The sequence below is a fragment of the Saccopteryx leptura genome, chromosome 7 (assembly GCF_036850995.1).
Source record: "Saccopteryx leptura isolate mSacLep1 chromosome 7, mSacLep1_pri_phased_curated, whole genome shotgun sequence".
NCBI classification, from domain to species: Eukaryota; Metazoa; Chordata; class Mammalia; order Chiroptera; family Emballonuridae; genus Saccopteryx; species Saccopteryx leptura.
Window position 1 is genome coordinate 76,772,673 of NC_089509.1, and position 144,179 is coordinate 76,916,851.

The 144,179-nt window shown below is 39.4% G+C and overlaps 1 protein-coding gene across 4 annotated transcripts; it reads left to right on the top strand.

Moving 5' to 3' along the window:
* Positions 1-478: 478 nt before the first annotated feature.
* Positions 479-49,810, top strand: NAB1 (NGFI-A binding protein 1). Of its 4 annotated transcripts, none has more exons than XM_066346232.1 (8): positions 479-773; positions 11,493-12,330; positions 23,452-23,585; positions 26,314-26,365; positions 39,729-39,809; positions 41,813-41,975; positions 44,088-44,204; positions 46,263-49,810. In XM_066346232.1, the coding sequence occupies exons 2-8, from the start codon at positions 11,512-11,514 to the stop codon at positions 46,349-46,351; spliced, it is 1,455 nt and encodes a 484-aa protein (XP_066202329.1). In that variant the 5' UTR covers positions 479-773; positions 11,493-11,511; the 3' UTR covers positions 46,352-49,810. The 4 variants fall into 4 exon arrangements, with proteins under 4 accessions (XP_066202329.1, XP_066202330.1, XP_066202328.1 ...); XM_066346233.1 differs by lacking the exon at positions 479-773 and adding an exon at positions 992-1,114; XM_066346231.1 differs by lacking the exon at positions 479-773 and adding an exon at positions 1,148-1,386 and having other exon boundaries at positions 41,816-41,975.
* Positions 49,811-144,179: the final 94,369 nt, after the last annotated feature.

A 144,179-nucleotide genomic window follows, 5' to 3' on the forward strand; every position in this document is an offset into this window, starting at 1 on the left:
AACCTGCCGGGTTCACTCGGCAGCAGTCAAGCAGGCCCGAGGCGGAGTCCCCTCCCTCCCACCGCTCCCGTTTTCCTCCTTCCCGCCCCCTCCTCTAGCCCGGAGCCCCACTCGCGGGAGCCGCCCCCTCCTGGGCGCCCACATGGTTCCTCCCAGCTGCCGTGTGAATGGGCCGACCTCCGGATTCCGCGGAGGGGGCGGCGGGAAGAGGCCGTGCCCGGCCCCGGCGGCCGCCACCCCCGCTCCGCGGCGGCCCACGCCGGGATCTGCGTCACTCGGCCGCGCGTGGGCGGGAGCCGGAGCGGCGAATGTAGCAAGAGCGGAATCTCCCAATGTGACAGCGCGCCGGGGGTGGAGGTGGCGGAGGCGGGTGGGGGAGGGGGCGGGGAGGGTGCAGCGTGCAGGGGAGGGGAGGGGAGGGGAGGGGAGGGGAGGGAGGAGGAGGAGGGAGGGGGGGGAGGAGGAGGAGGAGGGAGGGCGCGGCGGGGGAGGCGCTCCCGCCGCCGCCGCCGCCTCGCGCCCGAGCCCGGAGGAGCCGCAGCCGCCGCCGCGGCCGAGCGAGCGCCGTCGGGGCAGACGGGCGGAGAGGAGCGGCGGGTCGGAGCTGGGAGGGGGGAGCTGGAGAGCGCGCCCACCACTTTCCCTTTCCCCCTCGATGGGAGCGGGGGCGTCCTGGCCGCCGCAGCAGTCTGTGGAGGGAGAGCCGGGGGCCGCCACTTCGGAATCGGGGCTGAGCAGCCTTCGGGGGAGAGCGCGCCAACACCGCTGGCCGAGTACGTACCAACTCGCCGTCCGCCCACTGCCGGACGCGTTTGCGCTCGTGCAGCCCCGGGCGCACTTGGGGCGGCGGAGGCGCCGCGCGAGCGCTGGGGGGTGGGGAAGGCGAGCGTCCAGGGCAGTGGGCCCCGCGCAGCCGCCGCCAGGAGGAGGGGCGTCGGCGGGCTCTGTGGGCGAATCCCGGAGCAGTTCGGTGCGCAGGGACCGCGGGGAGACGACGAGCGAGGCTGCGGGCCTGACTCGTGAGGCTCCCCTCCGAGAAAGCCGGGGGTGCCGAGTCCCTTCCAGCCCGCCTGGGGTGGTCGCGCCGCGCGCGGAGCAATGGTGGGGTTGCGTGGTAGGTGCGCGCGCGCCTACCTTCCACTAAGGCGGAATCTTTTTGTTTGTTTGTTTACTTTATAAAAGTGGTGTGCTTACAGTCTTAATTTTCGTTCTGGGTATCCTCACCCTCCGAAGGTAGTTTTTAAAAGCGGAAGGAGAGTTTTGCATGGAAGGGGCTTGCAGAAACTCGGCACCGAGGTACAGGGAAGCGAGAGACTCATTGTGCTCGCTAAGGCTGAGTGTGGAATTTGCAAACACACGTGGAACACACAAGCCTTGGATGCAGAGGTGTGTGACCTTATTCATGGAAAACATTGTAGGTGCTATCAAATGTTTATGGTCTGCAACCTCAGGGTTTACAAGGCTTAAGGATATGAAACTACGCTTGCAGTAAGCCTAAATACGATTTTGGGGAAAAGAATAATTGAGTAGGAATAATCATTTGTAGGATCTGCAGCTGGTGATCTGGAGGAATCCTTGACTAGCATATACTTCTCTCTCACTCTGTGAGATCGTGGAAGCATACAAAATTTGGAGGTTGCTGTCAATTTAAATTTTCATCCGAAAGAGTTCACCTGCCACTCACTACCAGTTGGTTTGCCAGTGATGTGTCTGCAAACTTGCAAAACTTAAGGAGTGCAAAGATCAGAAGCTGAAAGGGAAAATTTCTGATCTTGTTTAAAAATATTTTGGCAGTTTTAATAGGTTATGTTAGATTGCATAGGAACAGAGGAATGGAATTTAAAATAGATTAGTCACGTAGGAAATGCTAGGCTGTGTTGTTAGAAAAGTGTGCACGAAGTGATTTACCTTCTTAGAGTTTCACTTTTTTGAAAATTTCTCCCTGTAAAACAGCAAATTATGACATGCCATAATTTGAGTGTGAGTTTTAAGGAGAAATACTGGGAGAAGATGCATAGGATTTACTGTATCTATTTTGGGTGGAGGCTAATGTCTTCCTGAAGACTTAAAAGAGCTGTTTCTAATCTAAGTGCCAGTAAAGTGGCTCTTAGGTCTCCGGTATCCTTTTCCCTCCATTTTTTTGGTATTATTTAAGACATTTAATATTGTCTTTTCATTTTTAAAAATTACGTGTCCTTACAGGTTAACGTGCATGTAAGGGTTCTCATGAGAATTTATAGATTTATCTGGCAAGGTCAGCCTTCCTTATTCCTATTTGGGAATTAGATATTGGAGAATTAGATCTTGAAAGAAAATAATTTCAAGGAACCATCAGAAGGTTTCTTGTTTCCATTTTATTCTAGCACCGTGCACAAAAAGTTAATATGCCATCTTGGTACTAGAAAAAATTTTTCCTTGGCTCTGGTGATTTCCTGTTATATGTGAATATCAGTAATAAAAGAATAAAAACGTTGAGGTACTGTAGATTTTTATTTTATTTCATTCTGTCTTCTGATTAAAATGAAGAAAGCCTTAGGAATACAGTAGCTGATATAAGGAAATGTAATGAGCTTCTATATCTAATAAATAACTTTCTATATTTAATAAATACTTTATATCTTGTCTTATTTCAGAATTGGTAAAATTGAATAATCTCAGCTAAGTTAATTTAAATTTTTTGTGTGTGTGAGTAGTAAATAACTTCTTTTGCTGTATATAGGAAAGTTAATAGATTTTAATTCTTGTTTAGAGAATCAGTTAAAGCATTAGATATTTTCTTTTAATCCTACTTTAAGATATTAGTTTGCTATTAAGGATTTTGGGGGTTTGCACTATGGATTCTTTGAATGAAGAAATTACATATATTACAAAATGGGGGAGACCTTTAAAGAATTTATTGCATGAATTTTAAATATTTAAAGCAAAAGATGGTTGGATGGAAGTAGGTCGGGTTTTTGTGTTTGTTGACCTAGACTCTGCCCTAAGATTAAGGCCATATCTATTCCATTAATAAATCCAGTTGTTTTTGTTTGTGCTATTCATGTGCATTATTGAAAATGAAAGCTCTCTAAAAATTACCTTTAAATGTGAAGCTGTATTCTGGATACCACAGAACTGTAATATATTTTGTTATGTTTCTTGAAAATGATATTAAGGAATAAATAATACCCACTCAAGCATAATATAAGCTTGCTAGCCCCATTGCTTTGGACTTCATTTTACCTGCTTCTTTCATTTCGTTTTAGTAGAGTGAAGAATTACTATATTAAGTGCAAATTTCCTTTCTGATCTGACATGTTCAATAACTAGTACAATAGAATACACTCTTAAACTTAATGATGGAACAAGTGGGAAATTAGAAAAATTATATTGGGGAAGAACTGTAGTAATCCTCATCTTGTCAGATTTCTTACAGCTAAAACATACCATTAAGCTCTCAAATAGTTTGTCATTTCTCAATACATTGTATTTAGGGGCCTTGCATATTAATTTAAACAGTATGTTAATTTTATCATTTTTAAGGAGAAATTTTTGGAAAAGATAAGATATATATTGTATACAGTGTGCTTACTACATGATCAGAGGGCGTTTAATGTTTGATGAATGACTTCTTGGTTGAAGAATTTCCAGCCATATTATTTGTACTGGTATTTACCAATGGTATTGTAGTTAAGTTAATGTAGTTATTAAGTGCAAAATAAATCTAGTTTACTTTTTTCTTATTTTGATAAATTTAAACTTGAACTTTCATTAAAATTTCAAGGAGTCTGTAAGAATTTTTTTCCAGCATCATTCAAAATTCAGATAAGAATCAATAGAGAAAAACATTATGAGTTTTTCAAATTGCCATTAATTCATTAGAAACTAATGTTTAATTCATAGATATGACAGTAATAAGATCCAAAAATATCTTGATTTAAAATATGTCACTGAATACTTACTAACATGCCCCTGGGTAAATTGTTTGGTACTTGAAACATGTACACAGGGGTTGACTACCTAGGTGCCAGGTCGGCAAACTCATTAGTCAGCAGAGCCAAACATCAACAGTACAGTGATTGAAATTTCTTTTGAGAGCCAAATTTTTAAAATTTAAACTATATAGGTAGGTACATTCCTTATCGAACTAGCCCGTGGTATTTTGTGGAAGAGCCACACTCGAGGGTCCAAAGAGCCTCGTGTGGCTTGCGAGCCGCAGTTTACCAGCCAGGAACCTGGGCCAGTGTCGCAATCTTAAATCATCCATAATGTAACTAAACTGCATTTCATTATTTTAGCTTGAGCTCTAGGACTAGGGTAGAAGTGAGAAGAATTCATTTCCTGGGCCTAAGGCTCATCCTTCCTTAAGCCAAATTCTTTTCATAATGAGCCTTTTCAGTTTCAGCCTTTAAGTGTGCCCATTGCTCCCTTCTCCCCAGGCCTTCCGTCCGCCCTCTCCCAGACTTGGTGGTACTTCAGGGGCTTGAAAGGTAGTATCTGCCCTCACTCTCCCGTTCCCTCCTTGCCGTTTCCCGTCCCTGTCTTCCACTCTGTTAGTGTGCACCCGATCTCATCGAGATGTGACGGGGAAAACAGTTTGGTGGAACTAATTCACCTTAATCTGTAAATGACTCATAAGCTAACTCTTCCCAAGATTTTTTTTTTTTTTTACATTTTTTATAAGTCTGTAAGAGGTTGCTGTTAATCTCGATAGTTTTTAAGTAAAATTTTCAGGCTGGGTTGGGAGGAAGGAATTTATAGTTCTCTGCATAAGTAAGCCAGATCTTCCTGGGATTCTGATTTCTCCCTACTCGTGGCAGAGTGTCTCTGGGAAGCGATAGGTTTTATAAAAGTGTGTGTATACACATGTTATTTGTGTATGTATATGTGTGTGTATAGATACAGATATGAAATCTATATAAAATATATATATATATGTATTTCCTCTATCATGAGGATTTAGGAGTAGTGATTATGAATCCACTTGAATATAATGATTTATAAGATTGATATTATTTGGGGATAGCTTATACTGCATTTTAATTTATACGAACACTAAGGAAAAAGACCTAGGATCTTTCATGACTAAAATTGGCTTCTTAAAATACTGGTTGGGGCTGGACTAACACATGATTTATACATAACACTAAGCACGCGTAGTTCCTATGTTTGGGAGAGCATCCTTTGATCTCTTGGGAAAATACCTATGTTCTGGGAACTCACCATATAGCTTTATAAGAAAGAGGACGTATAAAGCAGTGGTCCCCAACCCCTGGGCCGTGGACCGGTACCAGTCCGTGGGCCATTTGGTACCGGTCCGCAGAGAAAGAATAAATAACTTACGTTATTTCCGTTTTATTTCTATTTAAGTCTGAACGATGTTTTGTTTTTAAAAAATGACCAGATTCCCTCTGTTACATCCGTCTTAAGACTCACTCTTGATGCTTGTCTCGGTCACGTGATACATTTATCCGTTCCCACCGTAAAGGCCGGTCCGTGAAAATATAAATATTTTCTGACATTAAACCGGTCCATGGCCCCAAAAAGGTTGGGGACCACTGGTATAAAGAATGAGAGAAGGAAGAGGATTGTAGGTAAAGTTGCAGGGTATGCTGTTATTAGGTTGGTAATTCACTGGGACAGGAAGGCATCCCCTTTGGAATCTGAAAGGAGGTGGCTAATCAGATTCTGACTTGAACGTTGCGTTTAATATGAGAGCAGCCACTATAGAGATGTTGTTGAACACCATGCTAGGAATAAAGGGGGATAAAAGATGAATGAGACCTAGTTCCTACCCTCAGGGAGCTTATAACCTAACAATAACTCCTGCTTAGTTCTTGAACCACAAGGCAGCCCCTAATATGGCTGTGGGAAACAAAACTTGGCTGACATTCTCCAAGCTGGGATGTGGGCATTTAGGGTAGGACAGAGGTCCTTAGTGGTCAATAGTGAAAAGAACTGTTCCTTCAATCCTGCCTCTCTTCCAAGCTTCAGCCTGCAGCGTGGCTCTCAAAACTCTGGAAATAGCTACTGAGTTATCTCTGGCATCTCTTTAACCTCTCTGCAGCTTGACATCAGATATTGAAAGGCTTCTTACCTAAACTTTGTTGTCTTCCTTTGGCAGTTCTTTGCAAAACTTGAGTTCCAAAGCTTTAAATTAGAACTCTTTGTTATTGTTTTTCTATATTCTCCCTTGATGATCACATCCACTCCCAAGTTTCAGTTATCACCTCGAGCAGCAGACTAACCTCCAAATTGCTAAGTGTAGCTTGGATCAGTGGTTCACGGGTCAGGGCCATGAGGTACTGCAAAATATTCTCAAATCCACATACACACCAAGCACTGGTTATGGAAGATGCCTCTCAGACATGTCCATTTTTCAAATGAAAAGTAAATAAATACTTTATGACTTAATAAAATATAAACTAAAAAAAAATCAATAAAAATTAAGCCTTGGCTGGATAGCTTAGTTGGTTGGAGCCTCATCCATGAGCACAAAAGTTGCTGGTTAGATTCCTGGTCAGGGTACAGACAAGAGCAGCTGGATGTTCCTGTCTCTCTGCCTCTAAATAAACAAACAAACAAAAAACAAACAAATTCATTTAAAGTGTAACTGCCCTGGCCAGATAGCTTGGTTGGTTGGAGTATCATCCGGAAGCACAGAGGTTGCCCATTTGATCCCTGGTCAGGCACACACAGGAACAGCTTGATGTTCCTGTCTGTCTGTCTGTCTGTCTGTCTCCCTCCCTCCCTCCCCCCTTCCTCTCTCACTAAAATCAATAAATAAAAAGTTTAAAATAAATACATCCCATATGGCATTGCCAACTTTAATTTCCTAAAGTAGGGGTGCGACTCTTGACTCACCTGTGCAGATTTCCCCTTTGGGTAGAGAAAGAAATTCAAACTGCTCGCATAGGCATCCCAGACACACACCTACCTTCCCAGCTCTCTCTGGTCCCTGCCACGCCCCTCTGCTCCTACTGACCAGATACACTGTGTGGACATTCCTCAGATGTGCCTCCTGCTTCTCTGACCCCATGCCAGACCTCCTCATTCCCTCACATTTCCAGGGCCTTATTCAAAAAGCCTCTCCCACACCCCCAGCTACAGGTGTCCTCTCCCTTCTCCAAACCCCATAGTACATTTTCTTCCTCATTTTTCACTCATTCAACTTTGCCAGTTACTGAGCCAGTCCCGAGGATACAGAGGAAAGATGGTCCTTCGCGGAGAATTACATAAGAGGGAGGAGACAGACAAGGAAACAGACACATAAGCACTGTGATAAATGTATGCTCAGTGATACACATGGAGTCACGGAACAGCTGAGTAGATTTACTGTACTGGCCACCTGTGTATGATGTGTTAGGATTCCTTTATATTTACTTCAGGTTGGAGAGGTGCAGCTGGAAGCTTTCTCTGATTTATTTGACCTTCATGTTGAAGCATGAATAGAGTTTGTAAAAACAGAAAATCTCATCTCATAAAAATTTTATTTTAAATTAAATAAAATTAATGTATGAAGTGGTGTTTAAATGATCACCACGTGCTTTTGTAGGAGACTGAAACATTCTCCTAATGCGGAAGCATAGGGAGAAGGCTCCTTTCCCAGCAGTGAGTGTGGGCCGTCGGAAGGCCCCCTGGGACTCGACAGTTCACTTGGTTATCTTTCGTTTGGTATCTTTGGAAATTACACTTGGTCCTGTCAGTCCTTAGAGAGAGATTATAATCGTGACTACTATGCTCACCTGGACATGAGCATTTTATCTTAGGAACTAGGGAATTTCCTTTATTTATGGTTAAAGACGAGAAAGGGTAAACAGTTGCAGTGTGGTAATTGCCAGTAGGGGGCAGGTATGGGGGTATAAATGGTGATGGATGGAGACTTGTCTTGGGGTGTTGAACACACAATACAATGTACAGATGATGTGTTGTAGAATTGCACTCCTGAAACCTGTGTAATTTTATTAGCCAGTGTTACCCCAATAATTCAATAAAAAAGAAAAATGAAAGGAAAAAATGAAAATCAATTATTTTGTAAAATCATTGTCTTACAATAAAACCTAAGTTTGGATCTTTAGTTTTTTTTTTTGTTTCCTTTTAAAAATTTGTCTAACGTGTATATATATATGGTTTTTTTTTCTTATTGCTCATAAAAAGATTCTAAAACTATTCTAGATTTTCTCAGTTTTCTCTATTTCATAATTTGAGGGAGTACATATGAAGATATAATTGATGATATCATAAACCTTGCCAAGTTATAGCCCTCTTATCCTCTTATAAAAAGATTTTGTGCATGTGTGCATGCACATAGGTGTGTAAATGTATTTTTTTGTATGCTCCTTTTTTTGTGACAGAGACAGAGAGAGACAGACAGATAGGGACAGACAGGAAGGAAGAGAGATGAGAAGCATCAATTTTTCATTGCAACACCTTAGTTGTTCATTGATTGCTTTCTCATATGTGCCTTGCGGGGGGGGGGGGTGGCTACAGCAGACAGAGTGACCCCTTGCTCAAGCCAGTGACCTTGGCTCAAGCTGGTGAGCTTTGCTCAAACCAGATGAGCTCGCACTCAAGCTGGCAACCTCGGGGTTTCGAACCTGGGTCGTCTGTGTCCCAGTCGGTTGTTGTGAGCACTGCACCACTGCCTGGTTAGGCTGTATGCTCTTGAGTTGATAGCCTGTGGAGCTTATTGCAGTACGTGTATGATGAGAAAGGACGTTTCTTTTCTTGTACCTTAGATACTTTCTAATAGCCTTTCTTTTGGGTTTTATGGTAAAAAAAACACCCAATTTAACTTGTGTCTGTAACTCCTGACATTTGTGTTTTTGTGGGTTGGTTTCCAGCTGGGAGAGAGACTCGCTCCCTGGAGAGGCACCCCTGGAGGGGAGGACACGTGGTTCATCCTGTGGGTGATTTAGGAGATGGAAGAATGTTGTCCAGAGGACGGAGGCGGCACGATCATGAAAATGACCTTAACTTAGAGATGATCACAACATACAGGAGTTTGAGGGGCCCAGCGGGTATACTAAATAGAGACCTTCTAGTGTAGTTTGCCAAATTTGTCAAATCCTGGGAGTTTCATGAGAAGACATAACTCAGAAACCTGGAAAATTGTATTTTCAAAAGCACACCAAGTGATTTCCTGGCTGTTCATAGACTCTACTGGACTCCAGTTCAGTGTATTTTATGTCTCCCAGAAAGTCATCAGTTCACCTGGCAATACTCTTATAAAATAAAAAGCCTTAAAGTTTGAGGCGGTCACTAGTTGATCAAAGCAAATCGTGGATGACAACAGAGGTTCCGGGAGATGGGGCTTCCCACAAGTCAGTCCTTAGGGTGGTAGGGAGATGCATTCTCTTTGGATTGGAAGATGAAGACTAGAACTGTATGCAGCATTCTGATTGATGGCATAAAGCTGAGGTCCCAGATTTGGTCTCCTGGCCTTCAGGGATGTTCCTAATATTCTATCCCCCAGTCAATGATTGCCCCATACTATTTTGAATTGAGAGCGGAGCTTCCATTTTCCTCTGATGTGTGTTTTTTTTCTTCGACCTTCTGTAATTTTCTCCATAGAGGGCTACAGGTCCTTTTAATCCTAAGAGGGTGCATTATTACAAGGTTTTTTCTCTTAAATGAAAGTGCCTGGCCAACTCCTTTGTATGTGGGAGGTCTCCAAGCAACTGTGAATAACTTTTAAAGGCTGCCGGGAGGTCAAGAAGTACTTTGCTGGGTCTTGTTCTTTTTCTTTAAAGGTAGGCTTCTGTGTCTGGCTTAGGCTCTAAAATTTGTTTCTTCTGTGGGTCTATCTTAGGCTCTCTGTTGCTTCTTTGGGGGGCTCTCTCATCCTCCCTGGTTTCATCCTCTCTCCCCTTACACTCACTTAGACTCCAGTCCTGTGCCATAAAGTGCAATGTGTTCAAAAGGGAATCTCATCCTGATTTGTCTGTGTCCCCAATGCCTTTAACAGTTCTGGATCTCACATGTGTAATCCCACAGGCATCTGTTACTTTTTCCTTCCTGGAACCATGGAAAGTGTCAAAAATGGGAACCGTTTTTTCTCCTTCATCTTTTATTACCTAAATGATCACCAAGTCTTGTCATTTATTTGTTTGAATTTTTCCTGCCTCTCTTTTTCTCGGTTCCTGATATATTACCTTCTGTCTTCTCACCTTCATACTGAAAGCTATCCTTCTCCACCCGCCAGGCTCATGTTGCTATTTTTTTCTTGACAACATGGGAATAACTGTACCTATCTTGCAGGGCTGTGGTGAGGATGAGACATAATGTAATATCATATTGTCTAGCGCAAAATAAGTATTCAGCAAATGGTAGAATAATATAGTTCTTACCTCCTTCTGTCTTGATTATCTCTTACTTCATGTCCATGAACCACGGAAGCAGCAAATGCAGTTAGAAATATGGGATAGAGAGCCCTGTGAGCCTTGGGTTATGTCCCTGAACTTCTGCTTAACTACTTGTGAGAGAGATCTCACACAAACTACTTTATATATATTTTGTGTGTGTGTGTGTGACAGAGAGAGACAGAGAGAGGAACAGATAGGGATAAACAGACAGGAAGGGAGAGAGATATGAGAAGCATCAATTCTTTGTTGTGGTTCCTTGGACTCCTTAGTTGTTCATTGATTGCTTTCTCATATGTACCTTGACCAGGGAACTATAGCAGAGCGAATGACCCCTTGCTCAAGCCAAGGACCTTGGGCACAAGCCAGTGACCTTGGGCTTCAAGCTAGCGACCTTTGGGCTCAACCCAGTGACCCTGTGCTCAAGGTGGTGAGTCCACTCTCAAGCCAGTGGGCTTGGGGTTTTGAACCTTAGTCCTCTGTGTCCCAGTCTGACGCTCTATCCACTGCGCCACTGACTGGTCAGGCACTTACTATCTTTGAGTCTTTATATTTTTCTCTTTAAAGTAGAAACAGTTCTAGTGATCACTAGGATTGTTAGATGAGTACAATGAGATAACTTACATGCAGAGCATGATTCCTGAACAGTTAGTTGCTATACTAATGTTTCTCATTTTTGTTCTTCTCATGCTGCATTCTTAAATCCTGTAGTGTCTAACAAATACTAGGTTTAAAAAGTTTGGGGCAGGCCCTGGCCGGTTTGCTCAGTGGTAGAGCGTCAGCCTGGCATGCAGGAGTCCCAGGTTCAATTCCTGGCCAGGGCACACAGGATAAGCGCCCATCTGCTTCTCCACCCCTCCTTCCTCTCTGCTCTCTCTTCCCCTCCCACAGCCAAGGCTCCATTGGAGCAAAGTTGGCCCGGGCGCTGAGGATGGCTCTATGGCCTCTGCCTCAGGTGCTAGAGTGGCTCTGATTGCAATAGAGCGATGCCCCAGATGGGCAGAGCATCGCCCCCTAGTAGGCATGCTGGGTGGATCCTGGTCGGGCGCATGCGGGACTCTGTCTGACTGCCTCCCCGTTTCCAACTTCAGAAAAATACAAAAAAAAAGTTTGGGGTACATGTGATGAATATTTCCTCTCTTCTCTTTACAGGTTAAGCACATCTACAGTAATGGCTGCGGCCTTACCCAGGACCCTGGGGGAGTTGCAACTGTACAGAATATTACAAAAAGCCAATCTGCTTTCTTATTTTGATGCCTTTATCCAACAAGGTGGTGATGATGTCCAGCAACTCTGTGAAGCTGGAGAAGAGGAATTCTTGGAAATCATGGCCCTTGTGGGCATGGCTAGCAAGCCCCTCCATGTTAGGAGGCTGCAGAAGGCTTTGAGAGACTGGGTTACAAACCCTGGCCTTTTCAATCAGCCGCTGACTTCCCTGCCTGTTAGTAGCATACCCATCTATAAATTGCCAGAGGGGTCACCAACGTGGCTGGGAATATCCTGTAACAGTTATGAAAGGAATAGCAGTGCCCGGGAACCTCATGTCAAAGTCCCCAAGTGTGCGGCCATCACCTGTGTGCAGAGCTTGGGACAGGGGAAATCCGATGTGGTGGGGAGCCTGGCACTGCAAGGTCTTGGTGAGTCCAGACTCTGGCAAGGCCACCATGCCACCGAGAGCGAGCACAGCCTCTCCCCAGCGGACCTCGGCTCCCCAGCCTCGCCAAAGGAAAGCAGCGAGGCTCTGGATGCTGCCGCTGCGCTCTCGGTAGCCGAGTGTGTGGAGCGAATGGCCTCCACGCTGCCGAAAAGTGACTTGAACGAAGCGAAAGAGCTGCTGAAAACCAACAAGAAGTTGGCCAAAATGATCGGTCACATCTTTGAGATGAGCGATGATGACCCACACAAAGAGGAAGAAATTCGAAAATACAGTGCAATATATGGCAGGTTTGACTCGAAGAGGAAGGATGGGAAGCATCTCACGCTTCATGAGGTAAAAAACCCACTTTTTTCTCTGTCTGGATGGGGCATGTTGTGTTCCTTAGAGTAAAGTTTGGTAATAGTTTGCATCTGAGGAGGTAATTTACCTGAAAGAGAGAGGTATTGAAAACATTTAGGTCTTAGCAAAATAGAAGTCTTTTATGAAAATAGACCATTTTTATTGTTAGGGTAGTTTTATGTTGAACTCAAACACATTATACTTTGAAACTACATTGTAGGATGATTTAAAAAATGTCAGACTTTTAAAACAGTGAAAGTATAAGGTCTTTGCAATTACAGGGCAGTTTGTTTTTTAATTAAGGGATCAAATAGGATTTTAAATATAACCATTTATTTAAAAAACATTTTGTAGACATTATTTTAGAAAAAAATAATTTATAGAAAGAACCAGAACTTAAAAATAATTTTTAGGTAGCAGAGAATGCAAGGTTATATTAGATAAATTTTGGAAGAATTATGATAACTTTGGTTTTATTTATTTGGATTTATGTTGTTTTGGTTTGACGTTTTTGGCATTAAAATTCTTTGTTTTACCTTCATAGCACTCTATCCAGAAATATTCTTCTTAAGTGTAAAAATGCATATATATCTCATTTGCACTTACTCTTTTTTGTCCATGTGGCCAACACATCTTTAAGATTTAGCTCCAGCATAACCTTATCTCTTTTCTGATGTGTTGTCCCTCAATTAGAAGGACTTTTTTATTTCTTTCCATTTCTATCTCTACTTATACAACTTCAATACCTTATTGTACTTATTTGTATACTGGTCGGTCCCCCTCAGTATATTTGGATTTCTTCCAGGCCAAGATAAATGTCTCATTCATTTTTATATCCTCAGAGCCTAACATACCCAACAAATGCTTGGAAAATAAATGCATTTTAAAACTGTAAAAGGATATTTTATAGCTTAATTTCTATTAGCCATATAGCCTTTAGAAAAAATAAATAAGCCCTCTTTGAAAAAATGTTCAGTTGGATGCAAAATTTCATGTTAGAAACATGAGATCTTACCCTCAGACTTGTGCTTTAACACCAAAAAGGAATATACAGTATACTTATTGCAGAAGCATTCAGTTATTGCAGAAGAATATAAAGTGATTGAATCTGTGAATTTTCAGATACTTTTCTTTACATAGACAAACATGGGGGTCATATATATTTTGCTGAGTTCTCCAAATTCCTTTCTTTTGAAAACTTAGTAGTACACTCACAGTACTGTTACATGGTAATATACTATTAGCTATTTTTTAAGTCAGTACACATAGAGCTACCTTATTTATGGTTTACATTTTACTGTAGTCCATTATTTATCTTAACCATTCAATTTTTGATACCATTTAGGTTGTGTCCATTTTTTTTATATTAGCTACGGTGGTTCCGGAACGTTATACACATGCACCTTTACAGATTTTTGCATGTTTTACTATAGAATAGATTCCAACATGTAAAATTATGAGATCAAAGACTATGTAGATTTAAAAGTTTAGTAGATGCTGCTGATTTGCCTTCTAAAAACTGCAGCAGTTTACATTTCCACTGTTCTTATATGAATGCCCATTTCTCCATACTTTTGCAAATAATGTGTTTACCGTTCTTGTTTTAATTTAAAAAAAAATTTAGTTAGAGTTTACATTTGGTATTATTTTGTATTAGTTCCATGTGTAAAGCATAATAGATGATCATATGCTTTACAAAGTGTTCCTCCCAATATTTCCAGTGTCTACCTGATACCATGCATAGTTACTACACTATTATTGACTATTTATTATTCTTTTTCATCTTTGCCAGTTTAGTAGAGGGAAAATTTTTTTTTTTTTTTTCATTTTTCTGAAGCTGGAAACAGGGAGAGACAGTCAGACAGACTCCCGCATGCGCCCGACCGGGATCCACCCGGCACGCCCACCATGGGGCGAAGCTCTGCCCACCAGGGGGCGATGCTCTGCCCATCCTGGGCGTCGCCATGTTGCGACCAGAGCCACTCTAGCGCCTGAGGCAGAGGCCACAGAGCCATCCTCAGCGCCCGGGCCATCTTTGCTCCAATGGAGCCTTGGCTGCAGGAGGGGAAGAGAGAGACAGAGAGGAAAGTGCGGCGGAGGGGTGGAGAAGCAAATGGGCGCTTCTCTTGTGTGCCCTGGCCGGGAATCGAACCCGGGTCCTCCGCACGCTAGGCCGACGCTCTACCGCTGAGCCAACCGGCCAGGGCAAAATTTTTTTTTTTTGAGGGAAAATTTTTCATTGCTCAAATTCACTTTGCTTAGTGGTGATAAATACCTTTTCACATGTTTAACAGATAATCAGTTTTATGTTTATAGTCTTTGTTTTAATGTTCACATTGTCTTACCTTTAAAAAATTGATTGGTAAAAACATTTCATATTTGAAAGCTATTAACCTTTTGTCTTATGTTGTAAACATTTTTCCAGATTCTCATTTGTCCTTTGACCTTCAGATGGTTTGCCATGTGGAAGTTTAATTTTATGTATTGTATGAATCCAGTAGTATGATTCTCTAACCCTTCACCGGTATAGAGTTATTTTAATTTAACTTAGCTAAATAATATAGTTTGATGTCTGTCAAGTCTGGCAGCCCTTCAATAGCCTTGTTTTGCAGCTTCTGTTTTTTAGGTAATCCTATGTATTTCTCCTTCCAAATGAAAATTTTTAATGCATTTATCAGATTTCCCTAAAATTTACGCTCCCATACAGTGTGTGCATTTAGTTATTTAGATATTTTATATTCCTCAGTGATTTTTTAATCATATAGGTTGTGCACATTACTTGTTAGGTCATATGCTTTGTATATATTTATATATGCATACGTTAAATGACATGTTATATTCTATTATATATGTGTTAAATAACATATATGTTAAATGTCTATAATACATGTACATGTAAATGCATGTTGTTTATATTGGATATATAAATATGTAAGATATTAAAGGGATGTAATTATAAATGAATATTTTTTTCACTTTTTAAAATATTGTTCTCACTGGCTATATTTGTATGTTAATCATGTTTCCAGCAATTTTACGATTTGATCTTTTTAAATAAATTATTTTAGATATGAGTGTATACTTGAGCTTAAGATCAGAGAATTGGTTAGCAAAATTACTTACAGTGAATCTGTGATTTGATCTATTTTGGGAATATTCTTTTTTGCAATTGTTATTATGTATTATTGTTACCATACAATAACTGATTCAGGAGAGCTTGTGAGTGGAACTAGAAAATACATTTAATCTTAATGTTATAATTTAGCTACACTTGGACACTTTCACTACCTATGAACCAATAAAAGAATCTACTAAAAGGCTATTATGGTTGTCAGTAATAGAAAACAAAAGGTATAACATGTTGACAATTTTATTACATGCTTTTTATTCAGCTTATAATTTTGAAACATAGCAAATGAAACACATAGTTAAAAGACCTGTATTTTTATCAAAGGAAAAGTATGTTAAAGAGATTACTTTAATAAACCAAATGAACTTCACTTTTTTTTTTTAATTATAACCTACTTTTAAAAAAATCTAAAAAATTATTTTACACTTGCCTTTTGCTAAGGGGCTCTCTGCTTCTTTGGATAAATAGGTACAGATGGTATTTAAGTAACGAAACCATAGTGGTTTTCCCAAAATAAGGAAACACTTAAAATGAATGCTAGTAGGCCCTGGCCGGTTGGCTCAGCGGTAGAGCGTCGGCCTGGCGTGCGGGGGACCTGGGTTCGATTCCCGGCCAGGGCACATAGGAGAAGCGCCCATTTGCTTCTCCACCCCCCCCTTCCTCTCTGTCTCTCTCTTCCCCTCCCGCAGCCAAGGCTCCATTGGAGCAAGGATGGCTCGGGCGCTGGGGATGGCTCCTTGGCCTCTGCCCCAGGCGCTAGAATGGCTCTGCTTGCGGCAGAGCGATGCCCCGGAGGGGCAGAGCATCGCCCCCTGGTGGGCAGAGCGCCACCCCTGGTGGGCGTGCCGGGTGGATCCCGGTCGGGCGCATACGGGAGTCTGTCTCTCCCCGTTTCCAGCTTCAGAAAGAAAAAAGAAAAAAAAAAAAATGAATGCTAGTAGGCTGAGATGTGGGGGTAAGGACTTTGGAAAATGTGGCTTGTGTTTTTGAAACTTAAATTTGTAAATCTGATCCAATAATAGAATTCCAGATAGAAGTTTATAAATCAGGATTTTTTTTTTTTTGAAGTAGTAACCATTCAAAACCTTGGTAGAAGTTACGAAATATTGAGAGAATTAAGAGAAATGAAGTACTAAGTGTACCTTTTAGGTATTATGATAATTCACATTTTTTTCACTTATTTAAAATGAGAGAAAGATTTTTTTTTTAAAGATTTTATTCATTTTAAAGAGGAGAGAGGGAGAGTAGGGAGGAGCAGGAAGCATCAACTCCCATATGTGTCCTGACCAGGCAAGCCCGGGGTTTTGAACAGGTGACCTCAGCGTTCCAGGTCAATACTTTATCCACTGCGCCACCACAGGTCAGGCTAAAAGGAGAGAAAGATTTTTTAGTTTTTCTAAATTCCTCAGATTAACAAATGTCACTAGTTTATTCTCAGTTTCCAAATAAGGAAATTTATGACTTATTATTAATTCACTGTTGGTAGTATTTATGAGAGGTTTTTTGTTTTTTTTTTTCATTTAAAGCCTGTGGACAGTGTTCTTTTCATCTTTCAAGGCAGAGCTGTACATCAGTAACTGGCGGATGAAAATTAGAGATTATCTACATCTGAAAAGATTTCGTTCAACTTGCAATTATGGAATGATTTATTGTTATAAAATACTTTTTTATAAGCTAAAGAATCAGTGCTGGTTTAGGAACTGGCTAGGTTTGGCCTGGTTTTAAGAAAACCATGAAGATAGTGTGAGGAGCTGAGGCTTAGAACCACACTAATTGTTGGTGGAGGGTTGGTGCAAAGGCACAAACCCAGAAGCAAGACTAGAAAGAGGTCCAGGAAGGCAGTGTTCTATCTAAAGATGTGTTAGCAGAGTATGTGGTAAACTAAACAAGCAGTGTGTGTCGGTCTCAAATCAGTGTGGATGGTGAGCGGTAAACTACAAGTTGAAAATAGCAAGATGATAGAGAATGTGGGCCCTTGTAATATTCAGAAATATAAGTAAGTAGACAACTTGGCATTATAGAGTATCTGTCAGGGGTAACAACTTCCAGCCAAAGAGCTCTGGAACTCAAAGATAGGAAGGGGCAGAGGGGCATGTAGACAGAGTCGATGGGTAAGTTGTAGACCGAGTGGAACCTCTACAGGAGTTGGAGTCTAAGGACAGTATCAAGACAAGGATGATGATGCCAAGTTTAAGTCAATTTTCATTGTAATGTTGAGCAATCAAGGCTGAGTGTTGCCAAGTCAACAACTGTGATTTGGAAAGGAATGCTGAATCTGGGAAACCCATAGACCTGAACACATTCATTAGTAAGTAAGTTACGATGCTTTATTCTGAACACTCAGCTGAGAATGGATAGATTTCAGCATCTAATACTTAAAAACAAATGTTGGCCATTTCCTTTAGATCATTTTAAAAAATGAATTATAGGACTTTTAGGATAGTCTCTGTGAGTTACTTTTGGTAAGTTAACATTTTTCTAGGACTGTATTCATTTCATCTAAGTTTTTAAACTCACTGGCATAAAGTTGTTTGTAGTCTTTAAGTCCTAATATTACTGTATTTGTACATTTAAATCTCCCCCCTCCCCAGATCAATCTTGCCAGAGCTTTGTCAGTTTTATTAATCTTTTCAGGGAGCTGCAGACTAGAGCCTGTGACCAAGTAGGGCCCACCTCCTGATTTGGCAGATACGCTTTCATTGGAACACAGCCATACCTATTTGTTTATGTCTGTGACCGCTTTTGAGCTGTGATGTCAGAGTTCAGTAGTTGTAACATATACTATTTGGCCTATATAGAGCCAAAATATTTTCTATCTGACCTTTTACTGAAAAAAAAAGCTTTCCAACTCCTAATCTTTTTGATGGAACAACTTTTGGCTTAGTTTATTTTTTTTCTTTTTAAGATTTTATTTATTCATTTAAGAAAGAGTAGGAAGGGAGAGCGAGAGAAAGGCAACGGGGAACAAACAGGAAGCATCAGTTTGTAGTTGCTTCTTGTATGTGCCTTGACTAGGCTAACCCGAGGTTTTGAACTGGTGACCTCAGCATTCCAGGTCAATGCTTTATCCACTGTGCCACCGCAGGTCAGCCTTAGTTGACATTGTTAGTTGTGCTGTGTGTGTGTATTTGTTCTATTTACTTACAGTTTATTTTATTGTTTATTTTCTAATTTAAGTTGGGTGCTTAATTTATTAATGTCCAGCTCTTCTTTTCTAATTATGCAATTAAGGCTTTAAAGTCCCATTATGTATTGAATTAAAATTATTAAAAGTTTTGATACGAATTTATCTGATTATTTCTCAATTCTGATTATTTCTCTATTTGTAATTTATTTTCTGACCCATGAATTATTTAGAAGTGTTTTCCATTCTTCAAATATGAGGATATTTTTCCTTAATTATTTTTTTCTAATTGATTTCTAACTGAATTGCATTGTAGGTAGAGAACATGGTTTGCATGTTGCCAACCCTTTAAAATTAGTTGAGATTTTAATTATGGTTCAGTATATAATGAGTGTTTTTTATGTGTTTCTGCAGTTGTGGTAGAGTGTTCTGTATGTGTCTATTTTTACAAGCTTATTAACTGTTATTCAAATTTTCTAGTCTTACTTTTTTTTTTTACTTGCTCTATCAGTAACAGTTGTGTGTTAAAATCCCCTGCTGTGATTGTAGAATTGTCTATTTCTCTTTGTATTCTGCAGTAAACCTTATTAATATTTAATAATGCATTTTGTTTTAAAAACCTATTTTTTATATTAATTACATACATATGCTTCCTTTTTGTTTGTAATATATATAGCTTTTTAGATCTTTTTTCTATCCTTTTACTTTTCAGTCTTTCCTAGTCCATGTTTTAGATACATCTCTTATAAATACCAATAGCTGGATTTTTAAAAAATCCAGTCTTACATTCTGTGTCTGTTATCTAGAATATTTGGTTCATTTACATTTATTATATTTACTAATATTTTGAACTTATTTCCGTTAATTTGTATTGTGTTTACAACTCTATATGTCAAAGTGACCATCTGGAATAAGTTTCCTTTAGCCTGAAGTGCATCGTGTAGAATTTTCTTAATGATGGTGTACTGATGGGAAATTCTGTCCTTCCTCACCTCACTAGAAAATATCTTTATTTTGCCCTGATTCTTTTTTTTTTTTTTTTTTTTCTGCCCTGATTCTTAATTGATATTTATTCTGGATATTAAATTCGATATTGTCAGTTATTTTGTCTTAGTAATTGGAGATAACATTTCCTTGGCTTTTGGTTCTTTTTGTTGTGCTTAGATGTCAGTGATTATCTGACTATTGCCTGTTTTTGAAATCTGTTTGCATCTGCCCAGTTTCTTCTCTCCTTTTGCTGGTGTGGTTTTTGGTTTTTTTTACTGTATTACTCTAGTTGTATTTTCTTTTATTTCTTTAAATGAAGTCTTTGATTATTTAATCTGTTTCTGCTGGTTTTTATTTTTGATGCTTTGCTTTATTGGATGTTATGAACTCTCTCTCCTTTTTTGTTTTTGAACTGGGGGAATGTTTTGAGGCCTAGGCAGTGAAATAGATCTCCTAGAGGTTATTTGCTTTTGCTTTTGCTTCTACCAGGCACCTGTCCTCTGCACACTACTACTCTGGGACCCTGTGAAAATAAAATCTCAGCCTACCTAGTGTGAGTTAGGGCTGAAAATATATGAGGGCTGATTTAAGGTTATGAAACCCCAAGAAAATATCTTCTGTTCTCTCTCACAAGACTCAAGACGGGTAATTTCCCTTGCATTGCCCCTGAGGGTACAGGTGTATTTCTAAGTCAGCCTTACATTGTTTGTATAGTGCTTTGGGATTTCAGTTTTGAGGCGAAGAGGTCTTAGACTCCTCACCTTTGGTGGATCCTGGGTGTTTCTTCTCACTACTTTAACCTCCACGCTCACTTTTCCTCTCATCACTCTCCTTCCGTTCTCACCAGCCCCATGAAGTGTGATGGTTGAAGCTCAGATTCATCTGGTTTAGCAATTATCCTTAATGTACTCCTTTGAGTTACTGTCTTCATTCACTTTGACTTAAATAGGTCCTTACTGTTTTGTTGGTTCGTTGATTGTTGATGTATTTAAGATAATGTTTTTCCCCTCTATTTTGCCTAAAAGTTTTCATTGTTATCTTTGAGAAGGGCCAGTCATGATACCTAGCCCTCCCTGTGCTGGGAATGAAAGTCTTGGTGGTTTTTGAGCCTTTCTGTCACATAGAACTCACATAGTATGTATATGCTAACAACACTGAATCTCAAGTCGCAATCATTTGATTGTTAAAGGTTATAATTTTCACTACCAATAAAGAGAGTTTTTAAGTCTAGTTAGGATAGAAAGCTAACTTTGAGAAATTTTTTACATGAAGCTATGAATGGAATTTTGCTATTTTGGGCCCCGAAAAGAGGAAGTGGAGGAGTAAGTAAACCACTTAGGGAGACTATCTTATTTTATACTTTTAACAAAATTAGAAACTTAGAATTTTTTAAAAACTAGCATGGTGGTACAGTGAGCAGCTACTGTTTTGGAGTATTTGTGTCATTTTAAAAATATAATAGTTGGTTTAATTATTAGTGACTGGGAGCATGTAATTTAGAAAACATTAACATAACATGCATTTTTGATGGGGAAGTTTGGTGATTGGCTTCTTCCTACAAGTTAGGGTGAGCTATAGTTATTTCTCCAGCCTTAATTTTTTACCAGAAAGCTCCCTGAGGGTCTGGAGAGTTCAGTCTTCCTTTTTGGTTTAGTGGAGCCTGAATTCAGAAACAAAGAATGTGTTATGTTGGTTTTTCTTGGTTTCTGGTGGGATGATGGAAGGAATTCTAGAACATTGTTTTCAGTTTATGTTGAAAAGTTATTTTCTGTAGTTGTGTATAAGCTGGTACTTCTAAAACGTTATCAGTCAGTATTTAAATCAACTTCACTCTGGACATTAAACTACCCCAAGTTTTTCTCACAGATATTTATTGATCATATAATCCATGCCAAATGCTGATGTAAACAAGCCAAGTCTCTGCTCTAATACATGATAAAAGTATACAGCATACATAAGTGAAAAAAGGAGACTATAAATGTATATGTACATGGAGAAATATTGGACACATAGGCACTGAAATAGTAAGTCAGTTTGGATGGAAGGATTGCATGTTGTATTTGTCTTCTTTTGCCTCTCTGTATTTTTGTGTGTGTGTATTTTTCTGAAGTGAAAAGTGGGGAGACAGAGAGGCTCCTGCATATGTCTGACCGGGATTCACCCAGCATGCCCACCAGGGGGAGATGCTCTGCTCATCTAGGGCATTGCTCCATTGCCACCAGAGTCATTTTGGCGCCTGAGGCAGAGGCCGTAGAACCATTATCAGCACCCCGGCAACTTTGCTCCAATGGAGCCTTGGCTGCAGGAAGGGAAGAGAGATAGAAAAGAGTAGGGGAAGGATGGAGAAGCAGATGGCCACCTCTCCTATGTGCCCTGGCCGGGAATCGAACCCAGGATTTCCACACACCAGGCCTACGCTCTACCACTGAGCTAGCTGGCCAAGGCCTTTTCTGTATTTTTTTAATTTAAGAAAAATTATTGTTAATAAAGTGGGATGCCTGAATAGGGAGAAACAGTAAATGCCTGATTTCTTATAAAAGAAGAACAAGAACACTAACAACAACTTGGTGCTAGGAGTATTTCCTCATTTACTTCTTTTTTTTGTGACAGAGAGAATTAGAGAGAGGGACAGATAGGGACAGAAAGACAGGAAGGGAGAGAGATGAGAAGCATCAATTCTTTGTTGCGGCCCCTTAGTTGTTCATTGATTGCTTTCTCATATGTGCCTTGACAGGGGTAGGGAATGGGGGGGGTCTACAGCTGACTGAGTGACCCCTTGCTCGAGCCAGTGACCTTGGGCCCAAGCTGGTGAGCCTTGCTCAAACCAGATGAGTCCACTGGTGACCTCCGGGTCTTGAACCTGGGTCCTCCACATCCCAGTCCGACGCTCTATCCACTGCACCACCGCCTAGTCAGGCTCTCCTCATTTACTTCTTGTTTGAGTCTTTTGAGGTAGCGATATCCCTGTTGGGCACTGAGAAAATTGAGACTGTGAGTTTTACACCGAAATTGTATAGTTGGTAAATGATGGAGCGAGACTCGTCTCGGTCTGTCTGCCATCAGATCCCATTCTCTTTTTCCATCAATCATGCCTTGAATGAGTATGTTTTGTGCGTCTTTTAAAGGTACGTGATAACTCTTGGCAGTTCCCTACATCTATTTAAATTGACAAAATTATGTGAAAAAAATTCTATTCATTAAACAATTGCAGGTTTTGAATTTTGAATAACATTTGCTATTTTAAACTTCAGTACAGGGTGTTTGATCAGCTAACAACTCTATATTGGCAATATTTAACTCTTAGAGGAAAAAGTAGAATTAGGTGACTTTTAGAGACTCAGTGACTCTCAGACCTTGCTTTTCCATTATAGCACTCTTTTGCAATCTTACTAAGTGAGTTGGTAAATATTTAACTAAAATCATATAATTTTTATTTTTTCAGGTATTCTCATGTCAGTTCACATTGAAAAATAATTTGCCAGGCCATGTATACTCACTTTTCAGTTAGGAAAATATTATCACATAGTCAAATCCCTTGGTTTTTCATAAGAAAAATAAGATGCAGAACATTTTCTACTGTTTATTTTTATTTTGCTTATTTTACATAAACTTTCATAGCTAAACAAAAATAAATAAAGCATATCAATAAATAAAACTAAGATGACTATTTTGATTAGTTTGAGTTCTGAGAGATGGTAGATGACTTGATTTTTGTTTGAAATTTGGCATTAGGAGCAATTAGGACTATCCTGATTTTTATAAATTACGATTCCATTATATAATGATATGACACTTTTATAGTTTAAGGAAAATATTTTATATGTTGATGAAATAAAAATGCTTATAATTTGTAACATTTTATTTTGGTATGCAGCTCACTGTTAATGAAGCAGCTGCTCAGCTCTGTGTGAAGGATAACGCCCTCCTGACAAGAAGAGATGAACTTTTTGCCCTGGCTAGGCAGATTTCTCGAGAAGTCACCTATAAATACACTTACAGAACCACCAAGTAAGTTTAACTAATTGGCAGCACTTTTGCATTGCTTGATAGAAGTAGAGCTTGGCAATAGTATAATAAGCATTTCTGGGAAAAGTGTGATTATAGTTCTATAAAATTAAACTGACTTTTTAAAACATTATCACTAAAATGTTTTTTTGTTGTTGTTGTTTTGTTTAATTCTCTTTTATCTTTCTTTTAAAAAATAGTTCCCTAGCACTGTAGCATTGTTCTGGTAGGGTTTTAGACATTCTTTCATGCAGATGCTTTGGTTTTGAGTATGATGATGGGGTGTAGTCAGGATTTAGACTTATTTGTACATCACTAACTACATGGATTTGAACTTCTGAGGAAGCAAATTAGTTCCTTTTGCAAGGTGTTTGCATTCTAATGAGATGAACTGAATACATAAAAAAAGACTTCATTGACCAGTATTTAAGGGAATATTCGAAGATACTTTAATTAACTAGCAAGTGAGATATAGAACATGTGTTTGAAATTTTAAAAATTTAATTTTAAAAAAAGTGATGGCTTTAAAATTTAATGTAAACAGACCATATTAATCTTCACCTTCTCCTCTCTTGAACCCTAAGCATTGTCTGCAGGTCTAAGATCATTCTGATTTTGTTCTCTTGGCTCCACATGACTCTGATTTCCAGCACATAGTCATTTGTGTGTGTCACTGCTTCTCTGAGTAAATGCAGACGGCCACTTGAATTAGACTAACTGAGCATGTGTTGAAAAGCCACATCCTGAGCACCCTAATATATCACAATCTCTGGTGACTGAGCCTGAAATTCAGACTTTCACAAGCATTCTAGGTGATTCATGTGCTTAATTCAAGTTTGAAAACAACACTTAATAGGCATTTGCTGTCATCGATGTTATTTTTCATAACTCATAGCAACTTCATATTTTACCCTACTCAGGAGCTCACATATTTACAAACTGACAAGTAAAACTGCAGACTAAATGAACAGGGTAAGAATATACAGCAATATTACAGGATTATTTACAAGTTTCTTTGGTGGGGGAGTTGGCTAATCAAAAGCTGATTTAGTGATTTTTCATTTTCTTTACTCATTATATAAATTTTCCTTCTCAGTGCTGTACTTAAATAATCTTCTTGACTCAGAGTAGTACACGTACATGATTTGAGAAGTCATATAGTACACAAGGCTCACAGTGACACTCCGCAGTTCCCTGCTCCACCCTTTACCCCCCCTTCTCAATACGGCACCCGGGGCAACCGCTTATGTAAATTTTAGCTCTTTCTTGTAGTATTTACCTTTTTATTTCCTTTTTAAGTTAAATATATTTTAAAATACATAACACTTTTACATAATTTCTAAGACAAAGCTATGTAAATAGGTAATACAAAAAGTTGCTCTCGTTTCTGTCTCATTTTACCTTGTTTCTCTCCTCGGTGTAGATAGCTTTTAAAGTTTATTAGCCTTGCATTGTTTGTACCCGTGCAAAGAAATATAACTATAGTTTCTCATTTATACCTTTCTTTAAAAAAACAGTAGGTAGCATGTATGTGTCTACATTCTGTATTTTGCCTTTATCTTAACATGTCTTAGAGATCTTGCCATAAATACTACTACATATATATCGTTCTAGTTATTTTATTACAGCTGCATAGTATTACATTGATGTGCCATGATTCATTTAACTACTCCCCTATTGATGGATACTTGAGTTGTTTCTAGTCTTTTTCATTATAAATAATACCACAACAAAAAACATTATATCTTACTTTGTTGGTTCTGAGATATACTTTTTTCACATGTTTTATGTTGGAGTAATTTATAATTAATGGCTCGTCATAGTTTAATTGGCAGTAGTAGTTCATGTGTGGGTTGGCACCTCTGTGGGCTAGATTCCCAGCAAAGGGATCTCTAGTCAAGGGGAAATGCATCTCTAATATCTGTAGGTAGCAAAAATGCATTTTAATCTTTTTTTTTTTTTTTTGTATTTTTCTGAAGTTGGAAACGGGGAGGCAGTCAGACAGACTCCCGCATGCGCCTGACCGGGATCCACCTGGCATGCCCACCAGGGGGCGATGCTCTGCCCATCTGGGGCGTCGCTCTGTTGCAACCAGAGCCATTCTAGCATCTGAGGCAGAGGCCACAGAGCCATCCTCAGTGCCCGGGCCAACTTTGCTCCAATGGAGCCTTGGCTGCAGGAGGGGAAGAGAGAGACAGAGAGGAAGGAGAGGGGTAGGGGTGGAGAAGCAGATGGGCGCTTCTCCTGTATGCCCTGGCCGGGAATTGAACCCAGGACTCCTGCACGCCAGGCCGATGCTCTACCACTGAGCCAACCAGCCAGGGCCACATTTTAATCTTATGTAACTTCAAGTATTCATCTTAAATGGCCATTGTCATTTTGTCCTAAATTGTTTTTACTGATCCATAAAGGGATATTATGGAATACAATCCTCCTTGATTTATTTTTTCATTATGTGATAATAATTACATACTTAATGAGTACTTTCTGTGTGGGGAGTTCTAGGTAGTGGTCTTTTAAAATGTGTAATATAATTGTGTCTGCATATTTTTAGTGTAATTTAGAAATGATGAAAAGTCTAGTTTGCATTATTTTAGTATTCATTTGTCTTATTTCTGTTGTCAGGGTTTCAGGGATATATGATATGTTTCGGTGGAAGTTTATAGATAGAGATGCCTTTAGACTAAAACTTCTTTCCTCAAGTTTTTCTCTCTCTCCCAATTCCCCTTAGGTCAAAATGTGGAGAAAGAGATGAATTATCCCCGAAGAGAATTAAAGTGGAGGTATGATTATGTATTATATTTTTCTTATGCCAGTAATGTTTGCTTTAGTACTACAAACTAAAAAAAAAGGATGGTCCCATAAACTAATGAAAAATATGAACTGTAGAATCTTAAAAAAAATAGTGAATTTTTTTGCTTGAAGTATTTATAGTAATTTGAACTAGAATACTAAGTACTAAGGAAGTTCTTAGAAACAACAACAATATGATTGATGTCTAATCAGTTTATCAAAGTTGATTTGTGAACAGTTTTTTTACAAATATGAAACTATTGCTTAAACTATTTTATAATCTTATTTACATCATTAATCATCAAATTTTTTAGAGGAGCTAAAATTTAATTTATGTTAACTATCTGAGGGAAATTACGATTTAGTAGGTGCAAAGTATGGAGACCCTAATTAAAGCCTCTCTTAGAGGGTCATGGTTGAGGCTGTTCTGATGGGAGACCTGCCCGAGGAAAGTGGGGGCTGAGCCAGAGAAGTGTGCTCTCCTGGGGCTGTCAGAACTATAGGATAGTTTCAGAACTGCTGTTCCTTAATTTGGATTGAATGCAGTAGTCTCCTCTCCCCCAGCCATGGTTTCGCTTTCCATGGTTTCAGTTACCCACAGTCAACTGTAGTCTGAAATATTAAATGGAAAGTTCCAAAAATAAACATAAGTTTTAAATTCTTCACCATTCTGAGCAGCATGATGAAATCTCGCTCTTGTCTCGCCTGGGACGTATAACATCCCGTTACCCAGTGTGTCCATGCTGTGTGTGCTGTCTGCCTGTTAGTCACTCAGTAGCCAGCTAGGTTACCAGCTTGACTGTGACAGTATTGCAGTGATTTTGTTCAAGTAACCCTTATTTTACTTAATAATGGCTCAAAGTGCTAGAGGAGTGATGGCTGGCATTTTGAATATGCCAAAGAGAAGCTGGGAAGTGCTTCCTGCAGGGAAAAGGTTAAAGTTCTTGACATAATGAGGAAAGAAAGAAAATCATATGCTGATGTTACTAAGATATACAGTCAGAACATTTTCAATCCGTGAAACTGGGGGTGGGGGGGAGGAAAAAGAAATTTGTGTTAATTTTGCTGTTGTACCTTAAGCTGTAAAAGTTATGGCCACGGTGTGTGATAAGTGCTGAGATAAGATGGAAAAGGCATTCAGTTTGTGGGGGGAAGACACGAGTAGAAAATGTTTCCACTGATGGCAGAGCGTTGTGCCAGAAACCATGGAGCCGGTATGTAAGACACCAAGCCATTTACTGCAAGTAAGGGATGTTTACACAGATGTAGGAGTAGGTTTAGGCTGAAAGGTACAAAAATTACTATAGAGAGAAAGACCACATTTACACAACTTTTGTTACAGTATATTATAATTGTTCTTTTCGATTGTTATTGAGAATCTCTTACAGTGCCTAATTTATAAGTTAAACTTGTTTACAGCTGTGTATCTTTAGGAAAAAATATTGTACACACACGGTTCAGTACTATCGGTGGTCTCAGGCATCCACTGGGCGTCTGGGAGTGTATTCCCGGTGAATACGGTGAGGCTGCTGTACTTTTTTAGAGGCCAGTTGGTAGCAGAATAGAGATTTTGAAGTCAGTTGGCACCTTCCTTTTTATCTTGGGTAGGAGATAGGGATTAGTACTTTTAGCCATCTGGTATTTAATTTCAAGTTAAAGCAAGTAAGCTATGTTTGACTACCCTAAATATCCATCAAATTATTCTTACTAAGCATCCATTTGTATGGAACAGTCTTTCATTTATACCAATGCCACAGTTATCTTTTAAAAACATGAATCCCTTTCTTGCTTAAATCTTTCCAATGGCTTTCTACTATACATGGAATAAAGTCTACATTTTCCTGAGGCATCTAAAACCCCACATAATCTGGCTCTGGCTCGCATCTCTATCCTCATCTGCTACCACATCGCCCCATTCTTACTGCGTCCCAGCTACATGGACCGGTTTTCTGTTCCTGGAACAGGCCAAACTCTTTGAGCCTCAGCACTCACTGTTCTCTCTACTACATCTTGAGATTTTCCGATGGTTTCAGCTCGTGGCTATAAGTTGCCTTGACTTCGCTGCCTGCCTTTCTAAAAGGAACACCCGTACCCTAAAATCACATTTAGACTCATTCTCAGGGTTTGTTTAGTTTGTTTTCCTAGTACTTACTAGTATCTGGTACTATTATATATATATTTTTAATTTATTATCATTCTGCCTCACTAAATGTGAATATAGCTTTTATCTGTGTATCTACTATGTTATACTGAATTTAGTGGTGACTTACACTTAATAGGCTCTTAATGAAATCTGTTAGATGAAATAACAACTGTCTCTGAATAAGCATCTTTGACTTCTAAAATCTTTAGCCGAAACCAATGGTCCTCAAAGAAAAGAAGAATTTTGTCTAAAAAGGGGCCATGTTTTTAAAAATTGTGCTTTTGTTTATAAGCTAACTCACTGTTAACTCTGGAGTAATGTGTAAGATGAGTTCGCCTCAGGTACGACTCAAAATGTTTTGGAAGTTATCTAAAAGGCCTTTGAAAGATGATCTTAACTAGTGAAATAGTTTTGTCCTATTGCACTGCAAGATAACAAGCAAGAGGTTGCCTGCGGATTTAGCTGTTAGTGCCTCTGCCACTGAAAGGGAAATCAGGTTAACACAGACACTGCCGAGGAAGCTTGTGCCGTTAGGGGGTGGAGAGGAAGAGGTACAGAACCTCCCCAGTGGCCTGGAAGGGTAGTCAGCTGCTGGGCTGGAAACGACGCCCACCTCTCCTTCTCCCCATTGGCCCTTAATGTGGTCATGATTCAGGCTGTTTCACATTTAAACCCCACTTTCCTTTTTATCGGGCTTCAGGGACCACTGTTGAGCATTGAGGTTTGAGATCATGAATCTCATGGACTGTTTGAGCTCCAGTTTTTCTTGTTAGGTTTTTTTTTTTTTAATTTATTAATTTTTATGTGGTGACATTGATAAATCAGGGTACATATATTCAGAGAAAACATCTCCAGATTATTTTGACATTTGATTATGTTGCATACCCCTCACCCAAAGTCAAATTGTCTTCCGTCACCTTCCATCTGGTTTTCTTTGTGCCCCTCCCCTCCCCCCACTCCCTCTCTCTCCTTCCTCGCTCCCTCCCCACCCCCCATCCCACCCCCCATTACCATCACGTTGTTGTCCATGTCTCTGAGTCTCATTTTTATGTCCCATCTATGTATGAGTTCATATAGTTCTTAGTTTTTTTCTGATTTGCTTATTTCACTCAGTATAATGTTATCCAGGTCCATCCATGTTATTGAGAAGGATCTTGTTAGGTTTTATTGATAAGTCTTTCTGGCTCTGTTAATGGCCCTGATGTGAAATTTTTTTTTTCTGAAGCTGGAAACAGGGAGAGACAGTCAGACAGACTCCCGCATGCGCCCGACCGGGATCCACCCGGCACGCCCACCAGGGGCGAAGCTCTGCCCACCAGGGGGCGATGCTCTGCCCATCCTGGGCGTCGCCATGTTGCGACCAGAGCCACTCCAGCGCCTGAGGCAGAGGCCACAGAGCCATCCCCAGCGCCCGGGCCATCTTTGCTCCAATGGAGCCTTGGCTGCGGGAGGGGAAGAGAGAGACAGAGAGGAAAGTGCGGCGGAGGGGTGGAGAAGCAAATGGGCGCTTCTCCTGTGTGCCCTGGCCGGGAATCGAACCCGGGTCCTCCGCACGCTAGGCCGACGCTCTACCGCTGAGCCAACCGGCCGGCCCTGATGTGAAATTTAAGCAAAATGTTTTTTGTACACATTTACAGTGTTCTGAGTTTTTTTTTAGTAGCTTGGAATACTGGATTTTTTTTTTTTTTTTTAATAAATTTTTATTAATGGTAATGGGATGACATTAATAAATCAGGGTACATATATTCAAAGAAAACATGTCTAGGTTATTTTGTCATTAAATTATGTTGCATACCCCTCGCCCAAAGTCAGATTGTCCTTCGCCACCCTCTATCTAGTTCTCTGTGTCCCTCCCCCTCCCCCTAACTCTCCCCCTGTCCTCCCTCCCCCCACCCCTGGTAACCACCACACTCTTGTCCATGTCTCTTAGTCTCATTTTTATGTTCCACCAATGGAATACTGGATTTTAACATTAGATGTGGCCCTTCTATTCCTCTCAATATATATGTTCCACTAGCGATAATGGAGTTAGAGTTCTATATGGTTAGTTTACTGTTTTAGTGGTCTTTAGCCATTTGAACAGTTCTGAATTTAGAATTAAGATAATGAGTGTTTCCTGATCTGTGAATAGCAATTCTAACCTTTTCTAAATAAAACAATGAGTAATCAATCCCAAGCTTCTATAAACACTCTTATAGACACTAAACTTGATTCTGTTCCCCAGAAATAGGTATTATAGCTTTGAATTTAGGACATTAGTTTACTTTTTTTGTTGGTTTTTGGTTTGCTTTTTAAGAACACTCACATATTACAGTGCATCGATATCTTTATTGTGTATGTGTCTGTGTGCAGTATGTGTTTATAGCTACACATATATATATAGTGTAATTCTTTGCAAAATATACAATATTGGCATAAATCATTGTCTAAATTTTCTTGTGTGCTCTAAGTTAAATTTGAGATACAAGAGCTATTCGTTTGGTTTTGGAAGCTGATACTAAGGTAGTTAGCATTGGCTGTTTACATTACTATTAACCTTCTTAAGACTTTTTACCACATCTTAGTGCTTTGTTTATGTCTACTTTTTGTGGCTACTGAGGAGCGGGAGAATTTCTGGCATGAGAAGAGATTGGGAGAGGTTCTATTGGGCAGTTATCATTTGAACTGGGTTTCAAAAGAACAGTAGGATTTCAGAGGGTAGGAATGTGGGTTGGAGGGTGGAGGGGCATCACAGAGATAGACTAGCATGGGCAGAGACAGGAAGGTAAGGAAATACTATGTGTATTTAGAGAGCATTGAGACAAGTTTGTCCAGAATAGGTGACACAGCCCTGGCCGGTTGGCTCAGTGGTAGAGCGTCAGCCTGGTGTGCAGAAGTCCCGGGTTTGATTCCCGGCCAGGGCACACAGGAGAAGCGCCCATCTGCTTCTCCACCCCTCCCCCTCTCCTTCCTCTCTGTCTCTCTTCCCCTCCCGCAGCCGAGGCTCCACTGGAGCAAAGATGGCCCGGGCGCTGGGGATGGCCCCTTGGCCTCTGCCCCAGGTGCTAGAGTGGCTCTGGTCGCGGCAGAGCGACGCCCCGGAGGGACAGAGCATCACCCCCTGGTGGGTAGAGCGTTGACCCTGGTGGGCGTGCCGGGTGGATCCCGGTCGGGCGCATGCGGGAGTCTGTCTGACTGTCTCTCCCCGTTTCCAGATTCAGAAAAATACAAAAAAACCCCAAAAAAACAGAATAGGTGACACAGAGGACTTCATAAGTAAAACTAGAAAGGTTGTAGAAATTCTTTGAACATACTTGTTTCTTTTATTTTATTTGAATATTTCTTTTGTGATTCTTAGCTTAGTAATAAAAAGGTAAACTTAGCTCATTGTAAAGTATAAGAGTCCTAATTACAAGGCCCAAATTAATGAGACAATTTTTTTCTTTTTATCTATTTTTCCAAAATCCTTGATAGTGACGAATGAGCATACATGTCAAGTTGCTGACATTTTTTTCATTTTAAAAAGACAATTTTTATAGTAATCAGAAAAAAATGTAATGTCCAGTAGATAAAATAGAAATGACATCCTAATAAACAGGTAAGGGAAAGAAAAATATTTTCTTCCACGCCATTATCTATACATTACTATACACTAATAAAACTAGTGCTTTGTTTAAGCTCAGTAAGATGATTTCTTGTTGCTAAATGTTTTATTTTCCTGATCTCTTTGTGAAATATTAGGTGAAATGAAGTTTTAAAATCTTTGACTTTCATTATTATTATGTAGTAGGTTGTCCCCTTAAGGATAGCTAGCTATTTATTTGGTTATTTTTGCTGGTGGTGTTTAATATTGGTGTACATGCTGTGTTAAAGTACTCAGGATAATCTGTTGTCCTGAAATCCTGCTTCCTACAGGGCATGTTAGATTAAAAAGCGTAGAGATTTTGAACTTGATTTCTCCGTTTCTTAGAATGTATGAGATAGACACAAGGGAAAGCCTGCTTGCTTGGGGCGCCTCGGGGGAACCCGTCACTTGGAACGAGGCCTCTGAGGAAAGCTCGTCAGCCCTTCCACGTCAGTAAGTGAGGTTCAGGAGTATTTCTCCTGCCCAGGCTAGATGAAAAACTTGTCCATCTGGGATGACGACCTTGTATGTGAGTCCAATTTTAGCTAAACCGAAACCGAACATGATTATAGTTATTCTTTTCTTTTTTGTCAGAGACCCCAAATCTAGCTCTTGGGGCCATTGCAAATATAACTACTTTTTATTGACTGTTACATGCCTGCTCTTCTAGGCACTTGAAATTCATTCTCACAAACCTTCTTGTCTTCTCTATGTGAAAGCTTTATGATTTCCTTTGTATAGAGCCGTGGAAAGGCTCGGGAAGTTGCCCAAGCTGCCACACTGCTACCTAGTGGCAGGGCCGGGGCTTCCAATCCAGGTCTGACCCCTGAACTGCAGAGCATCCCGCCTTCCTGGCTGCCCGGGGGCGTCTCACAAAGCACCTTAGGTGTGCAAAACACTATTGAGGTTATACTTTTCTTCCTTCTGGTATGCGATGAGGGCAAAGTGTGCAGAGGACTGGTAACCTTTGAAGAAGGGGGAAAGAGTGGCAGTTATCATTTTCCTATCCAAGGACGTTTATCCAATAAACAATTATAAAGTTTGAGTAGAAAACTTAACAGTATAAATTACAATGTAAATAAAATACACTTAACAGTATAAATTATAAAAACTTAACAATAGAAATATGATATTACCATTTGACTGACTAATTGTTTTGAATGAAAAAATTCTGTTGGAAAGATGAACAGTAAATAAAAAAGTAGTTGGGTTTATTTATATTGTCCCTATGGCAGCCAGTATTGAAGACGGCCTGACCAGTAGTTAAAGGAGATGAAAAATCAAGAGCTGAAGGCTCTGGCACTCTTGTCTTCTCGTTTTTTTTGAAACATCAGTTAGAAGTGGATTCAGTTGATAACCTTTTTCATTAGGAACAGGTTGTGTGCCATGAACAGACCCTGTCATCCTCTCCAGCGTTACGAGCAGTGTCTCAGGAGGAGAGGGAGCACGTGTGTGAAAAACAGCCAGTCCCAGGACTGGCTGCGGCAGCTAAGCAGAGGGCTGCTCCGGTTCAGGTCCCAGCTGTCACTTTTCTCCCTTCGCTGCAGTTGCGGGGGACTAGGCAGAGGGCTGGGAGATGACAGCATTCTTGACCCTGTGTGGGCTGGGAGTGCAAAGCAATCAGAGATAAGTGGATGAAAGAAATGAAGTTTGTTAATAGAGACCAGAAAGTCCGAGAATTGGGCCTTGAAGAGGAAAGACTCAGGAAACATCTGCTAGCAGTTCCAGTGGGGCGGGGCGGGGCGGGGCTGGGAGCGTGAGGAGGGGTAGAGGGTCAGAATACCCACCTACGCTGTTACTGAGCTTGTTGAAAAGAAAGCTGGTCTAATTTGATGTGGATTCTTCCCCTCTGGATCAGAAAAACAGAAGCATTATAATCTGCTATTCATATAGAAAGTGTGAGAAGAAAAAAGGAAAACGCATGTGTGAGGCTGAGAACATCTGCTGAAACAAGTCGTTTTTCAAGACAGCTAAGCAGTAACTTTAAAGCAACTTGCTAGTGTTTGGTGGGAAGGTTGAGGAGGCGTAGAGGTGGAGACCAATGGGATGAGAGTAATTAGGTCACAAGCAGCATCCCACCCTGTATCTTATTTTCTCAGTGCTAACACTCAGAGTCTCGCCAGTAAAGGAACATTGTGATTAATGGCAGCAGCCAAGAATATGACATGAAGATAAATTGCTCATAGCCTGGTACAGCTGGTTTCTTGGGAAAAAAGCTTGAGAGACATAACAAAAGTCTTCTACCAAACATAATGTGAAAGAGACCAGTTTCTTGGGAATGTTCTCACTTTTATTTCTAAGTCAGATATTTTGGGTTCCTCAAACCTACTTTGTATGTCATGAAGTGATAGCTACTCAATCCTGTCGTTTTTCCATCCACATTGAACTGTCAGAGACTGTAGAAGAAAATGGGAATGACAAATGTGCTCAGTGGCAGGGACCACTGATTATTGGATACTGTTATTTATTGTCTTTATTTCTCTTTATTAATGAGGAAATAGTGTCTGTTTTCCAAAATTTTCACATGTACCGTTTGAACTTCCCCTCCCAGCTTTTCCATGTTCTCTGGACTGAATAATGCCGACACTGGTGCCGCCATATGTTTGTGTAGCAGTGTGTACTTTTCAAAGACCTACTGTTTGCATTTCTTTCTTTAATCCCCACAAATCTCCACTGGGCAGATAAAGCAGATGGCATAGTCGCCATTTAAAAATTGGAAACACTGGAAAGAATGAGGTTAACTTTCTTGCCTGAACTCACACATCTAGTTCCTAACATAAGAAGACTAGATCACTCCTTTCTCATCTGTAAGCTCCTTTAAAAACAGTACCGAGATATCAGAGGTTCTGGCCTGAGTGCCCTCTACTCAGGGCCTGTTGATGAACTGGTCCTTTAAACACAGTACCGAGATATCAGAGGTTCTGGCCTGGGTGCCCTCCACTCAGGGCCTGTTGATGAACTGGAGGAACTCTCTAGTGTGGTTCTCTAGCCCTAATGTTGCCGCAGCCTTACATCTCAGTGCTCCTGCCTGATAAAGAGTATCTACTTCACATCTCAGTGCTCCTGCTAACAAGGGTATCTGCCTCACATCTCAGTGCTCCTGCCTGACAAGGGTATGTACCTCACATCTCAGTGCTCCTGCCTGACAAGGGTATCTGCCTCACATCTCAGTGCTCCTGCCTGACAAGGTCATCTGCCTCACATCTCAGTGCTCCTGCCTGACAAGGTCATCTGCCAGGAGGTCTCACCAGCAGCTCAGTCTGACCCCAGTCCCCAGCTCAATTCATCAGCGTTGTGCTCCCTCCCAAGCCGCTTTCCCGGTCCTGAGTCCCCTATTTTAGTGCCTGTTATCACCAAACTCCCAGCCGCCAGAGCCCTCGCCCAGTAATTCGGGTTTCTCCTGGGTTTCTCCGTTGGGTCCGTTACTGTCCGGGGCGAGGCCACTCCTCTGTCTCCAGCTGCAGCCCTCGCCCGGTGCCCTGCCACCGTCCTAGAACCACCCCGGTCCACTGTCCCCAGTGTTTCCAGATTGGGTCGGGCTTTGTACAATGCAGAGCTAATTAATCTCTTGAGACCTCCCATGTCTTCCTTCACTTTACATTTAAGATAAACTCTAAAATTCTTCACAGGGCTTAGCAGGCCTGGCAGACCTGGGCACTGTGTATCCAGCTTCTCTCCCCACTCCCTCTTTCTCAGGGTGTTCCCTGTGTTACCTGTATTATTTATTTCTTCTAGCTTCTCTAGTGTATCCTGTTCCTTTGCCTGCAGGCCTGTATATAAGCTGCTCTCTTATATACACCACCATAGAGCAGTGGTCCCCAACCCCTGGGCCGCGGACCGGTAGCGGTCCGTGGGCCATTTGGTACCGGTCCGCAGAGAAAGAATAAATAACTTACAATATTTCCGTTTTATTTATATTTAAGTCTGAACCATGTTTTATTTTTTAAAAATGACCAGATTCCCTCTGTTACATCCATCTAAGACTCACTCTTGACACTTGTCTCCTAAGTTCAACAATTATATTTAAAAATACCACAGTTTTTACGCTGGTCACATAATTTTATTTTGTGCATTTATCCATCCCACCCTAAAGGCCAGTCCGTGAAAATATTTTCTGACATTAAACCGGTCCGTGGCCCAAAAAAGGTTGGGGACCACTGCCCTAGAGAACTCTCTTTCAAATCTCACTAGGTGTGACACCCTCTGGCTCTCCTGAGACAGGGCCCTCTGCTCTGCTCTGGATCTCTGTCTGCCTCTCGAGACTTATTTGTCAACAAGGCAGGAGTCATTGTATCCTCAACCTTGAGCACAGAATGTAGAATCTGGTGGGCAAAACAGGATATTTTTGTTGAATGAATAAACAGGTGTTTCCAGTTTTCCATTGTTTTTTTTTTTTCCACTAAAACAGTTCCTCACCAGTATAGTCAGTTTTAGTGTTGAATGCCTAGTTCCTACTCATTCTCTCAGATATCTATGTATTGTAAATATCCCTAAAATTTCTGTTTCCGCAGTACCATTGAGGTATAGTAAATAACTTATAGCAAGATATCTAATTTACTCTGATTAAATATTTGGTTTGGAGGTGGGGGCACTTAATAAATATCAGTAGCAAAAATTTATTGGGTAATTTCTATGTGCCAAAGCATTGTGTTGTTTTTCATGAGTTTTTTGTTTCCTTAAAATGGTTCTAAAGTTAGCTGAGTACTGCTGTCACCCCATTTTATAGATGGTGAGACAGATACAAAGATTAAATGGTCTGTCTAGCATAAATAAGTAGTAGAATTGGATTTTAAACTCTGCAAATCATAGTTAAACCAGTTGAGCTTTTGAAAAACAGCTGTGCCCTGGCCAGATGGCTCAGTGGATAGAGTGTCTCGGCACGCCGAGGTCACGGTTCCATCCTGGTCGAGGCATGTAGGAGAAATAACGAGCGAGTGCACAGCTAAATAGAAAACTAAGTGGAATGGCAAGTTGATGCTTCTCTCTCTTCCTCTTCCCCTCTCCTCTTTTCCTCCCCTGCTCCCTTCCTCCCTCCTCAAATAAATGAAAAAATTAAAGAATATATTTTAAAAAGAAAAACAGAGTTGTATGAGAAATGCATATATTTACTGTTGTGAGTTTCATAAAGGGTTGTAACTCTAGGAATTTATGGTTTGAGCATAGGCTTGGAAGCCTGTATCTGTAGCTGTAAAATGGGGGAAACTCAGTTTGGGGAGGGGGCAATTAAATGAGATAATGTATGTAAGGTAAAGAACATATTCAGGAACTGATACATTGTAGGTACTCAAAAAAATGATAGCTGCTTTTATTGTTACTAAGTCTTCTACCAGCTTCCTTCATTGAACTTGAGAACCCAAAGGAGAGATTGCTAAAGAGAAAGTTGGATTTTTAGGTCTAAATAAGTTCTTAGGAGAAAAATTGAATGAGGGAGAAAAATTGAATGACTTAAATTTAGACCGTATACTTGTGTAATAATTCTAGCTCACTTAATGATTATTTTCTATACATTCCTAAGCCAAGTGTCCTTGATGACATGTAATAGCCTAGAAAAGTAGCTATTTTCAATAGTTTAAAAATGCTGATTATAACCTGCTATAAAGCTACATATGACTATCTCAAGATGTTAAATTTATTTGCTTTTTCTTTATTTCATTTCATGGCATTGAATTTTTTAAATAGCCAATTAATTATTACTTAGGAAGTAAATTTTGGTAGATGAAATATTTGAAATCATGAGGTCTATAGTGGGGAAATACTTTTTTGAAAAAACCCTGATGGGGGAAAATATTTGAACAAATATCTTGTATTTCAAAGAAGATAAAATATTTTGTTGTTACATCTTTTTCTGTTGTTATTGTTAGAACTTTGATTTTTAATGCTTCACCCTTTGGGATAAATATGTAGCTTATTAAAAAAGAGGAGAGCCTGACCACTGGTGGAACCGTGGATAAGGCATCAACCTGGGATGCTGAAGATCCAGGTTCCACACCCCAACATTGCCAGCTTGAGCGTGGGATCATCAACATGACCCCATGGTGGCTGGCTTCAGCAAGGGGTCAACGACTCGGCTTGAGTCCCCTGGTCAAGGCACGTATGAGAAACAATCAGTGAACAACTAAAGTGACGCAACTATAAGTTGATGCTTCTCATCTCCCACTTGCCCCCCCTCCTGCAAAAAAAAAATGTTTTAGAAGTTAATGACAATTTCTGTCAGGAATCCTTTAGTAGTTTTAAGTAAAGTTACTAAAACCATGTTACCATGATATTTTGTAGTTACAAATTTCATGTGGAACAACAAGAAACGGATAAAAAGAAGCCACTTCAAAAAGTAGTAGATGGATTGGCATTAATATGTATATATAAAGCATAAAACAAACAATTACATTGAAGTGATGTCCAAGAGTAGAGTGCCCCCAATAAGCTTTGTTTGAGAATTTCGTAGGTAAGATATACTTAGTCAGCAGTTATTACATGCTAAAGGCAGTATCTCATTTACTCTCTCTCTTTTGGTCTTCACAATAGCCCTAAAAGATAGGTTTTCTTATCCTTATTTTTCATGAGGAAACCAAAGTTTAGAAAGGTCACGTTGTACTCGTTCTGTGTCACATAGCTAGCAAGTGGTAGAGCTGGACCACAGATGCAGGTCTTTTCCAATTCCACAGCTCTGCTGCGTGTCGGGTGTAATTGTAAAGGAGAAATCACAGGCCAGCGTGGAAGAATTCTTTAGAAATTCCGGTTCAGATTATTGGGTGGTGCCTTAACAAAAATTTACTTTGGATAGTTACCACATTACATATAACAAAATAAATTCCAGTTGGGTTAAGAGTTAAATTTAAAAACTAAACAACAAAATAAAGGCTTAGAAAAACTAGAGGGTAGAGTTGAATACTTTCAAATCTCTAAAGCAGAATGCTTTTCTAAACATTATACCAATAGAAGAAACTACAAAATAAAATACAAGTTATGCAGCTACAGCATATACAATTTTTGAATGTTTTGACTATTAAAACAAAAATAAATTGGCAAAAATTAAATCAACAACACCCAGTGCTGGCCTGGAGAACTGTCAAATATGGCCTATTCTGTATCAAACCAGTTAAAGGCCCTCGTAGAAAATATGTGAAAGAAAAAATTTTGTGATCATCTCTGTGCGATAATTCTGCTCCTGAGAATCTCTTATATTGGATAATCTAAACTATGTGAAATGCTATTTCTGTGGAAATATTTGAAATGTTTTTCAAACCAAAAAGAAGGGAATCTAACTGTCCAATCTGAGGGTAATGGTTAGATAGTCAAATCACTAGATGAAATGTTATATATAACCATTATTATCAATGATCATGAATTCTGCCTTCCAATGTAAAATAATGTGGATGTATGAATCTTTTTATCTTTTCCATTTATGTTTTTACTGAGGATACCACTGTAGAATAAGGTAGTTGTACCATAAAGGACTGAAATGAAATATTGCACAGTAAAATCTTAATCATGATTAGTGTGGTAGTACAGTTAACGTGGTTTGCTTTTGCTTTTATCTTCTGAGGTCTTGATAATTTATTTTATTTACAAACTCTTAAGTAAAAAGAACTTATTCTTTGATCTACAGGATGGGTTTCCAGATTTTCAGGACTCTGTGCAAACCCTCTTCCAGCAGGCTAAAGCTAAGAGTGAAGAACTTAGTTCACAGGTAATGTAAACCACCAGTTAATATTTTATAATAATATATGTGGGTTGAAAACTAACGGCTACTTCAGGTAGCTTCAGTGTTAAGCATTTAAGGACTGAATTTATTTCTGCTTGTTCTTAAACAGCTGTATCAACAAGAAGATAGGAATAACAACAGTGATACTTATTCTTTGTAGTTTTGTAGGAAGTAAGATAGAGTCTCTACCAAGGAAAACTCAGAAGTAATTTGATACTGGGAAGCAGCCATGTTGACTATGTCTGTGTGAAATACAACTCTGAGATAAAGCAGTACTAGTTTTCAATAAAATATTAATTTAACTTAGTAGCTTTTTTTTTATTTTTTGTATTTTTCTGAAGCTGGAAACGGGGAGAGACAGTCAGACAGACTTCCGCATGCGCCCGACCGGGATCCACCCGGCACGCCCACCAGGGGCGACGCTCTGCCCACCAGGGGGCGATGCTCTGCCCCTCCGGGGTGTCGCTCTGCCGCTACCAGAGCCACTCTAGCGCCTGGGGCAGAGGCCAAGGAGCCATCCCCAGCGCCCGGGCCATCTTTGCTCCGATGGAGCCTTGGCTGCGGGAGGGGAAGAGAGAGACAGAGAGGAAGGAGGGGGTGGGGTGGAGAAGTAAATGGGCGCTTCTCCTATGTGCCCTGCCCGGGAATCGAACCCGGGTCCCCCGCACGCCAGGCCGACGCTCTACTGCTGAGCCAACCTGCCAGGGCCAAACTTAGTAGCTTTTGTTAAATCATTTCAATTAAAGTATAATAAAAATTGTTCAATTAATATGTAGCTTCAGGTACTTTAGCTATGAAGTTATTTCATTGTGTATACTGACATTAACGTTTAAAAAAGCCATTTCTGCAAACATCATCTTTTAGGAAACACTGCGTTATTGCTGTTGATCTTCTCTTTGGTGACTGCTTTTGGTCAGATTTAATAGTGCCAAGTTTTGTTTTTTCATGTTAAGAGGATGAAAAATACATTTCCCATTCAGAAGTCTTACTGAAATTTTATCAGTTAATTAGTAACAAGTTCAAATGAATTGAAGTTCAGTTTCATTTGATCTGGTTTATGAGCATTCAGAGAAAATAGTGTAAGTTTAAGCTTTTATCCTATTCTATGAATTAATATTATATATTTTCACCTATTGATTTTTACTATTTTGAATTAGGATTGTAAATGATTTTATATAGCAGCTTCTTTTATTACTTTTTTATATAGCATGGTAATGATTCATGTCTGCATTTTGATTATTACTCTGTGGCAAAGTATCACCAATACACTGCTTTGAATAGCACATATAAGTAATTTAGAGTACATAGAGACAGAACTTATAAAACACATGCAGAGATAAATTTATGTTTTAGCCTACTAGTTGTATATTTTAAAATATGTCTTTTTATGATTGGTTGGAAAATATATACCATTTTATTCCATGATGAAGATGAAGATCCTAGTTGGCACTGATATTTTTCTGCATAATTTGCATTGCTTAATTTTAGTGGGAGGAGTGTTTGTCTTCTTCTAGACAGCCATTTTATACCCTTTCTCCCCCAAAATACTGTTACCATATCAGAATCTGTGTAGTGCCAAATCCTAAAATAAAAATGCCAAGATTTCACCCTCTGTGTTAGAAGTAGTTCATAGCAGTGTTGCTGTTGCGCTGAGGTCCCTTTTTAAAAAAAAAAAAAATAGATCTTTCACAGGACTGAGTACTTTGGAAAACAAAGCTAAGGTCACTTTGCTTTTTGAGCTAAAGCGGAATTCTTTGGGATTGAGGAAAAAAGATTTTTTTTCTTTTGCACAAAATCCAACATTTAATGTTTTAACATAATGATATAGACATCTATGCATATTTATGGAGCATGTATATCACATGAAGTGTGAACTAATTTTAATGAATCCTAAATATATTTTCTGGAGTCTGAAATTGGCATCTTTAAACCATTAAAAAATCTAGAATGTTTTAGTTAACTGATTTTATTTTTGCTTTACTTACTAGCAGCCTGACAAGGTGACGGCAAAGCAGATGGAGTTCCTGTGCACGCAAGCCGGCTACGAGAGACTGCAGCTCGGGGAGAGAAGGCTGTCGACCGGGCTCTACAGGCAGAGCTCGGAAGAGCACAGCCCGAACGGCTTGCCCTCTGACAGCTCCGAGGGGCAAGGTGCGTCTCTCAGGGAAGCCCTGCACCTGCAGAGCCGACTGTGTGTGCCCTTCAGAGAAAAACAAAAATATGCTTACTTTTAAATCTCGATATTTTTAAGAGCTTACTTACAGGTTCTCTATCAAAATTAATTTTCAATTTGTCCCTTTCTCCAAAAAGGAAGGAATTCACCCTTCAAATTTAATTTTTAAACATTTTTGTTGTTTTTTTTATTTTATCATCCGTAACAACTGGCACACACAGTTGATAACGTATTTTGTGAAGAGTGGGTAGAAATGGGAGATGGAAATAGTGCCATTGGTCCTGGGCACTGGCGGGGGTGGAGGGGTGTTTCAGGACCCCTGTGGATACCAAAAGCTGGGTGCTCAAGTCCCTTATATAAAACAGTGCAGTATTTGCATTTGTCTATGCGTGTCCTCCTGTATACGTTAAATCATCCCTAGATTATACTACTTAATATACTGTTAATGCTATATAAATATTTGGAACACTATATTGTTTAGGGAATAATGACTAGATAAAAAGGGTTGTATGTGTTCAGTACAGATGCATCCACATCCATTGTAGGCCTAAGTACATGATACACCTCAGCAATAATGTAACACTTTTTCCAAATATTTTTTATTTTGCAGTTGGTCTGTGGATGGAGAATCTGTGAATATATAGGTTGATTGTACAGATCATTTTTCTCAAAGACATGGTTTCCATGTGAGATCTTTATCATTTGAAAGATCAAAACTTCCTATTTTTTTAGACTTCAAAAACAGATTTGTCTGAAATTTCTAACACTTGGCTCCTCAGAGACTGTGGAGACTGCTTCCTGAAGTATATATTATGACAGAGCACAGAGGTTTGAAGAGACAGAATGAGAATGGAGAGGCTTGAAGAAATTTTGCCTCCTTTCTGGCTTCACAGTGTCCTACAATCCCTATGAAAATATTTTGTGTAGTGTGACCTTTGGAAATTATTCTCTTAAACTCTTAGGTTTAGAAAGCAATGATTTTTTTATTTATATCGTTTAAAAAAATTTTTTTTTCTTATTCACACACGAATAAATTCTCAAGCCATTGTCATTTACTCTTTCAACACATTTATTTTTAGTATCTCCTGTGTGCCAGGCATGCTTCTAGGCACTGACGCTACAGCATTGAGCAAGATGAAGTCCATGTCTGCTGGCGCTTACATTCTAGTGGAGGGAGGTATACGGTTAATAAGTATAGAAATACATCCTCTAGTTTCAAATAGCAGTAAGTGTTTGAAGAAAAACAGTAATTTCGTAGGACCTTCTTTTTAAATATATTATTGTCATTCTTTTCTAGAGGGTGGTTACTACGTCAAAAAAAATATTTCTAAGTAAGAATACCACGTTACACATTCTCAGGCTATAGAGCAAAAAATAGACATATCAGGGTAGGGGAGGAGAATCTTCTTCCTTTTTTAAAATGTTATAGAAACTTTTTATTGAGGTCTTGTTTAACTTCCTCAGTCATCCGGGACAGTTAAGACTTCAGAGTTAAAAAGTAAAGCATTAATGAAAGATTTTGATGACCAATTTGTGACATTAGGATAATTCAGTGTGGGGTGACAATTGGCTAAGTGGGGTAGATTTAGGTTTGTGACAGAATATGCTTTGTTGTATAAAGCATTTTTGTGAAATCTGTGATAATTCTTTTTTTTTTCATGGATTTGCAATAGGTTTTGTTATTGTTTTTAATAATAGGCAGTTGGCTTGAAGCTATCTCTGTCTCTCTTAATATTTGTTATGCGGTTATGACGTGCCTTGGCAAAAGTTGCACTAGTTAAGAAAATGCTTTACACAGGGGATGTATTTATATTATATGCCAAAGTTGGAGTGCTTACTTAAAATCTCAGTCTTTTGTTTAGTTCATAAAAATGCCCTGGCATACTTATAAACTTTGAGACTAGCAGGAATTGCCATTTTCATCCTATATTATTTCATAAAATATGTCTCCAACTATTATTTAAATTCCTCAGCACCTGTTGACTTTTTTCCTTTTCTAAGGAGTGTTGAGGCAGTCTGTGGAAATTATTTTTAAGAAAAACCATGTTGTGTTTTTAATAATTATATGGCTTTCTTTTCCTTTTCATTAGGGGAAAGACCTTTGAATCTCCGAATGCCTAATTTACAAAGCAGACAACCCCATCATTTTCTGGTGGATGGGGAGCTGAATAGACTTTACTCCAGTGAGACAAAGTCCCACTCATCAGGTGAGAATGTGGGATATGATCAGGGAGAGAAAAATTTGAATAAAGCATCTTTTAATTCTATTCCCCCTACCTTTCTAAATTCAAAAAATGTATTACTAACAATACTACTAGTCAGTTTTTTTCCCCTTGGAAATAATAGATTGCCATAATAATGGCCAGTCTTTTTGAGAACATGGTATTCCAAAGAGTTGGCGGGGAAAAATCTCAGGAAGGTTGAGATTATCTTGATTAGCTATCGGTGAATGGTGACTTCATACAAAACTTTAAACCAAATAATAAAAAGCTGGTTTGAGTTATATAACTTTGTCTTTTTTTTTTTTTTCTGGCCTTTCATAGTATGAAATTGATGGATGACGTTTGCTCTCATGATGAGAAACCATGTGTATCAGAATCTAAACTTTCTATGCAGAAACATTTTGGAGATGATAATCATAGTTCAAAAGTAAACTGAACCCCATAAAGGGATAAGCTTTTCCTTACTATAGTTAGATGTTTACATACTTTTCAACCAAGTAAAGTGAGTTAGAGAAAGGTAAATTGTTAGAGAACAATGCCATTTGAAAGAATCTGTTATCATTCAGTCTTTGAGTTAAACTAACATTAGGAGTCACTTGAAGTCAGTTGCTTTATCTGTAAAATAGAAATAATTTAATAGAGTAGTTGTAAGGATTAGCCAAGGTAGTGTATTTGAATTGCCTGGCTGATAGGAATTTAATAAATGGTAGCCACTATTTTTATTACTCTTTACTGAATTTAAAATCCACTTCTGTATGGGGGGGTAAAAAATTGAACTGCCTAATTTCAGATAAGCTGTTGTATTGGTTACCTTTCGAGAAGCCTTTTCTAAGTGTGTGTGTGCACGCATGCATGTATATTATTATCCCCCAGTATTAGTACGTCACATAAATATGACAGTTTTTGTCATCCTGTAATATTTGTGTGACATTGAAATAACTTTAAGAGATAAAATAAAAAAATTACTACACACGTAACTCTGAGGAATGATTCCTTATGAAAGTAAAGTTTTCATTCTTTTAGTCCTGTTTCTCCCACTTTCATGTTTCGTGGCTAAAGAAACTTATAAAAATAGTTCCATATCTAAACATGGAAGGTGTTTTTCTGTCTCATTTTCTTCATTGATAGTAAGAATTTTGCTAGAAACTTAGTTGTATCTGAGTGACTAGTTTTACTTTATATACACTGCTCACAAAACTTAGAGGTTATTTCAAAATGAATATGAAGCTATAAAATATCCCCTAATTTTTGTGAGCAGTATACTTTATTTATCATGTTGGACCAGTCATTAAATAAAAATCAAGATGTTCTATATGCTAAGTGCATTTCATGTTTTAACTCTCACACCACCCTACAGAGATACTGTTGCCAATTTATAGATGAAGACACTGAGGCTTAGAGAGGCGTGTAAATTCTCAGGGATGGCTACAGCTAATGATTGGCAAAGATGGGATTTAAACACAGAATTCAAACTTTTAACCACACCTCTGTAAACAAAGTTTTTTTTGGGTTTTTTTGTATTTTTTTTTCTGAAGCTAGAAACCGGGAGAGACAGTCAGACAGACTCCCGCATGCGCCCGACCGGGATCCACCCAGCACGCCCACCAGGGGGCAACGCTCTGCCCACCAGGGGGCGATGCTCTGGCCCTCCAGGGTGACGCTCTGCCAGGACCAGAGCCACTCTAGCGCCTGGGGCAGAGGCCAAGGAGCCATCCCCAGCGCCCGGGCCATCTTTGCTCCAATGGAGCCTCGGCTGCGGGAGGGGAAGAGAGAGACAGAGAGGAAGGAGAGGGGGGGGTGGAGAAGCAAATGGGCGCTTCTCCTGTGTGCCCTGGCCGGGAATCAAACCCGGGACTTCTACACACCAGGCCGACGCTCTACCACTGAGCCAACCAGCCAGGGCAGTAAACAAAGTTTTTATATGGAATTGCAGAATTAGTAATAATTGGTACAATGCTGTGGAGTTTGGGGGGCTTGTTTTTGTTTATTTTGTAACCTGCTGATTTAAAGTATTAATATACTTTGTTTCTATTTTTTTTGCAGAGAGCCTTGGGATTTTAAAAGACTACCCTCACTCAGCTTTTACTTTAGAAAAGAAAGTCATCAAAACAGAGCCTGAAGATTCAAGATAGCTGTGATTTTCCCACTGTTCTTTGGAAATGGCATCAGTTTTAAGGATAATGCTCCATCATAGAAATAAGCCTTAATAACCAGTGTTGCCTCATTCAGCTCAAACAGATTTCATAGCCAAAGCATAAGGACTAATAAGTAGTCTATAGAAACCAGGAAGACAGAACAACAGCCACAAAAGAAAAAAATTGAATGTTGTAACAGAAATATTGATTCATTCACATTCCTATGTAAGTTGTTTTATGTGGAAAGGCTTACAAATTAATATTGTAAGCATTTATTATTTAAGATTGTATGATGTATTTGTGTAATTTATGGAAATAAAATCTAGATGTTGAGACCTGTTCAGTCCAGTAGGGGTGGATACAGTTTATTTTACTTGAAATTTCATTGTCTACTTTAATTGTATTTAGCATAAATATTATATGTGAGAGTTTAGTATCTTTGCAGTCATAAAAAAGAAAGTTTAAGTAATGTAGTTATTGGCAAGGTTGTAATGGCTTTGGAAAAATAAAATTTAGCAAACAGTTTAAACCAAGGAAAATATTTTGAATTTAGTGATGAAATTGATTTTGTTTAATAGGAAATGTCACTTAAAGTAGTAAAAGGTCATTTTTACTGGCTTAATCAGACATAGATATACAACTAATAAATACCGAAGTAAACTTAAAAAGATGAGAAATACAGTAGGAAGTCTTTCTTACCTATTTGACCCAGATTGCATTGTAAGATAGCTGGTTAAAATATAACAAAAATAGAAAGCTATTACTTGGACAGAGAATTTGAAACAAGAGGACTGATGTGTAAAAGCCTTGACTTAAACATTGCTATTTTAGAATGTGTTCAAGAGATTAAGACATAGTAAGTTAACCCTAAATGTGATAAGGATGGTGACTGTTAACAAAGGCTGTAATATATAACAAATGCCGTTTTATATTCAGAAATCCTTCTCTGGGTACTGGAGTCAGAGAACCTAGCTGGCCTCCTTAGGGAAAGTCTTCTCACCCAGACCTTCGTAAGTGTGGACAATCACTACCTCCACATTTGCAGGCATATTTCTGTGGCGGTTTAGTGGATGCATATTCATTATTTATTTTATAATTTCATTTTTGTACACCTTCAGATTTGTGAATGCAGTTTTTTTCTTAAAATTTATTTTCATTTGAAAGTATATTTTAATTCCCCCTAGTTAATTAATGGGCTGTGTGCATATATGTGGGGGTGCTTTTGAATATTAATGTACTTGCATACTTCTGAGAATTTCACATTGGAATCCATAGTAAAAAAAACAAATACTACTATTACCAATTTATGTTTTTTCTGTTGGCATAAGAGATGATGTTTGACAGCTTTACCTACTTCCTCCAGACTCATCTAAACCTAGATATTGCCGAGAAGATTATATTGACTTGGAATTACGTGTTTTTTGGTTTTCAGTTCTGCTCTTGTGCCATAACTGTGTAAAAAAGATTAAGTCATAATCTGTTATACTAAAATTCATCAGCCAAATGTTAGATGAAATATCTGTACTGTAGTCTCTGGTCACTGTTACATATATAATTGCTTTTTCATTTTGATTTGTATAATAGTTTTATAGTAGAAACACCAGTAAACAACTTCTATACTATTAAAAGGCTTTTTTCCCTTCCTAAATGTTTTAATTGTACCACTGTATTTGCCCACTGAGGAAGCTTTCTATGGACCTTGCAACTTTGTTGCTAGCTTGAGGTTAATTATTGTGGTTGTGTTGTTCACTGTGTTTAGAAATAGTATGAGTATGATTTAAATAGATCGTTCAGTTTTTAATATTAGCCATAGAACTGGTTAGTATCTCAGTAGTTTCATGAAACGTTTCCTGTATTGTAATCTATTTGGAGAAATTTTGTGAGTTTTTTTAAATTGTGTCTTACAGTTCAAGTTTGTAGATTTTAATAAGCAACAATTTTTAAAGATGCTGTAATCTTCCAATTAATATTATCCGTCTTTCCTGACCCGACGAACCGCATCTTTAAACCCATAAATAAGTTTCCTTCAGAATCATCCTTTTCTGGTCTTTCAAGCTTAGTGATAAGAGGGAAGCACAAGAAAAATTTCAGTAGAATACGGTTTTTATTTTGTAAACACTAATGTATTAAACTTGCTATACATTGAAGCAAATAATATATATTTTTATTTGAATTGTATATATAAATTGGATGTTATAACAGGTTGATTTTTTTCATTGTGGTTAGAGGTATTTTCACTGAACAAGGTCAATTGGTTACCTCATTATTATAGCCAATATACTCCAAGGGACTATTTCTCCCTCAGTCTGTGTTGTATTTTATTTATGTGAAGTCTGCATTTATGTGACTCTTAAAGCTGTTGGTGAGGTGGGATGAGTGCACTTGCTTCCTGTGGCAATAAAGATTTCCTGTGCCTCACACATTTATGTTTATAGAACTCTCTGCATAGCACTTTCCATAGTAGGTGATATTAGCTACTCTGCCTCTCTCTCCCGAGTACTTGGTCTGGGCTTGGGAATTAGGGCCAGTGGCTTATGTCTTAAATCAAGACTAAATATTGTCACCTACTTTCTAGAACGTTATTCAGCAAACAAGTACTCAGCTGACTCTGGTCCAACAGTTTGGTGTGTTCTCACAAGATGTTTACAAAGACATTTTAAAAATTATATCTAACCAACTAAGTAGTAAGTAAAAACATTAGAATTTAACATTTATAATATATTAATTTGTTAATGTGATTTGCCTTCAGTATTTAACGGAAATTATATGAAATTGAGCTAAACTGTGATAGGAAATAAGCAGAAGTTTTGCAATACTTTAATTGATGAGCTTTAGCAGGTTAATGAAGATATTCAATGTGTCAGTCGTGCCAGGTGCTGCAGTGAGGTGGAGGCCACAGAAGAAATAGAAGACATGCTCTTTGCCTTTTGGGAGCCCAATACCTAGTTGAATCGAAACTAATGCCACTCAGATAAAAACACAGATTTTTGTGTTATAAACTTGGGATGAATAGGAGCTGACGTTTAAGTGCATCCGATGTTTCTAGGCACTTTACAGGCGAAAGGAAGCACATTCAGTGAGTGAGACTCAGAGGAGAACGGCCAGGACTGAAACAGTTGTCAGAAAGTGGTGGGATGATCCAGAGCCGCAGTGGTAGTTCATTTCACTCTGAGGTATCTTTTAAAAATTACCATTTTATTCTGAAGCTGAATGCCCATTAGATCTTATGGGGTAATTCTTTTGACTGTCCCACTGAACATGTCAAAAGACAGGATAAAAGAAATGGGCTTTTTCCTGTTCTTAATTAGTAAAACAACTTGGGTAAAAGCTTTAGAATTTGGCTATGATGAGGCTACTAGCCCCTAGTGTAGCTTTAGAATTGTAGTTGATAGTGTTGAAGACTTAAACCTAAGTAAACATGCATGGATTTTCCTAACATGGTTTGCTAGTTGTCTACTCAAATGTTTATTAATGACACGATACCCCATTTTGCTTACGACTAATACACAGAGTCTTCAAAAGAAAATGGACCAAGGTATTAACCTGATGAAACTGGGAGATCTGTCTCTAATAAATGAATTCAAGTAGTAAATAGGCAAAGTTAGAACTGAGCAAATGTGCTGTTTGTAACAGTTTGAAGCATATGACCAAATGTGGTAGCTACTATTTAAAAATGACCTTATGGTCCAGCTGTGTGCATGGGTGGTATTCATTATTATCTGTTTGTGTTCTCAATGAAATTCTTAAGTGGGCCTCCGAAGTTAATAAAAGAATGATCCAGTGTCGTGATCCATTTTTATTGTAAATATGTTTAATCTCTAAAATCTTACTGTTAACTATAGGACCCTGTAGGATGATTCTTATTTTACATAGAAGTGATCAAAAGCTAAGTGACAGGAAAAGGAGTTTTTTAATTCATCTTTTGAGTATGCAACAGTTACAGCTTTTAAACCTTTTCTGGCTTCTGTTTCTACTCACCTATGAAAATGAAAAAGAAAAATCTCAAAGGTGTTTTTATTTTTTTGTTCAGAAAAAGCTAGTCAGAAATTTATTTTTAAGTTCATGTTACAAATTTTATAATTTTAGCAAATTTTAACCATTTTTATGGGAACTGAAAAATGATTGGTTCCATTTATAAAATCAGTTAAGCTATTTCTTTATTCTTTCATATTTTTGTTCATGTTACAAATCTTTATAAGTTTAGCAAATTTTATCAACCATTTTTATGGGAACTGAAAAATGATTGGTTCCATTTATAAAATCAGTTAATTAAGCTTCTTTATTTCTTTATTTCATATTCTTCCTGTGTTTTAAGAGTTACAAAATCTTTATTAAAGCAACATCCTGTTAAATTCTCTGTCTCCTGCTTGTATCTATTTGGTCACAATTTCCAAGGTTATTCTGACAGCTAAATACAGTAATAGTAAAGGTCTAGTCTTAAACAGTTCATCTTTAATTACAGGAAGTTTTATGATATTTTTGTAGCAATTGGATACAACTCTCGAACAGGGAACATGGGAAATGAATCACACAAAGTACTAATCTTAGTTTTATTTCAACACCTATATGAAATGTTTAGTTATGATCCTTTTTTTTGTTTTATTGCCTGATTCAAGACACTTCAATGAGAAAGTTTTGTTTAACTTGATTATATAATTGCTGTCTAAGTTTTTCAGTGTTATGTCTCAAAACAATTGACAGTCTTGGAGAAATACAGTTAATTGAATGCTCCCATCAAACAATGTCACAAAGTGCAGCTTAGATACAAATAGCACTGTTTCAAAATGGTAGTAGAATTTTTCTTATTGACAAACTTTGTGAATTTCCTGGTAGTCCAATTTGGTAATCAACACAGGCTAGTTTTGCTCTGGGTGAGCACCAGTGACAGTCTAAGTTAGATTGTGCTTCATATTTACACATTCTGAAACCTTATGAGTCATCTTTGCTTTAAAAGTTTGCACTTCATAAATTTATGTTGAAGTACCATGTTCAACACCCACACACAATCCTAATCAAGTAAGGCCATTCTCTTCTAACTGCCACAGACACCCTCTGCTGACAGGTCACTTAGGCTCAAGTGTGTAGGAAGATACTGAAGTAGTGCATACGTAGGTGGAATCTTAACCATTTACTGGCTCAGCAGAGGCATCTTACAGTTTTCCGAGACTACCTACCATCCCCAACTGTGAACTGTTAAACCAAATGTCTGTGGTCGAGCCCCACGCCCTATTTATTATCCTTCCCAGAAGACAAAAGTGATTTGTTTGGTACCATGTCCTCGTACTGTAGGCCTCCCAGATCTCATTATTTTAGTTAACGTTTTTTTAAAAAGTACAGTTGACCCTTGAACAATGTGGGTTTGAGTTATGTGGGCCACTTATATTACACAACGATTTTTTTTTTTAGTAAACATTGTAAATATTTTCTCATGATTTCCTTAACCTTTTCTCTCTAGCTTACTTTATGACAAGAATTCAGAATATAACACATGTTAACAAAAAATACGTGTTTATCAACTGTTAACAATCAGTAGGACTTCCTGTAGTAGTTAACTCTGAGGAATCAAACGTTGTGTGTGGACTTTTGACGATGGGGGTCAGCACCCCTAACCTTCAGGTTGTTCAAGGGCCAACTCTACATACTTGCCACCCTCAGGTCCCTGGCAACATAATGTAGGGATGTTTTCAATCAACAGTTAAAATGGACTAGATCATCATTTTCCTTTTTGAATTCAGCCAGTCAATCTATCGTCACATAGCCATATATAGATTGAATTTCTTTTGCATGCATTGGCTAACTCTTAAATTAGATCACATCTTCTGTTTTTTAAAGATGAGAAGACAACAAGACAGCTCACATAATGGATAGATACCACAGATATCCAGGTACTTAACTCTGGATATTTAAAAGGCAATTGATACTTTTTATAAAAATTAGCATTTCAAAGAAATAATTTTGAGGTTACCTAATTCAAAGAGAAAAAAATAAAAGTGAAGAGAGAAGGATCTCATTTCTCAAGACTTTAAGCATGATAGTTTGTGATAGTTTTCCAGGAGAAAGAAGTCACTGTTCTATGCTCCCTTATTAAAAAGCCAAGCACTAGGTACTTGTAAAGCAAATGATCTCAAACTCAGGCTTATATGGCGACCTTGGGCTCAAGCCAGTAACCTTGGACTTCAAGCAAGTCCTCAGGTTTTGAACTGGTGACCTAAGTGTTCTGGGTTGACTATCTGTCTACTGTGCCAGCACGGTCAGGCAAGGCTTATACTCAATCTAGTAATTGTAATAGTGCTATATAGCAAATTTACCTTTTTTTTTTTTAGAAAGAATAACAAACATTTCCTATGGTACATTGCTCACAGGTTTGTTCTTTATAATTTTTTTAATTAATTTTATTTTATTAACATGGATTCAAGTGTCCCACTGAATATAACACCCTCACCCCCCAACCCCCGTGTCCCTGTTTACACCCCTTTTGCTCCCCCTCCTCCTAACTCCCCCCTTCCCTCTGGGATTTGCTGTCCTGTTATCTGTATCTCTGTGTTATGTATATATATAATTTCACTAATCCCTTCACCTTCTCTGATCCCATCCCCTTATCCTCCTTTCCTCTGATAGCTGTCCCTCTGCTCCCTGTGACCCCACCTCTGCCTCTATTTTGTTCCTCAGTTCACTTTGTTTCTTAGATTCCACATATAAGTGAGATCATACGATATTTGTCTTTCTCTGCCTGGATTATTTCACTTAGCATAATAGTCTCCACTCCATCCATGATGTCGCAAAAGATAAGATTTTCGTTTTCACAGCCACTTAGTATTCCATTGTGTATATGTACCACAGCATTTTAATCCACTTGTCCACTGATGGACACTTGGGCTGCTTCCAGATCTTGGCTATTGTAAACAATGATGCAATAAACATGGGGGTGCATATCTTCTTTTGAATCAGTAATTTGGTATTCTTAGGATATATTCCTAAAAGTGGGGTAGCTGAGTCAAAAGGCAGTTTGATTTTTAATTTTTTGAGAAATCTATACTGTTTTCTGCAGTGGCTGCACCAGTCTGCATTCCCACCAGCAGTGCAGGAGGGTTCCCTTTTCTCCACATCCTTGCCAGCACTTATGTGTTGATTTGTTGATGAGCGCCATTCTGACTGGTGTGAGGTGATATCTCATTGTGGTTTTAATTTGCATTTCTCTGATGATTAGTGACGTTGAACATTTTTTTCATATGCCTATTGGCCATCTGTCAAATTTATCATTTCTTAGCACTGACCAACTGCTATACATTTAATTCTCTCTGCAACTCCAGAAAGTGATTATCACCCCCATTTTGCAGGTGAGGAAACAGAGGTCTTGAGTTCAGTAATTAGTTATCATGCTGCTAGTAAGTACAGTATTACTGGGCTGGTCCACTTGTTTGATGCCAAAGTCCAGCACCCTGTTCTGTTAAATCTCCTTTGAACCGAGTGGCCTGCACTACATATACATTTTACACTCTAACCCAGTAATCACTTTACAATGCAGATAAAGCTTAACTACACTTACATATGGAAACAAGTAGGCTGAGTATTGATCAGCTGGTTAGTTGTTACTAGTGTCTAGATTCCAGCAGAAGCTTCCAAGGGAAGTAAATATCAAGCCATTCCAAAGTCAGGGATTTAAGCAGAGAAGTGAAAGGGTGTTGCACTGCTTTGGGACTAGCACATCTGAAAGGCCCAGATTAGAAAACAGAAAAGTCGCATTTAGGTGCCACTGGGAAATTTAATGGACTAGAGCAGAAAATTCAAATAAAAATGTAATTAAAGATGAAACATCCAGAAAGGAGAATGCCACTAAATAAAATCTTTTGAGACTCACACAAAGTTCTTATTTAATTTGAAAAGCTATTAGAAGCTTTTGAGGAGGGAAGTGAAACAGTCCTAAAATAATTGGAACAAAAGGAGAAATTGGATCCTTAATAATTAAGGTGTTCCAAGGAGCTCTCAGCCTGATCCTGGCTGTGACATGTGGAAGAAGTGATTGGGGTGCTGTTGCAGTGTCCAGCAAAACTTCAGGTGGTCAAGCTGAACTTGAACCGTGAGAATAGAGGCCAAGGGGAACAAAAATGAAGACTATCCAATCACTCAATAATTCATTCATTAAACATTTGTTAAAACACCTGCTTAAAAGTATCCAGGCACAATGTTTGGAACTGGACGTATAAAGATATCATCTCTGTCCTTGAGGGACACTCACTGTGGAACAGAGGAAAACGGCAATTGTTGATGATGAAGAAGCAGAATTTGATGATAGACTAAAATGAATGTCTGGCTCATGATAAAGGAACATATGGACCAATTAAATAAAAATTATCCATGTTGTGACACCAGAGAAAAGGAAGGACTACTAGAACCACTTCTAAAAGAGACTTTAGGGCCCTGGCCGGTTGGCTCAGTGGTAGAGTGTCGGCCCGGCGTGCAGGAGTCCTGGGTTCGATTCCCGGCCAGGGCACATAGGAGAGGCGCCCATCTGCTTCTCCACCCCTCCCCCTCTCCTTCCTCTCTGTCTCTCTCTTCCCCTCCTGCAGCCGAGGCTCCATTGGAGCAAAGATGGCCTGGGCGCTGGGGATGGCTCCTTGGCCTCTGCCCCAGGCGCTAGAGTGGCTCTGGTCACAACAGAGCGACGCCCCGGAGGGGCAGAGCATTGCCCCCTGGTGGGCATGCCAGGTGGATCCCAGTCGGGCGCATGTGGGAGTCTGTCTGACTGCCTCCCTGTTTCCAACTTCAGAAAAATACAAAAAAATAATAATAATAAATAAATAAATAAAAATAAAATTTGAAGTAATTTTCCTAGAGAGTCCAACAGCAAAGTTAGTTACAGATAAACTGATAATCCATGACTAAACCTGAAAGAATTTCTCGATTAAAGGTTGAGGTGTGTTTTGTGTGTTGTTCAGAGGGCGGAGAAGATGGAGGGATTCGGTAAAGGAAATTAGCTATATTTCAAACCATGGTTCACTTAGCTTCATTTGCATCTTCAAATTTTACCCACAAATTATTTATTAATTACAAAGGGAAGAGGCTAATTTTACAATCCAGTTTATTCCCCTTTCGTGAACTGAGTGGAAAAATTCTAGAAATAGCACCTGTATTTAAAATTTGCAAGGTTATCTTCATTGTCACAGTTGTGACCTAATTAATCCTTTTCACAAACCAGCAAATTTGGCATTATGTTTCTCATTTTATGAAAGAGAAAAACTGCACCTATTTAAGGGACTCATTGATAACTAGGGAAGGAATTAGTTTACAGGTGATAATAGTTTCTACTTTGGTTTTTGTCCTTAATAAAGAAGGGGGGGGGAAATCAGATATTTAAAAGATATTGGCTGCCTCCAGCTCCTTAAGGTGGGCCAATGTGAAGGCTCCAATGAGACCATTATGAAAGGGTTAAGGAAAAAGCAGTATAAGCACTGATAGCTTCAGATAAATTTAAAATCAAATGTAATTATTGTACTTTATCTGTTTCTTAAGTTGGGGGTCTTTTTAAACAAAACGTTTTGTTAAAACTTTAATAAGAACTCAAGAATTTTCTAATTCAACAAAAATTATCATCATTAACATTTTTAGGGTCACCTATGAAAAAGATGACCATGAGAACAAATTAAAGTATGATTCCTGAACTTGAAGCATTTATCAATATAATTCAAAACAGACAGCATTATCTCGAACAAATATACAAAATCAGAGAAAGAGTTACCAGCGATGCTCACCACCCAGATCTGTTCTTTGCCTTTACTCGAGGGTGTGAATAACAGAAAATGGGTATTTTTGCAGGCCATCTCGGAGGAGGCCTTTAACTGTGAGTAGAGACAACGAGCTCTGCTTGACGTGTTGAGTTTGAGAGGCCTTCTCTTTGTCTTAGTGGAGCTATTTAGGATTTACTTGAAAACAAAAGTCTGGAGATCAGGAAAGCCTGGAGCTCAGGTCAAGGCTGGGGTCATAGATTTGGAAGTTATTGGTATCTCATAAATAGTAGTTGAAGCCATGGGAATGAATGAGACTGGTTAAAAGTAGAAGATAGTTAAAGATAGTCTCCAGGGAAATATTAACTCCTATAGAGCAGGTGAAATGACAAAAGCCACCAAAGATCCTAAGAAAGGGCAGTTAGATCAGAGAAAGAGAGAGAGAGAGAGATATTCTGGAAGCCACTGAATAGAGGTTGTCAGTAATGTCACACTAGATAAGAGTTCAGTAGGATGGGAACAGGCTGTTAGATTATGATTATTATGGAGGCCATTGTTAACCTATAAGAGAGTGCTGCCAAACATACTACAGGTAATTGGGAAGAATAGTCAATGTACTTTTTAAATGCAATTTGCCAAAGTAAAATACTGCATACTGATAAAAGTAAACGGAAAGAAGATGAAAATTAGTAATGGATCTGATATAAGGCATCTTATTCAAATAACAGGGTTGCCTATTCCTTGATAAATACCACATCCCTTGTTCACCATAGAAGTTTAGACAGATTTATTTACAGTTGTTTGACACATCCAACCTCACTATGGAATCCAGAATCAGTGCATCTAGAACCCTTAAGTTTCTCATCCCAGTCCCTGTTACAGTCTGCATCTCAAAAGGCTGAAGTAGAATCCCATGACAGCTGATTGAGAACACCCAAACTTTACAGCAGAACAGATCGTCTAAAAGAAAACATTTGTGGGCTTTTTCCCTCTTTTTTTTTAGTGCGTGCAAGAGAGAAAGAGAATGACAGGGACATACAGACAGGAAAAAAGAGAGATGAGAAGCATCAACTTCGTTGTTGCAGCACTTTAGTTGTTCATTGATTGCTTTCTCATATGTGCCTTGACCAGGGGGCTCCAGCTGAGCCAGTTACTCCTTGCTCAAGCCAGCAACCTTGGGCTCAAGCCAGCAGCCTTAGGCTTCAAGCCAGCAACCTTTGGGGTCATGTCTATGATCCCATGCTCAAGCCAGCAACCCTGCACTCAGGCTGGTGAGCCCACACTCAAGCTGGATGAGCCTGCACTCAAACCTGCAACCTTGGCATTTCGAACCTGGGTCCTCAGCATTCCAGGTCGACACGCTATCCACTGTGCCACTGCCTGGTTGAGGCTTGTTTATTTTCTTTGTTTTTCTATACATTTCAGTAAAATGCATAGAAACTATAGTAAAATACTAATTCTTGACCTATGGTCCCAGGTCACCATCCTAAACAATTGGCCATTTATAATAACCTTGTTTTCTTTGTTTTAAAGCATTATATTTATTTGATTACTGCTGATTTGCAGTTTTTATGGCTTCAAAAATAGGTAGCAAAAATCAAGAATGAAGAGAATGTTTTGAAGAAAATAATAACAATTCACCAATAAATATATATTTTAAAAGATTTGAAATGTTTTAGCCTCTAAAATGTACTTGTTTTCTTAGGCTATGTTAAGGGCAGCTTTAAGGTATGATTAGAATACTCCAGCAGCAGTGGTTCAGCCTAAACATATTCTCCCTAAGCTCACAGAAATGATGAATTTTGATGACTTTAATTCCATGACAGTAAATTTTTATTTATTTATTCACTTTAGAGAGGAGAGAGAGAGAGAAAGGGGAGAGGAGCAGGAAGCTTCAACTCCCATACATGCCTTAGACAAGACAAGTGCAGGGTTTTGAACTGGCGACTTCAGCATTTCCAGGTCGATGCTTTATCCACTGCACCACCACAGGTCAGGCTCATGACAGTAAATTTGATATATATGTTCTTTGCTTCTGCTACCAAAGTGAATGAATAACTTAAAAGAAATATGTACCCTGGCAGTTTGGGAAGATGTAACCTGTCCAAGCTCAAAGAAGATAGAAATTGGTAGTAAAGAGCTACAAAAATTAAAATTTTAGTAGCCTACATTTCTTGAGCTAACATACATGGTAATTAACTTTTATTTTTTAAAAAAAACCTCTAAGTTAAGGAAATAAGGCTAATTAACCTCATTCGTTGTAATTTGCTGTTTTAAAATTAATAAAAGTAGCTTTTAAAATTTACTTCATTCTCTCAAAATCTCTCGCAAGATGTGCATTTTATGTTTGCTTGTCTGCAGAAAGGGGTACCAAACTTCCAATGAGGTCAATGTCACCACACGGGCTGTGATACACACATACAGACGGAAGAAGCTAAGGAACCTTTTCTACCAGAAGTGTGTAGAATGTTGAGCACAGCTGCTCCAGGTCCAGAGTGAACCCAGCCCCAACTGTTAAGTGACTTGTTCATGGTCTCACAGCCAACAGAGCCAGGGCAAGACCCCAGGTCCCTTTCTCCCTAGTCCAGAGCTCCTTCCCCCACCCCACCCCACCTCACCACTAGGTGAGATTTTATTACTTCTCTGAACAGACAATCAGTAGTTAGAGAAAATTCAGGAAACATGAATTTGAGTCCTGGCTCATCTACCATTTATTTGACTGCCATTGACAAGTCACTTGGTACCTCCATATCTATAGCTGTATGTACCTTACCCAGATAGTAAACTTTGGTAGTTCAAAGCTATGTGCTATAGATCAAAGGCCTAGGGATAAAAAAAAACACACACACAAACAACATTTTATAGCTGGATTTGTCTTCAAGTGATGTGCCTTTTCAAGCAAGGCATTAAAACTTTTTACCTTCAGTTTTCTCATTTGCTGAGATGTGAATCATGACCTTCGAATCCCAGGTTTATGGTGGAAATATGGCATATAAAGGACATAAACTTGCTCTAAAATTGTCACAGCCTTTTGTGAGGTACACATACTGCCTTACCAAATTCCATGGGCATCCTAAGAATCATTAGGCTATTCTTATATTGTTTTAAGTTATGGTTAATAGTTGCTGAGAAATAAACTCTTGGAGTCTGCAATCGTTTTATTAAAGAACATGTTTTACTTATTTGTTCAAATCCTACTGAAAAAATAAAGGGGCTTTTACTAAAGCACTCAGGAGGTGTGTCGTGCAGCAAAAGAACATCGGATCAAGTTCAGGACACCTGGAGGCCGGTCCTGGGCTCTGCCATCGTCAGGTCACACCTTCGCTGTGCCTAATTCCCTCATATGTACTAAGAGATGGGGCTTTCACTGTCTGTTAACTTTTTGTGTCATGGACCCTTTTGAAAATTCCTGATGAAATGTATTGATCCTCTCATAATACACACAGGCCTCAACTTCTGCATAAGCTTCAGTGGACTCACAGCCTCACCCAACATACAGTGGACTGCAAGTTAAGAAGCCCTAACCTCGTTGACCTCTTCTAGCTTTAATAATCAAGGGAAATTACCACCAAGCTGTCTGTATCTATTCTGGACACAGAAGGCACTCCATTTTCAGTTGGCTTTTCATCCTTAGCATTCAACATGAACCCTACAGATGGCAGGAACTTTCAGGCACAGTGTCACCCCACAAATAGTTGAAATTTGTGAGGAAAAGGATCTGATGACCTTAATATTATTTACAATGAGAACTCCTGAATCTGTCGTCTACCGCTTAAGTATAGATAATCTTTAGCTCTCACATCAAGGCCTACAACTGAGATATAGTGGCATTTTGTAAAACAAGTTCTTAAGTCTCTGTTCATATTAAAATGCAAATTGAGCCTGACCTGTGGTGGCGCAGTGGATAAAGCGTCGACCTGGAATGCTGAGGTCACCGGTTCAAAACCCTGAGCTTGCCTGGTCAAGGCACATATGGGAGTTGACGCTTCCTGCTCCTCCCCTGTTCTCTCTCTATCTCTCCTGCTCTCTCTCTCTCTCTCTAATAAAAATGAACAAATAAAATCTAAAAAAGAAAATAAATAAAAAAAATTTAAAACGCAAATTGAAACACCTTTCTCTGTTTGAAAAGATACATGGAAAGGAAAGAAATAAACCTGGATTATGTTCTTTTTCTTTGATATTACTAGTTTTGAGAATCAGGTGCACAAGTGACAAGCTACATCCTCTGTCAATTGTATAACGACTGACCCCTACAACGAGTTCTTGGTTAACTGGAATAGACCCCATTCAAATGAGTTTACGCACACAGGGAAGTTTTTTGGAAGAATAGGAGAATATCTCTAGGAACCCAAGGTGGGAATGAGTGTGTCCTCAGGAAGAACTGAAGCCCAAGAAGCTGGGACTTCAGAAGCAAAGGCTCTTCTCTCCAGCAATCTGAGAGGCCGAATGCTTCCTCCTCTCCCCTTCCCTGTGCATGCCTGCTCTACCCTTAGACTGGTGGGTCTGCTTCAGGGTGCTCATGGCTGCCTGGTTCGGCCTGTCAAAGACTTCTTGCCCACATCCAACCAAAACCAATGAGCATATCTGAAAGCCCAATTTGATTGCTCCAGCCTAAGGCAGGAATTTGTTCTGATGAACTGTGCAAAGTTGGGTCATATTACTACCTACTTAGTAGGAGCCATGGGAGCAAAATTGCCAAGAAGGGCACTTGCAGGGGTTCCTTAAAAAGAGAGTGTTGGGGTAGAGTTGTAAATAATAGAGGTAAAAAAAAAAAATGACTTTCAACATCCTTGGTGGTAGACCTCAGATCAAATTCAGAGAATCAACATCAAGGAAATCTGTTGACCAACTGAGGATAGAGTACCCATTGATACCTGCTCTCAAGATGCCATTCCTCTGTGCTTTCAGAAAGACTTTTTTCTGGGTATGTTCATAGCCCAGCACCTACCAGTTAGCATGGAGAACTAGTCCATTATCTCTTTCATGTCTCTTTCCAGATGGACACCAACACTTAAGATTTTATGTTGCAACCACTTCCTGAAATCTTCATCAGGAAAATGTTAACTCCAGAGTTGCAATAAATAGCACAGACTTTCATAACACATATTATAGGACCATTTAATCACCTACTAATGTTCATCTCTAAAGTGTTTTTTTAAGACAGTTGGGAAAATATAGATTAGCTTTAAAACTATAAAACTGCATTAATTACCACAGTTTTAGTTGCTAAATATATACGCTCAATTGAGCTGGCTCAAGAAAAATTAATCTTCTTATTTAAAAAATACAGTGATATATGAAGCTATGAGAATAAAGGGGCAGCTCTAATTTGGCAGAACTTGGGGCATCTAAAAAGCAGCAGTAGCACAGATAGTCCTCTCTCCATTGTCTTGTCTGCTTCTCTTTGTGAGTCCACTTCGTTATTATCCCTGCCACCTGGCTTTTACCTGTTCGCCCGCTCACAGGTGGAGCGTGACTGCCTACAACAGTGAGTTTACCCACTTAGTGAAGTGTTTTCTTGACATATGAATGTGTGTACATTTCTGTTTTGTGCTTCCTTCTGCTTCCCCAGAGCCATCCACATCGACTAAACAAGAATTGGGAAGATTGCAGTTGGTATGCAACGATAAAGAATCAGTCAATGCCTTTTTTTTTTTAATTTACAAAATGGTTTTCTAAGACCCTATTAGAAACTATAGTTCGGGGAGCCACAGCTTTTGTTGTTCTTCTCTCAGTAGGACTTTACTTTCTTTTAGAGATGTTTAAGGTTCAGAGCACAATTGAGGGGAAAGTACAGAGATTCTCTATGTGTCCACTGCCTGCACAAATGCGCAGAAGCCAAAGCTTTTCTCATTTGAGTGAGGTAGGTTTTGTTGAGAGAAAGACAGCATTGTGAAAATTGAAGAGTAGACCTTGAAGGAAAGTGGGACATAGAATTTATGTCTTAAGAATCATACATTGAAAAGAGGCTGGAATAAAACACTGGCTGTAACTACCCTCTCCATACAGAGCCTGGGATAAGGGACCAGGACTTTGAAAAGCCACGTGGATGGAGGCAGAGTTGGCCTAGAGAGCTTATGAGTACCTAGATCAGCAAGGCTGGGAGCCACATGGGGGAGCCCAGCCAAGCCCATAGACTGTGAGTAACCACTGGAGTGAGCCCACTCTTGCCTTGTCTTTATTTTGTTTGTTTGTTTCTTTATTTATGCCAAGGAAGCATAGTTAGCTGGACTTTGTTACTTGGCTACCTGGTGATAGATGCCCTTCCACCGATAACAGCTAGCGTATCTTATCACCTTGTCCCATCCAACAAAAAAGGGCCTCCTGGACTTGGGAATTTAAGGGTTGCTATCTGACCTGCACCATGTGGATAATGGACTTTTTCAACAAAGCAGGACATTCCTAAGCCATCCACTCCAGAGGATGGGCCCTGACCCCAGAGCCAGGTAATGGTGGTAGAGAAAGGATGCTACTGGCCCTTTACTTGGATCCGACTGGACAATGGGAAACCTGACCTTGTCACAGGTCTAGCTACATAGATGCTTCTCTCTGTCTACAATTCCAGTTACAAATTCCCAGGGAGGGGAGTCTGATTGGCTTAGCCTGGATCAGATGTCCATTCCAGCTCAACCAACAGTAGAAAGAGGGATGTAATTTATCCACTCTCAAAGGGGACATGTTGTGAACTGGGCAGACACTTCAAAGTGCTTTCAAATGAAACTCTTTACACAGTTATAATTCATAGTTTCAGATCATGACACATCTTAGCTTTCAGTTTCATATATTTAATCTATTATGAACTATTATATAACCTTGGACACGATATTTCTGTGTCCCAGTTTTTTTTATTTACACTATAAAGATAATGGTAAAAGTATCTCTAAGTTTTCTTATAACTCTTTAAGATTCTATAATTATTATCCTCTCACCATATCTATAGATGGCTATAGACTGATCATTCATACAGCTGGTATTGAAAACTCAAATTCTGTACTAAAATAACCAATACTTTCTATACATACAAACACACATCACACACCTCCTCACTTCCTGCACAGCACATTACCACACACGCTGCCCACCCCCACCAACCCACATGTGTTTCTATGCCAGAGGTTGCTTGTTTCCATTCTTCAGGATTATCATTCATGTCTTGAAACTATGAGGACATTCTGTAAAATGGACTGGCTAAGGTGGAGGGAAGAGAAGACTGGACTGGGCAGAATGCAGTCTCTCCTCCAAATCCCTTGGTCTGGTTTGGGATCCCCTGTATGGTGAGCGGTGGGAGGCTGGAGCTGAGTATGTTGGTCACAGAAACTTTGTGAGACTTTGAGAACAAGCACAGAGCTTTTGGAGCCTAGATGTGGTGGGGAGCATGGCTGTGACACCCCAAAGACTGCCAGTTATGAGAGCAGACCCTTAATCTTGGACAAGGACTCTGAGGATCTCATAGGCTGGGGGCCACCATGAGCCTTTTCCCAGCAGCCTCTGAAGAGTAGATGTGACACAGCTGGAAGCAGAAGAAAGAAATCCCAGGGGGTGAGCCAGACAGCACCAGTACTGTTTGGGGACACATATCAGAGTCACTTTGCCTGAGAGCCAATGTCCTATACTGACTTAAATAGAAACTAAGGACCTTTAGCTTGGTTTTCAGATGTTATAGGGTGAATTTCAACCTCCTAAAAATTCATATGTTGAAGTTATAACCTCCCAGTACTTCAGAATGTAACAGTATTTGAAGGTAGGGTCTTTAAAGAGGTAACTGAACTAAAATGAGGTCTTATGGGTAGGCCTTAATTCACTATGACTGTTGTCCTTATATGAAGAGGAAATTTAGACACAGACATGTACAGAAGGAGACCATGTGAAGAAGAAGGGAGAAGAGGCCCATCTATTAGCCAGGGAGAAGGACCTGGGAGAGATATCTTTCCTCAGAGTCCTCAGAAGGAACCAACCCTACTGACCCTTAAATCTTGGACTTCTAGCCTCTAGAATTGTGAGAAAATAAGTGTGTAGTTTGAGTCACTGAGTCTGTGGTACTTCATTACACCAGCCCTGGAAAATTATTAAACTAGAATATTGTTTTCCAAAGGAAACTTCTTGATCTCTGCATTTTATGTATTTCCTAATATCACAGACTAAAATACTCATGGAATTATGACTGTGGCTTCTTAATAACAGAGAGAAGGCATTGGTATTACCCATGTAAACTTAAGCACATAGCTATAGAACAGGAAAGAAAACTATACCTTCTGCCCAGCTAGTGACTGATGGCCTCACAATAGTGAAACGGCCACATTTCCAAATGATTTCAGAACAATGTTCTCTGAAACAAACCAACTCACTGTTTAATCATTGAATCCTACCGGATTTTCCACAAAAGGAATTATTTTAAACTCAGAGCTGGTTTAAAAGGTAACTAGTTTGTTAACCATCTGAAGACACCAATCTGTAGGAATTCATGCGGTCATACCGGAACAAACTGGGAATATTGTGCTAGTTAATTAACTCCTTGTATAACAGGCTAAATGTAGGTAGGTTGTCTTGTTCCTTTGGTGTTCTTGAGAAGAAATACCGAATAGCAATCTCTGGTGAATATCTTACAACATACAAATGCATGTTGCACATTACAGTTCTAAATTGTATACCACCCATGAGATCAGCTAATAGTCCCCTGAAGTCTCAACCAGCTAAAATTATGACACCAAATATGGCAAGTTATGGTGCTGTTTACTGAGAACAAAAGACTTGTTTTGTTGTCTAACTTTTGAGCCATTAATATAACTCCCCAAAAGTTTCCTACTTCAAAAAAAATAATCCTGCAATAGAAAACAAAATGGGAGAGGAGCAAAAAGTACTGTAGAAAAGTAGGATCTTTTGGCCAATTTTTTAGTTTTGACTTTGGGTTACAGAAGTAAACCTCTAAATGAATATATATTCCTCTTGTTTCTGTAAATGTTTCTTGTACAGAATACATTTCATTTTCTGATTGTGATGTGGAAAAATAAAAAAAGAATGGTGTTGGATATCTACTAGGTCATATAATTACTTTTAAGATTCTAAAACTGAAAGCCAATTGAAATTGGAATAGTGTGGTTTTCCAAACAAAGCCAATTCCAATAAGTTCAGCAAAATAAAATTTGACTGACACTATTTACAGAAATGATACTCAAACTATGAAATGTGAAAATGTTATGCTATATAACATATAACAATAAATCAATTCTTTTAAACATAAAAGCGATATATAACTTTTGTCAATATAAAATTAATTTATCCCCAGTCCTACTAAATACATGTGGAACAATATTTTAAAAATATTAGCTTGGGCCCTGGCCGGTTGGCTCAGTGGTAGAGCGTCGGCCTGGCGTGCGGGGGACCCGGGTTCGATTCCCGGCCAGGGCACATAGGAGAAGCGCCCATTTGCTTTTCCACCCCCGACCCCCTCCTTCCTCTCTGTCTCTCTCTTCCCCTCCCGCAGCCAAGGCTCCATTGGAGCAAAGATGGCCCGGGCGCTGGGGATGGCTCCTTGGCCTCTGCCCCAGGCGCTAGAGTGGCTCTGGTCGTGGCAAAGCAACACCCCGGAGGGGCAGAGCATCGCCCCCTGGTGGGCAGAGCATCGCCCCTGGTGGGCGTGCCGGGTGGATCCCGGTCGGGCGCATGCGGGAGTCTGTCTGACTGTCTCTCCCCGTTTCCAGCTTCAGAATAAAGAAGAATAAAAAAAAAAAAAAAAAAAAAAAAAAAAATATTAGCTTGAATATTTTTTCTTTTATTTTTTTAGTGAAAGAAGGGGAGAGAATGAGACAGAGTCCCTCATGCGCTCCAACTGGAATCCACCATCTAGGGCTGATGATTGAATCAACTGAGCTATTTTTAGTGTCTGAAGGTGATACACTCCCATCAAGCTATCCTCAGTGCCCAGGACCGACACTTGAACCAGAGCACTGGCTAGGAAGGGGAAGAGGTAGAGAAGGGGAATAGGGAGAGGGAGAGAAGTAGATGGTCACTTCTCTTATGTGTCCTGACCAGGAATTGAACCCAGCTTGTCCATAGCCGGGCCAACGGATCCACTGAACCAACCTTCCAGGACTTGAATTTAAGATTATCTTTGTTGAACTCTCCTTATATTATCTTCCTATGTAGTTGGAAGAATTTTGTAATTAGGAAAAAGATTTATTCTTTCTCTTTCTCTGTTTAAATTACCTGATGCAAATATTTTTTTAACTCATCAGCTTCCATAAAATGTGCTGTTTCCATCAATATATGCTCAGGGAAAATTTGAAAAAGAGATAACTGAAAGGCCAATTACTCTTGCTCCTGATTGGTGCCAACATTTCTTTCTTCATTTAGATTTGAAACTTGAGTCATCTTTGAAAATTATTGTTCTCTATTTTTCATATACAATGAGATACCAGGTCCTATTGATTCTTCATTTGTATCTACTCACACATACATCCATTTCTTTCTAGTGTCACTGTCATCCCTTAGTTCAGTCCCTTATCTCATGGAATTTCAACCTTTATTTTTTTCTATCCTCCAATTCATTCTGTATATTATTTCCAGAGTAATTACACTCAACAGTACTTTTTGCGTTCATTGCCCTGCTAGAGAAAAGCAAAACAACAAACTCCATGACTTTATATTGCTAATAAAACAAAATCCATATTCCATAGGCAAACACTTTCTTTTAGACCAAGTCTGCCTCAAACCAGTGCAGCTAGTAATTCCAGGTCCTGAGTGGGAATGGCACAGAATTAAGAAAATAGGTTTAAAGAGAAAAACGGATAGGCTCTGGAGGATTCTGCAACACAGAAGATAGCTTGCAAAAAGCGAGTCTCCACTCCCCTACCTGCTTTATTTATAGGGTAAAGTGAGGTCATTAGCAAATCAAAGAGATCATTAAAACAAAATCACATTTCCAAGGCAACCCAAGAATTCTCCCAAGTGCAGAAAACTCTCTACCCTGCATAACGTCTTAACCTCACAAAACAGATAATAAAAGAAAACTGCCTCCAGTCTTTCCTAGGGACATGGAGATAGGACCAGTATCACAGCTAACATGGAGGTGTGGACAAAAACTTAGCCTTTAGCAACTTCACTAAGCAAGTGAGGTGGGGGGTTGGTTGAGTGCAAATACTCATCTTCATTGCCAATGTGGAGGAGTGAGGGGGAGAACTTAGCTTTTTGCTAAGCCTCAAATTTACAAAGGCTTTGCCACTTGCAGTCTCCCACACAAGTCAGTACCATTAAGAGTTTTCTCTCTATCCAGATACCAGCATCCCTAGCTCAATGGGAAAAGCAAAGCATATACTTTGGTATAGAGGACCCTCTTACTCAAACCTTCTGTCTTATGCCCCATCACCAAATTTCTTGTTGCTTCTTCACATTGATAGTGAGTTTGGATACCTGTATGGCTTTGGATTGAGCGTCTCCCTAAAAGGTGTGTGTGGGATGCAGCTGTTCACAGTACAGCCATTGATGTCCTCTGACAAATCTGACTCAGCTAGGGAGCAACGTCCTAGAATTCACCAACTGGGAAAGAGAGATCAGAGAGCCTTTAAATGCTCTCTTCAGTGTGGCCTCCACATATATATTTTGCCTTCTCTTCCTATGCAAATGATTTATTTCAGCAAAGAGTTCACCTATGTTACCCTCTCTACTCACCCACCCTAAGCCCCCGACTATGAGAGTTCAAAGGAAAATTTTTATTAGAATCCCTATTACTCATAACTAGAGAATGACGAGGTTACTACAGTTTGGTTTTAAGGTGTTCTTTGCTAACATTATGGATCCAATCAGGCGGGAATCAGTGTGACCATCTCTGTGTCACATGATGTTCTCGGTTTTGGTAGACATTGTATCACCTCGTCACTCTTAATAATCCATTTGGGGGCAAAGTCCCCTCCAGCTCTATCTCTGCCTAACCCCTGGGGCTTCCAGTCTCCACGTGACTAAACAAATAAATGCTCAGTGGAAGTGAAGTGTGTTGGTTTTTTTCTCTTAGGAATATCAGATCTCAGGATTAGCAGGGCAGTAGGACAGAAACACTGGTTGTGGCTCTATCCAAGGCATTCTCTTGTTCTATTCAAGGAAAGACTATTCCCAGCATAGGCTTTGAAGGGGAGATGTCTTCAGTAGATCCTCTTTCAGTCCTTCTTCCCCTACCCACCTTTAATGGGTCCACCTTCTGTCTGGGGAAATTCCTTCCACAGGAGAAAGAGGAAGAAGCTCAGTGTAGAGAAACTTTTCTGGATCTTAAAAACGTGAGGCCCTCCGGCTTTGGCAAGGTGTTCTTTGGGGTACCAATGCTGATTTAGTCAGCTCTTGAGGGGAGGGACAGGCTCCAGACCCCCTCTTGAGGGTAGAAGTGACTGTTCTAATTCCAGTTCAGTCTCCCAACCAGGAGAACTGCAATGGTAACCCTCTTGGTTACCTAACAAATAATCACATCTCACCAATGCAAGCATAATTTTTGGTCCAAGGCAAAATAGTCTAAATTCAGGTCAAAGAAAGGCTATTTTTCTGGTTAGCATATTTTTTTTTCTTTACCCTTAAATAATAAAGCCTGCTATATTTTATTTTATTTTTTTTCATTTCATTTTATTTTTATGCTAAGAAACACTTGTTTCTTTTCTTTTTTCTTTTCTTTTTTTTACAGAGACAGAGGGATAGATAGGGACAGACAGACAGGAATGGAGAGATGAGAAGCATTAATCATCAGTTTTTTGTTGCGACACCTTAGTTGTTCATTGATTGCTTTCTCATATGTGCCTTGATGGGGGGGGGGGGCTACAGCAGACCAAGTAACCCTTTGCTCAAGCCAGCAACCTTGGGTCCAAGCTGGTGAGCTTTTTGCTCAAAGCAGATGAACCCACGCTCAAGCTGGCAACCTCGGGTTCTCGAACCTGGGTCCTCCTCATCCCAGTCCAACGCTCTATCCACTGCACCACCGCCTGGTCAGGCAAAACACTTGTTTCTTGATTGGAACAGTTGAAGACTTGAGCTACCATACCACTGTCCAAGAGGGTGGCTCAGGCTTCAGTCAGATTCTTAGATTTCAAGGTTCCCCGTGACAGAATTAGGACAATGAGGGAGATAGCCTAGTTTATTCCAGCTCTCAATATTGTGCTTATATAGCAATTATATAACTTCACAAACCATGTGTAGGAGATACATGTGGACTTTGTTGGATATACACAGATAAATGAGACCATTTGAATTCCAGAATTGCAGAAGCTAATGGTTGATATAAGCATGTCAGCAATTATTCATGATATACGAAATGAAATAACTACATTAATAAGTTGCAAATAAGGATGGAGAGGTGCTGATTTTAATGGGGGGTTGATTTGATCAGAAAAATTTTCTTAGGAGTTTTGTTATTTAATATCTTTTAATGTGTGTTGTGCTTTGATACTTGAACAGTGGCATTAGGGTCAGATGAAATTACATGTAAAGGTCTACAGTGTTAGAGAATATGATATTGCTGGGGGGAGTATCATGGGTAAAGAATCTGGCTAGTAAGTTCTATCCTTATTCTGCAAGCAACAAAAATCATTTCTAGTTTTTGAGATGAAGAATATTCTCATCTAATTCTTGGTTAAGAAATATAACTATGTCAAATGAGAAGGCTGGATTAGAAAGATACATATCGGGTGACGTCACGGAAATGGCGCCGTGAGCAGCGCGTCCGACAGATCTCCCCAAAATCTCAACAAATTTATCAACTAGAAACAGAAAAATTTATCCTCGGAGCATCCCGGAGTTCCACACACACACTGAAAGCGAAAGGACTGTTGCCGAGGAGGGAATATGCCTGTGGTGAGTCAACCCACACGTGCAGCTGCCCGCGCCATGGTCCGGAGAGTCCTGGCCACCGGAGTGCACTAAGAGGCCGTGCGCGCCCCCGTGCCACGGTCCGGGGAGCCCCGGCCACCACCGGCGTGCACTGAGAAGCCGCGCGCGCGCCCTGAGCCGCGGTCCGGGGAGTCCTGGCCACCACCGGCGTGCACTGAGAAGCCGCGTGCGCGCCCCGTGCCGCAGTCCGGGAGGGGCGCCAAACCTGTCTTTCCTAGTCAGGAGATTCTCTCCGTGGGCGGGGCACCTCACCCAGCCATTCGAGCTAACAATCAAGCGTTGGGGGAGGGGCGCGCAGGCAGCCTGAAATACTCTCTGGAGCACAGCTGCGGATCCAATCACTAAAATTAGCTTAACCCACGAAATCTGCGCACCCACGGGGCTCTAATTGATAAGATCTCTCCCAGTTCAGCGATCCAAGACAAGAGGCATAATATTTTTCAGTGCCTTTCGCTAAAGGGGCGGGGGCAACTTCTGATTGACAGAGCCTCCATATTCAGGGATATACCTCACAAGAGGGACTTGGCAGATATTAAGATCTATACAGCAAGCAGTGAATAGTGCATCTTCTTTCCAGCCAAAACAGGCTACAAAGTGTGGAAAGCCTGGGTTGAGTGGTCCAACTGAATGGTAGCCGCTGAACAGTCACCTTGACAACAATTGACTCCCAGCCCCACCCGATTACGCTGGAGGCTCTGACTGCCAGAGCCTTACCCAGAGCCTTGCGCTGAGTGAGGATAGAGTGGGGATTTCCCAGCTCTTTGAGCCTCTTACTCCCCAGACAGAAGCAGTGGCAGCCTCATAGCTGGATCACCAGGCTGCTAATTCAGGAAGGGGAGACTAGGGGAGAGACTCCAGGAAAGCAAACTCTCTCATTGTTGGACTCTGCAAACGCCAACAAGCCTTGACTACCAGCGAGACTAAAGCCAATTATATGACATTGCCATAGAATCCCATCAACTGCAAATCCCTACCTAAGCGTGACACAGGGGCAGAATCTGGGGTACAGAGTCACCGACCAGGAAGAGGGAGAGAAAAGAAAAGGAAGAAGTTAACCTCTCAAAATCAAGAAAAATCCACAGACTTTATAACTTGTTCCACTAATTCTTTGTTGTTGTTGTTTCTTTCTTCTTTCTTATTGCCTTTATTATTATTTGTATTTCCTCCACCTCGGTCCTTTTATTCTCTGCCCATTTTATGCTACCCTTTTCTTGAACTACACTACCCATGAGTGTTACATTTTATTTCTTTTCTTCATCCTTACTCTCCCTTAGGGTTACACTCCAAAACCCTGAACTCTCACTCTCTCCCCTTTTGTTTTCTTTTTTGTTTTTTTTGTTTTTTTTCCCCCTTTCCTTTTTTTCTTCCTTCGTTTCTTTCTTTTTCTTATTTTGTCCTTTCTATTCGTTTCTTCTTTTCTCCTTTTACTTTTCCTCCCATTTAATCCTCAATCACGAACAAATTATTTAATTTGGGACTCAAGTTTTTTTGTGTTTATTTTTTGTTGTTTGTTCTTTTTTTTTTTTTTTTCTTTTCTGCTTTTGTTCTTGGTTTTCCTTTATTTGTTTGTTTTTGTGGCATTTTTGGGTACTTTTTACATTGCTTTTTAACTCACTAGCATTCCTCCCAACCCAAAGTCTCCATTGTATTTAGTCTTCGCTCCACTTAATACAACAGATTTTTACTTATTATTTTTATTTTTTTCTTCTTTAAATATTATTATTTTTTCTCTCCTTTTTTCAGTTTCCCTCTTATCCCTCTCATTATATCTCTTAGTCGACCATCACTTACAAGCAAATCATTTTATCCTTGTCTAAGATATCCTCCTTTTTTTTCTTTTTTTTTTGCATTTAGTAGGTCCCTACTCCCTTTTTTGCCCCTTGAACTCTTCACCCCAAATCAGGACCTCCGTTATAGGCAGTTTTTGTTCCATTTAGCATAATATAATTCACAGGTCATCACGATATTTACCTAAAGAGGTGAGAGGAAGGGAGGAGAAGAAAGAAAAAAGGGGGAAATAATAAATTATTACTTTTTTGTGTGTGGAGTGTTTTCCTTTTTTTTTTCTTTTTTTTCCCCCTTTTTATTCTTTATTAATTCTAATTAACACTATCAACAAGACCACCTTCAGATGCCAATAAGAAAAAGGAAATTGAATATTATGGATACAAAAGATAGAGAGGTAACACAAATAGATGTGGAAAAATCTATGGAGAAAAGATTTAACATATTGGAAGCCTTGTAGCCAAATGACAGAGAATTTAAAATAGAAATCTTAAAAATACTCAGAGATATACAAGAAAACACAGAAAGGCAATTTAGGGAAATCAGAAAACAACTCAACGATCACAAAGAATATATTACCAAGAAAATTGAAACTATAAAAACAAATCAAACAGAAATGAAAAACTCAATTCACGAATTGAAAAATGAGATAACAAGCTTAGCTAATAGAACAGCCCAGATAGAAGATAGGATTAGTGAAATAGAAGACAAGCAACTTGAGGCACAACAGAGAGAAGAAAAAAGAGACTCAAAAATAATAAAAAACGAGAAAGCCCTACAGGAATTGTCTGACTCCATCAGAAAGAATAACATAAGAATAATAGGTATATCAGAGGGAGAAGAGAAAGAAAATGGAATGGAGAATATACTCAAACAAATAATAGATGAGAACTTCCCAAGCCTGTGGAAAGAACTAAAGCCTCAAATTCAAGAAGCAAACAGAACACCGAGTTTTCTTAACCCCAACAAACCCACTCCAAGGCATATCATAATAAAGATGACACAAACCAATGACAAAGAAAAAATTCTCAAGGCAGCCAGGGAAAAGAAGAATACAACATATAAAGGAAGACCTATTAGATTATCATCAGATTTCTCAGCAGAAACTCTACAAGCTAGAAGAGAGTGGATCCCAATATTCAAAGCCCTGAAAGAGAGAAACTTTCAGCCAAGAATACTATACCCATCAAAGCTATCCTTCAAGTACGAAGGAGATATAAAAACATTCACAAATACAGAAAAGATGAGAGAATTTATCATCAGAAAGCCCCCACTCCAGGAAATACTAAAGGGGGTTTTCCAATCAAATTCAAAGAACAAAAGAAAACAAAACCACAAGTAACAGCTCCACCAAGAAAACAATAAAACCAAACTTAAACTGTGACAACAAAGGAAAAAAAAAAGGGGAGAAAAGATGAAGATTAACAGTAGCAAAGGATGATGAAGCGCAGAAATACTCATAAGAAAGGGTACTACAATGAATATGGTAGGTACCCTTTTCATTACTTAATGGTAACCACCCTTGAAAAAACCACCACAAAAACACTTGACTTAAAAAAGGTAGCAACAGAAGAAAGAAGTATGGAATACAAACAAACAAAAACAAACCATAGAAAAACAAAAGAGAAGACTCAAACAAGATACAAAACTAACAGAAAGCAATTTATAAAATGGCAATAGGGAACCCACAAGTGTCAATAATTACACTAAATGTAAATGGATTAAACTTACCAATAAAAAGACACAGAGTAGCAGAATGGATTAAAAAAGAAAATCCAACTGTATGCTGCCTACAAGAAACTCATCTAAGCAACAAGGATAAAAACAAATTCAAAGTGAAAGGCTGGAAAACAATACTCCAAGCAAACAACACCCAAAAAAAAGCAGGTGTAGCAATGCTCATATCTGATAATGCTGACTACAAGACAGAAAAAGTACTCAGAGACAAAAATGGTCATTTCATAATTATTAAGGGGACACTGAATCAAGAAGACGTAACAATCCTTAATATATATGCACCAAACCAAGGAGCACCAAAATATATAAGACAGCTACTTATTGAAATACTAAAACACCTGGATATGATAGACATCTATAGGACACTTCATCCCAAAGCGACAGAGTATACATTTTTCTCTAGTGTACATGGAACATTCTCAAGAATTGACTATATGTTGGGCCACAAAGACAATATCAGCAAATTTAGAAAAATTGAAATTGTACCAAGCATATTCTCTGATCATAAAGCCTTGAAACTAGAATTCAACTGTAAAAAAGAGGGGGAAAAACTCACAAAATTATGGAAACTAAATAACATACTTCTAAAAAATGAATGGGTCAAAGAAGAAATAAGCGCAGAGATCAAAAGATATATACAGACAAATGAAAATGAAAATACGACATATCAGAATCTCTGGGATGCAGCAAAAGCCGTAATAAGAGGAAAGTTCATATCACTTCAGGCCTATATGAACAAACAAGAGAGAGCTGAAGTAAACCACTTAACTTCACACCTTAAGGAGCTAGGAAAGAAGAGCAAAGACTAGCGTGCGGAGGACCCGGGTTCGATTCCCGGCCAGGGCACACAGGAGAAGCACCCATTTGCTTCTCCACCCCTCCGCCGCACTTTCCTCTCTGTCTCTCTCTTCCCCTCCCATAGCCAAGGCTCCATTGGAGCAAAGATGGCCCGGGCGCTGGGGATGGCTCTGTGGCCTCTGCCTCAGGCGCTAGAGTGGCTCTGGTTGCAACATGGCGATGCCCAGGATGGGCAGAGCATCGCCCCCTGGTGTGCAGAGCGTCGCCCCTGGTGGGCGTGCCGGGTGGATCCTGGTCGGGCGCATGTGGGAGTCTGTCTGACTGTCTCTCCCTGTTTCCAGCTTCAGAAAAATGAAAAAAAAAAAAAAAAGAAGAACAAAGACAACCCAAAACCAGCTGAAGAAAGGAGATAATAAAAATCAGAGCAGAAATAAACGAAATAGAGAACAGAAAAACTATAGAAAAAATCAATAAAACAAAGAGCTGGTTCTTTGAAAAGATCAACAAAATCGACAAACCCTTGGCAAGACTCACCAAGGAAAAAAGACACAGGACTCAAATAAATAAAATCCAAAATGAAAGAGGAGAAATCACCACAGACATCATAGATATACAAAGAATTATTGTAGAATACTTTGAAAAACTATATGCCACCAAATACAACAATCTAGAAGAAATGGATAAATTCCTAGAACAATACAACCTTCCTAAACTGAGGCATGAAGAAGCAGAAAGCCTAAACAGACCAATCAGCAGGGAGGAAATAGAAAAAACTATTAAAAACCTCCCCCAAAATAAAAGTCAAGGCCCAGACGGTTATACTAGTGAATTCTATCAAACATTCAAAGAAGACTTGGTTCCTATTCTACTCAAAGTCTTCAAAAAAATTGAAGAAGAAGCAATACTTCCAAATACATTTTATGAGGCCAACATAACCCTCATACCAAAACCAGGCAAGGATGGCACAAAGAAAGAAAACTACAGACCAATATCTCTAATGAATACAGATGCTAAAATACTAAACAAAATACTGGCAAATCGAATACAACAACATATTAAAAAAATAATACATCATGATCAAGTGGGATTCATCCCAGAATCTTAAGGATGGTTCAACATACGTAAAACGGTTAACATAATACACCATATCAACAAAACAAAGAACAAAAACCACATGATCTTATCAATAGACGCAGAAAAGGTTTTTGATAAAATACAACACAATTTTATGTTTAAGACTCTCAACAAAATGGGTATAGAAGGAAAATATCTCAACATGATAAAGGCCATATATGATAAACCGTCAGCCAACATCATATTAAATGGCGTAAAACTGAGGACTTTCCACCTTAAATCAGGAACACGACAGGGTTGTCCACTCTCTCCACTCTTATTTAACGTGGTGCTAGAAGTTCTGGCCAGAGCAATCAGACAAGACAAAGAAATAAAAGGCATCCATATCGGAAAAGAAGAAGTAAAGGTATCACTTTTTGCTGATGATATGATCCTATACATCGAAAACCCAAAGGACTCCACAAAAAGATTACTAGAAACAATAAACCAATACAGTAAGGTCGCAGGATACAAAATTAACATACAAAAGTCCATAGCCTTTCTTTTTTTTTTTTTTTTTTTTTTTAAATAAATTTTTATTAATGGTAATGGGATGACATTAATAAATCAGGGTACATATATTCAAAGAAAACATGTCTAGGTTATTTTGTCATTAAATTATGTTGCATACCCCTCGCCCAAAGTCAGATTGTCCTTCGCCACCCTCTATCTAGTTCTCTGTGCCCCTCCCCCTCCCCCTAACTCTCCCCCTGTCCTCCCTCCCCCCACCCCTGGTAACCACCACACTCTTGTCCATGTCTCTTAGTCTCATTTTTATGTTCCACCAATGTATGGAATCATGTAGTTCTTGTTTTTTTCTGATTTACTTATTTCACTCCTTATAATGTTATCAAGATCCCACCATTTTGCTGTAAATGATCTGATGTCATCATTTCTTATGGCTGAGTAGTATTCCATAGTGTATATGTGCCACATCTTCTTTATCCAGTCTTCTATTGAAGGGCTTTTTGGTTGTTTCCATGTCTTGGCCACTGTGAACAGTGCTGCAATGAACATGGGGCTACATGTGTCTTCACGTATCAATGTTTCTGAGGTTTTGGGGTATATACCCAGTAGAGGGATTGCTGGGTCATAAGGTAGTTCTATTTGCAGTTTTTTGAGGAACCACCATACTTTCCTCCATAATGGTTGTACTACTTTACAGTCCCACCAACAGTGAATGAGGGTTCCTTTTTCTCCACAGCCTCTCCAACATTTGCTATTACCCGTCTTGTTGATCATAGCTAATCTAACAGGGGTGAGGTGGTATCTCATTGTAGTTTTGATTTGCATTTCCCTAATAACTAATGAAGCTGAGCATTTTTTCATATATCTGTTGGCCATTTTTATCTCTTCCTGGGAGAAGTGTCTATTCATGTCTTCTTCCCATTTTTTTATTGGATTGTTTGTTTGTTTGTTGTTGAGTTTTATGAGTTCTTTGTAACCATAGCCTTTCTATATGCCAACAATGAAATATTAGAAAACGAACTCAAAAAAAATAATCCCCTTCATGATTGCAACAAAAAAAATGAAATACCTAGGAATAAACATAACAAAGAATGTAAAGGACCTATATAACAAAAACTACAAGGCATTGCTAAGAGAAATAGAAAAAGACACATTGAGATGGAAAAATATTCCTTGTTCTTGGATAGGAAGAATAAATATAATTAAAATGGCCATATTACCCAAAGTAATATATAAATTTAATGCAATTCCCATCAAAATTACTATGACATTTTTTAAAGAAATGGAACAAAAAATCATAAGATTTATATGGAACTATAAAAAACCCCGAATAGCCAAAGCAATCCTAAGGAAAAAGAATGAAGCTGGGGGCATTACAATACCTGACTTTAAACTATATTATAGGGCCACAATAATCAAAACTGTATGGTATTGGCAGAAAAATAGACACTCAGACCAATGGAACAGAATAGAAAGCCCAGAAATAAAACCACATATATATGGTCAAATAATCTTTGATAAGGGGGCCAACAACACAAAATGGAGAAAAGAAAGCCTCTTCAACAAATGGTGTTGGGAAAACTGGAAAGCCACATGCAAAAGAATGAAACTCGACTACAGCCTGTCCCCGTGTACTAAAATTAACTCAAAATGGATCAAAGATCTAAACATAAGACCTGAAACAATAAAGTACATAGAAGAAGACATAGGTACTAAACTCATGGACCTGGGTTTTAAAGAACATTTTATGAACTTCACTCCAATGGCAAGAGAAGTGAAGGCAAAGATAAATGAATGGGACTACATCAGAATAAAAAGTTTTTGCTCAGCAAGAGAAACTGATATCAAAATAAACAGACAACCAACTAAATGGGAACTGATATTTTCAAACAATAGCTCAGATAAGGGCCTAATATCCAAAATTTACGAAGAACTCATAAAACTCAACAACAAACAAACAAACAATCCAATAAAAAAATGGGAAGAGGACATGAACAGACACTTCTCCCAGGAAGAAATACAAATGGCCAACAGATATATGAAAAATGCTCAGCTTCATTAGTTATTAGAGAAATGCAAATCAAGACTACAATGAGATACCACCTCACCCCTGTTAGATTAGCTATTATCAACAAGACGGGTAATAGCAAATGTTGGAGAGGATGTGGAGAAAAAGGAACCCTCATACACTGTTGGTGGAAATGTATAGTAGTACAACCATTATGGAGGAAAGTATGGTGGTTCCTCAAAAAACTGCAAATAGAACTACCTTTTGACCCAGCAATCCCTCTACTGGGTATATACCCCAAAACCTCAGAATCATTGATACGTAAAGACACATGTAGCCCCATGTTCATTGCAGCACTGTTCACAGTGGCCAAGACATGGAAACAACCAAAAAACCCTTCAACAGAAGACTGGATAAAGAAGATGTGGCACATATACACTATGGAATACTACTCAGCCATAAGAAATGATGACATCAGATCATTTACAGCAAAATGGTGGGATCTTGATAACATTATACGGAGTGAAATAAGTAAATCAGAAAAAAAAAACAAGAACTACATGATTCCATACATTGGTGGAACATAAAAACGAGACTAAGAGACATGGACAAGAGAGTGGTGGTTACCAGGGGTGGGGTGAGGGAGGACGCAGTAGGGAGGGAGGGAGAGAGTTAGGGGGAGGGGGAGGGGCACAGAGAAAACTAGACAGAGGGTGACGGAGGACAATCTGACTCTGGGTGAGGGGTATGCAACATAATTTAATGACAAGATAACCTAGACATGTTTTCTTTGAATATATGTACCCTGAATTATTAATGTCATCCCATTAACATTAATAAAAATTTATTAAAAAAAAAAAGAAAGATACATATCAAATACTTCAGAGACTTGTGAGCTTTGCTTGGACATGTTAGGCTTTTCTCAATCCATCTAACACAAATCCAGTCCTTCCTACCATTATATAAGGTCTTCTCTGTTGCTTAAGGCCTATGTCTACCCACCTGTGCCATTAACCACTCTTTTTTTTTTTTTTTTGTACTTTTCTGGAGTGAGAAATGGGGAAGCAGAGAGACAGACTCCTGGATGTGCCTGACCAGGATTCACTCGACAAGCCCACTAGGGGGTGATGCTCTGCCCATCTGAGGTGTTGCTCTGTTGCAACCAGAGCCATTCTAGCACCTGAGGTGGAGGCCATGGAGCCATCTTCAGCACCTGGGGCCAACTTTGCTCCAATGGAGCTTTGGCTGTGGGAGGGGAAGAGAGAGATAGAGAGGAAGGAGAGGCAGAAGGATGGAAAAGCAGATGGGCGCCTCTCCTGTGTACCCTGACCAGGAATCGAACCCAAGAATTCCACACTCTGGGCTGATTCTCTACCACTGAGCCAGCCGGCAAGGACCACCATTAACCACTCTTGATTACTCCTAGTATCCATAGAGACAATCAAAGACCCTCTTTGTATAGTGTTACATTAGCAATACCCTTGGAAATATTTAGTAGAAATATAAGTAACTGTTTATAAATAGAAAGGAAAAACCATTAAAGCAAATGTAAAATGTGCTACTAGCACTTTAATATTTAACATTATCATTCATGATGATCATTAGGCATGTTTGAAGATCCATAAAATTGATTTTCTACCCACTGGGTAATACATGAGCTATTTAAAACCATAGCCCCAGCCTGACCTGTGGTGGCGCGGTGGATAAAGCATTGACCTGGAATGCTGAGGTTGCCGGTTCAAAACCCTGGGCTTGCCCGGTCAAGGCATATATGGGAGTTGAAGCTTCCTGCTCCTCCCCCCTTCTCTCTCTCAATCTCTCTCTCTCTCTCCTCTAAAATGAATAAATAAATAAAAATTAAAAAAAAAAAAAAAAAGAATGCTCCTCTCAGGACCTTCTCAAAATTAAAAAACAAAAACAAAAAAAAACACAGCCCCACAAACAAATCCCCTGATGTGCATGAAAGCACATTTTCCTTCTGATAATCGCCTACCATTAGAGCAGATTCTTTCAGATACATAAATTAAAGCAATAAAATTAGATAACTATAAATAGTAGTGCTTGTTCAAACTGAAGGAATTGAGCTGTAAACTACAAACCCTTGCCCAAAATAACTTTGTTCTGCAGTTGGAAGAACTGATAAGAATAGGTTATGGAATCACCAGATGGGAAGAAATCAGTATAGTGCAAAAAAAAAATGTTTTTCGAAACTAGATTGGATCAAGCCTTCCAGAGGAATAAGAATCTGTCTAGCTTTGATCATCCATATCAAGGAATATCCAGGAATTAGACTGAAAAAGAATTGAGAGTGCTTGTGAGTGTCCCTTACTTACTAGTCATACCTATACAGTATCCCTTCCCTAGGATGTGAGAAGTTGGCAAAGGCTGGCAGATCTCACATGCTGTGGCCAGTGCTCAGAGACAGAGCGTATCTTTTTATCTGTGTTTGGGATGGATGAGGCCAGGTGATAGTACCAGAGACCTCTGTTCTGAAGAGACTTCTGAGATGCTAAATCTGAAATCAGGATGCCAATCTGGGGGAGACCAAGGGTAGAAGGTATAAATATCAAAATAGAGCGAAGAGTCAAAAGTCAAGGATCCACAAAGGTTTGGGTGGATGGGTTGGGTCCCTTTTAAAGATTACGTGTGTGTGTGTGTGTGTGTGTGTGTGTGTGTGTGTGTGTGTGTGTGTGTGTGTGTGATGAGATTGTTTTAAAAATTATTAATCCCTTCACCTTATTCACCCAGCCCCCCAACTCCCCTCCTCTCTAACGGCTGCCAGGCTGCTCTCTGTATCCATTTATTTTGTTTGTTAGTTTACTTTGTTCATTAGATTCCACAAATAAGTGATTGGCTCATTTCACTTAGCATAATGTTCTCCAGGTCCTTCCATGCTGTTGCACAATGTAAAATTTCCTTTTATTTCTTGTGGACAAGTAGTATTCCATTATGTAAATGTGTCATGGCTTTTTTATCCACTCAACTACTGATGGGCACTTGAACTGTTTCCAAATATTAGGTGTTGTAGATAATGCTGCAATGAACATAGGAGTACACAGTCTTTCAAATTAGTGTTTCAGGTTTCTTTGGATTTTCCCACATGTGGAATCACTGGGTCATTCCATTTTTAAGTTTTTGAAGAAACTCCATATTGTTTTTCACAGTGGCTGCACCAATCTAAATTCCCAATAGAGCATGAGGATTCCTTTTTCTCCATATCCTCACCAATACTAGTCGTTTGTTGATTTATCGATGATAGCCAGTCTTATAGGTGTGAGGTGATATCTCACTGTAGTTTCAATTTGCATTTCTCTGATGATTAGAGACATTTTTTTTCATGTCTATTGGCCACTTGTATGTCTGCTTTAGAGAAATGTTTGTTTACATCTTTTGCTCATTTTATAGTGGATTGTTTTTTGTTGAATTGTGTAAGTTCTTAATAAACTTTGGATATTAACCCTTATCAGATGCATCATTGGTGAGTATGTTCTCTTATTCAGTGGGTTGTCTTTTCATTTTGTTGATGATTTTTTTACTATGCATAAACTTTTTAGTTTGATGTAGTCTCATTTCTTTTTTTAAGTGAAAGGAGGGGAGATAGACAAACTCCTGCATGCACTGCAACCGGGATCCACCTGGCAACCCCTGTCTGGAGCCGATGCTTGAAATTAACTGAGCTATACTAGCACCTGAAGCTGATGTGCTTGGACCAACTGAGCCATCCTCAGTGCTCCAGGCCTACGCTCAAACCAATCAAGCTACTGGTTGCAAGGAGTAAAGAGGGAGAGAAGGGGGAGAGGGAAGAAGAGAGAAGCAGATGGGCTTCTCTTATATTCCCTGGCCAGAACTCAAACCCAAGACATCCATATGCCAGGCCAATGCTCTATCCACTAAGCCAACCAGCCAGGGCCTATTTTTCTTTAGTGTCCTTTGCCTGAGGAGATATATCAGAAAAAATTTTGCTACAAGAAATGTCCAAGATTTTACTGCCTATGTTTCTTCTAGGATTTTTATGGTTTCAAGTCTTACATTTAAGCCTTTAATCCACTTAAAATTTATTCTTGTTTCTGGGATAAGAGGGTGATCTAGTTTCATCTTTTGGCACATACCTGATTAATTTTCCCAACACCATTTATTGAATACACTATCTTTACCCCATTGTATGTTCTTGTCTCCTTTGTCAAATATTAATTGATGATAAAGGTAGAATTTAGTTCTGGCTCTCTAGTTTGTTCCATTGATGTATATATCTGTATTTATGCCAGTATTGTGCTGTTTTGATTACTATGGCTTTGTAGTTTAGTTTGATATCAGGCATTGTGATTCTTTCAACTTTGTTCTTCTTTCTTAAGATTGCTGTGGCTATTTGAGGTCTGTTATGGTTTCATATAAATTTTTGGAATATTTGTTTTAGTTCTGTGAAATACACCATTGGTATCTAGATAGGAGTTACATGGAATCTATAGATTGCTTTGGGTAGTATGGACATTTTAATGATGTTGATTTTTCCTATCATGAACATGGTATATACTTCGACTTATTTCTATCTTCTTCAATTTCTTTTTTCTTCAGTGTCTTATAATTTTCCAAGTACAGGTCTTTTAGATTCTTGGTTAAATTTATGTCTAGGTATTTTTATTTATAAAATCATAAATGAGATTGTTTTCTTAGCTCTCCTTTCTGATAGTTTATAATTGGTATATAAAAATGCAACTGATTTCTGGGTATTTATTTTGTATCCTGCTGCTTTATTGAATTTATTTATCAGTTCTAGCAATTTTTTGGTGGAATCTTTAGGGTTCTCTCTACACATTATCATGTCATCTGTAAATAATGACACTTTCACTTCTTCCTTTCCAATTTGGATGCCTTTTATTTCCTTTTCTTGTCTGATTGCTGTAGCTAGGACTCCCAGTTCTATGTTGTATAAGAATGGTGAAAGCTGATATTCTTGTATTTTCCTGATCTTAGGGGAAATGCTTTTAGTTTTTGCCCTTTGAGTATGATTTTTGGCTATGGATTTGTTATATATTGCTTTTATTATGTTGCAGTATGTTCCTTCTGCTCTTACCTTGCTGAGAGTTTTTATCATAAATGGGCATTGGATTTTATCAAATTTTTTTTCTTCATCTATTGATCATGTAGTGTTTATCCTTCATATTGTTTATGTGGTGTATGACATTTATTGATTTGCCAATATTGTACCAACCTTGCCCTTGGAATAAATCTCACTTGATCATGGTGTATGATCTATTTAATGTATTGCTGAATCTGGTTTACTAAAATTTTGTTGAAAAATTTAGCATCTATGTTCATTAAGAATATTGGGGTATAATTTTCTTTCTTTGTAGTGTCTTTATCTGGTTTTGAAATTAAGATAACGCTGGCCTTGTAAAACGAGCTTGGGAGTCTTCTCTTGAATTTTTTAAAAATAGTTTGAGAAGGCTAGGTGTTAGTTCTTCTTTGAATGTTTGGTAAAATTCACCTGTGAAGCCATCCAGTACAGAACTTTTGTTTTTTGGGAGTTATTTTTTTAATAATTTCTTTAATATCACTAGTTGTCATCTATCTGTTTAGATTTTCTGGTTCTTCCTGATTCAGTTTTGGAAGATTGTATGTTTCCAGGAATTTATCCATGTCATCCAGATTGTCCAATTTGTTGGCATATTCATATTTTCTCACAATTTTTGTATTTCTCTGATGTTAGTTGTTACTTCTCATCTTTTATTTCTGATTTTATTTGTTTGGGTCATTTTTTTATAAGTCTGGTTAAGTTTCATCAATTTTGTTTATCTTTTCAAAGAATCAGCTCTTGGTTTTATTGATCTTTTGTATTTTTTTACTCTATTCTGTTCTGCTCTTTATCATTTCTTTCATTCTACTAACTTTTGGGCTTTGTTGCCCTTATCAAGTTTCTTTTTGTTTATTTGATATTTTTCTTGTTTCTTGAGGTAGGTCTGTAATGTTATGAATTTTCCTTAGGACTGCCTTCTCTGTGTCTCATAGATTTTGGATTATTGTGTTCTCATTTTCATTTGTTTCAAGGTATCTTTTGATTTCTTCCTTGATCTCATTGTTAATCCATTGTTTAATAACATATCATTTACCCTCTAAGTCTTCATGTGCTTGGGTGGACCTCACCTTCATTCATGAGTATTAAGTAGATACCTTTTCTTTATTTTTTGTATTTTTTTTTTTAAGTTGGAAACCGGAAGGCAGTCAGACAGACTCCCGCATGTGCCCAACCGGGATCCACCCAGCATGCCCACCAGGGGGCGATGCTCTGCCCATCTGGGGCATCGCTCTGTTGCAACCAGAGCCATTCTAGCGCCTGAGGCAGAGGCCACAGAGCCATCCTCAGCGCCGGGGCCACTTTGCTCCAATGGAACCTCGGCTGCGGGAGGGGAAGAGAGAGACAGAGAAGAAGGAGAGGGGGAGGGGTGGAGAAGCCGATGGGCGCTTCTCCTGTGTGCCCTGGCCAGGAATCGAACCTGGGACTCCTGCACGCCAGGCCGATGCTCTACCATTGAGCCAACCGGCCAGGGCTGATACCTTTTCCTCAGAACTAATGTTGTTTTTTTTAACAGGAATTGCTTGAAAGAAAATTGACTATTTAGGGAACATGATTTGCATAACACAGATTTCTCTTGATTATAACAATTACAATCAAGAACTAACATCAAAACAACAACAAAATAATAAATGAAAATGTTATGCTCACACAAGCTAAGAATACATTACTACTCTGTGTGGCTGGCTGTTTATTTAACTCTGCTTTCTTTTATTTATCTCATATCAATTTTGTGTTTGTAATAACAATGAAGGGGATAAGAATTGTGTATAAGATACTATCTAGATCAGGGGTCCCCAAACTTTTTACACAGGGGGCCAGTTCACTGTCCCTCAGACCATTGGAGGGCCGGACTATAAAAAAAACAACTATGAACAAATCCCTATGCACACTGCACATATATTATTTTAAAGTAAAAAAACAAAACAGGAACAAATACAATATTTAAAATAAAGAACAAGTAAATTTAAATCAACAAACTGACCAGTATTTCAATGGGAACTATGCTCCTCTCACTGACCACCAATGAAAGAGGTGCCCCTTCCGGAAGTGCAGCGGGGGCCGGATAAATGGCCTCAGGGGGCCGCATGTGGCCCGTGGGCCGTAGTTTGGGGACCCCTGATCTAGATCCTAACCTCATTTCTCATAGCAATAATTATGTTTATAACAATTTTCTTTGATACTGTGAGCTTTTCATACATGAATAATTTTTGCACTATGGTGAAATAGATATTTTCATTTAAGTTGATTTATATTTATTACTACTCATTTCAAAAACACAGAAAATGAGAAGAAATGCATCCAAAAGACACACTTTTCTGGGCTTGCCTGGTCAAGGCACATATGGGAGTTGATGCTTCCTGCTCCTCCCCCTTCTCTCTCTCTGTTTCTCTCTCTCTCCCTCTTTCTCTCCTTTCTAAAATGAATAAATAAAATTAAAAAAAAATAACTAAAAGACACACTTTTTTTATTTGTTTTTTTGTTTGTTTTTACAGAGAGAGAGAGTCAGAGAGAGAGACAGATGGGAACAGACAGACAGGAACGGAGAAAGACGAGAAGCTTCAATCATCAGTTTTTTGCCGCGACACCTCAGTTGTTCATTGATTGCCCTGTCATATGTGCCTTGACCATGGGCCTTCAGCAGACCGAGTAACCCCCTGCTCAAGCCAGCGACCTTGGGTCCAAGCTGGTGAGCTCTGCCCAAGCCAGATGAGCCTGCGCTCAAGCCGGCAACCTTGGGGTCTCGAACCTGGGTCCTCCTTATCCCAGTCCGACGCTCTATCCACTGTGCCACCGCCTGGTCAGGCCAAAAGACACACTTTTAAAAGACTTTATAATCCGGTTGATAAGACCTGCCCATTTCTCCAGCTATTCAATCAAGCACACTTTTCTCAAGAAGTTAACTTTTCAAAAGAATCATGTTTTAGAATGATCAATTCTTAGAGATGGAAACAAATTCAGAAGTTATTTGATTTCAGCTATTCTCTAATGTACTTTTGGAATCATAGTAATAACCAGAGAGAAATTCTGGACCAAAGAGAATGCTGAGGCCGCTGAGAGCGTGAGCAGAAATTGCTAATATTGAACAAGACTTAGGCAAGGAGACCCTCCAAGGCATTTCAGAAGTGAAGTCAGAATGGGAAGACTCCTTACTTATTTCATCTGGTGCTAGACAGAAGCCAATGTTTCCTATATTGAAGATTTAATTATACTGAAGTTAGGATTCTCAGAAGAAATGTTTTCACCAACTTCATGCTGTAAATGCCATTTTCTTCAATGATGTCCTTTGCAATCTAAATTACTATATATTTCTTTGAGGAATGCATTCTGATGGCTTAAACATTTGATGAGGAAGTACAGCATACAAGTCTGCATGGTACCTAGTAAAAGGGTTTTATATCAGTGAACTATGCTAGAAAATGAGAAGAATATTAGATTTTGATCTCAGAATCTTAGCTGTAATGAACTATATTAGGCATTATATTTTAAATGAAACAGTTGGTACTTTTCTACATATTTGTTTCCAATTGCAACAGGCTTGCAAGACAGAGATTATTTTATTATTTATTTATTTTAGGATAGACATTATTTTAGAGATGAAGACATGGAGGTCCAGAGTGGGTGTAACCTGCCTGTAGTTAAATACAGCAGATAGAGGCTAGCAAGGTTTTAAACTGGATCTGACCTACTGCAAAGTCAAGAAAAAATTGTGAGGGAAATTGTTGTTTCTTCAACTTTTTATACCATCTTATTTAAAAAGAAAATGTTTTTATTTACTTATTTTTAAAGCTCTTCAAAGGAATCTTTAGGATACTCAAAATGAAACCCTGGTAAACTAATTTCATATAAATTGAAATTCAATATTCCCGTTGTCTCACTATCACTCCGGAGTGTTTTATATAAAGCTCTACAGATAGAACAGCTATGACAAAAGTAATTTAATCTGTCTTCTTTTAATAGAGAGTACTACTTTTAGTAATTTAATCTCCTGACATTTTAAAACATGACACATGAAATTTTTCATTTTAAAATGATATACCAACATGATATATATATATATACATATATATATATATATTTATTTTTTGCCTGACCAGGTGGTGGTGCAGTGGATAGAGCGTTGGACTGGGATGCCGAGGACCCTGGTTCGAGACCCCAATGTTGCCAGCTTGAGCGCGGGCTCATCTGGCTTGAGCAAAATAAAAAATGCTCACCAGCTTAGACCCAAGGTCGCTGGCTCAAGCAAGGGTTTACTCGGTCTGCTGAAGGCCTGCAGTCAAGGCACATATGAGAAAGCAATCAATGAACAACTAAGGTGCTGCAACAAAGAATTGATGCTTCTCATCTCTCTCCGTTCCTGTCTATCTGTCCCTGTCTATCCCCCCCCTCTGTCCCTGTAAAGAAAAAACAACAACTTAAATAAAAACCCAAAAATCATTATATTTTTAAAATATAGAAGCTAGAGATGAAGAGAATCAATTCTAATCCCTCTTTGCTCCTCATTCACTAATTGAGTGTTTTCTTATATCATTGATGGGCTGGTCTACCTCTGTCCAATTTGATAAGTGGAGGACAATTAGAAGAAGAAGGCAGAGCAAAGAGAGAAAGTAGAGGGCAACAGCTTCCATGCCCAACATTTAGCTTTTGGCAATGGATATGTGGTTTTACTTCTTTTCTTTTTTTTATTTTAATTAAGTGAGAGGTGAGGAGGCAGAGGGACAGACTCCTGCATGTACCCCAACCAGGATCCACCCAGCAAGCCTTCTATGGGATGATGTTCTGCCCATCTGGGTTCATTGCTTCATTGCTCGGCAACTGAGCTATATTGTAGTGTCTAAAGCGAGGCCATGGTGCCATCCTCAGTGCCTGGGGCCAACTTGCTCAAATGAGCCAAGGCTGTGGGAGGGGGAGAGAGAGAAATGGAATGGGTGGAGAAGCAGGTGGTTGCTTCTCCAGTGTGCCCTGACCAGGAATCAAACTCAGGACTTCCACACACCAGGCTGATGCTCTACTGCTGAGCCAACTGGCCAGGGCCACTTATTTTCGACCAAAGGGACACTGTGGCAGCCAAGCTTAAGGCTGTCTCACCATATCCCACCCAAGAGAATTTGCTGCCAGGAAAGTAAATTCTGATAACCAGAAACATTGGAGTGAATCACCAAGATTGGGGCAGATGGTAGAAATAGTGATGTGGGAGGCTTCCCTTGGGGCTTTGGGAAATTCATATAAGCAACAATGAGGGAGCCAGAATTGTTTGTCTGCCATAGAGAAGAAGCCAACAGCCTACCATCACTGGCCAGAGGAGCTTTAACAGCCCAGGTATGTTAGAAACACTAGTCTATCTCTCCTGTCTGTCTTCCCTGTTTCCACACAGAGAAGAAGATGCAGACAGTAGGAAGGTGCTCTAGGAACAAGTAAGTCTCTATGCATTCTAAGTCCCTCCAGTAGGGGGACCGACCAGGGCTGAGAGAACGGACATGGCCATTGTATTGAAGCGAGATTGAAGTGTTAAATTAGACTAGATTGGATTAAGCTTTTTTGACCCCCAAAGTGAAGGAAACTTTAGAAATCTGCCAAGATGTTGTCAGGAGACACATAGAGAGATTGTGAACATTGCAGAGATGTAGGCAGTGATTGTTGAAAAATGAAATCATCTCATATTTGACCCTTCTGTGAACTAGAATTCTTTGAAAAACCAGAAGCAGGAGTTACTATTTTCATTAACAACAAAGTGACAACAAGGAGGACTGAATGATACGGCTTTGGGGAAATGCTCTGGTCATGAATCACTGTGTGATTATGCGGGTGGGGTTTCCCCTGAAAGAACTGGAACCACTCACTGCCATCTGTCCTCAGGAGAGGTCAGTGGTAGGGCAGGAAATCAGAATTCCGGGCCCTGGAGTGAGACTGACTAGATCTCCCAGGAAGGGTGCTTCCTGAAGCCCTGAGGTACTCCCAGGGACACAAGAGCTGCCAGAAATAGCAGGCTTCCTCCTGGAGGGGAGGGAGCCTGTGCTTAGGCATAGACTCATTCTGTGTTCTTTCCCATTCATTGCCCCTACACCTTCATGAAGATTTGATCAACATCTTACATATTTTTTACTTCTGATGTCCTGAGGGATTATGGGGAATGGTCCTCAACCACACTTGGGGCAAAGCAGAACAGAGGAGGGCTGTGATTCTTGTTCTAAAGCCACAGTCATGGTGGCAGCAGCTGGCCTTGGGCGCTAGTGAAAAGAGCTTTTCCCAGGAGTCACCATCTCACAACAGCCAATTATATAAGAGGTAGTAAACAAAATAGGGTTATTTGAGAGACTGGTTGCTGATACACATGACAGGGGACTCTGAAAGATTATCAAGATTCTTATGCATAGCAGGGGACACTGTGGGTGGTAGAGCTAATTTATGAATATAAAACTAGTGTGAGTTAAGCCAATAGTTGGAGTTAAACTATAATTAGAGTTATCCAACTATGGAACAAGCTCCTTGCCACTATAAGTGTTTAAAGGATAAATATTTTCCATTTAAGGAGTTTTATAAGGGTGTTTCTGTGATACTTATTTATTCAATGTGTATTTATTTTGCATTTACTGTATTTAAAAATTGTGCTAAGTGCTTTAATGCAATCCATATTAATAACTAGTTTTATAGATGAGGAATTAGGCTTAGAAGTTAAATGAGTTGCTTAAGGTCTTAAGAGCTAAACAGTAGAGATAGGTTGTCTAACTCTAAACACTACCTGTATTCATTGTAAAGGTGAGTACACTAGGTAGAGTACAGTAGTCTAGTGGGGGAGGTTGACACAATTATAGAATGATTCACTGATGCAGATATGCACAAACTGTTGTGGGCACATGACTTAGCATAATGGAAGGAGAAGAATGGAATGGAGGGGATGATCAGGAGCTATTTCGTAGAGGATGTGTCTCCAAGACTGTCTTGAATGATGTGTAGGAGTTGCATAATGGAAGGAACATCATGGAGGTGGCTGAGAGGAGGCTGACATTCCAGACAGAGGAGCCAGCAAAGTGATTCTCACAGGGAGGTATTTCAATAAATATTTGCTTAGTAGTTGAATGAAGCATGAGCACAGACACCTAGACAAGACACTAATAGCTTTGAGAGACAGGAGTGGGGAGATTGCAAGCATGTCGGCATGGGATGCAAAAGGAAAGGTAAAGAGTACCATGAACCCAATAGTAAAAAAAAAAAAAAAAGCAGCTGTGGACAGTGGAAATGTTGGAAACTGTTTTCCAAGAGTAGATTTTGCAATCTAAGATTTCTGATGTGGAGCACTTCCAGATGATGAGAAGATGCACGGGGTCACCCAAGGACTGTTGGCTGAAATGAGCAGGTGGTGAGTCACTGGAGTTCAAAAAACATCCTAACATTTGAGGCTAAGTAGATTTCTTACAACTCTAACCATCTATAATTCTATTAATTACCTGGCTTTTCTTGAAATGAGTGAGTCTGTAAAATGCTTTAGTATTATTATACTGAAGCTGGTTGCCTAATTAAAAGTTGCCATTTCACTCAGCTTTCCCAAATACACTGCCAGGGTGTTATGATCAAAGCCTGTGATTTTTTTGTAATAGTACCCAATTAAGCATTTCGGTTTTGTTATGTGTGGACAGAGTGTTTATTTGTGACTCTTCCACCCCATAACCCGGGGCAATGAAAACATACAGATCTATTTCATTGGTCTGCATGCAACTGATAAAGCTCATATATGTGTTACCATAGGAAACTGATGGTTTACCTAGCTGTAAGGATATAAGCAAACACTTTAGCTAGAAGACTCTGAAAGCCCTATCAGCCACTAGAGGCATCTTTGATGCTTACAGAAATCTTGAGAGGCTCCTAGCAATTCTATACAGCCTCTCCTTAGACATCTTCCTGGTGTATGAGGCATAGGTAACAACTACCATTGTAAAAAGACACATCAGAACAAGATTATGAAAACAGAGTACACCTGTGCACTTCAGTACATTTTTACCTTTGAACAACTGGCCTTGTGGAGGTCATGACTTCTTGCCACATTAATCCTTATTACACCCTGTTATTCTTTTGTTCCTAAAAGCAAAGATCCCAACAATGTTTAAGAAACTGTTTATAAGGATTCACTGTCAAATGTAATCATTACAGCTTGAACTTTTGCCTTCCCTGCCAAAAGGAGGTAACATATAAATACAAATAGATAATCTGAGTCAAACTGAGAAAGCAATTCTTATCATCAGCATAGGCAATGTGACAGAAAGTGGAGATTCTTTGACAACTCAATTCAGGACTGTTGTCAACTGCTACCTGCTTCTACACAGATCCAGGGCCTTTGGGGAAAGCATTGTTCTGGACTTTACAGAATATCCATTGTTTTTTATATCTTCTGGGTGAAACTTAAAAAGATGGTTCCTTACGGATTTCCCTACCCAGTTTTAGTCTTAGAGACGGAATCCTTAATTGTGTTGTATGTCTCAAAGCCTCACTCCTCTGCTGCTCACTGGGACAGGTCACATTGATTTTAACTCTATCATTTGAGAAAAACATTCTCAGCCTTAAAAAGAATAATGGCCTCAAGTTTTCACTTGCGGTAAGTTCTTATGGTTGGCTTACAAAGGGTCAAAGGCTGAGGGGGAACTTGAGAGGTTTAGAGTGGAAATGCTGACTGCTTTCTGACTTCAGTGGTGCGACAAGCATCTACTTCACTTAGATTGCACCTATGCAAACACACATCTTGCACTTCTGAGTTTCTGGTGGGGTTATTGATGAGGGAGACAACAGATATGCTGACTTCACTGGAAATTCCCTCGTAAAAGACCCTTACTAACATTTTGAAAATTGGGACTCTGGGCTCTGGTAACTCTCACTGAGCATCAAAGTGATGCATTCCTGACCAATGTAGCCTGTGAAAACAAAGAGAAACAAATCTTCTCCCTTAACCACATGATCATGTAAGAGGAAGAAGCCCCTACAAGCGAGTAGGTGCTTTTCCTATGGTTGCCTAGCATTTAAGAGGAAGGGTCCAGTTCCGACCAGGGCATGGCAAAGTCCTCCACCTGTGGGCTGGTGTTCCCAAGTGTCTTCTGCCTTTAGACAACATTTCTTAGAAATTTGGGATGAAAAGCTTTCATTATTTTGCTTTCTCAGGAAATGATTCATGGTATTTCCAAAACCAAGAGAATCTCTTTTATACAGCAGAATATTTGAAGTCCCAAAGGAGGAATTGATTTTTGCAGACCTCCACAATCTCCTTGTTCATTAAATATGTGTCTCTTAGTCTCTAACTTGCTAGTAATACTGGCACGTTGGCCCCAAATAAAAGAAAAGAGAAATTTTTTTAATACTTTATTTATTGGTTTTACAGAGACAGGAGAGAAAGGGGAGCATGGAATGGGAAGTATCAACTCATAGTTGCTTCATGTTAGTTGTTCATTGCTTGCTTGTTGTATGTGCCTTAACCAGGGAAGCCCAGGGTTTCGAACCAGCAACCTTGGCATTCCAGGCCGAAGGTTTATCCCCTGTGCCATCACAGGCCAGGCGAAAAGAGAAGTTTTTAATGTCAATCCTTTTAACATTAAAATTTTTCCAGTCTCCCTGAAGCACATTCAAGGTGTTGGTTCTGTCTTCTAAGAGAGGGCTTTGACGAAGATGCAGAGGCGGCGTGTGGGGTAGCGGGAAGAATGCCAGAGTTCAGACTCATCAGATCTCAGGCCTCCATCTATTACTGGCAGTAGAACTCTGGGCTCATCCCGTAACCCTGAAACCTCAATTTCCTCAATTATAAGAACTGTATCTTGGCCTGCTGAAGTTTACATGAGAGCTGAGGACCGAGTATTTGTAAAGAGATCTGAAAGATGTCAAGCAAACTAATATCTGAAAATCATTGAGTGTAATTGTTTGGAGTCAGTACACTTTTGTATTTAATGGCTAGGATGCTTCTGTCTGCTATTGGGGCAGATTCCTTGCTCCTGGGTTAAATATTTCAATGCAGAATTTCTCTAAGTGGCTGGTGGGGTTAGTAATAAGATTTAGTCAGTGGCTGATCAGTATATTTCCCTATATGGTCTTCTGGAGAAAAGTCAGGGCTGTTCTGAAGGCCTTTAGGTTCAAAGGTGCTTTAGATATGCTCTGTCCTATATATTCTATCTACCCTCATTGTTGTTTTATATTTAGACTCTCCTGGACCTCAAATTTCTGCTATTATAATTCCAACATCTTCAAAGTGGTAGGATCCCATTAGCAAAGAAGCAATGATGTCATTTATACAACCAACAGCACTCAATTAATTCATCGTGCCCTCTGAGGTGGATTCTGGAGTGTGCTAATCACAAGACTGAAGCACTAATTGACCAGCTTTCTGGGAGGTTGGGTGCCTATGGAGGGTTCAATTCCTTCCTTCTTCCCTAGGAATTGCTCTCAGCTGAAGGGAGCTCACAGTGCCTGGTTAATGTGGGGGTAAGAAGGTTGGCCCCCCTGGGTTTGGTTTAGGACATCTTTGAAGACCACCCATTTCCAGAGCTCTCTGTGATATTGGCTGAGCCCCTTGTTGCAACTGCTTCATGGTTCTACTTTTCCCTCTGCACAGTCCTGCTTCCCTTCCTTCAACATAGATGGTGTTTCACTTATGCAGAAAAGAGCCTGGCAGCCTGAGACTGCTGTCCTGTAAAATACCTGCTTACAAGTTTGGTCTTTGGCTGGTGTCTGGGAACTTGGGTTTCGGTAGGCTTTATACTATTACCCAAACAGATAAGAGCAACTCATAATAACTAAACTGTTTGTAAAAAGCAACATGGTTTATGCTAAACACCTGCTTTCCTTCTGGAAGTCTGGAATTTGGTATGTGGTAGGCCAAGGATACCTGTACGGCCAGCCTCCAATAAAAACCCTGGGCATTGCCCTGGCCGGTTGGCTCAGTGGTAGAGCGTCAGCCTGGCATGCAGGAGTCCTGGGTTCGATTCCTGGTCAGGGCACACAGGAGAAGCGCCCATCTGCTTCTCCACACCTCCCCCTCTCCTTCCTCTCTGTCTCTCTCTTCCCCTCCCACAGCCAAGGCTCCATTGGAGCAAAGTTGGCCCGGGCACTGAGGATGGCTCTGTGGCCTCTGCCTCAGGCACTGGAGTGGCTCTGGTTGCAACAGAGCAATGCCCCAGATGGGCAGAGCATCGCCCCCTGGTGGGCATGCTGGGTGGATCCCGGTCGGGCGCATGCGGGAGTCTGTCTGACTGCCTCCCCATTTCCAACTTCAGAAAAAATACAAAAAAAAACCCAAAACAAACAAACAAAAACAATCCTGGGCACTGAGTCTCTAATAAACTTTCCTGGTTGACAACATTTTACACGGGTCACCACACAAGTCCTGTGTGATTCCATTAGGAGAGGACTCTTGGAAGCTTACACCTGATTTTCTCTGGACTTCGTCCCTTGCACTTTTTTCTTTTGTTGATTTTTAAAATATTCTTTTGCTATAATAAATGATGTCTGTGAGTATAAACTATATGCTGAGTCCTGTTATTCCTTCTAATGAGCCATTGAACTTTGCAACGAACTTCCTGCATGCAAATCTCCATCATCTCAGCAAACCTGATCTAAGTAACCCCCTCCTCGGTGCTGATCCAAGCACTACCCTTCCCTACAGCTCTACTTTCAGTTAACTGTAACATCATTCTTCAAGTCCCTTATTTTATAATCTCAGAATCAAAACTCTCCCATCCAACTGGGTGATTATCCTTCCAAATATATCTCTATAATGTCTCCTACTGTATTGCCTACATTCTCACCATCATCATTGCTGTAACTTAGGCCATCATACTTTTCATCTGGACAATCACTTCAGTTCCCTAATTGTTTTCTTCCCAGTCACACTCATACATAGTTCTGCCATGTTAATCTTCTTAACATGAAACTTGGAATAAGTGAATTTCTAGCTTTAAAACCAAACCAAATCAAAACAACTTCCATTTTTTTCTCACTGATTTCAGAATAATGTTAAACTTCTTAACAAGCCATTCAAGACATCCATGAACAGGCCTCAACCATGATGCTGGTCTTATTCTCTCTTGCTCATTGTACTATACCTTTTAGCCATATGGATACTCACACTGCTCCCTGAACAAGACTTATATTTTTGTCCCCCTTTGCTTTGTTTATGTTATTCATTCCCTCTCAAATGGTCTTTAACCCATCTTCTCTTACCAAAATTCGATCACTATTTTCAATGCCAATCTTCTTTTGAGAAGCTTCTTCCATAAAATCTTCCTAGTCTGCCTTATAAAGGTAAAATTAGTGTCGCCTTTGCTCTTTAACAGCAAAAATAGATGACTGTGTCTCCTATCCTCCCTTTGATGTGTGTCTCTGAAAGTAACAAAGCTTCCCCTCCTTTTTCTTTTGAGTTGGATCAATATATTTTGCTAAACAAGAGCAAGAGGTAATTCTTGAGCAACAGTTTTTACTTCTTATGAAATAGAAAACCATCCACAGTTTATAAACTGTGTGCTATGAAGCAGTGGTCGCCAAATGTTCTGGATTATGTACTCCAGGACAAATTTGAACATAAATCTTCAACTTTAATATGTTTACCTATACATTATATACATATACATAATACAGACATATTCTATACATCATAGAACACACACAAAAATAGTAATGTTCAAAAGAGGAGATTAAAAAATAGATTGAGGAAACTCTGATATCTTTGTGCCATGCCCCAGGGAATCCCTGTACACTGAGGTGTGTACAGTCCTGTCTAGAGAACCCTGATTCCCACCCCCGAGGACCACATGCTTATCAGTTTTACCTCTGTGACCATCCTTCCTTGAGTCAAAGTTGTGCTATCAGTAAAGCTGGGGAATACTAACTTCTTTGTGTGTAGCCAGTGAGCAAGAAGGTCATTTCTTCTCAAGGGATAGGTGAATTTCATAAACAGTGCAAGGTCCTGGTGATTTACCTGTTCCTCTGTAGCCAGAGATTGTCCAAAGGGAATCAGTCATATTTATACTAAAGAAGGCAGCATATTCAGATATGCCCTGAAAATTTCTGTTGTTGTTGTTGGATTTGCTCAAACCACACCTTCTGATGGACTCTATGATTAGGATGACTTTTCAGAGCTTGTGTTGGGCTGAAAGCAGGTTGAGGCAAAATATTTTTTTCTGTAGTAATGACAAATCCAACCTGATAATGCAGAAGTTAAGCGGCAGTGACCTGAAATATGTGAAGTTCTAAACTCGTGTCTCCTGTCACAACAGATTCTTGAACAATCCAAGCAGAAAAAACAGGAGCACAGGAAATACATGCAAAGAGAGGAGAGGTGGCATAAAAATAACTATAGAAAGGTTTTTGGCAATTATAGTCAGATGTATATTAGCATCAAGCATGAACTTGAGAATATAACACAGTGAGGCTCAGAAAGCAAGCATATTTCAAAAGAACATTTACAAAACCTTGGGTTAAATAAGATCTTTGAATGTGAATTATCAAGAAAAGATAGCCCAGCCTGACCAGGCAGTGGCGCAGTGGATAGAGCGTCAGACTGGGATGTGGAGGACCCAGGTTCGAGACCCCGAGGCTGCCAGCTTTAGAGCGGGTTCATCTGGTTTGAGCAAAGCTCACCAGCTTGAACCCAAGGTCACTGGTTTGAGCAAGGGGTTACTTGGTCTGCTGGAGCCCCACGGTCAAGGTACATATGAGAAAGCAGTCAATGAACAACTAAAGTGCCACAATGAAAAATTGATGATTCTCATCTCTCTCCCTTCCTGTCTGTCTGTCCCTATCTTCCTTTCTCTCTGACACTCTCTCTGTCTCTGTCAAAAAAAAAAAAAAAAAAAAAGAGAAAAGATAGCCCAGAAAGATAGAAAATTGCAATTGTACAATAAATTTTCTAGAACACTTTTCCCATTTAACTTTAATGTGATTGCACTAAGATTAACATTATTTGAGACCTTTGTGTTTACTTACGAACTCTCAACTTCTGCAAACAAGGCTTACTGGAAATCACTATATTGAAAATCATTAAAACACAGAGATACCACAACAACTCCAAAAGGCAAGCTGAGTATTATTAATTGCCATTTCCCACACATCCCACACACCCCACACAACAGAGGTAAAGATGGGCTGCAGCTCACACTCTGGTTGTGAGTATAATGGGATTTAAAGCAAAATGCCCCTTTCTCTGGGGAAATTTTATTTCAGTGAAGGTCAAAATAAATGGGACAGCAAGGGTATATAATGAATTGCTTTCTTCTCCTCAGCTGTCCTGGTATATTCTATGTCTATCTGGGCTCTCAAGGCATAAGTCTTTGCTTTGTACACTACTCCATTCTCACCTGGCTTCAGGGGAGGCAAGGCAAAAAAGAAGGAGGGAAAATCCTGTCATACTCTTTAACAATCGCTCCAGTGCATTATGAAGCAGATGTAAATCATAAGGGTGCAGTTTGAGGGCACTGGGTTCTTACACAATAAAGCTTAGGTACTCATAAGCAAACATACATCAAGTTATACAAGCAATTAATATAGGGGGTATTTGCCTTTTCTGAAAATATTTAAGGAATTTAGAAGTGAAATATAGCTTAACCAGGTGATGGTGCAGTGGATGAAGCATTGGCCTGGGATGCTGAGGACCCAGGTTCAAAACCTCAAGGTCACCAGCTTGAGTGCGGGGTTGCTTGCTTGAGCGTGGGATCATAGACATGATCTCAAGGTCACCAGTTTGAGTGCGGGGTTGCTTGCTTGAGCATGGGATTATAGACATGATCTCATGGTCACTAGCTTGAGCCCAAAGGTTGCTGGCTTGAAGCCCAAGGTTGCTGGCTGGAGTAAGGGGTCACTGGCTTAGCTGGAGCCCTCCTGTCCCCCTGTTAAGACACATATGAGTAAGCAATCAGTGAACAACTAAAGTGCTGCAACCATGAGTTGATTCTTCTTATCTCTCTCCCTTCTTGTCTGTCCCTGTCAGTATGTCTGTCTATCTCTCTCTCTTTCCTACTTAAAAAAAAAAAAAAAAAGAGTGAAATATAATTCACGTGGTATTTTATCCAATATATGTCTGGAAATGCTACAGATATCTTGGAATGTAACTAGTCAGTTAATACAGAAGGAGTCTAAAAGAGAAAGATTTTTATGTCAGTCTAGACTACAGTTACAGTGTATATTTTAAGATCTTTTGTCCCATTGATATTAATTCAAATAAAAATAAACACCTCAGTATTCAATAGCTGGTGAGTAAAGAGAAGGGATATACCAAGATTTAGAAGTTTTTCTCTAATTCTAGGGAAATAGTAATATTTGATTTGTAATTCATGCTGTCAGGATAAACAGATCCAACATGCTGCTGGATGCATGTGTAGTAATTTTCTAGTGAGATGCAAAGCTGCTAATAATACCAAATAAGAAAACAACAAAGAGAAGGATAGATTGTAACTAAGATGTTGAGATTGCCACTGAGAGAGAGCAGCAAAGTGGGAACACTAGGAAAAATGTGAAGCAGTCCTCACCTAGCTAATCAGGACTTGCTAGTGGCTTTTAAGACCCACTCAGTAGATCTGTAAGCCATTTGTGGCTACTGTGCTTTTTTCTTCATCCACTGTCCATCTTCAGTGCTCTCTCCATACTTGGGGAATGAGAAACCACCTGGAGTGACACCTCTTCAGACACTTCCCTTGACCTAGACTCACTGAACCCAATTTTCACGTCTCCTTTCCCAGAGGCTGTCAGAGCCTTTGAGAAAAGTAATTTCTTCTCACATAAAACTGAATATATGATACTATTCTGTATTCAGTCAAGAAAGCAGAAACCACGGTCGGTATTTCAAGCACAAGGGATTTAATACAGGAAACTGTTTGCAAATGTTGGAAGGGCTGAAGGAACAAAAGGGAAGGAAGGGATGATAAACAGAGATCTGAAAGCTCCTGATGCTTCTAAGCTGGAACCCATGAACCTGTTCTTGCTACTGGGCAACTACGGATGCTGCCTCTTCAAGGCCTGAAATTGTCAAAATTGTCCCCCAATAGCTAGGGCTTTAATCAACAAAGAAATTGTGCTGCAGCCTGGGCTACTGATGGCTGCAGCTACACCGCCCCCTCTGCTGCTGCAGTAGGTCCTATTGAATTTAAAAGTAGGATATTTATCCCTTTCTCCAACTTCTTGATCTTTTCCAAAGTCTGCATTGGCAGATACTAATAGGAAGCCACTGGCAAGGAGTCTGAGAAGTGTGATTTGCATACTTCCAGCCTTAAGGAAGATAGAGCAGATTATAAAAGGTTAAGTAAAAAACTAAGAAACAACAGATAAATAATCAAAACAGTTAAGCTACTTGATTTAAAGCAATTAACTATCAAGATTATGGTGTAACCTGACCAGGCGGTGGCGCAGTGGATAGAGCGTTGGACTGGGATGTGGAGGACCCAGGTTCAAGACCCCGAGGTCACCAGCTTGAGCGCAGGCTCATCTGGGTTGAGCAAAGCTCACCAGCTTGGACTCAAGGTCGCTGGCTTAAGCAAGGGGTTACTTGGTCTGCTGTAGCCTCACAGTCAAGGCACATATGAGAAAGCAATCAATAAACAACTAAGGTGTCGCAACGAAAAATTAATGATTGATGCTTCTCATCTCTCCGTTCCTGTCTGTTTATCCCTCTCTCTGACTCTCTCTCTCTCTCTCTCTCTCTCTCTGTAAAAAAAAAAAAGAAAAAAAAAAGATTATGGTGTACATTCCAGTCATTTTTTTCCTATGTGTATGTGTGTGTAAGTAAAACACCTTTGCAACTCACATAATATACATTTGTAACTTTTTTGAAAATAAAATTATATTTGAAAGCTGATTTTTAACTTAATATAATTATTTTATATGTCATTAAATGTATTTTTCCAAATTTCTATGGCTACATAATATTCCATTCTATAGATGACTATAATTTACTTAGTTGCTTCTACTGTTTATTATGTTCTGTTAATTTTTATATATTATGAAAGTGAGAGAGAAAATGCCTAGTTCTTTTTCTTATTATTACTCATGGGTCAAAAGCAAATATAAGTATGACTAAGTTGTAACTAGCTGTGAGAATCAACAAAAGTGGTCCATGATTGAGACTGCTTTTTACTCACTATCACTCCCAGAACCTAGATTTTATGGGGGTGGCAAGGTGTTCAGCTTTAGAAAAAACAACAAAACCCCCTTGATTTCCCACATAAGTAGGGTGACGTGACCCAGTTCTAAGCAATGAGAGGTCATCAGGGTGGTTGGGAGAGACATATAGAGTGGCACCTTTGTTGGGAAATGGACAAAATCACTTTGGAGGTAGTTTTTCTTTTCTCTTTTTTTCTCCCTTGTTTCTAGCTGAAAAGTATGCAGCCCTGATTGTTAGAGATCTGGCAACCATCTCAAGAGTATGAGGATGAGGAAGGATGGCATGAAAGCCATTGCTTATTTCATGATCACTTCAGTGCTTAAGCACATGGAACAGAACAGAGAGCAGAATCATTCTCTGTGCTGACTGTTCTTTCTCTCTTTTACTCGCTCATGTACAGCTATTGAATAAATTTGCTTAAATTGAATGTGAGTGTTATGTATGTTTTTGTATTTATATTGCTCTTAATCTATCCAACACCACTTCAGAAAGCCAGCAGTTAATATTGGCTACTTACTTACATGACTAAAGATGTCTTTATAAGGGTTAAAAATTCCCAAAGGCCAATAGTGAATCTATGAGTTAAGGGTATTTTTGCATTTTATGTAGAATGTGTGCTTATGTGGGTTGGATGGTGAAAGAAACAGAGGAAGAGGGGTTGCCTCACTACCTGTGGCCCTATCCATCTTTGAACTCCTTAGCTATGAGCTTAGACCCATGAATTTTCAGATTAGTTCAACTGTAATAACCTGATCCAGCCACTAGGTAAGCCAGATTGTCCAGCTACATTTTGACTCCAAGTGTAATTTTAGAAGACGCAGAAAGTTATTCAAGCACAAAATAACTGTTTAGATGGGGCGAGAATAGTTCTTTTTTTTTTTTTTTAGACAGAGACAGAGAGAGAGTCAGAGAGAGGGATAGACAGGGACAGACAGACAGGAATGGAGAGATGAGAAGCATCAATCGTTAGTTTTTCGTTGCACATTGCGACACATAGTTGTTCATTGATTGCTTTCTCATATGTGCCTTGACCGTGAGCCTTCAGCAGACCGAGTAACCCCTTGCTTGAGCCAGCGACCTTGGGTCCAAGTTGGTGAGCTTTTGCTCAAACCAGATGAGCCCATGTTTAAGCTGGCACCTCGGGGTCTCGAACCTGGGTCCTCAGCATCCCAGTTCGATGCTCTATCCACTGCACCACCTCCTGGTCAGGCGAGAGAATAGTTCTTGAAGCACAGGTTTATAAAAAAAAACTAGACTTAGCCAAAGTTGCCACACAATGTTACAACTCAAAGGCATCATTGAGATGGAGCACCCGTCCAAAGGTAAGCAATCTTTACTTGCCAATTCAAGAATTATAAGAGTGTTTATAGGTTTCAGTTTCCTCCTTACAAATTGAAAGTAGTTTTTTAAAGTCTTGTGGAGAAATGCAACATCTTACAATTTACATTACCCAATTTATTAAATTTAAAAAAATCAATGAGTGACACTGCTTTTAGCTACTAAAATATTACTATATAGGCATATTTATGAAGTAACTCAAAAGACAGCTTTATAATCTTTTATCTTGACATCATATTAAAGCAAAGGTAGATAGTGGTTCCTGGATTGGGACTGATATCATTGATGGTTTTACAAGTGGGAAAACAGAATAAGAAAGGTACTGAGATTTGCCAAAGTCACAGTGCTGATGGCATCTCTAGATCTAAACCCCAAGTCTCTTGACTTCTAACTCAAGGCTACCCTGAACCATATTAAGAGATTCGGGGGGGGGGGGGCAGCAAGATGGTGATGGAGTAGGCAGACATACCAACTTCCACCTCCCAGAACCAAAGTGGATTAAACCTAATTTTTAAAACAATCATCTGGAAAAACCAACTTTGGGCTAAACTAAGAGGACTCTTTAACCAAGGATCACTGAAAAAGCCACACTGAGACTGGTAGGAAAAGTAGAGAGGGCTGCCCAGCTCTGGGGAGTGAGTAGCAGCCCAGAGGGACTCGTGTGGCTGGAGGGGCGTTTAACAGAGAGGGGAGGGTCCTGGGCTTCAGGAACAAAACCCCAGCCTGAAGTCCCAGAGCCTAGAAGAGGCATACAGACAGTATTTAGCTGCATAAAAAGCCAGGATACTATTTGCAAGAAAGAGACAGATTTCTCAGACTCAGGATTCATCTTAAAGGGCCCATGCAGAAAACCTCTTTCACAACCACTCACCCAGGGCTTTGGGGGATGGGGAGAGAGGAGAGGACCAGAGCAGTGGGAAGAGAGTATAATCTAGGAGGCACAGGAAGAAACACTTTGAGGGACAGCCAACCTAACCCCTAGGCTGAGTCATGCCCCAAATCTAAAGTGAATATTTTTCCTGGAACCAGCAATACCAGCAAAGGGAAGCAGGTCACCAGCCAAACAGAAGCTCTCCTGCTGCAGTCAGAGCAAAGAATTGCTTAGATGCAGGGAGCCATCAGGGATACAGTATTGAGTGCTAAGGTCTGAGCTGCATCACCATCTCAACACGACTGAGTGCTTGCTGGAGGGTGGGCCGTGGCAGAATGCGGGAGCCAAGGGCTAGTTGTGGCTACGGAAGAGGTGCACAAAAGTGGTCCAACCCGCAGCTGTGGGCCAAGCTTGCAAGAGTGGTCCCGCCTGCAGAACTGCCCACAGGGGCAAAGCGAAAACTAGGGAACTGGTTGAGACTTGGGGCTAGACACAGGAAGGCAGCCCCACTAGTGGAGCTGAGGCTTGTGGCCCTCGGTGTGTGAGCATAGTCCCGCCTACAGGGGCAGGACAAAAGATGGGGGCAGCCAAGGCTTGCATCCTGGATGCAGGAACATTCCACCTGCAGGAATGGGGCGGAGGCAGGGGACCGGCCAGAGCTTGCAGCCCAAATTCGTAAATGCAGTCCCATCCAAGGAGGCAAGGTGGAAGCCACAGTGACTGCCGCAGCAGGCTGGCACTGGCAACACCCGTGCACAAACGCCTGAAGCGGTGGCAGAGGGGGTGGTGTGCCTGCAGACAAACCCCACATCTAGGGAACACAGAAGCCACACCACTGGACTCTTGTGGCCACAACCTTCTTATACACACACAAAATAGGAAGGCAGAGAAATGCAACCCAAATGAATCAACATGAGAAGTCCCCAGAAAAAGATCTGAATGAGATGGAAATAACCAAATTACTTAATACAGAGTTTAAAATAATGATTGTTAGGATGCTCAAAGATCTTAGAGCAACAATGGATGGACATAACAAGCACATAAATAAAGAGATAGCAAGTATACAAAAGACATTGAAATAATAATAATCAGTCAGAAATGAAAAATACAATATCAGAAATGAAGAACATACTAGAAGAAATGAAAAGCAGGATGGATGAAGCTGAGGATCAAATCAGTGAGTTAGAGCAGTGGTCCCCAACCCCCGGGCCATGGACTGGTACCAGTCCATGGACCATTTGGTATCAGTCCACAGAGAAAGAATAAATAATTTACATTATTTCTGTTTTATTTATATTTAAGTCTGAACGATGTTTTATTTTTTAAAAATGACCAGATTCCCTCTGTTACATCCGTCTAAGACTCATTCTTGATACTTGTCTCTGTCATGTGATACATTTATCCGTCCTACCTTAAAGGCCGGTCCGTGAAAATATTTTCTGACATTAAACCGGTCCGTGGCCCAAAAAAGGTTGGGGACCACTGAGTTAGAAGACAAGATAAATGAAAAAATAGAAGCAGAGCAGCAAAAAGAAAAGATGATCAAAAAATCTTAGGAAACTCTAAGAGAGCTCTGTGACAACATGAAGAGAAATAACCTCCGCATCATAGGGGTTTCTGAAGTAGAAGAGAAAGAACAAGGGATAGAGAATCTGACTGAACAAATCATAGCTGAAAACTGCCTTAAATTGATGAAGGAAAAAGTCACACAAGTTCAAGAAGCACAGAGAGTTCCATTAAGGATAAATCCAAGAGGCCAAAACCAAAACATATAATAATTAAAATACAAAAATTAGGAGATAAAGAAAGAATACTAAAAGGTGTAAGAAAAAAAGCATTTTATTACCTACAGAGGAGCTCCCATAAGGATGACATCTGACTTCTCAACAGAAACATTAGAGGCCAGCAGGGAATGGCAAGAAATATTCTAAATAATGCAGAACAAGAGCCTACAACCAAGACTTCACTCTCCAGCAAGGCTATCATTTAAAATGGAAGGAGAAATGAAAAGTTTCCCAGATTAAAAAAAACACCTCAAGGAATTAATTACAACCAAACCAATTCTACAAGAAATGTTAAGGGCCTGCTGTAAACAGAACAAAGAAGGGGGGGGAAATCTAGTAAAAGAGAAATGTAGATTTAAAGAATAAAATGGCAATAAACAACTACATATCAATAATAACCTTAAATGTAAATGGATTAGATGTTCCAATCAAAAGACATAGGGTAACTGCATGGATAAGAAAATAGGACCTATACATATGCTGTCTTCAACAGACACACCTCAAAACAAAAGATACACATAAACTGAAAGTAAAGGGATGGAAAAAAATATTTCATGCAAATGGAAATGAAAGAAAAAGCTGGGGTAGCAATACTTATATCAGACAAAATAAACTTGAAAACAAAGGCTATAGTAAGGGATAAAGAAGGTCACTAATAATGATAATGGGAGCAATTCAATAGGAAAATATAACCATTATAAATATCTAATCACCTAATATAGGAGCACCTAAATATATAAAGCAGATTTTGATGAGCATAAGGGTGAGATTAACAGCAATACTATAACAGTAGGAGATTTTAATACTCCACTAACATCACTAAATAGATCGTCAAGAAAGAAAATTAACAAAGAAATAGCAGACTTAAAGGACACACTAGATCAACTGGATTTAATACATATCTTCAGAACCTTTCACCCTAAAGCAGCAGAATATACATTTTTTTTTCAAGTGCTAATGGTACATTCTCTAGGATAGAACACATGATAGGACACAAAACAAGTCTCAACAAATTCAAGAAGATTGATATCATATTAGGTATCTTCTCGGATCACAATGGCATGAAACTAGAAATCAACTACAATAGAAAAACTGAAAAACACCAAAACACTTGGAAACTAAATAGCATGTTATTAAATAACAAATGGGTTAACAATGAGATAAAAAAAGAAATAAAAAATTTTCTTGAAACAAATGAAAACAAACATACAACAACTCAAAATTTATGGGACAGAGCAAAAGCAGTCCTGCGAGGGAGGTTCAGAGCACTAGAAGTATATTTTAAGAAGCTAGAAAAAGCTCAAATAAACAATTTAACCCTGCATCTAAAAAACCTGAAAAAGAACAGCAAGTAAAACACAGAGGAAGTAAAAGGAAGGAAATAAAAAAGATCAGAGTGGAAATAAATGACATAGAGGCTAAAAAAAAAATACAGAGGATCAAGGAAACCAGGAGCTCGTTCTTTGAAAAGGTAAACAAGATAGATGAACCTTTAACTAGACTCACCAAAAAAAAAAAAAAAAAAAAAGAGAGAGAGAGAGACAGAGAGGACTCAAATAAATAAAATTTAAAAATGAGAGAGAAGTAACAACTGACATAGCAGAAGTACAATGGATTGTAAGATATACTATGAAGAACTGTATGCCAAAAAATTAGACAACCTAGGTGAAATGGACAAATTCCTCAAAACATATAATCTTTCAAAAATCAATATAGAAGAATTAGAAAACCTAAACAGACTGATTTCATCAAATGAGATAGAAACAGTTATCAAAATACTCCCCAAAAACAAAAGCCCTGGGCCAGATGGCTTCACAGGTGAATTTAAACAAATATTCAAAGAACAACTAACTCCTATCTTTCTCAAGCTATTTCAAAAAATTCAAGAGAAGGGAAGACTTTCAATCTCCTTTTATGAGGCAAGCATAATACTGATTCCAAAACCAGGCAAAGACACTACAAAGAAAGAAAACTATATCCCTGATGAACTTAGATTCTAAAATTCTCAACAAAATATTAGCAAACCGGATCCAGCAGTACATGAAAAAAAAACATCATGATCAGGTGGGATTTATTTTAAGGAGACAAGGCTGGTACAATATCTGCAAATCAATCAATGTGATTCAACACATAACAAAAGAAAGGATAAAAATCATTTGATAATATCAATAGATTCAGAAAAAGCATTTGATAAAATCCAGCACCCATTTATGATAAAAACTCTCAGCAAAGTGGGGATACAGGGATCATACCTCAACATGATAAAGGCCATCAATGACATTTACCCAAAGCCAACATCATACTAAATGGACAAAAATTAAAAGAAATCCCCTTAATTAAAAAAAAAAGAAAGAAATCCCCTTAAGATCAGGAACAAGGCAAGTTGCCCCTTTCACCACTCTTATTCAACATAGTTCTGGAAGTCCTAGCCACAGCAATCAGAGAAGAAGAAGAGATAAAAGGCATCCAAATTGGAAAAGAAGAAGTAAAACTATCATTATTTGCTGATGATATGATACTCTACATCTAAAACCATAAAATCTCAGTAAAAAAACTAATGGACCTGATAAATTAATTCAGCAAGGTGGCAGGATATAAATTAAATATTCAGAAATCAATGGCATTTTTATTCACCAGCAATGATTTGTCTGAAAGAGAAATTAAGGAAACAATCCCCTTCACTATTACAACAACAAAAAAATAAAGTACCTAGGAGTAAATTTAACCAAGGAGGTTAAAGACTTGTACTTGGAAAATTATAAAACATTGATAAAAGAAATCAAGGAAGATACAAACAAGCGGAACCATATACCATGTTCATGGATAGAAAGAATAAACATCATTGAAATGTCTGTATTATCCAAAGCAATATATAAATTCAATGCAGTTTCTATTTAAATACCAATAACATACTTCAAAGATATAGAACAAATATTCCAAAAATTTATATGGAACCAAAAAAGAACATGAATAGCCTCAGCACTCCTGAAAAAGAACAATAAAGTGGGGGAATATCACACTTTCTAGTATCAATTTATAGTACAAGGCCATCATATTCAGAATTTGAGGAATCCAAGAAACAATGTGAACTGAGGAACAGAATTGAGACAGAGGAGGGATTGAAGGGACCAGAGGAAAAGAAGACAGAGGAAAAGGGGATGATAGGATGGGATAAACCTGAAGGGAAACAGGGAGGGTGATATTGGGAAGGGGACAAGAGAGATGTTGAGGGAAATACGGGGAAGGGGAGATGCATTTGGGATGACACTAGAATCTATGTAAACACAATAAATTAAATAAAATTAAATTAAAAAAAGAAAAAACAGGAGAAGATGAAGTATATAGTTGCTGCCTCACATCAATGAGGTGAATCCTCCTACCAGCGACAAGATGTAAGAGCTATAAAATGGCTGAAGCTCTCTAGTCTGTCTCAAGAATCTATTGTGGCTTTCCCTAAATGGAAACATACAGGGGCCCTGGACGGTTGGCTCAGCGGTAGAGCGTCGGCCTGGCGTGCGGGAGACCCGGGTTCGATTCCCGGCCAGGGCACATAGGAGAAGCGCCCATTTGCTTCTCCACCCCCCCTCCTTCCTCTCTGTCTCTCTCTTCCCCTCCCGCAGCCAAGGCTCCATTGGAGCAAAGATGGCCCGGGCGCTGGGGATGGCTCCTTGGCCTCTGCCCCAGGCGCTAGAGTGGCTCTGGTCGCAGCAGAGCAACGCCCCGGAGGGGCAGAGCATCGCCCCTGGTGGGCGTGCCAGGTGGATCCTGGTGGGGCGCATGCGGGAGTCTGCCTGACTGTCTCTCCCCATTTCCAGCTTCAGAAAAATACAAAAAAAAAGAAACATACAGGAAAGGGAATTCTGGGGAAAATGGTTCACACTGGCTAAACTGACACATTCTAAGTCACCATAATCCATCATATCTGTTATCCAGCCAGTCAGAAGCAGGGAGGAATTGAAGTACTCACCCTTTTCCATTTAAGGACATTGTCTAAAAGAAATACCTAACCCCATGAGCTTTCAAACTAGTCAGTCGACTAAACCACAAGGGAGGTGGATATTGTAATCGTCATTCCAATGGTCATAGGCCCAGGAATTCTGTTCCTGGGGAAGGAAGAAGGGTGGCTATTGAAAACAACTCAGTTTCTGCCACAACACACTAGCCCTGCCTAGAATGTTTCTTCCTCCTTCTCTGCTTGGCAAACACAAATCCATTCCTAGACTCAGTTATTATTCTTTACTCTGTTTTCCCATTGGGTTTTATAAATCCTTCCATCTTGGCTCATTCTTGTTTACTCATTTAGAAATTTTTAAGTCTAATTTTTTGAGAACTGGAGATTTAGCAATGAAAAAGAAGTCCTTTTATTTGCAAAATTTATTGCATCATAATTATTTAGTATCTTTTGTGCTCTAAGGTTGTCACCAATTGAGACAAGAAGGTTAAGATTCATGGACAAACAACTACAAACATTTTTATTCCTAACTAAATGCATAAATCTGTTATCCTGGATTAAGACTAAATAATTAGGTAATGCTTCAAATGTAAATAACATTTTTTTCCAATTAATCACAAATGTTAAAATTTGTGATTTATAAATCATGTCTCTTTTAAGGATTCATGGACCTTGAAAGGACTTTGGAGATTTTCTAAGTTAGAAAAAAAGTCTGAGTCTTAATCACAAGGCTATTTGTTCAAGATTACATGCCAAATTAGTGTCAGGGCTAAAATTAGAACACAACAATATTGACTTTTAGAAAGGTGTCCTTGATGCATTGCATTTTTCTCATGGTAAAAGTATACTTTAGTAATGTTTATAAAATCAGTCTTTCCAAAAATATAGCATCAAAAGTCAGGTTTAAAAAAAAAAACCATTAATGATTTCATTTCTTTTTTTAAATTTTCATATTATTGTTTATTTTTGTATTATATATTTTTTCTTTTTTTTCTTAATTTTAACGAGGTGACATTGATAAATCAGGGTACATATGTTCAGAGAAAACATCTCCAGGTTATTTTGACATTCGGTTATGTTGCATACTCATCACCCAAAGTCAAATTGTCCTCCGTCACCTTCTAACTGATTTTCTTTGTGCTCCTCCCCTCCCCCCTCCCTATTCTCTCTCCCCTCCCCCGCCCTGAAACCACCACACTCTTGTCCATGTCTCTGAGTCTCATTTTTTTTTTTTTTCATTTTTCTGAAGCTGGAAACAGGGAGAGACAGTCAGACAGACTCCCGCATGCGCCCGACCGGGATCCACCCGGCACGCCCACCATGGGGCGACGCTCTGCCCACCAGGGGGCGATGCTCTGCCCATCCTGGGCGTCGCCATGTTGCAACCAGAGCCACTCTAGCGCCTGAGCCAGAGGCCACAGAGCCATCCCCAGCGCCCGGGCCATCTTTGCTCCAATGGAGCCTTGGCTGCGGGAGGGGAAGAGAGAGACAGAGAGGAAAGTGCGGCGGAGGGGTGGAGAAGCAAATGGGCGGAGAAGCAAATGGGCGCTTCTCCTATGTGCCCTGGCCGGGAATCGAACCTGGGTCCTCTGCACGCTAGGCCGACGCTCTACCGCTGAGCCAACCGGCCAGGGCCTGAGTCTCATTTTTATGTCCCACCTATGTATGGAATCATATAGTTCTTAGTTTTTTCTGATTTACTTATTTCACTCAGTATAATGTTATCAAGGTCCATCCATGTTGTTGTAAATGATCCGATGTTATCATTTCTTGTGGCTGAGTAGTATTCCATAGTATATATGTACCACATCTTCTTTATCCAGTCATCTACTGAAGGGCTTTTTGGTTGTTTCCAAGTCTTGGCCACTGTGAACAATGCTACAGTGAACATGGGGCTGCATGTGTCTTTACGTACCAATGTTTTTGAGTTTGGGGATATGTACCCAGTAGAGGGATTGCTGGGTCATATGGTAGCTCTATTTTTAATTTTTTGAGGAACCACCATACTTTCTTCCATAATGGTTGTACTACTTTACTTTCTCACCAACAACGGATAAGGGTTCCTTTTTCTCCACAGCCTCTTCAACATTTGTTATTACCTATCTTGTTGATAATAGCTAATCTAACAGGTGTGAGGTGGTATCTCATAGTTTTGATTTGCATTGCTCTAATAGCTAATGAAGATGAGCATCTTTCAATATATCTGTTGGCCATTTCTATTTCTTCCTGGGAGAAGTTTCTGTTCATGTCCTCTTCCCATTTTTTTATTGGATTGTTTGTTTGTTGTTGAGTTTTATGAGTTCTTTGTAATATTTTGGATATTAGGCCCTTATCTGAGCTGTTGTTTGACAATATCATCTCCCATTTAGTTGGCTGTCTGTTTGTTTCGTTGTCAGTTTCTCTTGCTGTGCAAAAGCTTCTAAGTCTGATGTGGTCTCATTCATTTATCTTTGCCTTCACTTCCGTTATCTTTGGAGTCAAATTCATAAAGTGCTGTTTATAACCAAGGTCCATGATTTTAGTTCCTATGTTTTCTTCTATGTAATTTATTGTTTCAGGTCTTATATTTAGGTCTTTGATCCATTTTGAATTAATTTTAGTACAAGGGGACAAACTGTAGTTGAGTTTCATTCCTTTGCATGTGGTTTTCCAGTTTTCTCACCACCATTTGTTGAAGAGGCTTTCTTTTCTCCATTGTGTGCTGTTGGCCCCTTTATCAAAAATTATTTGACCATATATATGTAGTTTTATTTCTGGGCTTTCTATTCTGTTCCATTGGTCTGAGTGTCTATTTTTCTGCCAATACCATGCTGTTTTGATTGTCGTGGCTTTATAGTATAATTTGAAGTCAGGTGTTGTAATGCCCCCAGCTTCGTTCTTTTTCCTTAGGATTGCTTGACTATTTGGGGGTTTTTATAGTTCCATATAAATCTGATGATTTTTTTGTTCCATTTTTAAAAAAATGACATTGAAATTTTGATATGAATTGCATTAAATTTGTTAATCACTTTGGTTAATATAGTCATTTTTACTATATTTATTCTTCCAATCCAGGAACAAGGAATATTTTTTCATTTCATTGTATCTTTTTTGATCTCCTTTGTAGTTTTCATTATATAGGTCCTTTACATTCTTGGTTATGTTTATTCCTAGGTATTTTATTTTTTTGTTGTTGCAACCATGAAGCATTATTTTTTTAGTTTGTTTTCTGAGTTTCATTGTAGGCATATAGGAAGGCCATGGACTTTTATATATTAATTTTGTATCCTGTGACCTTACTGTATTGGTTTATTGTTTCTAGTAGTCTTTTCGTGGAGTCTTTGGGCTTTTTGATGTATAGGATTATATCATCTGCAAAAAGTGAAACCTTTACTTCTTCTTTTCCAATATGAGTGCCTTTTATTTCTTTTTCTTGTCTGATTGCTCTGGCTAAAACTTTCAGCACTACGTTAAATAAGAGTGGAGATAGTGGACAACCTTGTCTTCTTACTGATTTTAGGGGAAAAGTCCTTAGTTTTATGCCATTTAATATGATGTTAGCTGATGGTTTATCATAAATGGCCTTTATTATGTTGTGATATTTTTTTTCTATACCCATTTTGTTGAGTGTTTTAAACATAAAATTGTGTTGTATTTTATCGAATGCCTTTTTTGCATCTATTGATAGAATCATAAGGTTTTTGTCCTTTGTTTTGTTGATATGGTGTATTTTGTTAACTGTTTTATGTATGTTTAACTATCCTTATGATTCTGGGATGAGTTCCACTTGATCATGATGTATTATTTTTTTAATGTGTTGTTGTATTCAATTTGCTAGTATTTTATTTAGTATTTTAGCATCTGTATTCATTAGAAATATTGATCTATAGTTTTCTTTTTTTGTGCTGTCCTTTCCAGATTTCGGTATGAGGGTTATGTTGACCTCATAAAATGTGTTTGGAAGTATTGCTTCTTTAATTTTTTGGAAGACTTTGAGTAGAATAGGAACCAAGTCTTCTTTGAATGTTTGCTAGAATTCACTAGTGTAGCCCTCTGGTCTTGGACTTTTATTTGGGGGAAGGTTTTTGATAGTTGTTTCTATTTCCTCCCTGCTTATTGGTCTGTTTAGGCTTTCTGCTTCATCATGATGCAGTCTAGTAAGATTGTATTGTTCTAGGTATTTATCCATTTCTTCTAGATTGTTAAATTTGGTGGCATATAGTTTTTCATTGTATTCTACAGTAATTCTTTGTATATCTATGATATCTGTGATGATTTCTCTTCTTTCATTTTGGATTTTGTTTATTTGAGTCCTTTCTCTTTTTTCCTTAGTGAGTCTTGCCAAGGGTTTGTCAATTTTGTTAATCTTTTCAAAGAACCAGCTCTTTGTTCTTTTAATTTTTCTATAGTTTTTCTGTTCTCTATTTTGTTTATTTCTGCTCTAATTTTTATTATTTCCTTTCTTCTGCTGGTTTTGGGTTGCCTTTGCTCTTCTCTTTTTAGTTCCTTAAGATGTGAAGTAAAGTGGTTTACTTGGGCTTTCTCTTGTTTGTTCATATAGGCTGTAGTGATATGAACTTCCCTCTTATTACTGCTTTTGTTGCATCTCAGAGATTCTGATATATTCTATTGTTATTTTTGTTTGTCTGTATGTAATTTTTGATCTCTGCTTTTATTTCTTCTTTGACCCACTTATTTTTTAAAAGTATGTTGTTTAGTTTCCACATTTTTGTGGGTTCGTTTACATCTTTTTTGCATTTGAATTCTAGTTTAAAGGCTTTATGATCAGAGAATATGCTTGGTATAATATCAATCTTTCTGAATTTGTTGATGTTATTTGTGTGGCCCAACGTATGGTCAATTCTTGAGAACGTTCCATGTACACTAGAGAAAAATGTATACTCTGGCACTTTGGGATGAAATGCCCTGTAGAGGTCTATCATATCTAATTGTTCTAGTGTTTCATTTAAGGCCAATATTTCTTTATTGATTTTCTGTTTGGATGAACAATCTAGAGCCATCAGCGGTATATTGAGGTCTCAAAGTATGATTGTATTTTTGTCAGTTTTTGTTTTTAGGTCAGTCAGTAGCTGTCTTATATATTTTGGTGCTCCTTGGTTTGGTGCATATATATTAAGAAGTGTTATGTCTTCTTGATTTAATGTTCCCTTTATCATTATGAAGTGACCATTTTTGTCTCTGATTACCTTTGCTGTCTTGTAGTCAGCATTGTTAGATATGAGTATTGCTACACCTGCTTTTTTTTTTAGATGTTATTTCCTTGGAGTATTGTTTTCCAGACTTTCACTTTGAATTTTTTTATCCTTGTAGCTTAGATGTGTTTCTTGTAGGCAGCATACAGTTGGATTTTTTAAAATCCATTCTTCTACTCTGTGTCTTTTTATTGGTGAGTTCAATCCATTTACCTTTAGTGTAATAATTGACACTTGAAGCTTTCCTATTGCCATTTTATATATTGCTTTCTGATAGTTTTGTATCTTGTTTGATTCTTCTCTTTTGTATTTCTATCATTTGTTTTTGTTCAGTTGTAATCTGTACTTCTTTCCTCTGTTACTTCTTTTTTCAAGCTATGTGCTTCTGTGGTGGTTTTTTCAGGGGTGGTTACCATTAAGTAATGGAAAGGGTACCTACCATGTTCATTGTAGTACATTATTTCATGAGTGCTTCTGCACTCCATATTCTTTTGCTACTATTGATCTTTGTCTTCTCCCCTTTTTTGTTTTTGTTGTCACAGATTAAATTTGATTTTATTGTGCTCTTGATGGAGTTTTTACTTGTGGTTTTGTTTTGTTTTGTTCTTTGCATCTGGTCAGAAAACCCCCTTTAGTATTTCCTGAAGTGGGGGTTTTCTGGTGATAAACTCCCTCATCTTTTCTGTATCTGTGAATGTTTTTATTTATCCTTCATATTTGAAGGATAGCTCTGATGGGTATAGTATTCTTGGCTGGAAGTTCCTCTTTCAGAACTTTAAATATTGGGGTCCACTCTCTTCTAGCTTGTAGAATTTCTGTTGAGAAATCTGATGATAATCTAATGGGCTTTCCTTTATATGTTGTATTCTTCTTTTCTCTGGCTGTGTTGAGAATTTTTTTTCTTTGTCATTGGTTTGTGCCAATTTCATTATGTGCCTTGGAGTAGGTTTGTTAGGGTTAAGATAACTCGGTGTTCTGTTTGCTTCTTGAATTTGAGGTTTCAGTTCTTTCCACAGGCTTGGGAAATTCTCATCTATTATTTGTTTGAATATGTTCTCAATTTCATTTTCTCTCTCTCCTTCTTCTGCTATACTCATTATTCTTATGTTGCTCTTTTTGATGGAGTCAGACAATTCCTGTAGGGCTTTCTCAGTTTTTTTTAAATTTATGAGTCTCTCTCCTCTTCTTTCTGTAGTGCCTCTAGTTGCCTGTCTTCTATGTCACTAAGTCTCTCCTCTATCTGGCCTGTTCTATTAGCTAAGCTTGTTACCTCGTTTTTTTAAGTTCATGAATTGAGTTTTTCATCTCTGTTTGATTAATTTTCACAGTTTCAATTTCCTTGGTGATATATTCTTTCTGTTTTTTGAATTGTTTTTTGAGCTTACTAAATTGCCTTTCTGTGCTTTGTTGTATATCCCTGAGTATTTTTAGGATTTCAATTTTAAATTCTCTGTCATTTAACTCCAAGGTTTCCAAGCTATTGAAATTTTTTTCTATATATTTCTCCTCATCTTTTTGAGCTATATCTCTATCTTTTATATCCATGATATTCTATTTCTTTTTCCTTAATAGCATTTGAGAATGGTATTGTTAATAACACTAATAGGAGTTGATTAAAAAATTTAAATATATATATATAAATTAAGAAGTAAAAAAATTAAAAAAAATTTTTGAGAAAATACAGTGAAAAACCGAAAATTATATTGTACTAAATGTAACAAATACTACATAGAATGGAAGGCCTGAGTTGGGGAGAAGTGACAAAGAACCCAAAAAATGCTACAAGGAAAAAATTTAGATCAAGAATAAAATAATTTGTTTGTAAATGATGGTCAAATTAGAGCTATAGTGAAAGAGAAAAGAAGAAAAAAAAGGAAGAAAAAAAATGTAGTGAAAAATGCAAATTCTATTGTATTATGTGGAACAAAAACTACATAGAATGGAGAGCCAGAGTTGGGGGGGAATACTAATGAGGTAAAAAGCAAAGTTAAAAGCACACAAAATGCCACAAAGAAAAAATTTGAATCCAAAATAAAATAATTTGTTTGTGAGTGAGGATCGAATGAGAGGAAAAGTGAAAGAGAAAAGAAGAAACCAAAAGAGAGGGAGAAAAAAAGACAAAAAGAAAAAAAAAAGAGAGAGTTAACCCTCAGAGAGAAGAAAAGAAAAGAATGGGAAATGTAATACCTATGGGTAATGAAGTTCAAAATAAAAAGAAAAGAATAAAACAAAAAGAGGATAAAAGGACCAAGGTAGAAGAAACAAAGATACAAAAATGAAAGTAAAAAAAAGAAAAATATTATAATAAAGACTGGATTTTTCATGGTTTTGAGAGGTTATCTTCTTCCTTTTTCTTCTCTCTCTTTTTGCCAGTGGCACTGTACCCCAGATTCTGCCCCTGTGGCACTCTTAGGTAGAGATTTGCAGTTGATGTGTCGCTATGGCGATGACATAAACTGGGCCTCAGTCCTGTTGGTAGGTAGGGCTTGTTAGAGTTTGCAGGCTTCGACAATGGGAGAGTTCATTTTCCTGGAGCCTTTCCCCAGGTCTCTTCTTCTTGAACCAGCAGTCTGGGTACCCAGCTGTGAAGTTGCCACTGCCACTGCCTGGAGAGCAAGAGGGTCTAAGAGCTGCCAAATCCCCCCTCTATTGCCACCTGAGCAACCAGTGTAATCAGGCAGGGCTGGGAGCTGATTGCTTCTCAGGTATCTTTCTATGAGCCTCCAGGTATGTCTAGTATGCCTCAGCACTTCGTGGGACTACTTTCCCCAGGCTTTTTGCACTTTGTATTCTGTATTGCCTGACAGGAAGATGCCCCAGTTACTACCTGCAGAACAAGAGGTCTTAAATGATGCCAAGTCCCTCTTCCAGGTCCTTTTAAAGCACAGCCCTGGGTACGAAAGCTCTGCTGACCAGAGCCACCAGCTTAAGCAGGCAGGGGGGTGAGCTGACTTCTGGTCAGGCTCCTTTTTAAGTTTCCCTGGGTAAGTCTAGCTAAATTTGTCTTAGCACTCCATGGGTCTGCTCTTCATAGGCTTTTCCCTTATTGGGAAGCCTACTGCCCAGCCTGCCCAACTTCCACAGTGTTCTCTGAGGTCTGCTCCATAGGAATGTGCTTTTTAACCTGCATCAGCTGGCAGGAAGTTGCCCCAGCCACTACCTGCAGAGTGAGAGGCCCTAAGAACTTTCAAGTCCCTCCTCCAGGCTGTCTTAAATTATAGATCTGGGAAAGAAGATCCTATCAACCAGAGCCACTGCCAGCGTAAGCCAGCCAGGCAGTGAGCAGACTGTGGGTTATGCTCCTTTCAGCGATCCAAGGGTCTGCTCTCCAGAGGCTGTCTGCAAGCTGCCTGCATGCCCTTCCCCCCAGCACTTCCCTAGGAATGTGCATTGTTAACCTGTATGGTTGGCAGAGGTGCCCCTACCAGAGAGTTCTGGGTGTAGGGAAGCCAGCTTTTGTGCACTACAAGGCGCTGTTGCTCGGGGAGCAGGGATTATACAGAGACTCTGGCTACAGCCCATGCAGAAGGCCACTGCTGACCAACCCAGCCCCTCCATCCAGGAATGCGGGCACCCATGCCCAAGGTGTTAAGAGGAACCACTTGTACACTGCCCATGCTCACTGCTCACATATCAGGAGATTGGGAGTAAACAAAGCCCACTCCACAGGCAAGCCACTCGCCCACCTCTGCTGAGGTTTGCCATTGGTGTTAGCTCCGAGTTGGCTGAGCAGCAGGCACACTCTCTCCTCAGCTTGAATCTCTCTGCCCTAGCCCTCCCTTCCTCTCAGTTTCAAGTGAAAAATTTTTCCTCGGGTCAATGAAGGAAGTGGAATACTCCATTCTCCATTCTATTTCCTTCAGAGTGGTTTATATATTCAGTCACCTTTTCACCCAATAATACCTTTGTTTGATGTATGTGTATCTCAGATGCTCCTGGGTTGTTTTTCTGTCTCTTGTTGAATTTGTTGAAATTTCAGGGAGAAGTATCAGGAGACCCCCTCATGGCGCCATTTCTCTGATGTTACTCTGATATCATTTCTTAGTTTTCATGTTTTTTTGGTGGAATATTTAGGGTTTTCTATAGATACAGTGTGTCCGTAAAGACATGGTGCACTTTTGACCGGTCACAGGAAAGCAACAAAAGACGATAGAAATGTGAAATTCTGCACCAAATAAAAGGAAAACTCCCAGTTTCATACCTATTCAGTGCAGTTCGATGTGGGCTCACACACAGATTTTTTAGGGCTCCTTAGGTAGCTATCCCGTATAGCCTCTACAGACTCGTCACTGACTGATGGCCTACCAGAACAGGGTTTCTCCACCAAACTGCCGGTTTCTTTCAACTGCTTATCCCACCAAGTAATGTTATTCCTATGTGGTGGCACTTTGTTATAAACGCGCCGATATTCACGTTGCATTTTGGTCATGGATTCGAATTTAGCGAGCCACAGAACACACTGAAATTTCCTCTGTACCGTCCACATCTCTATTGGCATGGCTGTGGGCTGCTCCGCTGTATACACGGTGTTACGTCATCATCTGCACATGTGCACATGCTGCCACATCATCCTACAGAAACTGGGAGGGTTTTTCTTTTATTTGGTGCAGATTTCACATTTCTATCACCTTTTGTTGCTTTCCTGTGTCCAGTCAAAAGTGCACCATGACTTTACAGACACACTATAGTATCATGTCACTTGCAAATGGTGACAATTTTGCTTCTTTTTTTTCCAGTTTGGATACTTTTTATTTCTTTTCTTGTCTGATTGCTGTGTCTGGGACTTCCAATACTATGCTGAATAAGAGCAGTAAGAGTGGGCATCCTTGTCTTTTTTTTTTTTTTTTAACAGAGGCAGAGATAGACAGGGACAGACAGACAGGAATGGAGAGAGATGAGAAGCATCAATCATCAGTTTCTCGTTGCGCGTTGTGACTTCTTAGTTGTTCATTGATTGCTTTCTCACATGTGTTTTGACCGCGGGCCTTCAGCAGACTGAGTAACCCCCTGCTGGAGCCAGCGACCTTGGGTCCAAGCTGGTGAGCTCTTTGCTCAAGCCAGATGAGCCCGCGCTCAAGCTGGCGACCTCGGGGTCTCGAACCTGGGTCCTTATGCATCCCAGTTCGACGCTCTATCCACTGCGCCACCACCTGGTCAGGTGGCATCCTTGTCTTGTTCCTCAAGGGGATGATAGGATGGGATAAAGCTGAAGTAAAGGGGGGAGGGTGCTATGGAGAGGGGGACAAGGGAGACGTTGAGGGGAATACGGGGGAGGGGGATGCATTCGGGGCAACATTAGAATCTATGTAAACAATAAATTAAAATAAATGAAAAAAGTTTAAAAAAATAATTAATTAATTTAAAAAAGAGTGGGCATCCTTGTCTTGTTTCTGTTCTTAGAGGAAAAACTTCCAGCTTTTTACCATTGAGTATGAGGTTAGCTGTGGGTTTGTCATAATGGCCTTTATTGTGCTAAGGTATGTTCCTTCTAGACACACTTTGCTAAGAGTTTATTTCATAAATGTATGTTGGGTTTTGTCACATGCTTTTTTTCTGCATCTATTGAGATCATATGATTTTTATCTTTCATTTTGTTTACATGGTATATTATGTTGATTGACTTGCAGATATTAAACCATCCTTGGATTCCTGGAATAAGTCCTATTTGATCATGGTGTATGATCATTCTACTGTATTGATGAATTTGGTTCGCTAATATTTTTATGAGAATTTTTACATCTATGTTTATCAGGGATATTGGCTTATAATTTTTTTAGTAGTCTCTGGTTTTTGTATCAGGGTGATGCTAGACTCAGAATGAGTTTGAAAACTTTCTTTTCTCTTCAAGTTTTTGGAATAGATGGGAAGGATAGTTATTAATTATTCTGTGAATGTTTGATATTCCATGACTATCTGGTCCTGGAATTTTGTTTGTTGAAAGTTTTTTGATTACTGACTCAATTTTATTTCTAGTAATCAGTCTGTTCAAACTTCCTGTTTCTTCATGATTGTCTTGGAAGATTATATGTTCCTAGGAATTTATTTATTTCTTCTAGGTTGTCCAGTTTATTGCCATATATTATCCACATTTTTGTGATAGCAGTTGTCATTTCTCCTCTTTTAATTTCTGATTTTATTTATTTGGTCCTCTATTACTTTATCTATCATCTATTTATCTATCAATCATCTATCTATCTATCTATCTATCTATCTATCTATCTATCATCATCATCATCATCTATCTTTGATAAGCCTAGCTGAAGGTTTAACTATTTTGTTTATTTTTTTCATATAGCCAGCTTTTAGTTTCATTAATCTTTTCATTTCTTTTCTATTGTTTTTGAGTCTCTAATTTATTTATTTATGCTTTTTTTTTTAAAATAAATTTTTATTAATGGTAATGGGATGACATTAATAAATCAGGGTACATATATTCAAAGAAAACATGTCTAGGTTATTTTGTCATTAAATTATGTTGCATACCCCTCGCCCAAAGTCAGATTGTCCTTCGCCACCCTCTATCTAGTTCTCTGTGCCCCTCCCCCTCCCCCAACTCTCCCCCTGTCCTCTCTCCCCCCACCCCTGGTAACCACCACACTCTTGTCCATGTCTCTTAGTCTCGTTTTTATGTTCCACCAATGTATGGAATCATGTAGTTCTTGTTTTTTTCTGATTTACTTATTTCACTCCTTATAATGTTATCAAGATCCCACCATTTTGCTGTAAATGATCTGATGTCATCATTTCTTATGGCTGAGTAGTATTCCATAGTGTATATGTGCCACATCTTCTTTATCCAGTCTTCTATTGAAGGGCTTTTTGGTTGTTTCCATGTCTTGGCCACTGTGAACAGTGCTGCAATGAACATGGGGCTACATGTGTCTTCACGTATCAATGTTTCTGAGGTTTTGGGGTATATACCCAGTAGAGGGATTGCTGGGTCATAAGGTAGTTCTATTTGCAGTTTTTTGAGGAACCACCATACTTTCCTCCATAATGGTTGTACTACTTTACAGTCCCACCAACAGTGAATGAGGGTTCCTTTTTCTCCACAGCCTCTCCAACATTTGCTATTACCCGTCTTGTTGATAATAGCTAATCTAACAGGGGTGAGGTGGTATCTCATTGTAGTTTTGATTTGCATTTCAATAACAACTAATGAAGCTGAGCATCTTTTCATATATCTGTTGGCCATTTGTATCTCTTCCTGGGAGAAGTGTCTGTTCATGTCCTCTTCCCATTTTTTTATTGGATTGTTTGTTTGTTTGTTGTTGAGTTTTATGAGTTCTTTGTAAATTTTGGATATTAGGCCCTTATCTGAGCTGTTGTTTGAAAATATCATTTCCCATTTAGTTGGCTGTCTGTTTATTTTGATATCAGTTTCTCTTGCTGAGCAAAAACTTTTTATTCTGATGTAGTCCCATTCATTTATCTTTGCCTTCACTTCTCTTGCCATTGGAGTCAAGTTCATAAAATGTTCTTTAAAACCCAGGTCCATGAGTTTAGTACCTATGTCTTCTTCTATGTACTTTATTGTTTCAGGTCTTATATTTAGGTCTTTGATCCATTTTGAATTAATTTTAGTACACGGGGACAGGCTGTAGTCGAGTTTCATTCTTTTGCATGTGGCTTTCCAGTTTTCCCAACACCATTTGTTGAAGAGGCTTTCTTTTCTCCATTGTGTGTTGTTGGCCCCTTTATCAAAGATTATTTGACCATATATATGTGGTTTTATTTCTGGGCTTTCTATTCTGTTCCATTGGTCTGAGTGTCTATTTTTCTGCCAATACCATGCTGTTTTGATTATCGTGGCCCTATAATATAGTTTAAAGTCAGGTATTGTAATGCCCCCAGCTTCATTCTTTTTTCTTAAGATTGTTTTGGCTATTCGGGGTTTTTTATAGTTCCATATAAATCTGATGATTTTTTGTTCCATTTCTTTAAAAAATCTCATAGGAATTTTGATGGGAATTGCATTAAATTTGTATATTGCTTTGGGTAATATGGCCATTTTGATTATATTTATTCTTCCTATCCAAGAACAAGGAATATTTTTACATCTCATTGTATCTTTTTCGATTTCCCTTAACAATGCTTTGTAATTTTCATTATATAGGTCCTTTACATTCTTTGTTATGTTTATTCCTAGGTATTTTATTTTTTTTGTTGCAATCGTGAAGGGGATTATTTTTTTGAGTTCGTTTTCTAATATTTCATTGTTGGCATAGAGAAAGGCTATGGACTTCTGTATGTTAATTGTGTATCCTGCGACCTTACTGTATTGGTTTATTGTTTCTAATAATCTTTTTGTGGAGTCCTTCGGGTTTTCGATGTATAGGATCATATCATCAGCAAAAAGTGATACCTTTACTTCTTCTTTTCCGATATGGATGCCTTTTATTTCTTTATCTTGTCTGATTGCTCTGGCCAGAACTTCTAACACCACGTTAAATAAGAGTGGAGAGAGTGGACAACCCTGTCTTGTTCCTGATTTAAGGTAGAAAGTCCTCAGTTTTATGCCGTTTAAAATGATGTTGGCTGATGGTTTATCATATATGGCCTTTATCATGTTGAGATATTTTCCTTCTATACCCATTTTGTTGAGAGTCTTAAACATAAAATTGTGTTGTATTTTATCAAAAGCCTTTTCTGCATCTATTGATAAGATCATGTGGTTTTTGTTCTTTGTTTTGTTGATATGGTGTATTACGTTAACCGTTTTGCGTATGTTGAACCATCCTTGAGATTCTGGGATGAATCCCACTTGATCATGATGTATTATTTTTTTAATATGTTGTTGTATTCAGTTTGCCAGTATTTTGTTTAGAATTTTAGCATCTGTATTCATTAGAGATATTGGTCTGTAGTTTTCTTTCTTTGTGCCATCCTTGCCAGGTTTTGGTATGAGGGTTATGTTGGCCTCATAAAATGTGTTTGGAAGTATTGCTTCTTCAATTTTTTGGAAGACTTTGAGTAGAATAGGAACCAAGTCTTCTTTGAATGTTTGATAGAATTCACTAGTATAACCGTCTGGGCCTGGACTTTTATTTTTGGGGAGGTTTTTAATAGTTTTTTCTATTTCCTCCCTGCTGATTGGTCTGTTTAGGCTTTCTGCTTCTTCATGACTCAGTCTAGGAAGGTTGTATTGTTCTAGGAATTTATCCATTTCTTCTAGATTGTTGTATTTGGTGGCATATAATTTTTCATAGTATTCTACAATAATTCTTTGTATATCTATGATGTCTGTGGTGATCTCTCCTCTTTCATTTTGGATTTTATTTATTTGAGTCCTGTGCCTTTTTTCCTTGGTGAGTCTTGCCAAGGGTTTGTCAATTTTGTTGATCTTTTCAAAGAACCAGCTCCTTGTTTTATTGATTTTTTCTATAGTTTTTCTGTTCTCTATTTCATTTATTTCTGCTCTGATTTTTATTATCTCCTTTCTTCAGCTGGTTTTGGGTTGTCTTTGTTCTTCTTTTTCTAGTTCCTTAAGGTGTGAAGTTAAGTGGTTTACTTCGGCTCTCTCTTGTTTGTTCATATAGGCCTGAAGTGATATGAACTTTCCTCTTATTACTGCTTTTGCTGCATCCCAGAGATTCTGATATGTCGTATTTTCATTTTCATTTGTCTGTATATATCTTTTGATCTCTGCGCTTATTTCTTCTATGACCCATTCATTTTTTAGAAGTATGTTGTTTAGTTTCCACATTTTTGTGGGTTTTTCCCCCTCTTTTTTGCAGTTGAATTCTAGTTTCAAGGCTTTATGATCAGAAAATATGCTTGGTACAATTTCAATTTTTCTAAATTTGCTGATATTGTCTTTGTGGCCCAACATATGGTCAATTCTTGAGAATGTTCCATGTACACTAGAGAAATATGTATACTCTGTCGCTTTGGGATGAAGTGTCCTGTAGATGTCTATCATATCCAGGTGTTCTAGTATTTCGTTTAAGGCCACTATCTCTTTATTGATTCTCTGTTTGGATGACCGATCTAGAGCCGTCAGCGGAGTATTGAGGTCTCCAAGTATGATTGTATTTTTGTTAGTTTTTGTTTTAAGGTCAATAAGTAGCTGTCTTATATATTTTGGTGCTCCTTGGTTTGGTGCATATATATTAAGGATTGTTATGTCTTCTTGATTCACTGTCCCCTTAATCATTTTGAAATGACCATTTTTGTCTCTGAGTACTTTTTCTGTCTTGTAGTCAACATTATCAGATATGAGTATTGCTACACCTGCTTTTTTTTGGGTGTTGTTTGTTTGGAGTATTGTTTTCCAGCCTTTCACTTTGAATTTGTTTTTATCCTTGTTGCTTAGATGCGTTTCTTGTAGGCAGCATATAGTTGGATTTTCTTTTTTAATCCATTCTGCTACTCTGTGTCTTTTTATTGGTAAGTTTAATCCATTTACATTTAGTGTAATTATTGACACTTGTGGGTTCCCTATTGCCATTTTATAAATTGCTTTCTGTAAGTTTTGTATCAAGTTTGATTCTTCTCTTTTGTTTTTCTATCATTTGTTTTTGTTTGTTTGTGTTCCATACTTCTTTCCTCTGTTGCTACCTTTTTTAAGTCAAGTGTTTTTGTGGTGGCTTTTTCTAGGGTGGTTACCATTAAGTAATGAAAAGGGTACCTACCATATTCATTGTAGTACCCTATCTTATAAGTATTTCTGCACTTCATCGTCCTTTGCTACTGTTAATCTCCATCCTCTCCCCCCTTTTTTTCCTTTGTTGTCACAGTTTAAGTTTGGTTTTATTGTGTTCTTGGTGGAACTGTTACTTGTGGTGTTGTTTTCTTTTGTTCTTTGAATCTGGTTGGAAAACCCCCTTTAGTATTTCCTGGAGTGGGGGCTTTCTGTTGATAAATTCTCTCATCTTTTCTGTATTTGTGAATGTTTTTATATCTCCTTCATACTTGAAGGATAGCTTTGATGGGTATAGTATTCTTGGCTGAAAGTTCCTCTCTTTCAGGGCTTTAAATATTGGGGTCCACTCTCTTCTAGCTTGTAGAGTTTCTGCTGAGAAATCTGATGATAATCTAATAGGCCTTCCTTTATATGTTGTACTCTTCTTTTCCCTGGCTGCCTTGAGAATTTTTTCTTTGTCATTGGTTTGTGTCATCTTTATTATGATGTGCCTTGGAGTGGGTTTGTTGGGGTTAAGAAAACTCGGTGTTCTGTTTGCTTCTTGAATTTGAGGCTTTAGTTCTTTCCACAGGCTTGGGAAGTTCTCGTCTATTATTTGTTTGAGTATATTCTCCATTCCATTTTCTTTCTCTTCTCCCTCTAATATACCTATTATTCTTATGTTATTCTTTCTGATGGAGTCAGACAATTCCTGTAGGGCTTTCTCATTTTTTATTATTTTTGAGTCTCTTTCTTCTTCTCTCTGTTGTGCCTCAAGTTGTTTGTCTTCTATTTCACTAATCCTATCTTCAATCTGGGCTGTTCTGCTAGCTAAGCTTGTTACCTCGTTTTTCAGCTCGTGAATTGAGTTTTTCATTTCTGTTTGATTTGTTTTTATAGTTTCAATTTCCTTGGTAATATATTCTTTGTGTTCATTGAGTTGTTTTCTGATCTCCCTATATTGCCTTTCTGTGTTTTCTTGTATATCTCTGAGTATTTTTAAGATTTCTATTTTAAATTCTCTGTCATTTAGCTCCAAGGCTTCCAATATGTTAAGTCTTTTCTCCATAGATTTTTCCACATCTATTTGTGTTACCTCTCTTTCTTTTGTATCCATAATATTCGATTTTCTCTTTCTTATTGGCATCTGAGGGTGGTCTTGTTGATAGCACTAATTAGAATTAATAAAGAGTAAAAAGTAAAAAAAAAAAAAAAAGGTAAAACACCCCACAAAAAAAAAACAGTAATAATTTATTATTTCCCCCTTTTTTTCTTTCTTCTCTTTCCCTCCTCTCCCCTCCTCAGGGAAATATCGTGCCTATAATGGAGGGCCTGATTTGTGGTGAAGAGTTCAAGGGGCAAAAAAAGGGGAGTAGGGACCTACTAAATGCAAAAAAAAAAAAAAAAAAAAAAAAGGGAAGAAAATCTTAGACAAGCATAAGATGATTTGCTTGTGAGTGATGGTCAACTAAGAGATATAATGAGAGGGATAAGAGGGAACCAGAAAAAAGGACAAAAAAAGGAATAATAAAGAAGAAAAAAATAAAAATAATAAGTAAGAATCTGTTGTATTAAGTGGAGCGAAGACTAAATACAATGGAGACCTTGGGTTGGGAGGACCCAAAATGCCACAAAAATAAACAAACAAGAAAAAAACAAAAACAAAAGCGAAAAAGAAAAATAAAGCCAAAAAAAGCCTTGAGTCCCAAATTAATTTATTTGTTCGTGATTGAGGATTAAATGGGAGGAAAGTAAAACGAGAAAAGAAAAAACGAATAGAATGGAAAAAATAAGAAAAAGAGAAAAATGAAGGAAGAAATAAAAAAGGAAGAGAAAAAAACAAGATAAAGCAAAACAAAGAAAAAGAAAAGAGGAGAGAGTGAGAGTTAAGTGTTTTGGAGTATAACCTTAAAGGAGGGTGAGGATGAAGAAGAGAAATAAAATGTAACACTTATGGGTAGTGTAGTTCAAGAAAAGGGAAGCATAAGATGGGCAGAGAATAGAAGGACTGAGGTGGAGGAATTAAAGGCAATAAGATAGAAGAAACAAACAACAACAAAAAAATTAGTGGAACAAGTTGTCAAGTCTGTGGATTTTTCTTGATTTTGAGATGTTAACTTCTTCCTTTTTCTTTTCTCTCCCTCTTCCTGGTCGGTGACTCTGTACCCCAGGCTCTGCCCCTGTGTCACACTTAGGTAGGGATTTGCAGTTGATGGGATTCTATGGCAATGTCATATAATTGGCTTTAGTCTTGCTGGTAGTCAAGGCTTGTTGGCGTTTGCAGGGTCCAACGATGAAAGAGTTTGCTTTCGTGGATTCTCTCTCCTAGTCCCCCCTTCCTGAATTAGCAGCCTGGTGATCCAGCTATAAGGCTGCAACGGCTTCTGCCTGGGGAGTAAGAGGCTCAAAGAGCTGGGAAATCCCCACTCTATCCCCACTCAGTGCAAGGCTTTGGGAAAGGCTCTGGCAGTCAGGGCCTCCAGTGTAATCAGGCGGGGGTGGGAGTCAATTGTTGTCAAGGTGACTGTTCAGCGCCTAGCATTCAGTTGGACCTCTCAACCCAGGCTTTCCACACTTTGTAGCCTGTTTTGGCTGGGAAGAAGAGGCACTAGTCTCTGCTTGCGACTAGTGTAGTATAGATCTTATTATCTGCCAAGTCCTTCTTGTTAGCGTTTATCCCTGAATATGGAGGCTCTATCAAACAGAAGTTGCCCCCGCCCCTTTAGCGAGAGGCACTAAAAAATATCACGCCTCTTGTCTTGTGTCACTGAACTGAGAGAGATCTTTTCGATTAGAACCGAGGGTGCGCAGATTTCACGGGTTAAGCTAATTTCAGTGATTGGGTCGCAGCTGTGCTCCCGAAGGTATTTCAGGCTGCCTGCGCGCGCCCCTCCCCCAACGCTTGATTGTTAGCTTGAATGGCTGGGTGAGGTGCCCCGCCCGCGGAGAGAATCTCCCAACTAGGGAATACCGCCCTGGGGCCTCTCCCGCTCCCCCTGCTGCTGGCGGCTGGGGCACACCGGGCGCAGGATGATGGGGCACCCTGGGTGTGCAGGCCAGCAGGACGCTCTGGGCGCGTGGAATGCCCAGGGTACACGCGCGAATGGGGTGCTCCGGGCACCGGTGGCTGGCGACTCTCACTCGCAGTGCGCAGGCCACTGGGAACGTTAGCGGTGTTCACTCTGCAACCGGACCGGGCGCACGCCAGCGGCTGCTCGCCGCTCCGGAGTGTGGGCGGTACTCGCTCTGCAACCGAACCGGGCGCGCGCCTGCGGCTGCTGCTCACGGCTGCTGCTCGCGGCTGCTGCTCGCAGCTCCCGAGTGTGGACCGACTCACCACAGGCACACTCCCTTGCGGCTTGAATGAACGTCCCTGCGGTAGCTTCCTCCACACCCTCGTCTCTCAGATTCAAGTGATAACAGTCTTTTCGCTTTCAGTTTGTGTGGAACTCCGGAATGCTCCGAGGATAAATTTTCCTGTTTCTAGTTGATAAATTTGTTGTGATTTTGGGGAGATCTGTCGGACGCGCTGCTCATGGCACCATTTCCATGATGTCACTCCTATTTATGCTTTGATCTTTATTATTTACTTCCTTCTACTCACTTAGGGTTTTGTTCGTTATTTTTCTAGTTTCAATAGGTGTATATTTAGACTGTTTGAGATTTTACTTTTTCTTGAGATAGGCCTGTATTGCTATAAATTTCTCTCTTAGAATTGCATTTGTTGTGTCCCAGAAATTTTGAATCATTTTGTTTCCATTTTCATTTGTCTCAAAATATTTTTTAATTTTTTCCTTGATTTCTTCATTGACCCATTGATTGTGTAGTAGCATGTTTAATAATGAATAATGGTTATTAAATAAATTCAATGGAGCTGCAGGACACAATATTAATACTCAGAAATCTATTGCATTTCTATAAACAAATAACAAACTATGAGAAAAAATTAAGAAAAAAATCCCATTTACAATTGCATCAAAAAGAGTAAAACATCTAGAATTTAACCAAAGATATAAAAGACCTATACTCTGAAAACTATAAGACATTGATGACAGAAATGGAAGAAAACACAAATAAATGAAAGGATAGACTCTGTTAATTGATTGCAAGACTTGATGTTGTTAAAATATCTATACTACCCAAAGCAATCTACAGGTACAATAAAATTCCTACACTAGTGGCATTTTTCACAAATAATTCTAAAATTTATATGGAACCATGAAAGATCCCAAATGGCCAGAGAAATCTTGAGAAGGAAAAGATATCTGGAGGTATTATGTCCCCTGATTTCAAACTATACTACAAAGCTAAATTAAAAGAGTGTGGCACTGAAACAAAAACAGACACATAGATTAATGGAAAGGAATAGGTAGCCCAGAAATAAACCAATGCTTACATGGTCAATAAATCTCTAACAAAGGATGCAAGACTACACAATGGGGAAAAGATAGTTTCTTCAACAAATGGTGTTGGAAAACTGAACAGATACATGCAAAAAATTAATCTATACCACTTTCTTATACCATATACAAAAATAAACTCAAAAAAGATTAAAGACTTAAACCATAAAACTAGAAGAAAATATAGGCCAGGGTTCTCAAACTCGCAGCCCGCCCACCAATTTTGTGCGGCCCGCAGACTGGCCCGCAGACTAATCCACAAAGTTTGATTAGTCTGCGGGCCGCACAAAATTGGTGGGCGGGCCGCGAGTTTGAGACCCCTGATATAGGCCGTAAACTCTTTGACACAGCTCTTAGCAATTTTTTTGGATATTTCTCCTATGAAACAAAGGAAACAAAAGCAAAAATAAACAAATGGGACTACATCAAACTATAAATCTTTTGCACAGCAAAGGAAATCATCAATGATATGAAAAAGCAACTTACTGAAGGGGAGAAGATATTTGCAAATGATATAGCTGATAAGGGTTAATATCCAGAATATATTAAAAACTCATACAACTCAACATCAAAAACAAACAAACAAAAAAACCAAAAACCAATCCAATTTTAAAAATGAGCAGAAGACCTGAGTAGACATTTCTCCAAAGAAACACAGGGATGGTCAACAGACATATGAAAAGATGCTCAGGATCACCAATCATCAAGGAAGTATAAATCAAAACCTCTATGGGAAATCATCTCACACTGTCAGAATGGCTAGTATCAAAAATGACAAGTTACAAGTGTTGGAGAGGATGTAGAGAAAAGGGAACATTTGTGCACTGTTGGTGGGATTGTAAATTAGTACAGACATATGGAAACCAGTAGGAAAATTCCTCAAAAAAATTAAAAATAGGGGGGAGGGGGGAGAGGGAGAGGGAAAGGGGGAGGGGGAGGGGCACAAAGAAAACTAGATAGAAGGTGACAGAGGACAACCTGACTTTGGGTGATGGGTATGCAACATAAGTGAACCACAAGATAACCTGGACTTGTTATCTTTGAATATATGTATCCTGATTTATTGATGTCGTCCCATTAAAAATAAAATTATTAAAAAAAAAATTAAAAATAGAACTATGGTATGATGCCGTGAACCAGCATGGCTAGTAATTCCAGGTCCTTAGTGGGAACAGTGCAGAATGAAGAAAATAAGCTTAAAGAGAAATAGGATGGGATGGGAGGTCTCTTTGCAAGGCAAAAGATAGCTTTCAAAAAGCATCTCCACCCCTATACCTGCTTAATTTATAAGGCAAAAAAAAGTCATTAGTAAATCAAAAAGATCATTAAAACAAACATTTCCAAGGCAAACCAAGAATTCTCCCAAGTGCAGAAAACCCTCCACCCTGCATAACATCGTAACTTCACAAAACAAAGGCTAAAAAGAAAACTGCCTTCAGTCTCTCTGAGGAGGGACATGGGGGATAGGGTGAGTGGAAACAATCCAGCATCACAGCTAACATGGAGGTGTGGAGAAAAGCTTAGCCTTTAGCAACTTAACCAAGCAAGTGCGGTGGAGGGTTGGGCAGACTGTCAGCTTACTGCCAGTTCCCCACACCTCTGTCCCTCCAAAATATAAACCACAATGAATTTGTCAGCTTGTGGTCCCCAACAGTATGACCCAGCAATTCCACTTCTGTGTATTTATCCAAAGAAAACAAAAACAGTAATTCAAAAAGATATATGCACCCTCTCTCTGTTCATTGCAGCATTACTTACAATAGCCAAGATATGGAAGCAACCTATGTATCCATCAATAGGTGAATAAATAAGGTAGAAATGGTACATATAAACAATGGAATATTAACCATAAAATTGTATAAAATCTTTCCACTTACAACAACATGGATGGACCTACCAGGTATCATGTTAAGTAAAATAAGTTGGACAGAGAAAAACAAATACTTTATTTGTGACTTTATTTATATGTAGAATTAAAAAACAACAGCGTGACCAGGCAGTGGGGCAGTGGATAAAGTATGACCTGGAATACAGAGGACCCAGGTTCAAAACCTCAATGTCACCAGTTTGAGCATGGCCTCATCTAGCTTGAGCATAGGCTCACCAGCTTGAGCGTGGGGTCACTGGCTTGAGTGTGGGATCATAGACATGACAACATGGCTGTTGGCTTGAGCCCAAAGGTTTCTGGCTTAGAGCCCAATGTAGCTGGCTTGAGCAATGGGTTACTGGCTCTGCTGTAGCCCTGCCTCCCACACTCAAGGCACATATGAGAAAGAAACCAATAAACAACTAAGGTGCTACAATGAAGAATTGATGCTTCTCATTTTTCTCCCTTCCTGTCTGTCTGTCCCTCTCTCTATCTCTATCTCTGTCTCTCTCACTAAGAAAAAAACACAAAAAACAGTGAACAAACAAAATGAAACAGAAAAAAACTCATAGATACAGAGAACAAACTGATGGTTGCCAAAAGGGAGTGGGTGGTGGGGGTTGGCATAACAGGGAAAGGAGATTAAGAAGTACAAACTTTAAGTCATAATTATTTTATTTTTATTTTTTAATGAGAGGAGGGGAGGCAGAGACAGACTCCCACATGTGCCCGACCGGGATGCACTCGGCAAAGCCCACTTTGGGACCCTCCTCTCATTAAAGCGAGAAAGGGAGGGATAGAGAAGCGGATGGGTGCTTCTCCTGTGTTCCCTGGCCAGGAATTGAACCCAGGAGAGCCATATGCTGGGCTGATGCTCTACCACTGAATCAACTGCCAGGACCCATTTTTATTTTATTTTATTTTTTTACAGAGACAGAGAGAGAGTCAGAGAGAGGGATAGATAGGGACACACAGACAGGAACGGAGAGAGATGGGAAGCATCAATCATCAGTTTTTCGTTGTGACACCTTAGTTGTTCATTGATTGCTTTCTCATATGTGCCTTGACTGTGGGCCTTCAGCAAACCAAGTGAACCCTTGCTCAAGCCAGTGACGTTGGGTCCAAGCTGGTGAGCTTTGCTCAAACTAGATGAGCCCGCGCTCAAGCTGGCGACCTCGGGGTCTTGAACCTGGGTCCTCCGCATTCCAGTCTGATGTTCTATCTACTGCACCACCGCCTGGTCAGGCCCCAATTTTTTTCTTAAAAAAAAACTGTTACAAGAATAAGAGTATGTTGGTGTGTGTGTGTGTGTGTGTGTGTGTGTGTGTGTGTGATATAAACATATTAAAGAATGGCAATATAAAGTTACAAAATGTCAAGTTAAATTTTAAAGATGACAGATGACTCTTCTCATCATCTATGTACCCCTTCCTGCAATTCATAGATTTTATTAGATATCTGTTCTATGATAATTTGAGGCCTGTAATAGTGCACATACACAAATACAAAAACTGAAAATCAGAGTTTCTATTGAAAACTAATATAAAAAATTAAAGCCATTATGCACAGCTTTGAGCAGCCATAGAATTCTAACACACATCCTTTCTCTTTGAATCTTTACTCCCACACACCAACAGATGCAGTCTAAAACACATGCCCCATGTTCACACCTACGTGCTCACCACTCACCTGCCCCTCTCCACAGTTCTGACACATTTGTTTCACCTCTTTCATCACTATGGGAGATAGTGTGAAGGAGAAATGAAAGACAAGAACACAGATGCAGAGCACACAAATATGTGTCCTATGCAAACAAAACCTGTGGGGAAAAAATCTTCCAATGAAATAAACAATATTAACTTATTTCATAAAAATTAGCTTTCAATAGAATCAATGAAGATAGAGCTAGCTCCTCAGACCAAGTTCATGAGACTAAACAGGAAGATTATGTTTCAGAGTTTAATCCAATTCACTTTTGAAAACACTGTATCTGAGAAAATACAATAAATTGATGATTTTCTGGGAGAAGAGTTTAAAATAGTACTATTGAAGTAGCTCTCAAAATCCTAGAAAAAAGAAAAGAATATAATTTTTTTTTAAATTTAAAGATTTTATTTATTGATTTTAGAGAGAGACAGAGAGAAAGAGAGAGAGGAGAGTAGCGGCATGGGAGGCATCAATTCGTACTAGTTGTTTCATGTATGTGCCTTGACCAGGCAAGCCTGGGGTTTCAAACTGGCGACTTCGCGACTTCAGCATTCCAGGTCGTTGTTTAATCCACTGTGCCACCACAAGTCAGGCTAAACAAAATATTATTTTAATTTTACTTTTTTCTGATGGTACAAGAAGACTCTAAATTTAACTCACTAGAGGTTTTACCCTGGAGCCTGAAGTCTTTCTGATTGTGCACTATAGTTAGATTGAGGGTACAATTAGATCAAATATCAGATTTTTTAAGTACACAAATATAAAACATCATAAATGCTACTGCTAAAAATACACAAGCCAGGAACTCTGGCAAATCCAAAATTACCAAGTAAGATAGATATTATGAAGTCTCTCTGAAAGCAGTGGCCGCTGACTCTGTATTTCTGTTGCTGACAAAGCATTTTGTATTTTACATAATGAATTTTTATCAAGAATCTTGGAGGTTCTGGCAAGCAACAGAATTAGTAACAATGGGCTAGAAGGATGCACACTTTTCCCACTAATGCATAGAAATAGCTTTGTATGGAATAAGTGAGATTCTTTTGGTTACAAATGGCAGAAAACTTGCCTCAAATGGACTTAAAAGGAACTTTGTTGTCTCATGTAACTGAAAAGCCCAAGCTTCAAGCATAGCGGAATTCAGGCAGAACAGAACAGAAACCTTTTAACTGTATGTGGCAGGGAGAATTCTAAGATGTCCCTTCAAATTTCTTACCATTGATGTGCATACCCTGACCTGGAACTGTCAATTTGATGGATGTTATCTCTGTGATTAGGCTATGTTATATGGCATGGTTGGCCTTAATATAGGGAGATTATCTAGCTGGTCCTGGCTTAATCATATGAACCCTTTAAAAGTAAAATCTTTTCTCTGGCTGGCTGTAGAAGGGGTAGTCTGAGAGATTCAAAGCATAAGAAGAATTTGACATGAAGGAGGTTTTCTGTCACTAAGATGAAGGGTCCACATGGCAGGGACCTGAGAATAACCTCTAGGAGCTAAGCATAAGTTGGCAACTGACAGCTAGCGAGACACAAGAATCTCAGTTTTACAACTTCAAGGAAATGAATTCTGCCAATAATGTGAAGGAGTTGGAAGTGGGTTTTTCTGTAGTTGAACCTCCAGGTGGGGAAATAGGTGGCCCACACCTTGATTTTAGCCTTATCAGACCCTGAGCTAGAAGACTTTTGATTCAGGGAAACTGAGGTATAAATTATGTTGTTTAAGCCACCAAATTATTGGTCATTTGCTTGTTCTTGAGACAAACACTATGAAGAAGGCATGTCCTTTCTCACTCCAGTGGTGCTGCAGTAGTGGAGTTGCTTGGGAAAACTCTGACTTCTACCCCTGTATTAGCTTCCTGTTGCTGTTGTAACAAATTGTCACAAATTTAGTGGCTTAACATAAATTATAGTTCTGGAGATCAGAAGGTCAAAATGGGTCTTCTGGAACTTAAATCAAAGGCTACATAAAGCTGACTTATTTCTGGAGACTCTGGAAACTATTTTCTTGCTTTTTCCAGTTTCTAAAGGCTACCTGTGTGCCTTGGCTCATGGTCGCTCTTTTCATCTTTTTACTTTTTATTTATTTTTTGACAAGAGACAGAGAGAGGGACAGATAGGGTCAGACAGGCAGGAAGGGAGATGAGAAGCATAAATTCTTTGTTGCAGAACCTTAGTTGTTCATTGATTGCTTTCTCATATGTGCCTTGACGATGGCGGGGGGGGGGGGGCTACAGCACAGCGAGTGACCCCTGACTCAAGCCAGCGACCTTTGGGCTCAAGCCAGTGACCATGGGTTTATGTCTATGATCCCATGCTCAAGCCAGTGATCCCAAGCTCAAGCCAGATGACTTTGCACTCAAGCCGATGACCTCGGGGTTTCAAAGCTGGGTCCTGAGCATCTCAGTCTGATGCTCTATTCACTGGGCCACTGCCTAGTCAGGCCTCCTCTCTTCATCTTTAAAGCACATCATTACAACCTCTACTTCTATGATCACAACTCCCTTCATTTTTTTTACCCTTTTGCTTTCCTGCTATAAAGATATTTGTGATCACATGGACCCACCTGGATAATTCAGGGTGTTCTTCTCATATCAAGATCCTTAACTTAAACACATTTACAAATTTTTTTTTACCATGTAAGGTAATATATTTATAGCATCTGAGGATTAGGGGAGCATTATTCTGCCTACCAAACCCTCCTGTAAAATAACACTGTAGAGGTTTGATAAACCAAATTGACATTTGAATCACAGCTCACAAAATTGAACCAGGACATACATTCTGAACATAAACAGGTTATGTGCATGCTAAATTAGGAGATCTAAATAAAGAACCAGAGTTTTAAAACATAATATCCAAATGTCTAGGATATAGTCCAAAATTACTCACCATATCATGAAAATTTCAACTCAAGAAAAAACAATTAACAGATGCCAACACCAAAATGACGCAGATGTTGGAATTATGAGACAGGGATTTTAAAACAGTTATTATAAAAATGTTTTAATAAGCAATTACAAATACTCTTAAGTCAAATGGAAAATCTTAATAAAAATTTATAGAAGATACAAAGAAGAACCAAATGGAAATTTTAGAATGAAAAAATATAAGAACTAAAACTAAAAAAACCTCATCATATGGGTGTTATGCTTGTACCCAGAATTTAAATTATAGAGGTGACTGAGTGAGGACACTGAGAGGTCAATGCTATTAGAAAAAGTTCATTAAGGGGAATGCCATGCCCTGCAGGTTACGTGGGGAAGTATCGGGAACGCCACGCCATGCAGGGCTACATGGGGAAGTATCGGGATCAGTCAGGAGGCCGAGGAGTGAGGGAAAAGCACAGGCACAAGTCTTCATTGTGGTTTCCAAAAGAAAAAATGAGTGAGGCAGGATAGGCAAGTTTCAGCAAGTTTAGGATTACATAAATTGAATAATTTCAGTGGGTTCTGGGATATAGCGATGGTCTCTAGTTGTCCAATACCTGGCTTTTGGGTGATTTAGGGCAAGAGACATAGTGACTTGGTGCGTGAAAGTTAGATAAAAGAGGTGGTTGGGAGTATGGGCTCTGGATTGGTTGGTTTGCCTTTGAAAATCATATGACGGTGGGGAGTCATTTGCTATCTCTGGGAATTTGTTAGCTCTGAGAGGAAAAGTCTCCCTGACCAGCAAGGTCCCCCCCACCCACCCAGATATGAAAAAAATATAGAAAATGAAAAACATACTTGAAACAATGGCTCAGTAGCAAAACGAAGATGCCAGCCAGAAGAGTCAGTGAACTTGAAAACAGAGCAATAGATATTATCAATATGAACAAAAGAGAGAAAATAAACTTTTAAAAAATTAATGAATTCCCTGGGACTTGTGCAGTAGTAGGAGAAGACCTAATATTTATGCTATTAAAGCTTCAAAAGAAGAAAAAGAACACTGAGATAAAAAATTATTGGATAGAGACAAGATGGCGCTGGAGTAGGCGGATGTACCAGCATCTACCTCCCAGAACCAAAGTGGATTACAAACTAATTTTATGAACTATCAGCTGGAAAAACCAACTTTGGACTAAACTAAAAGGACTCTTCAACCAAGGAACGTTGAAGAAGCCACACAGAGACTGGTAGGAAAAGCGGAAACGTGGAGAGGGCTGCCCAGCTTCTCGGAGCGAACGGCAGCAGGGAGAGACTCGCGTGGCGGGAAGTGAGTTTAGCAGAGGGGAAAGGGTCCTGAGCCCCAGGAACAAAGCCCCAGCCTGCAGTCCCAGAGCCCAGAAGAAGCGTAAGGACAGTATTTAGCTGGAAACAAGTCAGGATACTGTTTGTGAGAGAGTCTGATTTCTCAGACCCAGGATCCTTCTTAAAGGGACCACGCAGAACATCTCTCTCACAAACACTCACCCGGGGCTCCTGGGGACAGAGGGAGAGGGGAGAGAACCACAGTAACAGGAAGAGAGTGCAATCTAGGAGGCATAGGGAGAAACATTTTGGGAGATAGCCACCCTAACCCCTGGGACGAGTCACTCCCCAAAGTTGAAGTGAATATTTCCCCCGGAAACAGCAATACCAGCAAAGGGAAGCAGGAGAGCAGCCAAACAGGCTCCCCCGCAGCATTCAGAGCAGAGTCGCATAGGAGGAGAGAGCTTTCGGGTCTACAGTAGTGAGTCTTAGGGTCTGAGCTGCAACGCCCCTGTGTGCTTCTCCTGTGTGCTATGGCCAGAAATTGAACCCGGGAATCCTGCACACCAGGCCAATGACTTGACGGGTCTACCATATCATGCTTTTTACTTAAAAAAAAAAAATTTACATTTCTTTTGAATGCTGATGAACAGGAGACACCAAATCTTTTTCGCCTGCAAACTACTACCTTCTTTATTAGATCTAGCTAATAACACTGTTCTTTTTTCCAAATAGCTCCAGATATATGGAAAAGATTTATATAGGCAGATGGGGATCCTCAAACCCCTCAGCGAGATCTTCTGAGAATGGCTTTTAAGATACCTAGAGGCAGAAAAAGCCCAATAGAGATCAGGGGAACTACCAACTTTTAGGATACACCCTTAAAGGCTCCAACACCCCAAAGGGGTCTCATAGGATGCCATCTGGGTCCTGCTTCAATAGTGGAAAGGAAGGTCATTGAGCTAAAGCCTGCCAGGCTTACATGCCTCTGCTGTGAGGAAACAGGGACACTGGAAGGTGGGCTTCCCCCTCGCTCCTCTAAGGGAGGGTTCAGTCTCTTCCAGCCATGCTCCAGCCACCTATGACCTAACCTTGCCCAGAAAGCTGGGGTTTGCCACTGAAGGCTGAAGGTGCCCAGGGCCGTCGGCCCCATCTACAACACTGTGGACGAGCCTAGGGTATTTCTTCCAAGAAGCAGGTAAACTGATCTCATTCGCACAAGGGCCACTTAACTATGTTTTGCCTGAACAGTCAGGTTTTTTATTCTTCCCTCAAAGATCTCTGTTGTGAGTGTTGATAGTCCTATTTTCTGCTGCTTTGCTTAATATATAGTGTTTCCTTTATCCCTCCTACCTCAATGCCCCACTCATATTTCAGGCTGGGACCCACTCCTAATTTAGAGCTCTCTTTCCTCCTTTAGCCAACTTGTATTATGAATTTACCTTTGCCATCCAGCTTAGTGTATCCCAAGGTTCTCTTTACCAGACCACAGTCGCAGAGCTCCAGGGAAAAGCAACCTGGTCTCAACTCTCCAGGCAGAGGAGAACAGAAGCTCCATATCCACGCATGCTGCAAATGGCTTTTTCCAGTCTACCTGAATCATTACCAGCTAGAAGCAGCGGTCATTGGGACTTGGACATGAGCTGCAAAGTATAGAATGGTGACAACAATTCCAGTGCCATGCGGACTTTTCCTGTGGGGAACTTTCCTGGACTCCTGCTCCCTGTGACAGCTCCTAACAGACTGAACTGTGGTTGGGTTGCATTTTTCAGGGATTTGGCATGGTGATGGGGCCAACTTGGACTTGGGGAACATGTTAAGGACACTACTCTTTTAGGGATTCTTGCTGTATTGGCCAAGAGTTTGCTTAAAGGCTTTTAATCAATGTAAAAAAAATAGAGGACTGGATGAAGAAGATGGGGCACATATACACCATGGTATATTATTCAGCTAGGAGAAATGGTGACATCGGATCACTTATGGAGGAATGGTGGAGTCTTGGTAGCATTGTGTGGGGTGAAATAAGCGAATCAGAAAAAAACAGGAACTGCAGGATTCCATACATTGGTGGGACATAGAAGCGAGACTAAGAGGCATGGACAGGAGTGTGGTGGCTATGGTGGCTATGGGAGGGAAGGAGGAAGAGGGGGAGGGGGAGGGGTACAGAGAGAACTGGATGGAGGGTGGCAGAGGATGATCTCTCTTCGGGTGATGGGTATGCAACAGAACTAAATGACAAGATAACCTGGAAATGTTTTCTTTGAATGTATGTACCCTGATTTATTGATGTCACCCCATTAAAATAAAAATTTATTTATAAAAAATAAAAATAAAAACATGTATGAAATTAAAAAAAAAATTTTTGTGAAAGATATAAACCTATAGATGCAAGAAACTGAATATACCCCAAACAGAACAAACTTTAAGGAATTTACACTCAGATACATAATCAAACTTCCAAAAAAAAAAAAAAGGAAAAACTTTTGAAACAGAGAGAAACAATTAATTACCAATTTGGGAATAATGACTCAAATGACAGTTAATTTCTTCTCAGAAATTTGAGGGACAGAAGGAAGAGGTCAACATTTTCCAGGTCCTGAAAGAAAAACATTGTCAACCTAGAATTCTTTATCCAGTAAAAAATATGCTTCAGGAAAGAGGTGAAGAAATGCTAAGATAATTTGTCACCAGCAAATCTCCTCTAAAAAAATGGCTAGACGAAGTTCTTTAGACAGAAAGAAAATGATAATAAAAGGACATTTGGAACATCACAAATGCAAAAAAGAGTAGTGGAATTATATAGACTGCATATTGTAAAACATTCCCAAAGTGATAAAATTACAGTGATGGGGAAATAGATCAGTGGTTATAAGGGGGTTAGGGTTGGGAGTTAGTGTGATTATTAAAATGTAAAACAAAGGAGTTTCTTTTTGATGATGTAACAGTTCTAGATTCTGATTATAGTGACAGTTATAGAAATCCACACATGTGATGAGATTTCAAATTTCAATCTACCTGAATCATTACCAGCTAGAAGCAGCAGTCACTGGGACTTGGACGTGAGCTGCAAAGTATAGAATTGTGACAACAATTCCAGTGCCATGCGGACTTTTCCTGGATGTGGACTTTTCCTGGACTCCTGCTCCTTGTGACAGTTCCTAAAAGACTGAACTGGGGTTGGGTTGCATTTTTCAGGGATTTGGCATGGTGTTGGGGCGAACTTGGACTTGGTGAACATGTTAAGGACACTACTTTTTTATGGATTCTTGCTGTATTGGCCAAGAGTTTGCTTAAAGGCTTTAATCACTGTAAAAAAAAAAAAATAGAAGACTGGATAAAGAATATGTGGCACATATACACCATGGTATACTATTCAGCCATAAGAAATGATGACATCGGATCACTTACAACAAAATGGTGGGATCTTGATAACATTATATGGAGTAAAATAAGTAAATCAGAAAAAAACAAGAACTGCAGGATTCCACATATTGGTGGGACTTAAAAACGAGACTAAGAGACATGGACAAGAGTGTGGAGGTTACGGGGGGTGGGGGGAGGGAAGGAGGGAGGGGGGATGGGGGAGGGGCACAAAGAAAACTAGATAGAAGGTGACAGAGGACAATCTGACTTTGAGTGATGGGTATGCAACAGAATTAAATGACAAGATAACCTGGACATGTTTTCTTTGAATATATGTACCCTGATTTATTGATGTCACCCCATTAAAATAAAAATTTATTTATAAAAAAAAAATTTCATCCTCTAAAATAATGTGTGTCTGTAAAGACTGGTAATATCCAAATAAGGTCTGTATCTAAATGAATAATATTGTATCACTGTGAATTTCCTGGTTTTGACTTTTACTACAGTTATAGAAAATATTATCATTGGGTACATAGAAATTCTCTGTAATGTTTTTTGCAACTTCTTTATTTTCTTTCTTCTTTTCCAAGTGAGAGAGAAGAGATAGAGAGACAGACTACCAGCAACCCCCATCTGGGTTCCAATGCTCTGCCCATCTATTTCTTGCACCTGATACAGAGGCTCTAGGGAGCCATCCTCAGTGCCTTGGGCTGATTCATTGGAACCAATTGAGCTTGGCTATGGGAGAGGAAGAGAGAGAAAAAAAGAAGGGGGGGGAGGTGTGGAAAAGTAGATGGTTGCTTCTCCTGTGTGTTCTGACCAGGAATCGAACTAGAGACATCTACACACCAGGTGGATGCTTTACCACTGAGCCAACCAGCCAGGGCTGCAACTTCTTGTCTTAAACAATTTTAAATGTTGTAATAAAAATATAGGACACATTTTTGTTTTTTAAATTTAGTAATTTATAAAGTTAAGATATAAGAAGGTAAAAGCAGGATTTGAAGAAAATCAGCTGAATTGGCAATTGGCATAGGAAGAATTTTCGTTGGTTCAGTGAGATCATTCTGTGCACACCACCTTCCAATCCACACACACATATGTATATATACAAACTTATACTCAAGAACAAAATTATAGTCCCCAAGTTTCAGTATTTCTGTTGTTTTTCTAGTATTCTCTTTCTAGCCACCTAGCTTAGATTTTCCTGTGCTTAGCATTCAGAAGATCATTCCTTTTTTCCTGTTGCTGGTCTGACCCATGTAACTCCTCTTCTTATTCCCTCATCTCCTAAACCTTTTCAAAACCCTGCTTTCATAAAATTATAGCCTCTGTTTTTAATAATTATATTGCTAGCAGCTTATTTAACATCCCAGCATTTACTGAAGCCTTATTAGACATGATGGGGTGAGAGGGCACAGGCTGAAGCCTGACTAAACACTAAATGATGTCAGACAAAAGGAGACATCGTAGCGACGTCCACAATCTCATGAACACATTCCTGACCCCCATATGTTCTCTGGAAGGCGGTGGGGGGGGGGGGAGAATAGCTCCAGAAAAGTCTGAGAAAACCACAGCAGGTAAGAAATTTGGAGGAGAAGAATGGAGTAGTGAGAGGTTATCCCATTTATGAGAATATTATCCAGCTCAAATCCTCTGATAATCATTCAAGCTGGGACTGAGAAAGGATAAGAGAAGTTAAAAGAACAGAAGGAACAGCAAACTTCTTACAGCCAATTATTATTCCCATCTTGTTCTGAGGCTAGACAGAGGGGAAGGATCAAGGATAGTAGCAAGTTCCAAGGCTTCTGGGAGAAGGAATAAAGAGAGCTCAGTTGGTTTGGATGACGCTGAGAATCCAGTCTGTATAGTGAGAAACCTTGGTGTAATAGCCAGTATCACCTTTCAGAACACACCCATCTGACCAGGAGAGGATTCCATGGAGCTGATTTTGGCACAAGATGGGGGCAGCAGCTAGTTCCTGTTAGAAAGAGGAGAGATGGATGAGGCACAGTAGCCAAAACAAAGACAATTTAGTACCAGGTCCCTATCTGAGAGGCCCAGAACAGAAAGATCTAGGTAATAAGAACTGAGAGAAATGTGTGGCAGCCATCTTGGGCCTAACCCCACCCTTCACCCTAGGCCACATCAGAGGAAGCCATGAAGAAATAAGAGCGCTCTGAGATGTTTCCACCCTGACATCTAAGTTTCTTCATGATTGGAAGGAAGACCCTTTTTACTTCCTGGACCCCATTTACCTTGATCTCTTCTTGGATGTAGAGATGAGAAATTGGATTGAGCGATGGGAAATATGTGGACCCCAAAACAGTAGCTCAGACAAAACTTAGGAGGGAGGGACAGAGGGATAAGAGTTACCTTACACGAGTGCGTGCTCTCCAGAGACGATCCCGCACAGAACATGTTCTCTGTGATTTTAACAGGAATTTTCCTCACAGGGGACTCTTGGCAGTGTTCATTAGAGAGCCAAGAGACAGTCTTGTTTAGCTGGATATCAGGGTCTGTGTCTGAGCATACACGCATGTGCACACGCACAGAGAGAGAGAGAGAGAGAGAGAGAGAGAGAGAGAGAGACTTTATCTGGATGTCAGGGTCTGTGTCTGAGCACACACGCATGTGTGCGCGTGCACACATACACACACACACACACACACATCTTTGATCCTTCATAGCCTTCATGTATCCATCTCCTTTTCTTCTTCTCTCCTTCCCTCCTTCTTTTCTGTTATTAACCTCTCCATTATTCAATGAAAGAAAAGGCCAAAATGAAAAGGAACCAGGGAAGAAGAAAACAGTAACGAAATGAGAATACCAAAGTCTGATAATAGTATTGTAAACTAAATGCCTTGGGCTTGCATATGCATGCTTTTGTGAATGTTTGTAAGTTTCTAATGAATGAGCAACACTCAGCATTTACCAGTGAGATTGCTCTCCATATCCTTCCTCACCCTTTCACCTTCATCTGGGTGATGAATAAGGCAAGAAGAATACTGGATTCCAGAGACCTCCAGCCATAAACAGCCATATTAACCCTGGGAGTATCATGTCAGCAATTTGGGCTTCAATTTCCACATTAATAAAATTAGAGGTTAAGATATATGAGTTCTCAGGCCCCTTCCAGCTCTCATGATCTATAACAGGGGTCCCCAAACTTTTTACACAGGGGGCCAGTTCACTGTCCCTCAGACCGTTGGAGGGCCAGACTATAAAAAAAACCATGAGGCCCTGGCCGGTTGGCTCAGTGGTAGAGCGTCGGCCTGGCGTGCAGAAGTCCCGGGTTCAGTTTCCGGCCAGGGCACACAGGAGAGGCGCCCATCTGCCTCTCCACCCCTCCCCCTCTCCTTCCTCTCTGTCTCTCTCTTCCCCTCCCGCAGCGAGGCTCCATTGGAGCAAAGATGGCCCGGGCGCTGGGGATGGCTCCTTGGCCTCTGCCCCAGGCGCTAGAGTGGCTCTGGTAGCGGCAGAGCGATGCCCCAGAGGGGCAGAGCATCGCCCCCTGGTGGGCAGAGCGTTGCCCCCTGGTGGGTGTGCCAGGTGGATCCTGGTCGGGCGCATGCGGGAGTCTGTCTGACTGTCTCTCCCCGTTTCCAGCTTCAGAAAAATACAAAAACAAAACAAAACAAATCAAAAACCATGAACAAATCCCTACGCATACTACACATATCTTATTTTAAAGTAAAAAAACAAAACGGGAACAAATACAATATTTAAAATAAAGAACAAGTAAATTTAAATCAACAAACTGACCAGTATTTCAATGGGAACTATGGGCCTGCTTTTGGCTAATGAGATGGTCAATGTCTGGTTCCATATTTGTCACTGCTAGCTGTAACAAAGTGATATGACGCGCTTCTGGAGCCGTGACGCGTGCGTCCCGTGTCACCGGAAGTAGTACTGTACGTGAGCGACATCTGCGCTTTGCGATGCCACCACATACAGTACTCCTCTCACTGACCACCAATGAAAGAGGTGCCCCTTCTGGAAGCCGTCTGGGGGGGGGACGGCTGAATAAATGGCCTCAGGGGGCCGCATGCGGCACATAGGCCATAGTTTGGGGACCCCTGATCTATAATAAAAGTTATCTGATGATCCTCATTGACTGGTTACTCAAGGAACACTTGGGTCTGCCTTGAGGGTTACTCACTGGAATTCTTCCATGTCCAACCCCAGCCAGACACAGTGCACGTGTCTCCTCTTCTGTCCTCTGTAGTATTTGGCAGAGCCACCAGCTTCACCTGATTATTAAGCTTTAGGGGATGTGTCAGCTTGATGAGCATGAGGTCATGTTCAGCAGAATCCTGGGTAAAATTTGGGTGTTGGACAGTAAGCCTGGTTTTTAAGTTCCCTATCTTGTTTCGGAAACCCTCTTCTGAAGCGGCAATGTTTATCTCAAGAAATCTGAAACAGGCCATGAAAGATTAGTAGAGGAAGGAGACATTATTCCATTTTTCATCATGCATCCTTTCTCCCCCTAATTTGCTTTGTGACTTGGCATGAATTCCATAACTTGCCAAGATTTCTGTCTTCTTGTCTGGAAAATGAGCTATTTCCACTGCAGTTCCACAATTCTCTGGCACATCGTACATGGGCTTTTATTCCCTATTGTTTCATTCCCTGATCCCTGGCTTCCGCAGTCATCCCTCTTAAGGATCTAATGCATAACCACTTCATCTATTTCCTGCCTTCTTTTAACCACTTCCCAGGTTTGAGAGTCCCTGTATATATATTTTAAGGGCTGAGCTGCAGTCCCCCCTGAGCAATCACAGTGACTAAGGGGGAAAACCTCTCCCTCCAGAACCCTCATAACTCACGGTAAGAAGCAGTGGGCTGCAGTGAGAACCCATTGTTTGTGGATCAGG

What these genes read in the sequence shown, in the direction of transcription:
- NAB1 (XM_066346230.1), top strand. Translation starts at nt 1,265, where the DNA reads ATGGAAGGGGCTTGCAGAAACTCGGCACCGAGGTACAGGGAAGCGAGA. An exon ending in TACACTTACAGAACCACCAA is followed by an intron (nt 23,586 to 26,313) that starts GTAAGTTTAACT and finishes AATTCCCCTTAG; the next exon opens with GTCAAAATGTGGAGAAAGAG. An exon ending in TGACAGCTCCGAGGGGCAAG is followed by an intron (nt 41,976 to 44,087) that starts GTGCGTCTCTCA and finishes CCTTTTCATTAG; the next exon opens with GGGAAAGACCTTTGAATCTC.